At 36.4% G+C, this 144,179-nt stretch overlaps 3 protein-coding genes, 1 long non-coding RNA gene and 1 pseudogene across 6 annotated transcripts; 3 read left to right on the top strand and 2 right to left on the bottom strand.

Moving 5' to 3' along the window:
• Nucleotides 1–1,052: 1,052 nt before the first annotated feature.
• On the bottom strand, nucleotides 1,053–9,166 carry LOC149070568 (transcription factor EC-like). The gene is made up of 6 exons (XM_089249081.1): nucleotides 8,554–9,166; nucleotides 4,443–4,521; nucleotides 4,189–4,327; nucleotides 2,923–2,998; nucleotides 2,477–2,642; nucleotides 1,053–2,242 (listed from the first exon to the last, which is right to left on the bottom strand). The coding sequence occupies exons 2-6, from the start codon at nucleotides 4,503–4,505 to the stop codon at nucleotides 1,934–1,936; spliced, it is 753 nt and encodes a 250-aa protein (XP_089105207.1). The 5' UTR covers nucleotides 4,506–4,521; nucleotides 8,554–9,166; the 3' UTR covers nucleotides 1,053–1,933.
• Nucleotides 9,167–20,775: 11,609 nt separating this feature from the next.
• Rab6 (RAS oncogene family member Rab6) lies at nucleotides 20,776–46,134 on the top strand. Of its 2 annotated transcripts, none has more exons than XM_089249122.1 (8): nucleotides 20,776–21,027; nucleotides 25,760–25,818; nucleotides 27,519–27,572; nucleotides 27,851–27,956; nucleotides 28,173–28,284; nucleotides 33,986–34,079; nucleotides 34,239–34,302; nucleotides 42,783–46,134. In XM_089249122.1, the coding sequence occupies exons 1-8, from the start codon at nucleotides 20,958–20,960 to the stop codon at nucleotides 42,851–42,853; spliced, it is 630 nt and encodes a 209-aa protein (XP_089105248.1). In that variant the 5' UTR covers nucleotides 20,776–20,957; the 3' UTR covers nucleotides 42,854–46,134. The 2 variants fall into 2 exon arrangements, with proteins under 2 accessions (XP_089105248.1, XP_089105247.1); XM_089249121.1 differs by lacking the exon at nucleotides 42,783–46,134 and adding an exon at nucleotides 38,322–41,157 and having other exon boundaries at nucleotides 20,828–21,027.
• A 4,437-nt stretch (nucleotides 46,135–50,571) lies between these two features.
• Nucleotides 50,572–99,105, bottom strand: LOC149070565 (uncharacterized). Of its 2 annotated transcripts, XR_016195029.1 has the most exons (3): nucleotides 98,631–99,105; nucleotides 94,499–94,554; nucleotides 50,581–50,680 (listed from the first exon to the last, which is right to left on the bottom strand). It is a non-coding gene; the product is annotated as an uncharacterized LOC149070565 (long non-coding RNA). The 2 variants fall into 2 exon arrangements; XR_016195030.1 differs by lacking the exons at nucleotides 94,499–94,554; nucleotides 98,631–99,105 and adding an exon at nucleotides 51,640–51,760 and having other exon boundaries at nucleotides 50,572–50,680.
• LOC149070566 (bcl-2-related ovarian killer protein-like) lies at nucleotides 51,747–64,535 on the top strand. The gene is made up of 2 exons (XM_089249108.1): nucleotides 51,747–52,767; nucleotides 63,726–64,535. The coding sequence occupies exons 1-2, from the start codon at nucleotides 52,105–52,107 to the stop codon at nucleotides 63,864–63,866; spliced, it is 804 nt and encodes a 267-aa protein (XP_089105234.1). The 5' UTR covers nucleotides 51,747–52,104; the 3' UTR covers nucleotides 63,867–64,535.
• A 13,779-nt stretch (nucleotides 99,106–112,884) lies between the features above and the next one.
• Nucleotides 112,885–114,028, top strand: LOC149070564 (uncharacterized; annotated as a pseudogene).
• The last annotated feature ends 30,151 nt before the right edge of the window (nucleotides 114,029–144,179 follow it).

The following is a 144,179-nucleotide window of genomic DNA, read 5'->3' as shown; positions in this document are numbered from 1 at the left end:
TTCACCTTTGTGGGGAGTGTAGTATACAAAAGTGTAATGCATCAAACACTTTTACCGGGGCGAAACAACTTATTGAATTTTATTAATTAATCTCTTATAATTTTTTTGGTCGCAAATAAATACAAACTTTTATTTTTGAGAAATATGTCAACACTATAAATCTGATAGGTGTACTATGATCATGGTTTGCCTCCTTATACAATGATAGTCCCTATTACAGATTTTTTTAAAATTTCCTTTTAGTCTATAGAGTATCCTTATACAGAGATTTTGTTTACTAGTTCTAAAAAACACTCATTCAAATTATAATTGAATTTGAGTTCACCATTGTTTACATACCATTTACATCTCGCCTTATGCTGACAGTACTTCACACACACGTTTGCTTGGTATTTGAAACATAAATATTATTTTACAAAATGGTGACATGAACCAAAATGGATCAGTAATGAGTAAGGGAAAGAAAATACGGTAAAACCTCTTTTGCGGACACCAGTGGGACAAAAATATTCATCCGTAAAAAACAGGTTTGAAATGCATACTTTTATTATGCAGGGGGAAATTATTTGGCCAATAAAGAGGTGTCCATTAAGAGGAATTTTACTGTGTTATGTACATTCACTTCAACTATTTCCTTAGTATTACGCCTCTGCAAAGTAGCAACTGCTTACAATGATAACAGTGAAAGTGAATTTTTGAACCTTATTTATGGTGAGATGTAGATTATACATATGTAAACAATAGTGAACTCAAAATCAATTATAATTTGAATGTGCAGTTTTTATTTTTAGACCTGAAATGAAATCTCGTAAGGATACGCTGTGGGTTGTCATATTTAAAAAACTAGTCCTACACTTTGCTGTGATCTGGTAATCGTAAAAGTTATACAGCTTTCATATTTTGAAATCATAACTCCCATCAACATATGTAAAAGGTGTTAACAGGGGTTGAAAGTTAGTGGTATACATATAACCGTCAGATCTGAAATTTAATGTTTATGGATGTGAAGTTTCTCTGTCATACGTTTGAGTATGAAAGTATTCAAGAACACAAAAAATATTAAAAGTATTTATTTTCAAATAATGAAACATACACAATACAGTGGTTCTCGTAAATATGGAATTTGTTGATATTCAACCACACTCACTCCTTATGATGGACTTACAAACAATGCCATTGTAAAAGAATTTTGATAACTGAAAAGGCGGATTTTAATTTCCAAGTATTTTTATTGACATCCTGCGGCAGAGATCAAAGGGGATAAAATCTCTGTTGTCCAGATATATTTGAAATCTGTCAGTTGCATTGCTCTCTTTGTTGAGGATGTGGATAAAACTTGGAAGTTGAAATTTCTTTGAAACAGGGTTTTTCATCTAGGAATCTGTACATAGGCTGTGATAGCAAACACATTCATTGATGACAGTTACGTGTCTTCAAAAAATTCATAGCATTTTCTCTTTGCACCATACAGTAGAACTTCTCGATAACTGTCACTGTTGGTACCGAAGATTTTTGCCCGCTAACGCAGTGTCCATTAATGGATGGTAAAATACATTGAGACCCATCGATGTAGGTGTCTGCTAATGGGAAATTCCATTGTATGATATGTAAGGAAAAGTTCTTTAAAAGACATATATGAATATTATAAACAGAGTAGTATTTTTTTTTTATGCTTCATTTTCAAATTGGGGTTTTGTTTTTATTCCAAATAATCCTGATTCAGGAGAACTAAAACAATAAACATTTTTATCACGTTTAAGAAAAACATTGTGTATATTTACACCTCAGGTTGATTAATTGATCGACATATATTTATTGGTGCACGAAAACTTCGCGGGCCAGTTCAGTAGTGTGACTGAAACATCATAGATAACCTTTATTCTTGTTCAACAAAGTGATTTATCAAAATGGCACATTTATTAATATTGTTTGGTCAAGATAGCAGTAGATCATGTGAAAACAAAGATTCCTCTTCCATAGGATCTGGTGAATAGAGCATTGGGTCCTTGGTTTTTTCAGGTTCAAAGTTAGGTTGTAATACGACATTTGATGGAGATGAAGCTACACTGCTAGATCTTGCAGTTGTGGTAGTGATATCAGTTGCGCTGCTGTTTGGGCTGCTTGGTGGAGTCGCTATGTCACGTTGCTCTACAAATATTTGTTCATCCCAGTAATGTTCGGTGACAGTTTCAGAACTTGGTTTCACGGGAATGCTGTGTTCTGCAAGTTCTCTTTCCAACTCCTAGAATCAAAACCAATAAAAAATTAAATTATGGTTATGCCATCGTGCAATATTATAGCTACGCAACTAAACAGTGAGCACATGCTAATTGCAAACTGACAAGATTTCGGCTATTATAGTGCAAGTTAACGTATTATAGAAGAAAATCGTTTGTTGCCGAAAAGGTATGGTGAAGTAATTCTTTCCGCGCGAGGAGAAAGCATTGAAATTTTATTATAACACGTTATGGCTTACCTGAACTCTGAGGCTTAAATTCCTGTTTCGTGCTTCCAGCTCTCTTTGTTTCAGCCTGATGTCGGGGATCTTTTGCAGATCACGTTTCAGAAGCCGTAGATAAGCGACCGAAGCACGAAGGATAGTGCCCTTGTTTCTACGCAGATTCCTCACTAGCTCATAGTACCTTATGAAAATGAAGAAAATTTCGCATGTAACAAACATGAATCAGTTTTCGTTACAAAAAAAATATTTTTTGTTTTTACGATCGTTATTACTGAAGCTTTGCAAATTGATGTCGACGATACGGGTATTTGAGAAGAAAACAAATTTTTTCGTAAAAAGAGGTGCTCTAATATTTTACACAAGTTGAATTTAAATTAGTATAAAAAGAACACATTATTTTTCTTTAAAAATAACAATTTCGCAACATTTTCAAATAGAGCTCATAAATAAGCGTCACTTACTGTTCGTCAACCTTAGGCAGTAGCGTACCCAGTTCTTTGATTCTATCATTGATATTATACCTCCGTCTTCTTTCAACTAGAATTTGAACAGGGAATGAACTAAGCTTAACAAATAGATAAGAAAAATAGTTTTTTATCCATATAATTTGAGTTCAGTGGATGATAATGTTTGTCAAAAATTTAATTTCAACGAACAGGAAAGAAAATCATTTATTGTTAATTGTTCATTAAAATACAGGTTACCTTATCTGATATTGACAAAGAATTATCATTCGCACACACAGATCCCCAGATATATAATTTTACCTCTCTTCTTGAAGATCAATTGATAGAAATGAGCACTGATTATTAATGGTATCAACCTGTAAATCATACTGGAAAAGGGGTTGATGATTCACCCAAAAGCCAGGAATGAAAAATAATTTGTTCGCAATTTAAGAATATTCCGGGTTGATGGAACCGTTGGGATCGACCGAAACGTTTTTCGTCAGTATTTTTACATGAGTTCTGTGAAGACTAGGAATAAAAAGCTGTACAGATGTCTGAAGCTAGACTTGATACTCCCTGAGCATTGTGGGAGCCACAAATCAATCAACCCTAGCATAAGATCAAAAGGTGCTTGGTTGAATGCGTGCATATGTTATTTAAATTATGAGGAAGGGGGCATTTTCCTGCAAATGCCCCAATTTGCATGAAGAGCAATCATTACTAAGTATTTTGGAAAAGATGGCTCAAGCATTGCTTTTGGTGCTTTCAACATCAGCGAAGCTTCCAACAAATTGAATTTCATAGAGTGATGCTTTATTTAGGTAGATACTGTAGCTAAAAAGAATGTCATCTAGTGACAGGGCCATCTTAACAGCATCGTTTTCACACCCCCCCCCCCCCGGCTAAGCATTGGGGGCCCCCTTTTAAATCGGACCACAGTGATGATTATTGCTATGCAAGAACATCAGAAGTCCTTCGTATACCAAGACGCACTTGAGCCGTCCGGCTGAGCAATTGTGTTAGGAGTGCCGGTATGGTGATTCAAGGTTGTTGCGGGAGGGGGTCCAGTCCACCCTCCGAAATGTTATGAGAAGGCTGGTTTTTTTTATAGAATAACATACATGGTTAAGTTTATTGGTCTGTCACTTTCGCCGCCTTCCCCCCCCCCCCACGAACCATCAGTTCCCCTCCGAAAGAAGTTTCTGGAATCGGCCCCGCGGTTGTCCATCTATCCGTTTCCTCAAATACATTGTATATGAAATCTCACCGTGTACTTACTGAGATTATGATTGTCTTTTTTCTGACGATCCTTCGCTAAGGCTCTGAGAGTGTCTTCAGGACAGATTTGTTCCGTTTTGACAATGACATCTTGGAAATTCAGAACTTCCGTACCAGCTTCGATTGGCAAAGCTGCTATCTAAATATTTCCAAAGAAAATAGTCAGGACACATCCTCGATACAACGCACAAAACCAAAAATTCAGAAGTTCTTCGGGAGGGGGGGGGGGGGGTGGTCCGAAATTCTACTCTTACCGACAAATAATCGTGACTTTCGATCGTTGGCGTATACAGTTGAAACCCTTCGCCGTCAGCCATTTTGCATATGTGCAATCTGTAATAAATCATGCATATACATAAAATTACATAAAATGTCTTGGTTGTTGACACTTTTTACAAAGCTGCTCGTGCAAAAAACACGAGATCTTTACTGGGCAAATTTTGATTACTGAATGAATTTAGTGGGTGCTTGGGAACTCACTGCATACATATCAAATCAATATAATAACTCTTCTTTGAAGGGGAAGGGTGGTAGTCCCTCGTAGTGGGTGCACCAGCTTACATTTTTGCCTGTGGGTTTTGGAAAAATGCCTGCCCTTCGAAGGATTCATTGAGCTATTCAGCACAAATAACGCATCAAGGTTCTACATAAAATTTACTAAAAATAATTTTAATAAAAATCTTATTCTATCAAGTATCATGAATGTGCGTTTACGCACTTTTATGAAACATAAAAATTGATAAATTAGTATTTTTCTGTATCCGAAAACAAAATGTATTTATTGAAAATCCAGGAATCGCTCTCCACATTTCTTAGTTTTTGAAATCGTGATTCTCCGCGTTTTTGTTACCTACACACGCGTAGCATACAGATAAGTTCTTCCTACCTTTTATTTATACGTTGCTGCGAAATTTTCTAGGGAAGTAACGGCCCTTTCACGTTTGTGATCAGAGGCATAGTACGCAGGAGAGAACAGGGAGGGAGGGAGCATGTCCTCTTCAGGACGATCAAAAGTTAAAAATATTTTCAAATATTTTAGTAAAAAATTAAAATATCGAAAGACCACACCTTTACACTGTATGTTATCAATGTCTGTTAATTTAAAATGCTTTTTGAAGGTTAGTAGCTCAAAATTTCACTGGGAGAAATTCCTCGTGATCCCTCCAAATCCAATGTGCTCCACTAAAGGTCGATCTCATGTACGCCAATGATCGTGACCAGGGTGCAGGGTATTTAGGTGTGCTAGGCTTTCTCATGGTGCAACCTGGTAACGCAAATTCTACCACAAGTCATTGTACCGCTTGATAAATGTTTGGCGCAGCATAATGATGATCCTTGCACCAATATAAAACAAACTAATCCAATCTGAAGGTGCATATGCACCCACGAATGGTTGGTGGCACATATGTACAAATACAAGGCTACAACAGGCAAAATGCCCAACGAGGTGGCTGAGAAAAAGATGTCCATAAAAATATTGATGTCACATGTTTCAAAAATACAGCAACCCAATTAAAAGTGCAATTAACAAAAATTATAAACAATATATCGCAGTAAATTCGTCCGAAAAATATAATATTTCTTTTTGGTGAAGTGCTGTTGTGTGTGTGTGCGTGCGTGCGTGCGCGCGCACTCTCCAAAAAACCCCTCTACCGTCTTTGCTATTGTGATTCGACAATACATTCTATGACCAAAAATGCTGTTTTAAGAGTGTTATATCACCTCTTATTTGTCCCATGAATTTTAGAATCACCCTGTATTACATGTAACAAACATCAATGTGTGAACTGGAACCTCTTCTGCCTTCTATCAAATAAAATTGTTAAAATTCTTCGATTAAAATCAGCAATTGGATTTTGATTACTGCATTGCACGAAAAAAAACAATACAATATAATATTACATTTAAATTAGTATTTTATAAACAATAATCTTTGTTAAATGATCAAGTTTGCTTCGAAATTTTAACAGTTGATGTCATAATACTGTACTGTATAATTATTTCTGGCAGGAGCCCTGCCAGATCCATCCTCTTTGTGGGGGCCATGTAGGAACCTCAGGTGAATAGGGATTTCCACGATGAGATCTGGAAAGGATTTATGGCAATAAATATGTAAATTAAGAAGTAGTGCCTAAGCCCTTTTTCATTTTGCCCTGGGACTATGATGTTGTTTTGACGGCAGTAAGGAACCTACTTTTTTTGTATAGATATTCGAAAATTTTTTTGAATTCTGTAGAACAGCCTCATTATCATCAAAGGTTCCGCGATAAACTTTACGTCGGAAACCCCTGATATAGACAACAGATATAGGTATACAGAAATGGGCAGTCAGAACATTCAGAATCAAACATCACCACACTAGAGGTTTTTCTAGCATAATGTTATCTGAGAGAGGTATTTGTTGGAAGATGAACAAGGAATCCAAACTTGTGCTGGGGGATTCGACTACTACTTTACCCCAAACCAACTCCGGCCATATATCGCCGTATGGCAATTTGTAGCCAATTGAGTGGGGAGGGAAATGAAGGTGCCACCTATCGGTGGTTCCCTCAGGCTCGCTCGGATCCGAACCCGTGGACCTTGACGGTAACTTTCAGTGGAGACGTGCACATAGGCGGGGAAGTCTGGAGGGGCACGGTCATTATTGCTGGGGGCAAGATGATGATGATGATGTCAATTCATATATGCATATATACATTAGATCAGTCGACTCCACCTTTGACGCTGGGGGGCAATGCCCCACACGCCCCCCCCCCGTACTGGAGAAAGGAAAGTCAATTGAAAAAAAATATGTATATTTATAAAGACTACAAAGGTCCTTTAAAAAGAGAAGGAACCTAATTTTTTTCACAAGCCAGCTTCTCTAGAGATAGGTGGAACTTTTTGGAAGTGATGATATAGGATGTGTGTGTTGAGATGAATTAAACATTGAATAGCAAAGAGTTGGAAAGCATTTCAACACTGAAAAGTGTTGTATTTTCAAATGCGCTTATTTATCCACTCACACTTTTCCTTCAAATTATTTTTATGTGTAAAAATTTACGAGAATGAAAACATCGTCATAATATATCAGTCACACAAAATGCCGCCAATGTAATTATGCCACCCTAAGCGGCCGCCTCGTCGCCACATGCCTGGCACTGGCCCTGCAATTGCAATATAAAAACATGGGAAAACTAAAACAATACCATAAACGAGTGAGAGAAATATCTCTCAATCCTATACTGATGTCATCTGCTATAACAAAGTAGTAGGACCGTAACGTCACACAGCGCCTCCGAGACCACGCCCACTGAGACAAGGCGGCAAGCGCAACATCAAACAGATGAAACAGCCATTACTATATAGCCTTGGGCTACATCACTTTAGAGATTTATCAATAACGTGTGAAATGTATAGGCCTATTCAGAGGCACCTTAACGGGTGGAACAATGAGGACTCCCAAATTATTGAAGATTTTTATCGATTCTGAAATTATTTCTTTCATTAATTCCGAATTTTATTAAATTCTTAAATTGTTTTCATTAATTTTTTGAATTTTCTCCGATACTCAAATTTCATTAATACATTTTTTAAATTTCATTAATTCTGAATTTTCTTCAATTCTCAAATTATAGTTTTTTTTTCCCCTCATCTGTTTTGAAATAATCCTTGCAATAATAATTCCGAATTTTCATTCATTCCTGAATCAAAAGTTTTCCAAGAGTAAAAATATTTGATAAAATAACTTTCCTTCATCAATAACAAATTTTCATCAATCTTGAATTATCCCTAGTTTTTGTTCAAAGGCATGCTCAAAACTTTTCTTATGGCACTTTTCAACATTCTCTGTATCTTTAGATGCGAGACGGTTATAAGTCTCTTAGATGCAGTCCCATACTCAGTGCCGTCTTAACGCATGGACCCATCCGGGGGCCTCAAGAGAAGAGGGGGTGCTCACAAAAATGGCAACTGCTTGGAATTTCCTAGAATACGCCAGGTAGTGCCACAGAAAAATCATTTGGCCTTGGGGCGGGGGGGAGCACAATGTTCTTAAGACGGCCCTGACCCTTCCATTTGTTTTAATTGAGGCACCACAAAAAATTTTCAATCTCTTGACCTTCGAACTGATGAAGATGGCGGCTCAGCGTATATTACGCCGAATACAACGTGGAATAGATGCACTAGTATGTATATCCATTCCCAACACGTTTTACCGCCGAGAAAAAAAAAACGCACATGTCAAATAAAGGCTCGAATATCTCACCAGCATTGGCAGAAACATACGCCATTGAACTGATACCGTGCACTGGAATGACGGAACTAGCCCCGAAGATAATAATGATTCATTTTCAAAGCCATTATGAAAAACGAAACGTTACTCACCAACAAGTAGATATTTTTCCTTGAAGATCGGATTTCAAGACTCACATAAATTTGTTGCTTTCAGAAAAACCCCTCCAGTGAGTTAAATTTTTCTCCGAAAAACCTACATATCTTCAGTAGCCGAAACTGGTGACATCATATTCAATTATGGCTCTATTTGCAAAAATCCATAATGTCGTGTAGATCGGAGTATATCCTTGCGAAATACTTATAATTTTTGACTCTCCGAAACGTCAGTCCATTTGAAGAAGGCGTTTTTTTTTTTATATTTTTCTTTCTTGTTACAACTTCCACCAGCGCCGAAAAGGAAATAAAAGCGCAAACTCTGACCCTCCAGTGTTGATGATAACAAGTGCAGAGAAGTTATTATCCGTTCTCTTCTCTGTATGGTGGTTGCTGGTTGGTTGTTATCAGCGTCGGATATCTCCACAAAAACTCCCTCTCCTTTCCTTTTAAATTAATTTTTTTTTCTTTTCGGACCAGTCAGTCAGATAATAATAATTATACAATATATATCAAGATTTTTCAGTTTTTGTGGAAATAGTTTGGAGATTCTCGCGGTAGTTGGAACAGACGTAATGCGGTGTTTTTTGCTTTTTTTTTTCTAAACTGTGTAATACTGTTATCATTTTCGAGTTTTATTCTCCAACTTGCATTGTTTCTGCCTCTTCTTATCGCGAGGAGAAATTTTCTGATAACAACTTATATTTTTGTGTAGTTTTTCTTTCCCTCAGTGAATCGTTACTGATTTTCTGTACGTTCAAATTAATGAATATCTTTAAATTTGGATCTATAGGGAGGTTTGATATACAGTGTGAGCTGGGCAACTCTTTAATCAACTGCAATCAGGGCCGCCTTTATCAGACGCGGGTTCAGTGCGAAAGAAGTTTTGGGGCTCCGTGGCCCCGATTTTACATATTTGGGGGAAGGGGGAGGGCGGAGAATCCTGCATCCTCCACAGAGAGATTCCTGCATTATGGCTGAATATACACGAATGCTGAAAAATATGTATTCATCAATGAAAACTCACAATTAACGATAGAAACAATCTCAAAATTGATGGAAATTTAGGATTATGAACATTGAAGGACCGCACACACCCCGCTTCCCATCTCAGAGAGATATCGAAGCTTTCCCGAGGGATGGATGTATCCGGAAATTTATTAATTTATGTGAAAATAACAATGATATACATATATACAGTAAATAATCTGGAATAAATAATCGTACAAATTGTGATCATATAGCATCATCCACAGATAATCAGTCCGTAATCGTAATAGTCCTTATATAAATAATCAAAGAATAATTTTTGTCTTGTATGTGATAGAATATGGAAGTGAGTTTATCCAATCTAGAATATACCAATCTCATCAATCAAGCTGTAATAAGATATAAATTGACGTCTATATGACCGGCATCTCCATTTCATTCACACCCGCCGGAAAAGAATGAAACAGTTGACACTTGTCTTCTTGGGCGTAAATTGTATCGATTATTAGGTGTCGGTGAAACAACCGATGCATGTCTTCTTGGCCGTAAATTATACTTCTTAATAGGTAACCGTGTTACCTCTCTTGTTGGCTCGTAAGACGGGTCCTCCGAGCGCGAATGCCGTCCCCTTGATCCCGCAGCTCGTGTCTTATTGTGGAGTAGATGTAGGTTACGGTCCAGGAATCGAATCAACCTCTGCAAACGTTGAAAGTTCAGAGGGCTGTCTAGAATTCTTATCTTCCAAGCCAGCATTCTGGACTCTGGCAGTTGGCCAAAGTGGAAGTCTCTCATCTGGGGACACGTGGTTATATAGTGCCATAGGGAACCATTTGAACCGCAGATGCATACGCTGTTACTAGAACGTTTAAAACGCAGAAGATACACCGGAAAAGGGCCATGCTCGGTGATAGCGATTGTTTTCTCTCTAGGCCATACATTCAAACGCCCATGAACTCGTCGTTGTATCTTGTATGCGTCCTTTGCTGCACATGTATTCCAATTGGTTTGCCACTCCTGCAACACATCCTCTTTAAGCACCCGATGGACGAAACTCCTTGGCCAAAGGTGGTCGTCTTGAGACGGAAGTTTTGTGGCGTCCTTGGCAAGTTTGTCGGCTATTTCACTACCAAAGATGCCTGCGTGGGCTTTAACCCAGGCCAATCGGATTCTCGTGTTGGCGCATAAAATTCGGCGAATCTCCCGTACATTATGATGCACAGAACGTGGGTTTTTGATTGATAACAGGCCCGAAGCGCTGTCTGAGAGGATCAGCACTGGTTTCGATAAGGCGTGTGCCCTTGAAACGGCATTCAGAATCGCATATATTTCAGCTTGAAAAACACTGTTTTCCTTTGCGAGCCGCCTGCTCCATTGTTCCTCGATGGATCCATCTTCTTTTATAACTACATAAGCGCACCCTGTACCGTCAGAAGACTTCGAGCCATCTGTATAGATCTTTACTGTTCCAGGAGCCAGCTTAATGCATTCAGCACCAGACAGCACGATCTGATTTGCGTCAATGTCCACGCTGAGCCATAGCTTGTGTTGCTTTTCAAAAGCCTGCGCTTGCAGTGATCGAGTACTAATAACAACGTCTTCATCCAAATGAAGAATGCTGGTCTTGCGGGCTTCATATTCAATATAACTGCTCAGCCGCGGATTCCCTGTGGCGACATATAATATTTCATTTGCAGTGGTGGAGTAGGCCCCGGATACATACAACAGGAACGGGCGCTGGGCTATGTCCAGAATTCTCCTTTGTGTTTGCGTAGGATACCGAAACCAAGAGGCGCATCCAAAGGAAAGCTGGCGCTGCACAACTGATCTGTATAAAACATTCCTAAAATTCTGTTGGAGCCCCCATTCTGGTCCGGCTACTCTACGAAGGAGTTAGAGGGTACAGTGTACCTTGTCTACTTGCTTAGCGATATGTGTCATAAAACTGAGCTTGTCATCTATGTACACCCCTAGATATTTAATTACTTTGGAAGGCCAAATCCGTAGTCCATTGATCACGATCCTCGGCTTCTGCTTCTTGGGATGAAGCCAAAGAAACGTGGTTTTCTCCACTTCCATCTGCAGCTTTTTATTACTCAACCATTTCGACAGAGACATGAATGCATTTTGCGCTGTCAGAGTTATGTCATCGTGGTCGTCCCCTGATATTACAAATATGAGATCATCTGCGAATGCTTGTATGTAGACATGAGGACCCCAGTTAAGTTTTAACAGCGTATCAAGCACCAGCGTCCACAGTAAAGGACCACTGCAGGATCCTTGTGGGCATCCTTGACGCTGCTCTTTTGTTGCTACACCTCCATCAGTAGTCATTGTTATGTAACGGTCTCGCAACATATTCTCCACGATACTTACCAAAGACCACGGAAGTGGCGTTCGATGTAACTGGTTTATAATGAGTTCGTGGCGTAGGGAGTCGAAAGCACCACGTATGTCCACCGACACGACAGCTGTTTTAAGATCATGGGCGTGTTTGTGTCTGATGACACGAAGAAGAGCCTCAATGGCCTTTTCCGCTGAGCTTCCAGCGCGGAAACCAAACTGGAAAGGACTTGACCAATTAGCCTGTTCTAAATAATACACAATACGCTGCACCAGAACCTTTTCAAAAACTTTTCCTATTGTGGATAGAAGACATATTGGACGATATGATCGCAAGGACTCTGGATCACGATTCTTTTTCAGAAAAAGAAGAATCTTCCCTTTTTTGAAATGGTGAGAAACACCGATATGTCTAGCAGTTTATTGAAAACGAAGGTAAAGACTTCAGCATATTCTTCAAAAAGTTTCTTCAGAATTGGGATGTTGATATTGTCACAGCCTGGTGCGCTTCTGTTCTTGAGGTTATTCACTATGTGAGCTATCCAGGGGCGTAGCCAGAAATTTCGTTCGGGGGGGGGGGACCAAAGTGATAGAACAATGGATTTGGGCATCTTTTTCCCTTTTTTCGGTCATTTTCTCACATTTCGGGGGGGGGGGGACCAGACCCCCAAGGCCCCCCCCCCGCTACGCCCTTGGAGCTATCTCTGACGTCGTAATTGGTAAATCATGTTCGAAACGTCGTTTCATCTCTGTACTAGAGCAATTCGTTCTACTGTATCCGGATATATAAGATTCAGCTGGTATTCTGCTGCCTCAAGAATGGTTGAGTTGAACATACCATTGAAACTCATTCTCACTTGAGGCGGTATACGTTTGCATTTAAATACTGAACGATATGCTCCACCGTAAGGACTGCTTTCCTCGTCACAAAACTTCGTCCAACTGGTGATTTTAGCCCTCTCAACAAAACGCTTGTATACCGCCCTTGCTTTCTTGTATTGCGCTCTAGCTATATTTCGGTCCTGTTTGGCCTTTATAAATCTCCGTTCCAGTGCCCGAACCTTTTTTATTTCAAAGGATTATGAACAGAAATAATTCCACCGAATTTGATAAAAATATTTCAAAAATCCATGAAAATTCCAGAATTAAATCATTTGAAGCTCACACACACCTTATACTACGATAAAAGTGCATTTGATATACGTATATTTTCAGTTCTATACTGTAGGGCCTGGTGCGACCGTACCTGTCGCACACCCCTAACTGCGGCTCTGCCTGTAATTATCCTTATCGCCAGCGGTGGCTATAGACGGCAGAAAGAAGCTTATTTTCTATGGGGCGGCAAATTTGAGGAGTGAGAGGTCAAAAAAATTAGTTGAATGAGAGAAGGACAGCAAAATTTTTATGTGCCACAGGTGATCAAACCCTAAATCCTCCTCTGCCTAGAGAGCAAGAAACTATGTCGGAGAGTGACTAAAAGGGTGTGCAAGTATGTGAATGACCAAAACAATGTGCAACGATATGAGGGACCTATGATGCAAAGATTGAGTTAAAGTGGAACCAGGTTGATGAACGACCGAAAGAGTGACCAAGATCCAGTGGCATCAGAAAAGATTCGAACTTTTGAGTGCTCGTCTTGAACATTATGTAGTATATTTTGATTTTCAATAAATTCTGGCAGTGCTCTTATTTGTCATAAATTTCCGTGAGTGTTGAGCACCTACCTTGCCGGCTACGATACTATTGCCTAGAGTGTGCGCAAGCAATTGAGGGATCAAAACAGTTTTCTAGCATATGAGCGACAAAAAAAAAAGTTCAAGCATGTGAGTGACCAAAAGCGTGACCTGGAGAGCAAGGGACCAAGTCAGTGAGCGATTAAAAGAGTGACCAAGAAAGTGTACAAACATATGAGTGACCAAAAGCATGTGAGTGACCAAAAGCGTGACCTGGAGAGAAAGGGACCAAGTCAGTGAACGATTAAAAGAGTGACCAAGAAAGTGTACAAACATATGAGTGACGAAAAGAGTGGCCCGGAGCATGTGCAAGCATATGAGCGACAAAGAGTGTGCAAGCATGTGGGTAACCAAAAAAGTGCACATGTACGCATGTGAATGATCAATATAAACCTAGAGCGTGTGTTATCAAAAGAGTGACAGAGTGCGACCAGACCAGGAAGTGACCTAAAGAGTGACCCTAGAGAGTGTATGAGTACAGGGATATACCTAAAGAGTGTTAAGAAGATACCAACGAATAAGGCAAGTACACGAAAATAAAAAGTCCTAATGCATTTCAACGCCAATGGGTGTCGTCTTCAGAGGAAAATTTTTAACCACTAGTCACGCTGACCGAGTTTCCCACTTGGGTTGAATACCAAATCTTAACGCTCGCTCGGTTGCTCGGCGGAAGAAGTACGTCTGTTCACTTCAAACGTCGTGGTCAGAATGAAGCTATGAGTCTGCTGTGAGCATTCATTCTGGCGACTATACCCTTATTCTAGTGGCTATAATATAACACCGGATATGACGTCATACTTTCCTTTCGAATTTTTCTCGAAAACTACGGGTCGCACAGGTACAGTTCTCTGGGCATTTTTTAAGTATTCCACGCGAGGAATATGGCTGTACAGAGTTTGGGCGGTCTTGACACCCTGTATGCAGGGTGCATAGCAAATAGGGGGCATTTTACTGGAGAACCGTTGACACTAGAGGTATACATCCGACAAAAAAATTATTACTTTATGCAGTTCCCTTGCGATCCCGAAACCCAATTGTAAAGTTGCTGCACTGTCTCTCCTGATGCCAGCAAAAAAAAATTTCACGTTTCCAAGTACAATATTCACTGAGATATTCGAATTCAAAAAACGGGCGAAAGTTGGAAGGGGGAATGCTCTAAATGCGGAAAAACCGTTTTACCCGCATTTAACGCTGATAAATGCGGTTCCCCTGCTACGGCCTTGGCTTTTAGCATACATCCAGACAGGAGCTATGTGAAGCAATGAAGAACGTATGATCACTTTATATAAAATGAGTTTGTTGTTGTAGTATAGAAAGGGCCGCATTACGCCTGGGGGGGGGCCCTGTTTGCCCTTTTTTAATAACTTCGGAACAGTGATGGGCGAACGAAAGACGTTTATCGAAAATTACACCAATCAGATGGATGAATAATGATTCCTTGAACATTTATAAATGCATTTGGGGGAAAGCTCATGTTTCCAGCAGTGCCGTCTTAACGCATGGGCCTACCTTGGGGGGCCTCAAGAGTAGAGGGGCCTCATAAAAATGAAATCTGATTCAAATTTACTTGAATTAACCAGGTAGGGCCTCATAAAAACAACTTGGCCCGGGGGCCCATGATGCTCTTAAGACGGCCCTGGTTTCCAGTTGCCCACATGAAAACAGTTTTTCTAGCACCTCTTAAATATTTGATAAGACTTTCTTTGCCTTTTTATCTGCACAAATTATGGCAATCTTGCATTGTGGAAATTATGCGCATAATATTATGAATATAGAACTGAAAAACAAACAAACAAATGATATAAAATTGAAATTGTAGAGATTTATTTTCGATTTGAATTTCCCGCTCTTTATTCGTTTTAAATCGCGAATATGATACTAGTGCTGTCATCTACTGAGTTTGTTGAAAAACAATAGATGAGAAAGTTGGTTGACTTTAAGTGCTTGCTTGATGGCAATAGAGGGCGCAGCTCAAAATCGATCATCAACTTTGTTTTTCAAGTAGCAGCACTATTGATTGTGATTCGCTGAAAATATTTCGGGAAATCAATTTTTAATGACATACTCTCATTTCTGAATAAATATGCCGGTTTTCCCAGTGTCATCCTAAAGGGATGGAGGGATGGGACCACTCAGTTACGTCCCAGGGCCTTCTTAAGAGCATCACGGGCCCCCCAGGCCAAGTGAATTTTTTTGAGGCCCGACCTGGCGAATTCTTGAAAAATTAAACTAATTCTCATTTTTCTTATGCCCCTCTCTTCTCTTGAGGGTCCCTCGGGCCGTACCACGACCACCTAGATAATAAGGTTATATAGGAGGTCGTGGCCGTACCCGGGTGGGCTCCCACATGCTGGAGCAGGAACCTCTAGGCTGAATGAATGAACGACAGAACTTTGCCACTGGACTTATCCCGTTCCCGAGATCTCTTCCAGCTTAGCTTCGTGGTGGAGTCGGAACTTCTAGGCTACTTTACCGCACACCAACTCCGGTCATACATCGTCATACAGCAATTTCCCACAGGAGGAGTTGGGTGGGAAATGAAGGCTCCATCCATCGGTGGTCGCCCCAGGCTCAGTAGGTAAAGAACCCCCGCCAGGGGGGAGGGGGCGCCAGTTTTCAAAAGGAAAACAAATAAACTATATTTAATCTGCGTAAAGTTATGGCTACTTGCGCTACTCGCTACGCAGATGGCGAAAAAATGGATGAAGGGGGTACGGACCGCTACCGCAGCGGATTCCGGGACCCCAATTGAAACGTTATTTCAATGTCAATTCAATGTCAGGCAAGGGCGTAGCGTGGGGGGGGGGGGGACTTGGGAGTCTGCCCCCCCCCCCGAAATGTGAGAAAATGACCGAAAAAAGGGAAAAAGATGGCCAAATCCATTGTTCTGTCAGTTTGGTCGTTCCACCCCCCCCGAACGAAATTTCTGGCTACGCCCCTGATGTCAGGTAATAAAGAACTTGCTTCTAACGGGAGCTTCTAGGCTGGGATCTTACGTGGGCCCCACGGTCACACTTTTCACGGGCCCTTTTATAATTAATTTATAGCGCAAAAAAGTAAAAAATTAGAATAGTCCCGGGCCTCAGGGCTAGAGCTCTATACCACGCTTTAGCTAGTACATATACTAAAATTGAAACGATACAGAGGGCTAGAGCCCTGTCAGCCCATGACCTCCTAAATTACACAGGTTATCTAGGTGGTCGTGGTCAGCCCCGCCGTTGTGGGGGCCATGCTGGGATCTTTTGCAGGCCCTTCAAACTAGACTTTCTCGGGCCCCTTTATGATGAATTTATACCGCGAAAGAACAAAAATAATGAGAGTCGTTCCGAACCCCAGGGCTGAAGCCCTGTCAGACCCACCCTTGTGGTGGCCATGCCCTCTAGGGCAGTAGTGAGGTCTGGAAACAACTCAGTAGAGTTTTTGAGTTTTCGAGAATCAGTGCTTGAGTATTTGAATGACGGCGGATATTTTCGGCCAGTTAGAGGGGGGGGGGATGCCCAGAAGAAATTGCAGGGACCCTGTAATGCTGCTAGATGGCTTTAAAGAGAAGAGACCGATTAAGTTCAGTTGAGGCCCTGGGGCACAGAAGAAAATATCGGATCCTTAAATTAGAAAAAAAATTGTAAAATTGGGGTTTTGCCTTGGCCCCAGGATGATTCTCACCATTTTTTTCAAACTAGATAAATTCACTGGGGGACCCGTTAAAAGTCTGGCCTGGGGGGCGCTAATTATCTCAGCCGAGGTTCTGCTGCAGTATGACAAGGGGGGGGGGTGTATATAGCCCTCAAGATATATAGACAATAGGAAATAACTAGAACAAGATTGAATGTCGACAAATCAAATAACTTCTTACGTAGTCAAGAATAACGCGCCGATTGAGGCCCTTGCCGCGAGGCGTTCCATGTTTTCCTTGATGAGGAGCGATGTTCTCGTCTTGCAACATATTGTTCTCTCATATCCACAATAGAAGTTCTTGGGGGGTGGGGATGGTAGGAGTGGTCGGGGGTCTCCCTTCGCGAGGCGTGTTGAGGCGCGCCGGGCCTTGTCACGGGTGTCGGAACGGAGGGGGAATCGCACTCGCGGTGCTGTCCGGGGTTTGGGTGTGGTTGTGCTGCTTGGGGGTTGGCGGGGTGTTGGTCCGAACCGGGTGTGCTTTCCCGGCCGGCTTGCCGGTTTGAGTTTTCTCCGGCCCGCCCACGATCTCACGATCAATGAGCTTGTATCGCAAAGCGACAGAGCCTGGGCGTTCTCGGTTCTAAACTAAACTAAACTATATAGACAATAGCACCCACAATTCTACTATACACTTGACGGCAATATTCGTGAAGTACAGTACCACCTTAACGCATGTTCCTACTCAGTGACGGGGTTTCGAGTGCATGGGAGGTCTCATTATAAAAAAGATCTGGTACTACCATACTCAAGAGTAGGTATCTAAATTCATAGGCAAGTATTTTCAGCCAGCTCAGGGCCAAATAATTTACCTGTATATCTTCAAAATTTTTTATCCCAAGTAAAATTTTGGAATCCCCCCCCCGCCCATTGACTGCTTTGCCCGGAGTCTCCTTCAGAACAACATCGATATGCAATCATTTAACTTCCGGGTGCTGTCCAGTTTACACACTTAGACAGCCTCCTCTGTCTTCACAATATCGCCGGACTTATGACAAAGCCAGGGGTTTTTAATTCTTTTTTTGTTCCAAGCCATTCAGGCTCCCCCCCCCCCCACTCCCGTAGCCGGGTCCATTTGGCTGAACACAGACTGTTACACTTCCGGCACAACTCAATCGGTAGCAGAGGCGCCAATATGAAGAAAACATTTGGAGGGCTGACAGTTGCTGGTCATCCCGTATATACGGGATTTAAGTACGTTCACAGGAGAAGGGAGGATACATCGCATTTCCTCCCCCCCCCTCAAATTATTGGGGGGGGGGGGTGGCTCGGCCACTTACAAAATTTATTGGGAAGGGGACGAAATGGCTTCAGCCCCTAGGTTCGGGTGCCCTTGATTGGTAGTAAATTACCCAAAGCGATAGACCGGAGTTGCGCTTGGCTTGATAGAAAGCCGGATCCACGGCCGCAAGTAGGAGGGATGGAGGTTTGGTCAAAGCCTAAAACTACTATTTTGTATTATTATACTATTAGTAGTATGGTTCAAATAGGAGGCTTTGGTTTGGTGCCCCGGACGCCGAACCAGAGGCATGCTTTCCCAACCAGGAGCAGCTCCCCCGTTAGGATCTTTCACGGGCCTCTTTATAATGAATTTGTAACGTGAAAAAACAAAAAATGATGAGAATCGTCCCGGGTCCCATGGCTAGAGCTTTGTTAGCCCCGTCCCCCGATCCTGTAGGGGGACATGACCAGAGGATGTGTAAATTTCACCCTTCAGCCTCTCCTTCAACATTACGAAGGAGCAACAAAATACGTTCTAGCCCCGGCTATTACGTCCTAGATACGTATCTCTAGGAAGTAATGCCCAGGCTCATCAAGCATCTAGTTGCGGACCTGGCCAGGAGCCTAGGATGGGAACTTTAACACGCCCTCTCTAGAGCGAATATATAGAGTGTGGAAAAAAAAAGTGTGAGTGATCATCCTAGGTGAAAGCGTTAGAGCTGTCAGAACTTGTCAGCTCTGCCCTTGCGGGACCATGGATTCATTTGTGCCAACACGATAAGAGGTCCCTGACAGATGCCTGCTCTTTTTACAAATTAGGTCGCGAACACCTTCACCGAATAATATTCAGTATAAAATTCAAAAACAAAGGCAATTATTGCTTTCTCATCCAAGCTCATGGACCTTCCGAACCATAGGCGGAGATAGACTTGGAAGTCTGGGAGGGGGGGGGGCACGATGATGATGATGTCAATTCATATATGCATATATACATTAGGTCAGTCAACTCCACCTTTGACGCTGGGCCCCCCCACGCCCCCCTCCGTATCTCCGCTCATGTTCCGAACCCCCACAAAAAGTCCGTAGGCTCCCTGGTTTATAGGAACCACGCACTGGACTTGACAAGCACAAAGTGCCTCCTATAGGCATAGGCTGTCTTGGGGAGCCCCCCCAAACTTAAAGGAACGTAAAACGGAGAAAAATTTGCAAAAGTTTAATGAAAAAATTAAAAATATAAAATTTTCCAGAGATGTGTTATTATAGATCGCTAATTTATTCATGATTATGATAATTATAATCATGTGGTAATTTTTCATAACTTCACCGATTGTTTAATTTCTCAATCAAGAATTTATCTTTGAATTACCCATTTCGATTTCTCCCCCAATGTCTTCACATGTTCAAGTCTCTGTAATTTTTTGGGGCCCAAGAATTATTCTGGGGGCCCTTCAGCCCAATTTATATAAAAACAAATGCGTATAATTTCGGGATCCTGTTTCGAAAATCAAAAGAATCAAATGTGAAATAATAAAAAAATCCTTTGAAAAAAAAAATTATACGAAAATTTTAAAATATTTAATCCCATTTATAGTGCCCTCTTCTGTCATCTAACGGCAAAAAGGCGAAAAATTGCTTTTCATCATCATTGATTTGTATAGTCTACATTAAAGTTAGTAGATAGCAGCAGCCATTCCACTTTCGTTTATAAAACTTACAGAATGCTGAAGTTCACAATCCTATCAATAGATGACACAAAACACTAATATTCAATATTTTAAACTATGACCATATTTGAAAAAGAACGGGACGTTTCATATATTCACAACTGAAATTTGTTCACAATTGAAAAAATTCGAAGTAGATTTTTTTAACATACATCATAAAATAAGCATTCTCACTGAAATAGTGAATTAGTCAAATACTGCGAAATAAATGAAGCTGCAGGTTTACTAAAAACACGGGATGTATGGTCATTACTAGATTGAAAATTTAAAATATTTTATAGAGTTTGATTTATTGCGAAAATATAGGTTTAACGAAAAACGAGCTACCCATTCACGATATATTCATCTTATATGGTTTTTTTTGTTTCTAAATTCAGACATTTACTAGAATAAACAACGGAGCTGACTCATACCATGGGCGGTGCCCTCTGAAAAAAACACCAATCGTATTAGCTTTCTTACTTAAACTTGCTCTGAAACTTATAAGAGATCTTTTCTGATTCGACAAAATTTCCAAACGCGTGATCACTAGTCAGCGTCTTGACGGCTACGACGACGCCGCAAGCAGACGTTATTGACGTTTTTCTCGGGGCCCAGACCGTCAGACGTGTCTCCAAGAAGCGAAAGTCGACGTCCCGAGAAGGGGTGTGTTTACCGTGTTTAAAAGTCCGTTTCAATTTAATTGGATATTAATAATACACTTGCACGTAAGTCATAAATAATGGCGACGTCCGGCGATTTCGGGAACCCTCTCCGCAAATTCAAGCTCGTCTTCTTGGGAGAGCAGAGCGGTAAATTGCATTTATTTGTCGCTTTACTTTTAAGCCTAATCACCGGTTTCTATTTCCCCCCCATCAATTTACTCAATTTCTTCAGTTGGCGATGACCCGGGGCCTCCCCGAACGCCCTGGACATGCCAATTGCTAATCACACGTTAATAAAGATGTGCTTATGAATTAGTATTGTGCGTGTATATTTCAAATTGTGACGTGTTGGTTTTTTTTTTAATCGCTGTTGTATATGTTCACCCCACACCCTTTTGTATGTGTCACTATTTATTCGTTCGACCCGGGGGCCTCTAGTTCTTTTGGGGGGGGGAAAGGTGGCCGCCAGTAAAATGTGATCTGGTTTCGAGCGTGAGTAGGCGTATGTAGATTTGTGGGTGGGCAGACATTTTGTTTTTGCTTGGCGGGGGCCTCAGAAATGTTGTGTAGGCCGTGGACCCATTATTAGCCGTCCGGGCCGTCTTCAGAGCATTTTGGGGGGGGGGGCACCGGGCAAAGGGATTTTTCTCGAGTCCCTACCTAGCTAGAAATTCTACTCACCGATTTAATTGCTTGCTCTCAAAATTTTTAATCAGATCTCATTTTCATGAGGGCCCCCAGGCCATGCCTGGGTTAAGCCGCCGACACAGCCCATGATGCTCATAATGCAACACAACCCCTGGTTCAAGTACAGTGGGTTTCCACGTGACAAATGGTGAGCAGGTAATTTCAGTTTTGTATAGAGCCCATAGAATACCTTTACCCATGAGAAGGGGCATCAGCGACAGAGCCTGGGGGTGTCGCGGTTTCTCAAGTTCTCCAGAACTTGTATGCATCTCCTACGCAAGGTTTGCTTCAGCTATCAAGAACATATGTACAATATGTTACAAATATGTTGTAAAAATTTTGTATGTTTTTTTTTTTTTTTGACACAAAATAAAGTGTTCCAGACTCTGCCACGAAGCTGGGCTGGAAGAGATCTTGGCAACGGGATAAGTCCAGTGGCAAAGTTGTGGCGTTCATTCATTTAGCTATCAAGAGGATTTAGACTTGCTTATACTGTATACAAAGTGCTTTAATGTTTTATTTATTACTTTTCCATTGTAAGTGCATTTCATGCCTTCTGGGCTATTGTAATTAAATATCTTATCGTTACTTACATTAATCCTACAAAGAGGAAGGAAATGTGACAAGGCAGCTTTTGGCATTTCTGATGTTCCAGAGACCGACAAGTGGCAAGCCAAATTTTTAATTTGCCTTCATTTGACATTTCAGAGAAATTGCTGTGTGCGGGCACAGAAACACACACTTTCTGTCCCTGTTCTTGTTACTGGTATTGCTGTCCCCCCCCCTCAAGTTTTTCTCAACATCTCAGTGGTCAAAATGTAGCTTAAAAGTGTGATGCCACAGGGTTATTAGATTTTTTTTTAATTCTTAGTGTCTTAAGACTTAAGCTGCTGCCCCTTACAATCTGTCACGTGAGTGTAACACGCCACCTTCACCCCCACTTGGGCCACCCCTGCGCCTAATTTCGATGAATACAGTGGATCTTGCTTTAAAAGTTTTTCAGAAAACCTTCACAGGAACTGGAAAATACATCAAATGGGAAATTCCGATGAATATTAGAAAGGATTGTAGAGTATTGGATCGTGATAATATGTTGTGCTATGCAGGAAAAGGTTCCAACCAGGATCCACTGCATTACTAATTGGTCGATAGTGGTGGACTCACATTTTGAGGACCCATGTGTGAATCCCACTGGCGCCACAGTGGTGGTCGGCCAAAGTTAATTTTCTCTGGTTTCTAACTTTGAGGTGCGAATGCGAGCTGATCTTCCCTTTGAAGGCTCACCGCAAAGAGAAACAGGCCTACAATGGTACAGATATACCAATCATTACATTTGACTCGCAATTTGGATTATAGATAGCAGCTTAGGTACACACATGGCGTCCCAGATTCTGCCACAAACCTGGACTGGAAGAGATCTTGACAATGGGATAAGTCCAGTGTCTGAGTCCTGGCGTTCATTCCTTCATTTGTATTGCTGGTTGATGCTATTGTGTGGGTGGTGTGGCCATTATACTATACTCTTATCATGAGGATCAATGTTTCGAACCTTGTTCGAAACCTTGTTTGTACAGTGGTGGTTGACTGGCTGAAGTTGGTTTTCTGTGATTTCCTTACTTTGAGACTGGAATGCGAGCCTGTCTACCATTTAAATCATTTATATGCGGAGGTCAGGCATACATTCAGCGGGATACTGACATAGCACTAATTTCAAGCATTTACTTCAAAATACTAAGACTGCCGCATCAGTGAGAACGTGAAACAAACACTACTCTGACAACGTATATATGTTAGGGCTGCAACTAGGGGGAGTATAGGGGTCTGATGCCCCATTCACTGAACCATTAAGGGCACAAAGTTTATTCTTTAATCATTCAGAATTACGGAGAACATACCAGCATGTACCAATTCGTTAAAACTTCTGTAGAAGCTTGAAAGCAGAATATGCTGAAATCTGCAATGTAGGTTGCAGAACAATTTGAACAAATTTTAAGGAATGTGTATAAAACACTATGGGATTCTCACCATAGAACATTTCCAGTCAGCCAAGGGCTCATTGCAGAACAATGCAAAACATTTTGCTTTGGGAGGGGGGAATGTAAAAGAATGTGTACGAAAATGCACGTACAGCCATGTAATAGTTGTAATACTGGTTGGATCTCAGTATAACATCACCTCTGAGGACTGAATAAAAATGACTATTACTTGATCATACATATTCCTTTGTGGATATAAGAAAAATGTTTTTGAAATAAAAATGATTTGACATAACGACGGTGCTGGGTTTTGTCAACCCAGCAACTTCATGATTATGCTGATGGAGACCTTTAAAAACTGATGTCGTAGGCAGATTGACATCAAATGTTTATACACATATCAAGGTTTTTCTGTGTATGTGTAATATGATCCACTCAATTTATTTTTGGGAGGAAAGGGGGCATTACCCTGCTCTCATTCAACTTGAGGGCCTTAAATTTAAATGCAATATATTCAACTGAGTGGATATCTCGAATGATCCAGATGGTGGTCTCTTTTGTGAATTCTTCACTTTTCCCAGCACCACCTTCCACTCAAGTTGAAAGTTCGGGCAAAGGAAGCTTAGGCTAAGAACAAAGTGGAAATGGTGAGTAAAGCGACGAATGAGAAGGAAGTGAAGCCACACAAGAATATAGCTGTGAGCAAGGAACATAGTACACATAAGGGGTGGGGGCGTTTGATGTAGCAGAGAGTATCAAATAGAAACTCGCAATCAGCTTTGTTTTTTTAAATTAAAGAATGTTTTAAAATTTCATGATTATAAAAATCATTGCTCAGATAACAGTTTAAAAATAATAGTGTTGTGTGAATATCACTATTTTTAGACATAAACAATGGAAATATTCCTCATATTTTGGTTGCTTTCCTCCCTACACCTTTTCCCGTGGCACTTGAGTGGGATCACTTCTCAAAAGATCAATAATATTTTCTACTTCATTTATGAGTAAAAAGTTGAGAAAATATCAAGTTTATCAAATCCCATCCCCAAATGTTTAAATTTGTATTAGTATAGGCGGGAGGGTAGAAATGGAAATCCCCCCCCTGAATATCTTTATTTGTAGAAATATTTGTTGGTTTCATTGTTTAATTTTTTTTTACACGAGAAACATAATTATTAACACACGAAAATCCAGCGTGCAAAACATTCGGCACGCTTCAAGTATGGAAATATTGACTACACAGAAAATAAACAAAACTTGACAATTTTTCCACAGAAACATACATGATTTTTAATTCAGACTACTCAAAATACTACATTTACTCACACACAGTGCATGATAAATTAGCTTAAAACTCAAAATACAAATATTATTAACTCAAAAATATAAATATTTTCAGTTTGGTTAAGCACGTGCACACAGAAAAAGTTATATTTCCTGTCAGGAAATATATGAAAATTATATTTGGCTGTTTTCATTTGATCATCTGCACCATTTTGAAGTACATCGAGAACTTAACATCAACAATTCTGGAGAAATTTTTGACCTTACTACCGTTTTTTTAACAGTGAAAACAAGTCCTTCGATGGCCATCTTGAAGCTACACACAAGTGAGCAGAGTGGCAAAAACAAAATATCTTGAATGCGTTGCTCTTATCGGTTATCACTGAATTCCCGCTGTGCTGCGGTGCGCACCACTATACGCAGGCGCATTGGAATCAATGTGTTTATTGCACTGCTCGGATCTCTTCTCCCATCATTGCTTTGCTCTTCGTTTCACTATGTGTTCAGCCTTAGGTTATGATGAGTACCAGTTACAACTTGCTTTCAAAAAATAGGTAGCAGATGGCAGCACTATAACAAGCATTACACAGAAACAAGCCTCACTTTTGCAACGCGGACACGCACATTCCAACATATGCCAATTTGTTAGAAGTTTCTCATAGGAATATGTATGAGGTGCAGGTGTGTGGTTTAGTAGTAGTTACAATTCGCTTGTATGTCCTGCTTTATGCTTATGCTATCTCTTTTAACACTGGAAAAGTAAAGAAAAACATCTTTCTTAGAACCATCTTTCTTGAAGGAAATACCGTGTTTGGCTCCTAAGAAATCAAACTGGCGCCTAAATATTTTTTTGATTTGTCAAGTTCTGTATTTATACATGAATATAAATGAGATCTACATTTCATGTTCATATTTCTTTTCTTTTTTTGTAGTGGGGAAAACATCTTTGATAACAAGGTTTATGTATGATAGCTTTGATAACACTTATCAGGTGAGTTATTCAAGATTTTTATTTTTACCTTAGGCTATAGCATCAGTGAAGGAGAATTTCATGAATCTGCAGATTCTAACTTAATATTTTTCCTGATGCACTGGTACAGTAGAAACAGCAGCGACAACTGCATACCGGCTGTTCTTGGGCCATGCTACTCGTTCTATTAGGGTCCCAAATCCAAAATGAGATGTCAAAAATAAAAAATTTATTGACCAAAAAAGAAAAGGATCTCTGCTGCCAAATTTGAGTTGAAGGGAGAATAATTTATGTTCACATTCTAGGAGTCACATTAAATCGTAGGTGACAGAACCAAAAAATAGCACAGGCATGTTGTGTGTTTGGGCAGGAAACTCTGTATGAAATGTGAAGAATGAGTGGATGTGTTATTGTGATGGAGCTGACAATTGCCTGCTTTCCACTGGTCCGGTCTCGCAGCAGCACGAAGGCAATGCAGAGATGTTACTGAAGTACTCTGTGATGACTGTTGTGTACTCATAACCATGCCGCTGGAGCATAACTGACATTGCTGCAGACTTGCCTTGTTTTTCTTTCTTTTGCCTCGGATGTTGGGTGCTTCCATTGTGATTACTAACTTGACAAATATTTATATTTTTATACATGCTACTGCCAAAGCTCGAAATTGGCCACTTAGGTTGAATTGACTCGACCAATGTCCTAATTCCAGGCCTTGGCCAGTATGTTCCCATAGTAGCCGGAGATCCTTGGCCAACGTCTGATCACAAAAGATGATTCAGGGTCATTGCTAAGTTGGCATTTTTTTGTGATAATTATGTCCACATTAGCTATGGCAACTTATAAAACCACACTCACTATGCAGTAATCATTCCCCCCCCCCCGAAATTTGATAGAAAAACTATATTATATAGTTTTTCCCCCTCTCAAATTTCTTTTTCTTCCTCTTGTTGCATGAAGCTAATCCAATACAGTTACTACATGTACTACATGTAGCCATGTATCACATGTTGGAGAAGAAGAAAAATGGTTTTGGCACCTACCGGACAGTCTTGCATCAGCACATCAAACTTTGGCCAAACCTCTCAGCCATTTTGCGAATTAAGGGCTTTTACAGTAACATATATATAAAAGAAAGTTTTTTCAAAAAAAGAGCACTGACTGCTTCATATTTTATATTTTCAACATACTTACATTTCGCAAAGATTATGTACTTTTTGCTTTTACTGATATAATAATTAGCTCTTCTTAACCCAACTTATTGTTTGATTGCTCATGTAAAAAACGTGAAATTTTTAGTGAAATTATAATTGAATGGCAAGAATAATCATAATTTAGATATGCTTATATTAACCATGCTCTTATTAAATGATAATTATACTTATAAACACACACACACTACTAATTTCTTTTATCCGAATAGAAATTTTTTGTGTGTGTACTTTAAGAGTGCATTATGTTGCTCTTGATTGGAGCTGAGACCAGTATTACACTAAAAAAACTATATAAAAGCTCTTTTATAAAACTTTAAAATGCAAGCAATAAGCATATCTGCTACTTTCAAATGAATGTAAAAAATAGGTTTATGGTTGATTTTTTTAAAGTTTTGTAAAATATATTTTATCAGACTTTTATAGTGTAGTCCTGGTGGTCTGTCTGACTTACTATTGATAACAATGCAATTACAATGATGTAATACTGATGTTACTATTTTTCTTCCATAGGCAACAATTGGTATTGATTTCTTATCTAAAACAATGTATTTAGAGGACAGGACGGTGAGTTCACGCTCTGAATTTATATAAGTAAATGCACACACATTTCTCTGGAAAAAAAAGAAATATGAGAAATATATATATTTTAATTGTGGTTGGTTATTTTTCTTAAATTATTGCTATGAAATGCTATAAAAAAAATGCTAGCATAGAAAAAGGGCGATATTTTTTTATTGCATCCAAATTATTTATAAATGAGAGTGCAAATGTATTTGATGTGTGCGGCATGATACAGAATATACAGAATTTGCATTTTTTTTTTCACTACCATTATATTGCAGGTTCGACTTCAGCTATGGGATACTGCTGGTCAGGAAAGATTTCGTAGCTTAATTCCTAGTTATATAAGGGACTCAACGGTCGCTGTAGTTGTATATGACATTACCAGTGAGTTGATCACTTATTGAAGAGAATTAAAAAAATGTTTCTAAGAACATATTTTCAAGTTTCTACAGAAAAGAAATTTCAATTTTTTTCCTGAATTTTTTTTTCAATCCTTAAAAAATTTTCTTAACGCTATTTTTAAAATATTTTCAGATAAATTTCCAAATACTTTCAAATTCTTTATCCTTGTATTGTTTTTATTTTTTTTTTTCATTCTAGATGCTAATTCATTTCACCAGACATCCAAATGGATTGATGATGTGCGAACTGAGAGAGGAAATGATGTCATTATCATGCTCGTTGGGAACAAAACTGATTTGGCTGATAAAAGGTGAAATAGATTTTTTTCCTTTTATCATTTAATGTGCTATATATCTGTTTATTTTGTGTGTTTAAAACTCTGATGAAATGCCTTTGAACTGGTCTTGGGTTAAATAATATATTTGAGCAAATATGAAAAGGCTTTGCAACCTGTTAGGTTTCAAATGATAGAAAACTGGACGTATTGGACATAAATTGCTCAAGAGGGAGGTTAGTAACTTCTGACTAAATGTCCATAAATATTTTATTTTTTTAATGATAAGAATAAAAAATATTAAAATTGAGTAGTGTATGGAGTCGTGCCTTGACCGAACCAGTAGAATTAAGCAAGTTAAGATTTTTAATTATATTTTCAGGAATTTCGGTCAGGGAGAAGTCAGGGAATTTGAGTTTTGGTCAGGAAAATTATCAAGCAGTATTTACTTTGAACCCTGTAATTTGAGCAGCTGCTGAAAATGGAGAGGTATATTGTGACAATGTGCGAGTAACAAGAGCGATTGCTTGACAATAATTCAAACAGTAACGGGCAGTAGTAGTACTGATTGAGATTATTCATTAAGAAGTTGAGTAAAAAGAATAGTGTTGATATAAAGAAGTCTGTTGTGAGATTTGGATGTATTAAGCTGTAATAAAGTTTGTTTCTTATAAGACGCTCCCTTCCCCAGAATACATTTCTTCAAGTTGTGACCTTCCCTGGAAGCTAACACATTTTAAGTGAATTTGTGCTTCATTGTGTGGTATTTACATTGTCAGAGTTGTGAATTTTTTGCGTTCTGATGGTGCTGTGATCAATCTTTTGAACTGAAAATGAAATGTTTGAATTTCCATGTTATGTAAGTATTGTGTTCAAGGTCTGCCTGCTGTCTGTGGGGAAGACTTTTTCAAATGAGGGAACCAGCTTCTATTCGCTTGACACGTATAGTAGAACCCCAATTATCCGCACTCCAGTTATTCAGATCACTTTGAGGAAAAAAATATGCAGAATTTGCATTTAAAAGTTTCTTATCAGTGAATGATATAGTGAGCTAGTGTAGCTATACCTGATTCACAAATGAATCGCAAGCCATGTCACTTTCAGTGACCATACTGACAGAACCATCAGCTAGTAATGTGTTTGAGTGTGTTGACACTAGAGATGTGAGGTGAGAATTTTCGCAGGAGAACAAGAATATTCTCTTGGTCATGATGAGAGGTTTTAAAAGTTTGGTTATGAAGATTTTAGAAACCTTTAGATTAAAACCCTAAAAATTATTTTAAAATTAGATAAATTTTCAGAAATTACTTCAAAGCAAAGAGTGGAACTCAAAGTTGATGGACGAAGGAAGCTATTCTTATACAATCACCTTCATTCTAAGAAGATACAGAACTGTTGCTTTCTTCATACACTTTCTGTGTCACTCACATTTCTTTGCAAGTTGTGCAATTCAGCCATGTTGGTTTCATTTTCTTGCTTTTAAATTTTCATATTGTGGCATACAAACTTCAGTATTCCCTGTCTTCTTGACAGGGAGAGAGATGAGATTCTTGAGAATATTCACTCGAAGGACTATTATAAATTACCAGAGAATATTCTTATCGTAAAATAATAAGAATTATTCTCAAGTTATTTATAGAGATTATTTATTATAATGCATGTTATTACAAATATTCTTGAGAATGCTCTCTGGAAGGACTACTATTATAAATAACTTGAGAATAATTATTTACAATAAGAATTATTTCCCCAGTAATTTGTAAAAGTAATCCTCCCAGAGAATATTTTCAAGGATATCATATATATTTATATATTATAAATAACAGGAGAATATGCTCATCAATAATAAAAATATTCTCTAGTTATTTATAATAGTCCCAGAGAATATTCTCGAATATTTTCCTTGATGAGAATATTTTCCTGAAGATTATTCTTGAGAATTTTACATCTCTAGTTGACACAGTACTAAAATTGATGGAGTGGCAGCCTGAGTGCAACCATTTACAGCTACTCACCATCAAGTGGAAGTGAGACTTGGCTGTACAGAAATGAATGAAGATGGCAAAATTGACTTTGACAGATATAAAAACCCTTTCAGCTTTCCACCAGGTTCATCTATACAGGTGGAACACCTGTTTTGCACCTTTCTTTCAAATTGAGCACAACTCAGGTTTATTGTCATGGGCAATTTACTACCTAGTGAGTTGTGCCAGAAGTGTAAGTGTGTGTGTACCCAACAGTCTGAGTATCTAGTGTTGTGTATGATTTCAGTGCTGTTATCTATATTTCAGAAGTGAAGTATAATGACTAAATATTTGTACTGTTGGTAGGTCTGTTACTCTCTGTGGGTGAGACTTTTTAATGGGGAGATCGGCTCGCATTTGCGCCTTGAAGTTGGGAACCACAGAAAACCCACTTCAGCCGACCACCACTGCAGCTGCATGGCAGGGGAGTTTGAGTCACCCCGTATATAATTTATCCTGGTATCACTCTTCAGTTTGTGACCCCCATCGCGTAACCCTGGCCGTCAGTAAGTAGCTGTGGGGCCTAGCTAAATACATTTTCTAAGGACAGTTTATTGACAGAAGACTTGGGTATATTTTATGGCTCATTTATTGTCTTTTTGATGGCTGGCCGTGACTTGATTGAGCTGCCATCTTCAAACTATTTCAGTAGGGGATTGAAGACACTTATTGATGAAATCTAAATGATGATTCTGCAATATTGATTAACAGTAACCAGTCAGTGACACGTTAAAAGATTTGACTGAATTTTATTTCAGATTTTCCCCCTATCTTCACACATGTATAGTACTGGCATAGACTGGACTCCCCTGGGCACACTTGCCCATACTTTTCAATTATTTTTCTTTTCCGTACTTAGCGCTGACAGACGTGCTTTTGGGAGGACAAAGAAAAACAACCAATCGTGATGGCGCTGGTCTTCAATTGTCATTGGTACGATCACTGCTGGCGGACTTCTGGTTCTTGTAAGCTTCAAGTCTCTTCTCGAGGTCCTCATCCAGATGCAGGTGTTGTCCAGTGGAGCGAGTTATTATTGTACGCGGGATGGCACCATACCTGCCCTTCATGATGTTCATCAAGTGCGGTTGGCCCGGCAGGTTGTGACGTGATGGATCAGCGAACAGCCGCAGGTTTGATGGTGTTTTCTGCAAAAAAAAAAATCCAGAAAGGAAATTAATTACATTGGTAAATGGTATTGTATAGACGTGGAATTGGATGAAATATTGAACCTTTTTTTTGGGATATTTTACCTTGATCCTGTTGAATGCAGTCTGCGATCGGGTCACTATCCGGTTGCAGCTGATCCCAAGTGGGTAGATGTCATGCTGCTTCCAGCTATCATCGGTGGAATCCCTGTTTCCTTGTGCGGACATCCCGAAGATTCTGAGATGAGGAAACAAAACAATAACAATTCAGGATGGACTTCATCTTTCATATTTTTCATGTATCTGTAAAATTAGTAAATGCTCTCTCCTCTCAATATCCTTGACATTAGCAACATTTCTGTTCCGACTACAACCAAACTGTGCTCAAAAACTCGAAATTTTGGTATATCTAGTAATCAGAATTGGCATAATAATAGATCACAGATTTCCAGGGCCGCAGCTAGGAGTAGGTGCAGATGGGGGGGGGGGGGCTGTCCTAAGGATTAAGGATTTGGGGGAAGATTAGGCACTTTGTCTGAAGGATTTTTTTTTCAGACAGGATTTTGTTGTATAAATTTTTCTTCAAGTGTGGGGTTTTCATCATCTGGGGAATTCCCCCCATTGAACCACCACTGGCAATGAGAAGCAATCGCCCTTCCTTCAAGTTTGAACGATCAAGTTTGATGATATATCTTGGGATTGTCATTGCCAGGGTTAAAATGTGATATAAAATGATATTTTGTTTTTTACAAAAATACAAAAAGTAATTTCTGGTTGGCTCGGGGAGGGGGGACTTATCCTGCAGACTAATCACGTACAAACTGCAGACGTCATGGATGGGAGTTAATGACTTTCAGAAATGCTCTAGTTCATTAGAAATTACGCAGAGGAATGTTTGAGGTGCACTATATATGCCCTTTAACTGCTCCTAAATTATACGGGGGGGGGGGGGGCAAATGAAGGTGCCATCTATCATTGGTCGCCCCAAGCTCATTAGGGAAAAATATCTTATTTATACGTATCTTATATATCTTTCCCTGGTTCGTACCTGGGACCTGACGGTAACCTTCACTGTGGTAGATGAGCATCTTACCACCACACCACCCAGGCGCTGACAAAGTATCTAGCTTTGAAATACTACCAGGTCTAAGCACTACCCCCAAATTAGGGCATCTTAATCTGCCCAATTAGCAAGGAAAGGTCTTTTTAACCTTGGCGCCAGCCTGAATCTGTGAAGAGGCTTTAGAAATATAAAATTGAAAGAAAAAAGAAAATGGCTGCCTTATTTACCTTTTTCTTGATGTTGAAAGAAGGCAGGCCCCAAAGAAGTCTGGTACTAGCTAATCCGCTGGTAAGATTGAATTCTGATTTTTCTTTTCCTGATTAAAAACTGTGGTGGCTGAAGAACTTCTTGGCTGACCGAATGACTGATGAAGATGAATATCCATTGTTGTGATTTTGCTTTCAAAGTGGAAACAATCAAAGGTACTGTTGGCATTGTTTGCATTTTCAGTTGGAAAAAAAAAATAGCAAATAAAATTTCATGATATTTGATTGAATTAAGGATTCTGAGTCGGGGGCCATATGCAGAATCACAGAATCAACCTTTGTTATCCTCCTCCACCACCATAGGCGGAGATAGACTTGAAAGTGGGGGTGCGTGATGATGATGTCAATTCATATATACCAAATAGATTAGATCAGTCAGTTTTAACTTTTTTTTTTATGCTGGGGGCACCACCAGATGGCATATTGTTTCGTGTAAACAACAAGGCAGACACCTTCACATCTTATGGTATTTGATCAACACTGGACAACTTTTGATAACAGGTGAAAATATTAAATTAATTCAATAGCAGTTATTAGGATGGAATGGCCCCTTTCCTACTGCCGCGGATCCATACTATTACATGTTCAAGCAATTTTTAATACAGTATGTAAGTACAAAATGTGTAAAAAAACAAATTTCATAGTCATTATATTATACACTAAAGCTAAATTCTTTTTTGTAAGAAATAACCTTTCTTTCATGTATTATCAGATTATCCAGATAGGATCTGGTCCAATTGATCTAGATGATTGGAGTTATATTGTACTGCTATCCAAGCCAAAAAAGACAGTTGTATAAATACAGGCTGTCGTCATCTGCTTCATATTCGTAAATTGCAAAGATGACTGTACTTAATGGATTGAACAATGATTGAACAATTTCCATTTAATTTCTAAAGCTTTTAAAATGAGATAGGCCAAATATTCAGTTTGTGGCTTATATTGAAAAGTAATTGTATATAGTCTTATGTTCCCTGTGTAAAGTTACATATATGCGCTATTGACTGGAGGCATTCTCTGATTTACAAGTGACTTAACAATTGGATACTTAATTAAGTCTTATTTAGCTAGTCCAGAATTAGTTTGTTTTTCAAACATGTTGATTCCTGTTGATATTGGTCGAAATATTATTCACCTGTTTTGTTTCTAAAATAAATTATTTACATATTGCTATATACTATACTATACTATATATTTTTTATATCTGTATATATATCTAACATGTTTTCTTACATTCAGGCAAGTAACTACTGAAGAAGGTGAACGGAAGGCTAAAGAGCTCAATGTGATGTTTATTGAGACCAGTGCTAAATCAGGCTACAATGTGAAACAGGTAAACTTTTAATGGGAAAACTCATTTAGGTGTTTCCTCTTACGAAGCATTGTAAAATACTGCTAATATATGGTGTAAAAAATATTTGCTCAGTGATATAGTTTAATATTTGCATTTTTTAATGAAACAAATAATTTGTTACAATTTTTGCATTTGCAGCTTTTCAGAAGAGTTGCTGCTGCGTTACCTGGCATGGAGAGCACAGAAAGAACAAAAGAGGACAGTATCCTTTTCTGTTTGTACGTGAATTCCATTGTAAAATATATTTGTATTACATGTTTTAAATTTTCTTACTGCTTATATTAACTGTTTTGTCGAATAGTAATGTTTCAGGGTAAATTTTGGTCTCTGTTCATGGTGGTGGTTTCTCTGCTCTGTTCATTTCTCATATCCAATCTTCGCTCTTCTTTCCAAGTAACATTTTTCTCTTTTGCTTTCTTGTCTTATGCTTCCCATTTCTACTCTAACTTCATTGTTTTTAATTGAATGAAGCAAACTTAAGCTTGAATCTGGTCAGTGGAAGAGATGAAAAAAGAAAAGTGTGTTACAGTCAAACCTTATTGATACGAAGCAGAAAGTATCAGGAATTATTTTGCATTACCTGGATTCTATGTTCACTAAACAATGCGCCCACTAAAAAAAGTATTGCTGCGTTTTTTATTTTGATGAATTTTCATTTAAAATATTTTTCATCTTTTGAAAGTTACTAGTCACATTTTGGTTTGAATAATCTTGTTTTTCATGTGTCTGAAATGTGCGGTGTATATTATTCACACATAGTTATAACAACTTTTGTTTCTAGAAAAGAATGAATTTGCAGTATCTAGGTCTATATTTGAGGTGGGGGGGGGGTTAAAGTCAGAGTGGTGTAAGTTGAGATTAATCTTCATTTTGAGAAAAAGGTTTCACTAGCATTGTTTTCATTGAGTCCCATGTTAAAAATTTAGCGATTTCACAAACTAGTGGCAAATTCTTGAAGTTGATACTTAGTTCATTGTTTCTTGTAATAGTATAGCACTTCTAGATTGTATTTTTGGACAGAAATCAAGAAATCAGAATTGTTGAAAATGTGGCTTGCATCACTCTGACTTTAACCCCCTCATCTAAAGAAAATTTCTCTTCACACCCCTTTTTTAATTGTTTATAGTATATCTTCATAGCCAGTGATTTCAATATAGAGTTGTAAAGAGATCATTCAGGTTCAAATTCAGATTGTAAATTCATTCAGATTCTTATTCATCTTTTTTTTTCTATTTTTAAAAATGACTTGTTTGGATCCATAAAGTTAGGAAATATAGGTACTGTTTGCAGCCGAATTGGATACTTGGCCATTATTTAGGGGCCTACCTAACACTAAAAAATGTGGTAACTCACTTCTGATTTGAAATGAATGGCACACTTCATTCACAGGAAAATATCTTTTCATGTTGTGTTTTTTTTTTTCATAAAAAAAAAAAATTTGCTCATACAAATCACTACAAGCATCCTTCGCTTTACGCGATTTTGAAAAGTTGATTTTAGAAATTGCAACTGGCAAAATTTTGTCTGTTCATAATAACCATATTAAAGATATGAGTTGTTAAAGTGACAAGATCTGCTGGATTTCATGACTTAGATGAGACAAATGAGGGACACGCTCAGATTAAATTCACCAGCTCTCACTAATCAGCATCTTTTTATAACATTGATATTGCCAAGAGAATTTTGATCAAAGAAAAAGATCATAGTGAAACTAGAATTTTGGCATTTGCAATGAATATTCAGAATTTTCTGGCTATTCTCTTGGTACTGAAGTTTTTATAAAGAGACAAAGGATTCAACTTGTCACGTGAATTTTGACTATTTCATTTGAAAATTTATCAGCCAATTATCATAACAGGCTCTTCAGGAAAGAAAACACACACTCACACTAGAATCAATCGGAAGTATGGAAGCGACGGGAGTAAAAAATCTTAAATTTATTCATATAACTCAAATTCACAAGATTTATTTCAAAGTTTGAATTGTCAGTTCATTCAAAAGGAAAAAAAAAAATTATTTTTGTGAGAAAGAGTTTGGTTTATTTTTTTAAAATCTTTCTGAAGAAAACTTCCCTATCTCTATCTTACCCATGCTAAATTCAACTCCCTGTATGCGATTATTTTGTGGAACCAATTAGTCTCTGAAAGCGAGGGATGCCTGTACTTTGCTTTGTTAGCTATACAGGTAGAGATGGACATTCATTTTTATATCAAACTGAATTTTATGATATCTAGTTTAGTGTTAATGAGGTTTGACTGTGTTTCCATATTTTAGTAAAACAATTGCCTTTTTCATATGTCTATTTAATTTAACATGCATTAAAAGTTGCAGAATTGAAAAGAAAATGTTACATCTTTATTGTCATATTGCTCAACTCTTAACTAAAAGAAATTGTTATAATACAATTTTAAATATGAAATTAGTGATAGTTATTGACCATCTCTAGCATTACTTCAGAAGCATGAATTAGAGGTGGTCATTGTCTCCCTGCACTCATACTGTTGGGTGCAAATTGTAAGAATGCTAAAATAATAGTAATTTTCGTAAGTATTGAGTGAAACAGTTAATCCAGTAATTCAAATGTTCAAGAGATGCGAGGTTGGAACTTGATAAAAATTAAAGAAAAATTAATTCAAGGAAGAATTATTTAAAAAATCTTACTTATACAAATACAAATACAACGCCACAACAGGCAAAATGCCCAATGAGGTGGCTGAGAAAAAGATGCTCATAACAAATATGGGCTTGTTCGGTCTTGACATGTAAAAAATGGTGGGTTATCTGGAGAAAGCGTTTGTCAGTTAACGGAAAAATGAAAATTTAGACAGAATTTGCTAAAAATGTTGGACGTACCCAATAAACTTCTATCAAAAAATTTTCTCATGCATGTTGACTTCATTAAGTTTATATTTTTTTCTAATTGTCAGAAATAGATTGTAGCACCAACTCCAAAGTAGCTTTTAAAATTTGCCATTCCACTGTATTAATACTTCTGATCAATTTGACCTTGATTTAACTATTTCCTCAATTTAACAAATAAAATTGTCAATTTTTTGTGATTTGTTAAATCAGAGTTTGACTATGTGTTTCAGTGGAATATTAGTATTCTAATTTTCTAATACAGTGGATATTCGCTGATCACATGATGAGGATGCGCCCTGTGGCAGACAAATACCAATAATTGGTTTTATGAATGGGGTGCATAATGATATACAGCCTCATATATTTGTTGTGATCCAAAGATAGATGTAGCAGTTTCATTTCTGTATATATTTTATGGCAGGCCAATGGTAGAATTCAGGTTAGCTTTGATATTTACACATTTTTTTTTTTTTTTTTTTTCAAATCTGAAAAGATAATGAACTTGAATTTTGTCATAATGAACCTGTTTAAGACTTGAAGAAAAAGAGGGTTTTATGTTGATGTAAAAATAACTATTACATCAAATCCTTTTACACATTGGATCTTATTGAACCAAGAGTACACATTTCATCAGTTTTTTCTTGTTACGTTCTAAGTTTGTGTTGGGCTGTACTGTGCATTTTTATAAATGATTTAGGTGAAAAAAACCCTTGTTTGACAATTTTCTTGAGTAATCGGTTGATACAATACTCAAGCAGATGAGTGTGATTTATTTTTAACCAGTCAGCTCTCCAATTAATTTCTAATTGCTTTCTTTTTTAAAAGTTTGAAGCTAATAAAATGAATTTTCATGATTGAAATTTTTTATGAATACATTTAAACTGAACTTCCTCATGTTCTTGACAGTTTTTTAACATCACCGAAAAGAATTATGATAATTGAAATAATTACCAATTATTTTTCAAAAATTGAAATAGATTAAATATTGGTGCAATGACGTATGCCGTTGTAACCACCTGACTGGTTAAAGTTCATATTGGGGGCATATTTTGCAACAAACAAAAATTATAGAATTATTCTTTCACAGTTTCATGTCATTCATATCAAAAGAAGCATACAAAAAACTTTTATTATTAAGTAAACTTTCAAGTTTTATTCATAAAAGTTTTTGTTGGAGGAAAAGTATATAATGCAGAGAACTAACACAAAATGCAAGTTTAAAACGAACATCAGCATTATTATTTTTGCATTAATCATATATCTCTTCTAACCATCCAGATTCAGGATATTTTTGCTTTATATTGGTTTGATTTCATACATCTGTTGCCTTTTTGTTTCTTTTCCTTGACTTTTGTGCAGTCGTGGATGTTGACCTTAAAGATGCTCCGAGTGAAGCTCCAAAACAGGACACTGGCTGTATATGTTCCATCTGAAATATAATGCAGTTTGTACGTCTCGACCCGCAGTTTCTTTTTTTTATTTTGTACTTTTTTTGGACTCTTTTCTTCGGCTGGCTCACTCGTAATGTCTCAAAGGCTGTTTGTACATAATTTTTTTTTTCACAAATCCCTTGAAATAATTGTCTTGTGTACTTATTTTCGTTTTTTTTTCTTGGTGCCGTTTCATATTAATCATGTTTTTTTTTACTGGTAAATTAAGCCTTATTTAATTGAGGTTATATTACATGCAGTTTATTCTATTCAGAGTTTTTTTCCTATTGGTTATTTTCCCCCTCCATAGATTCAATGTTGTTCAGGTGTTCAGAAATTGTTTTCGTATTTTCACTGGATTTAGTTATTGATCTATCTCTGTGTTTTGCAAAGATTGTAGATATTTTTTTAAAAAAGGTGAAACTCATGCTTTTTTTTAGTCCCTGTCTTTTTTTTTGTGAATGTCTTTAATGTATGATGGTGAAATATTTGAATTATTTTGTACACTTGGTTGTAAATTATGAAATGTTTTATTAAAAAAATTATTTAGAAGTTGTTCTTACTATAAAGTTGCTGTATTTTAAGATTTTTTGTTTTTAACCAATATGCCATAGTTATTTTCACTTTTTAAAGAAAATGTGCCTAACACACAAGTGTATGCCTTTGAGTCTGTTTCGGCTCAATATAATAAGTGTTTTGATATTTTCACTGTACATAATTATTTCCTAATCCTATAAGTAATGCTTCTATAAACTTTTAATGAAGTCATTGTGTGGTGAGAGCATTGTGTGTAATGCCATGAGTTGTAGTTTTTACCAGCATGTCTATTTCATTACTTCTCGATAGATTGTGATATCCTTTGAGGCTGGCAGCATAACATTTTACTGGGGAAAAACTGTTAGATGTATCGATTCACAGCATGCAGAATTATGTGAATAGTACTTATAAGGCTACTGGAAATTTTTGTGAAAGAATATTGCTATGGAAAATTTTTAGAATTAAGGTTTAATATATCTTATTTTCAGTTATTATAGTTTTATAGTTTTATTTCCACGATGAGACTATAGCTTCTGGAATTGCCGTTTTCCCCATAAATTATTGCTGTTGAACGTAATTATTTGACTTATTATTAGAATATTTTGTTCATTACGTTTTATTTTTGCCAGAAGCAATTTGTATTGAGTTTATAGCTATTCCACAGCCGAACTTCCCCATATATGGTTTTCCAATCTTGTATGTCAGTTTATTTTAGCATTGAAAGTGGATCCATGTTTTGTTCCTTTTATTTTTTCATCCATACATTCCAGCCACAGACATGTTATCTTCTATATCCTGTTATTAAAATAGAAATTATTTCAATAACTATGGATTGAATGTGAATGTTAGTTTTTTTACCAGGCCATAAAGAAGTGAAAAAAAGAAATTTAGTTCCCGCTTTCTAAAACTTCTGGAAGAAAATTTATGTTGAAGTATCCCATTCTCTCATCATTAAACAATAATAAAGTCAGATGCCCTTCACGATTCATTTGCACATTTTAAATAGCTGCTGCGTAGAAGCGAGTGTCCGTTTTATATTTTAGAGGGTCTTTGTGTTACCTAAGTATGCATTTATTTCTTGTAAGGTGTTCAATTTTTCATAATCATTTCATTAAAAGTAGATTTAATGTAGTGGAAAATAAGAGAAAGCAAAGCCAGGTGATAGAAATGGATAATAACTAAATTAGGATATGGATGAGACAAAAAACATTTTCATCAAAATAAGGTTTGAGGAATTTAAAATTTGCATATTCATATTATACATAATCCATGATGTAATTTTATACCACAAAATAAATTTGATACAAAATTAGATCATGAATTATGTTTCATACTAAGTCCTAGTATTTGTTTTTCTTTTAATTTCTTTAAAGTTCTAGAAGTTTCAGCAAATACATATTTTCCATTATGTGTTGGTTCAGTCAGTGTTTGTCGGAAACAGTGCTAAAAAAATAAAGTGCTCAATTATGTGCTTGATGAAGTGTTTTCTGCATGAGCTTTATGTGAAAGTATTTCATTCCCCCCCTTAAGATGTATACCTATTGAAATCTTGCTTTATTTAATGCTGCACATTTTAGTCCTGAAAGGGTTTTGTTATAATTGAATGAAGATAACTTCACAATACCTAGAGCCAAGCAATCTTACATTCCCACTTGCAACTGAAATAAGTGTTCTTGGCAGCAAAATAGTTTTTTTAAAAAATGTTATCAATTAACAGAAATGAGTTTGACTAACAAGAGAATGTATGATTTGTTGAACCCAATATTTTTGTAATGAAATTTCGTTATGAAATTAACTGGAAATAATGGTTGTAACTGTGTAATTGAACTTATTAAATCTGGAAATTGCCACGAGGGCACAATTCTACATATTTGCTGTTGAGTTGGTTCTGATGCAGAAGGCATTGGATTTACATATTTGTGTTTGCTTGTTGATTTATGCATTTATAGATATCCCAGTTAAAAAACTGCATATTATGGATAATGTTGCATCAGATGAGTTTATTCTATATATTATTGAAACAATTCCTTCCTTTTAAGAGTAATGTAGATATAATTGTATAAAAAGAAATTGTGTGTAAATAAGTACAATCAGCTGAAATTTATGTGCATGATAAATAGGTTAAAACCTGAGAATTTTCACGGTGTGATATTGGCAACTAACTTGGTCTTGTGACTTGATAAAGAAGCTTTGTTACATTTATAAAATAAATGCTTCATTACGCATTTTTTGATTTGTGGTTATTTTTGTATTTCATTTTGACATGTTTATAGTTGATTCTTATTTTTTCTATTTATTTTTGCTTGTGCTTTTATTAGCCTGATAAGAGTCATTCATTAGCAACTAAATTACATCTAATCTTCAAAATTTATTTTTTTCTTCGCAGTCCAGAGGTTTTTCTGGCACTGTTCATATTTTATAATGTTTGTCCCTGAATGCTAGCTGTTGTGTGTTTTGTATAGCTTATGAGTTCTGATAAAAAGCCAAACATATTCACAGGTGCCTTCTTGTGATCTTAAGTGGTTATAACAATGACGTAGCAGCTTTCCCTGATGTTTATTCACCTTGACATAAGATCTCAAAAGGTTAAATAACAGTCAAATGATTTTGAGAAACAAGGAAGTGGGATAAAAACAGCCTTGATTGCATTAATGTTTTAGTTTTTCAAGCTATTAGTTTGGGACCAAGCAACATTATTTGCAATAACTTCAATGATGCTTTCTTAATGTCCACATTTGAGAATTGAGGGGATGGAGGTATAAGGATGACCTCTTATTTTTCTTTGTAACATGATAATTTTTAAAATATATTTAAGCTTTTCCAGGACATCGAAATCATCAAAATATTTTGTTTTTCTTATGTTTAGTATAAATTGCACATCACCAAATCTGGGACTTGGCTTCTCAGCAATAAAATGTATATTTAGGAATGAGAAAGTGAAAAATTAATTACAGGACTTGAGCAATCATTTCATAGTCTGGATGTCAAAAGAAAGTTTATCAGCCATCGAAATGCTAAGATGATTGAGAATGTGTGAATTCGAATGTTAAATGAATGAATGCTGATGAATTTGGATTCCATTGACTCTTGTTCAAATATCAATCTTGGTTGGGAAATATTTGTGTATATTTTATGAGTATACCTTTGTGCTTTGATTTGTTTGGTAGCTTCTCTTAAAGGCTGATATTTCCAATAAGTGGACTGTCGGTTGCTAGATTCTCTCTTCTCTTCCCTTGACTTTTGAACTATCCTTGAAAAATCTTGTTTGTTACTTGATGTACATCAGTGATCTCATGTTCTTACAGTATATATGTACCTATTAGCTCTCTTCTAAACAAATTTCCTTAATTGTGATTTTTTTACTTACAATTCAAATAGTATCTCTATATAATGCAATATTTCTTGACATTGCAGATACCTAACATTCAATTTACAATGTAAACTTAATTTTGCTCTAATTTCAATCTTTCGTTCAACATATATTTTTTTTCATCTTGTTCTCTCACCTATGCTGGTTAAGAGAGCTTTTTCGGTACTTTGAAACTTGCGTAGAAAATCAATAACCTCGAAAAGTTAGAATACTCAGTGAAGATTAAGTAAATCTCCCACTTTCATACCTGAATTTTTTTTCCTTTTCTCAAAATACGTTGGATTTTTTCGTTTTTTCCCCAATTCAGAGATTTACTGGAAATTACGATTTTGTCCGTCATCGACTTCAGTGAAAACATTTCCAACGAAAAAATCGTGAACGGTGTAGAGCTTGTATAATTCAGTTTTATTTTTATTACTTTTTTTTTTTATAGAGATTTGTATACTTTTCAGTGTTTTGTTTCCTTAACGGTCTGTTTTGCAGCTGTGCCACTGAAACCTCAACAGGAACCAGTGAAGGAAACTAAGGACGAGGAAGGTGGCTGCATCTGCTAGTCTATCGAGAGAGAGAGCCTCGTACGCATGCGTTCGTCGTCGCACTTCTGATGTCGCACCTCTGGCAGCTTTCGTTGTCTCTCGTTCTTGGTCGTCGCTAGCAAAATTTAGTGCCACCGCAGCAATAGAAGATTTAAAAATGTGGCACAAAACTATATATGTATGTACTGATGAGGGAAATGATTAAGGATTTGTGTGTATTTAATTAAATCAGATGAAGAAAAGATTGTGTGTGTATATGCAAAGTGTACACGCACACGGTATGGCATTTCGATAATTCGTGCACCCGTTCCATTCCGTAAATGAGATTATATAGTACATGTGTCATTTTGCGCGCGCAGGGGAAAAACTGTCTTTTTTGGCCAGTGCTCGGCAAGAAAACTGCCTGTTTTGCACATTTCTACTTCATTATACTTACTAGGCACGGAATTGTTTGGTTCGGATTTTTTTTTCTGTGACTAATTCCAACTGGTGCTGAAAAAGCATGTTCATTTTGTTACTTGAGAAAAGAATTATTACAGGGTCTTAATTTATTTTGGAGATTAATCTTATGATATACGAGTAAATTCGGAATATAGATTTTTCAGCTTTTGTAAGTATGGATATTAGAAATGCACTTTGAGAGCAGTGTATCAAAACCTATGGTCTTAATTGGAAGCGAAAGGAAATGCGTGAATTTTTCCATATTTTAAACACTCCTAGGGAAGGGTTCGGTATTTCTTGGAGGTTGTGAACTCTGGGGGGGTTTCTTTCAATAAATTTCCCATGTCTTATACAACATGTATCAACTCAGGCTAACTTAACACACCTTAAGGAAAAATGGTAGCAGTATATACAAAGTCTGCTCAAAATTCAGAACTTAAATTTTTTTTCATTTATTCTTACGTAGGTAATCTCCTCAGAAATTTTTCCTCATGAATAGATTGGATCGAATATACCGATTTCAACGTTGCCGCCTCTCGCTCTCCGTAGCAATGAATGAAAAGCCTTGTTTGGAGTGTTGCTCAAAGCTGTAACTACGTATTAAAAAAATGCTTGGACCAAAATCATTTATTTTTGGTTTATTTTAGAGATTTGAGAATGAAGAGAAATTGCAAAGATCTGAGCCAAAAAAGTCTTTAGATAGTGGTTTTGTGACTGCTGTTAGCATATTGGTGAGGGATTCACGTGTTTGCTATTCTGAATACTGAAATGAATGAACGTCGAAACTCTGCCACCGGAGTTATTTTGTTGCCAAGATCTCTTCAGGCTCAGCTTCGTGGCGGAGTCCGGAACACTTCTGTGTTTGGGTTTTAAATGCTACCGACTTTCTCAAATACTAGTTTGAGTGGCGAGTTCAAATTATTGCTTTTTGAGTATTTCTAACTGGTTTCAGTAGTTGTGAGACTCGTGGAAAAACTGTCGCAAGTACACCAACGTGTGAGAAGCAAAACTGGGAGACGTGAATCCTGGACGAGCCGTGACGATGTAATTTTTAACCTAAAACCAAAGTTTTTTTTCCTGACCTTGACTTGGTTATGTGAAATTTTCTTCAATTCACCAATCTCAAAATCCACCAAAAAAAAAAACAATTTTAGAAAATTTGAAAATGCCCCCAGCTATATTTCCGCGAAAGGTTTAAACCGAAACCCCAACAAAGGCAAATGGGAGAAATTTATTTCAGCTTTGAATTTCTTTTTAACCCTTTTGTCATCGCAGAGCTTTATTGTAACTCTATGAACGGAGTTTTTTTTCCTCGTTCTTTCCATACTCCTGTTTAGTTATTTCCCCACTTATATCTGTACTATATCATTACAAGAGAAAGAAAGGGTGAAGGCTACAGCACCGATCTTCCACCTATTGCTAACATGAGAACAAGGAAATCATTTTTTTAAATTTTATCACCATTACTTCAAATATAGATAATCCAAATTCGTTGCCCAAAGCCTGTACGTGATGGGGTTAAGATAATTGCAGTGAATTTTCAATGTGCTGAAAGCGGAAGGTAAATAATGATATTCGTCAGCAGTTCTATTTTGTGTGAATACATTTTTCCTTGAAGTTCAATAAAAAAAAATAAATATTTTTAAATCACTTTTACGAGACACTCATTTTCGTCTACCGTTCTGTTGACAGTTTCCGAGTATAAAAGTTAATTTTTCTTGACAAAAACTCAGAAAAGTTCAAACCTCCACATGAATTTCGTAAGGGATCTCCTACCTTTTAACATGTTAAAAAACTTCCTTATGTATAGGAATATTTAAAATCGTATCCCGAATTTTTAACACGTATATTTGATTGTGTATGCTATCCTATGTCAGCACAAATTTTTACTTATTCCTAATACGTAATTTTTACCAATTTTTAAAAAAAAAAATCAGCTTGTGCTCATGATATTAATATAACATCGATGAAATTGAATAAAAAATGATTCAAAATAAAAGAATCTGCCCAGTTTAGCAAAAGATGATGACTTTATCGACTCAATCTCATTCGAAATTAAATTTTAAAAATTAATTCTTTTCATAATCCAAATATTTATGAATAGATCTCAAATCTTTCGTTATTTTATTAATTGAACAGTTTCTTTTATATATTTTTGTAGAAAAATTGAGTATTGGTGGATTCGTAAAAGTTTTGTACTGTGTGGCACATAGGATAGGATACACAATCAAAAATATTAGATAAGATTTTTAATATTTCCTACATAAAGTTTTTATCACGTTAAAAGGTAGGAGACTCCATTTAATTGGAATGATTTTTAATACAGCTGGTAAACACATAGTAATGAGTGAAGTTTTCATTTGAAATATTTGAGACCCTGTTTTTTTTTTATCCCTATTTTTCCTCAATATTGAGATCGCTTTGATAGGATTTTTCACTATTGAAGTAATTTTAGGATTAATATTTTGGCGGCTTCTGTTATTGAGAAAAGATTTTTTTTAAACGAATGTCACTTATTTGGAGAATGCTGATAATGTGACGCACATTTTATTAAAATGATATTGAGGTTCAATATTTAAAGTGCTTCTACGTGTGATTTAAAAAAAAAAGCCTTTTTTTCCATTTTCAGAAAATATTTTTAAATTGTGATTTTTTTTTCCCTGCTTCCTTTTAAGTCTTTAGAAAATATTTTATTATATATGTTTTTATGTATTTATTTCCTTTCTTTTGTCTTTCTGCCGACTCCTATATGTGATAATAGTTTAAAGGAGTTTTTTGAATATGGCTTTCGTTTTGATTTTTGACTTTGTTTTATTATTACTATTTATATTAAGAATAATTAAATTATGTATACATGATCATGTCGTGTCTAAGTTTTGTCTGTGATAATTGGTTTTATTGTAAGTAGTTTGGGTTTTTTTTATGCATATACACTGTCTAGCCGTAAAGAAGTCGCATACTCGAATACGGGAGTTCTTAATCAGAGGTCGTTGGAGAGATTTTCGGGGAGTTGGGGTTCCGTGTGCTCGTATGGGGTCATTCAAGTATTACGTCAGCATCGGGGGGAGAGGGCGTTTCGGATTTGCTGACTTTTGATGACAGGAGAGTTGGGGTTTGAAGGTTGCTTACCTCATCAACCACTCTTTTTGAAATATGAAATATTCTAAGCTGGTTCGAAATTTTGCTGATGGGGGGGGGGGGGTCAAAAATGACAAAAAATCTGCTGACGTAATACTTGACTGGCCCCTATGAGAAACGGTCGGCCTATTATTTTTGCATTATATGATGAATAGTACTCTGTAAACTGTTCGCGGCATATATTTTAATAGTGCAAATCCCCCCTCCCGCCGCTCGAATACTTTGTAGCACCTATTTAGCTCACCAGTTACAGCATGCATTCGTTGTTGACTGCTTTATGAGGTCATTCAATACCTACACACTTATTTCTAGCCTAGTTTGCATTTGGTCACCAGCATGGGCGGAGATGTGGGGCAATGCCCCCCCCCCCAGCTTCAAAAGTGGAGTGGGCAGATCTAATGTATATGTGTATATATGAATTGATATCATCGTGCCCCCGCCCCACAGACTTCCAAGTCTATCTCCGCCTATGGTCACCAACATCTTGACATTTTCAGGGGTGGGCGGTTGGTCAGGGAAGAAACGAATGACTCCTCAGATGGTTTTTGATGAAGTCTGGTCACTCGCATTGGGTAGCCAATTCAAGTGTTTGAATGATGCCCAGTTTTCCCAACTTGTTTTGACAATTTCAGTTCAACGTATCTCAGTGGGATATGTCATTGCTTTCATAGAGGAAAAATGTCTATTGACAGATAAATAAATATGGTCGTTAAATATGCTGAGATTCGGCTAACTTCATTTTGTTGACCTGCAGTATTGTTGACCGTACTCTGTCGCTGTAGAAATAAGTTGCAGCATCATAATTCTTCCTCAAAGGCTTGCAGTAAATATATTCTCTCTATCTGTCGCTCTTTTTTTTACCAATCAGTGTGTAAGTGCCAATCATAGTTAAAGTTTTTATTTCTATGCCCCACACACGTATTTCATTAAAATTTCCCCGATGAATCCCCAGTGAATAATGCTACATACCGGAAAACAGTGGGGTATTGAAAATTTACTCCACTTCTTTGAATAGCATTGTGCTGTTGTGGCTGCGAACTGAAGCCTTGTCCTGTTCTTGAAAAATTAGATGACTTTTGACTTCACCTAAATTTTCGAATGTCGAGTAACCGTTTGAGTACATTTTAATTGAATGCTGTGGGGGGGGGGGGGCTTGAGAATGATTATACATTAAATGAATCGTCCAGTTGCAAAACTCGTTAAGCGCCAAACAAGATTTGTTTTACAGAAAGTGAAAAAAAAAACTTTTCTATAAAAGAGTGCATTTTTGCTTGTTAAAATGTTAATGTTATGCCATTAAAATTTTAAATTTCAAGCAGTCAGCTCAAAAAATGCAATCAACAAAACTTTCTTTTTCACTTTCTGTAAAAAAAATCTGGTTGGCGCTTAACGAGTTTTGCAACTGGACGACAAATATTTTCACATGAGGACGGGGCCAGTGAAGTTGAAAACATTGCGCATAAGACAGTCTTGATGGATTTGACTCCTACTGGCACGACTTGTTGAAACAGCTAATATACAGAAATTACCGACTTACCCCCAAAAAACGAATTCGGGGAGAAGGGGGGGGGGTATCTGCATGTGGTTTGGAAAAAGCTTCAGTTCTACTCAGAATTTTTCTCCTGGGCTTTTGTTTTAACTGATTTCTTTCTATTTTCAGTTCTTTCATCAAAATGTTCTGAAACGCGGAAGCTTTTGTTTTATTTATTTTTTTACAAAAATTGGATTTATTTTATCCAAAGTTCAAAATGATTACTTTTTTAGATGATTGGATACGTGAAAAAAGATCAGCAATGGTGGAAAAAACGAGTAAAGTAATAATAATAATAAAAAAAGTAAAACATTAACTGTGGCGCAATATACAAGGTGGGGTACTCAAGTTTCCATTACATATCTTGGAGAATCCACATCCACCATAAGTTTAATATAATTTTGAAGAGTACTTTCATTCCTGCAAGAATGATGTCACTCTCCGCTATCCATACGAAGGTTTTTAACAGGTGGCTGATGCGAAAATGAATTTAGGAAAGAAAGAAAATTCAACCGTGCCCTTTCGGGAAGTTGAACCCACTTCCTCTAACGTAGGACAGTTGAATTTTATTGCTTTCCTAATTTTCAAAAAAGTAAGTGGGGCAGCGGTAAATGACATTTTTGCAATATTTCTAATCTATGTAGATCATATAAAAACAATGTTGCTTAAAATGCAACAACAAATATATTTTTTTCAAATATTGTCACAATAAATTTTTTTTTTGCCATGAAATAATATTTTTAGGGTACCTCATTTTCTTAATATATTTAACTCCACAAAAATTTTCTCTCCTGCATATTTCTTTGCTTGCCAATTATGCTATGGCAATTAATGCTTGCCAACTATGCTTCTTATATTTCTCGCTAAGTAAAGGGACCAAAAATGAGACTTATAAGTAACAAATGAAAAAAAAAAGATTTTTTACATAATTTAATATATAGGGTGCATAGGCAAAACAGGACGTATGACATTTTACTGGCGAACGAACCGTTGATCTTAGAGGCATACTTCCAATTGGAAAAAGTATCCAAATAACGTGTAGTACTCAGATATGTTATTCATGTTGCAAGGGGCTGTATAGTTATTAGAATAAAAAAAAATTTATACCGTCCCCGTGTGCCCATAACCCAATAAAAAAAGTTGTTATTGTTCTTCCCAGGGGGTGGAAAATCTGCTACAAGCTGCTACAATTTCCGGTCGTTTGCTATATTTCGCTACAAAAACGCCGAAACCCTTCAATTTTACGCCAAAAACAAAATTTTCCCTCAAAATGTTTGCGTCACAAAAGAAGCGGATTTTTCAATAACATCATTTGTCCTTAACGCAATTTTGTTTCTTGGTGCCACAAATTGATTTAGCTTCAGGCCCTCTTCCCAGGATTCGGCGCCCAAGCTTCCGACAATGTATAAAATGGGGTCAAATTATGCGAATTGTCACTCATCCACAGAACAAAAAAAAAAAACAAAAAAACCTTCACTAGCTGTTTCCGGCTATTTTTTTACGAAAAAGAGTTGACTCCTTTGATTTATGCGTTTCTTACGTTAATTATTTTTTAAATTGCATCAATTTTCGCTGACTGGCTGTACTTGACGAAACATTAGTGTATCCTTTAACAGAACGGGAAAGTTCGCGAAAGAACGTATTGTCGCACTGGAAAAACAGCAATGGCGAATCCGTCTTCACAGTCAGGAGTTGCGACGCAAAAGTCATCGGGAAATTCGGGATGACGAAATTCGATCATCATGGAAAAGTGACGTAATCCTCGAAGAGTAATGAAATGAGGAAAAGGTCACGAAATAAGTGAAAAATAGAGAATGAAAACACATGTACTCGGATTGATTTTTTTTGTAAAAATTGAACCATTCTATTAAATTTCTAATAGCTTTATTTCTATAGTTTAAATCAAAAATAATTTAATTCTACATTTTAAGTTAGTGTAGTTTAAGTTAAAAATAGTTTAATTCTATAGTTTAACCACTATATTAAATTTTTTAGAATTTCTAATAAATATTCTAAGAATCACCCTCCAAAAGAGATAATCTCAAAGTATGTAGAATCAAACTGAGGCAATGATCAAGAGTGAACTCAAAAAGAAACACTTATCATTTTAAATATAAAATGGGTAAATTCTGGTAAAAGAAGCGAGATAAAACGTTCAGAAATGCTTGAAACCGAACAGTACAAAGCACAACTTAGACGCGCATCAGCTGCAAAAAACAAGGAAAATAATTACTTTTCTAATGAGTGTTTCAAGTCTCTCTCCCTCCTGTAGTGAACTTTTTTTCTTCTAAATTGGTGATTACCACCAAGTTTTCAAGCTAAATCTAAAAACACTCATTTTCAAATTATTTTAGAAATCTGAAATACCACATGTTAAAATGTCACCACGTTAAAAGCTTCTCATTTGCTGATATTGTAAAGAATGCAAAAATATATAAATATCAAGAATTCTCTCAAATTTTTTTATGATTTAAACATTTAAAAATAGGAATTCTCTATGTATTTTGTGCCTTAGCGGGGGGGATAACCCCCTTCTTCGGAGCTGCGATAACACGGTTTTTTAAAGTGAAAAGTAATTATGTATTCGCTACTGCATATATGTATATAAAACTGTGTATTTTATTTACTGCCAAAATTTTAAAGTGTTACAGAACTGTGTAAATGCTGTTACAAAAACAACATCTTTGCTGCTACAATATCAAATTTTCATTTTCCACTGCTTTGTTCCGTCTCTCCTGAAATTAACGAAAAAAAAAAATCATTGTTTCTATAAGTGTAATATTGACTGAGAGATATATATATTATTGAGATATATATGAATTTGAAAATCGCAGCAAACTAGGGGAAAAACAGCATAAAATGCGAGATTTTTTACCCGCACTTGATGCTGTTTTTACTTCCATACGATCTACTTTTATTACGATCAACGGTACGCTAGTAAAATGCCACACATCCTGTTACCTATGTACCCTGTATAAATCGATGTATTTTTTTTTAAATATTTTTATTTGAAACTTTATTCAACATGATGAAATAGCACATAATAATGAAACAAATTAATCAAGAGATCCCGTGGATCTGTACTGATGAACATGAAGTATCGATGAGTAATTACAATGCAATTTCAAGGACGGAACAAACAAACAAAAAAAGGGGGGTAAAAAATCAGTATTGCTGAAGACTTTCACGTTTCACATTTTATCCGATAACGAAAAAAAAATAAAATAAATACTCCAAAAATATGCATTAGTGTGATTTTTAACGCAAATTCAAGTGAACTTATACACTTACGTCGACTAGTGTAATATTCAAGTTTTCTGAATTAGAATTTTTATTTTTCCGATATAATTTTTCCGATTTACATGAAAACTCTATTTCTCGCAGAGAGAAAAATTTCACTTCAATTACGAGGTAGGTAGGATGCAATGTAGGTCATTTTAAAACTTCCAATTTCCCTTCACGTCTCTTGAAGTTCCAAAACCGTCTCCATATGTTAGATAGATACGAAAGGTCAAAGACGACGAAGAAAATCACCAACCATCCTCCGATTACAATAAGAAAAATAAATACCTTAATCAATTTATTTTCCGCGAGGAAACGTTTGCTCAAGAAGGGGGGGGGGGGAGAAAAAAAGATAAGATAGAGAATAGTATCACCATGATCTCTTCTCAAGAAAATAGAGATTGTAACATACGGTAGCTCTCTTGTCTTTAAAAAACAAACACCTGTTGACCTTTCTCCGATCCTTGAGTGAGATTCTGCGCGGAAGTATGTTTACGCGCGTGCGATACTTCACGGAGAAGCACCGATCGATCGATCGAGAGACATCATGTGTGTGCATGTGCTTCGTCGCACCATTCACCCCTCGACGTCCAGAATAAGATAAATCCATCAGGTTGTGTGTTGTGTAATAGCGGCGGAGGCCACAAACCATTCACACTCTTTGCCTTCATCTTCCTCTCATGGGGACCGGAAACAACAAGGAAATAGGCAGCGCGGTCGTCAACCAGCGAGATTGGTGATATTAGGGAGCCCGGAAAAAGGAATAACCGCAACACGGAAGTCGTGTACGTCAATTGTGTCAAGTCCAATAAAAGTCGTTTTTGTTCAATTGGAATCAAAGAGGGGGGGAAAAAAAAAAGACGAGCTCCTCCTTCGTATGGCTCCCGTCCAACAACAACAACAACCACATCTGCCGCCGCAGCAGCAACAAGCGTCTACTATATCGCTTTCTGAATATGCGGCCAACGTCGATTCAGAACAGGCGTCTAGAAGACGTCGCATGCACGCGTCCGGCCCGGCCCAGCGAGTATCCGGTGTCAGCAGTAGCCGGCAGACCCGGCAGATGGTGGCCGAACAGGCCAAGGCCCTTTGTTCGAGATACCTGAGGTCGAAGCTTCGAAACTGTTGCATACCCAGCCAGGCGACCGCTCACAAGCGGCTGGGCTTGCAAAGGTTGAAGAGCCTGGAGATCGGTTTCCGGGACGGGATCCTCGAGATCGCCCACGAACTCAGAGAGCTCGGTATGGAGATGGAACGGAGCCATCCGGAACTCTTCGGCAGCGTCGTCGAAAACGTCGGTCTAAGGACTGTTCCGTCTCAGACCGTGCTGCAGAACCTGTTCAGGTCCCTGACCGACGAGCTCTTCCGAGAGGAAGTGACCTGGGGCAAGCTGGTCGCGTTGTACGCGATGACGGGCACCTTGGCGATCGACTGCGTCAAACATGGAAGCCCGGAGTATGTCCTGGTTCTGGTCAAGGAGTTATCGAAATGCGTCGAGAAGGAGAACGTGTCCGCGTTTCTGTTACATCAGGGTGGTTGGGTAAGTTTCGTAATTTCTCTTATTATTTTTTCAGTCGGTAGTGTGAAAAAACAAAACCACTTTGACAGCGACTCCCGAGTCCAGTTCGGGCACCAGAAAAATATTATATTTGTGATTTTATGATTATACAGGCAGGGCCGTCTTAAGAGCATCGTGTGCCCGCGGGCCAATTGGTTTTTCTGAGGTCCTACCTGGAAAATTCGCGAAAACTTCTTCTCATTTTTGTGAGGCCTCCTCTTCTCTCGAGGCCCCGGCCGCACCCGGGTGGGACCATGCGTTAAGACGGCACTGCATACAGGGTGTCCTGTAAGTCATAACGCGGCCTTTATCTCACTAACCGTTTTTTTTGTAGAGGTACGATTTAAATTTAGAAATATATTCAAAATGTGTTCAGAAATCATTCTGTACCAGTTTCAAGAGTGAAAATACAGTGTGTCATCACAAAATAAAAAAAAAATTAAATTTTTATACGGTTCCCCCATCCTCTAACTTCCGATCAGAAAGTTGTTTACTCGTCTCTCCTGACACCAACAAAAAATACTCCATGTTGTCAAGTGCAATATTCGCCGAGATATTTCAATTCAAACACCAGAGAACAGCCTAAATGAGGAAAAGGAGCGTTGTCCGCTAGTTTTTGCTGTTTTTTTCCATAACTTTTCTCAGATTTTTGAATTCGAATATCTCAGCAAATATTGGACTTAGAAACATGGAATTTTTTTTGTTGGCTGCAGGAGAGACGGGGCAACAACTTTTTAATTGGAAGTAAGAGATCAAGGGGGGCCGCATAAAAATTTAAAATTTTTATTTTGTTACACACACATCCTTTCTTTTTTCCAAACCGAGCACAACTCAGGTCTAAAACCATGGGCAAATTTACTACGGAAGTGTGAGTGTGTGTACCTATGAGTGTGTATCTAGTGATGTGTCTGGTTTTTCAGTGCTGCCATCTGTATTTCAGAAATGAAGTGAGTGTAATGATTTGATATTTGTACCGTTGCATGTTGACGAGACGTTTTAATGGAGAGATCAGCTCGCATTCGCACCTCGAAGTTAGGAACCACAAAAAACCAAATTCAGCCGACCACCACTGTGGCGCCGGTAGGGTTCGAACCCGGGTCCTCGCGATACGAGTCCGTCGCTATGTCCACTGGACCACCACAGCGGCTATGTTGTGACACACTGTATTTTAACTCTTGAAAAAGGGTGTTCAGAAATAAGCCTTCTGAGCATTTTTTTAAACTGGAACTATACCGACGAATGGTTAATCAGATAAAGGCCGCATTAGGACTTATAGGACACCCTGCACCCATACAGTAAAACCCTCCTCTTAACGGACATCCTTGAAATGGCTACTCCTCTTTTCCGGCCAAATAATAATTTCCCCTTGTATAATAAAAGTATGTATTCCAAGTATTCCAAACTCCCGATTAACAGTCACACCCCTCTTTTACGGACAATTTTTTTGGCGCACCTGTGTCCTCAAAAGAGAGGTTTTACTGTATTTGTGACGAAAAAAAAAAGTGTTTTGTTTTCGTTGGAGACCGAAACGAGTTCGTTCATCTCTTTTATTGATAAAATGCACAACAGCAGACAAAGAAAAGAAAAATTTCAATTTTTGGTGCTTTTTTTCTGAAATAAATTACGCATTGCTATTAATTATTCATAAGCTTATTTGTGAGGTTGAGGTAAGCTTCATGCTTAGCCAGGATAGAATTTAACTTTCATGTGACCACTGTTTTTTCTTTCTTTCATTTTGCCGTTAATTTAACTACCAGATAATTTTTTCTTCAAAAAATAGTTACCAAATGCTCGTCAGGGGTACATTGAGATGGGAAAGGATAGAAAAACGCCGAATCAATGAATGATCACTAGAGCCCGGATTATATGCACTAAAAAAGTGGCTGAACATGCTCTAAAAATATTCATATATGCACATATTCATTGATATAAAATGCAAAAATATGCGCTTAAAAATGCAAAAGTAATCACAAAAATGCAAAAATAATCACAAAAATAATCACTTAAAATTCAAAAATAATCACAAAAATGCAAAAATAATCACTTAAAATTCAAAAATAATCACTTAAAATACAAAAATAATCACTTAAAATACAAAAATAATCACTTAAAATGCCAAAATATGCACTTAAAATGCCAAAATATCCACTGAAAATCACAAAATATGCATTAAACACCCCAGAATATGCACTAGTAGCTGTGCTCAGTAACAAAAATACCAGTAGCAAAATAATTTCGACACTATTTCTAAAAAAAAAAAAAACAACACTTTGACGTATCTCTAGAAATATAGCCTTACAATAAAACAATTAATATTTGCAAAATACTTCATGAATATGTACTTTTAATTCACTAAATTTCACCTGCGGCGAAAAAACTGATGTTATGAAAATATTATGAACAATATTCATTCGAAAAATTATAAAAGAAAATTGAGTTAGCTGAAATAAACCTTTAAAAATTGTATATGTAGCACAGTATATGTGCATAACAGCCAAAAAAGCCAAAATATGCATATGTGCATATGCATTTGCAGATAATTCTTGCTCTAATGATCACTATATACAGGGTGTCCTGTAAGTGCTAGCACGGCCTTTATTTCGTCAACCGTCCGTCGTATGATTCCAATTTATAAAATGCTCAACGCGTTCAAAAATTGCCCTGTAACAGTTTCGAGAGTGTAAATACAAAATAAAAAATCTCAATTTTCATACATTCGCCCTGTGCTCAAGAATCCAATTACAAAGTCGTTGCTCTGTCTCTCTTAATGCCATCAAAAAAATGTTCCATGCTAGCTTTCATTTTTTTTTACAGTTAATGTACCAGACACACAGAAATTTAAAGTAAAAACAGAAAAAAAATCTATCTGTTTTGTTCTTGTCCTCTAGTCATTGAAGACCTCGTTTATGTTTTTCGATGTTGATGTGTTGCAGCAACTTTAATATCACAGAGTTTGCAAAACAATATTGTTTCTCTGTACAGAACACTTTCTCACCATATTCAGAAACGAATTTCTTCAGTTTCTGTGAAGTCCTTTGCTTCATTTTAGGCATGTTGAAAATTCGATTTCACAGTATAATACACAAATCATTCACAATCGGTACAAAAATTATTTAGTTACTATATTAGGGTAACTTCCGATGAATTTGAAAATACTGAGACCCTATGTGGTTTTTATCTGGACCTGTTCGAACTTGATCAGATACAGTGATGGCAATCTCACCGAACCAAAATTTCCCTTTTGAGTATGTTTCCCGTTACAAATTCAGAATTAATGTTAGGGCATTTATATGGTGAATTATCTAGCCACGTATTTAGCTTTAGAAAAAAGCATTGCACAAAATTAAAAAAAAAAAAAAATCTTTTTTATTTTATAAAAATTCTCAAAATTTCCCACAAACTCCAAAAAATTGCCCCCATATACAAATACCACGCCACAACAGGCAAATTGCCCAACGAGGTGGCTGACTTAAGAGCATCATGATCCCCGAGCCATTTTTTGGAGGCCCTACCTACTACTGCTACACCATGCATGCACCCCCACGCGGAACCCCCAACGAATCGGTACATGCGGGAATGTGCGTGTCCGTGTAGTGAAACCTGACGCGAAGTTTTTTTTGTTTCTCTGTAATGCTTGTTATGTGTAGTGCTGCCATCTGCCACCAGTTTTTCTAACTATGAGTGAAGTGTTATGATTGAATGATTTATCGTTGTAGGACTGTTGCTCTCTGTGGCGAGACTTTTTAACGGGGAGATCGGCTCGCATTTGCGCCTTGAAGTTGGGAACCACAGAAAACCAACTTCAGCCGACCACCACTGTGGGGTTCGAACCCGGATCCTCGCATCGCGAGTCCGTCACTATAACCACTCGACCACCACAGCGGCCGTCAACCAATTCTAGTAAATTTTTCCCACGAGTTACCATCACCGATTCATTAGATGATTAATCTATTTATAGCCGCACACCAGTGTCGTTAAAGGGCTAATATTTTTATGCTCTAAAAACTCAATATCATTGCTGATTGTTCGAAAAATCTGAATTTCAGGATTTTTTACCAATCAGCAATGACATTTCATTTTAAGTGCATACAAATCCTAGCCCTAAGAGCTCTCGTGAGAGGCGGGAAAAGGAAAAAATCAGTCCGAAGCGGAATTTGAATAGCGGGGAAAAAATTTACTTTTTACCGAAAATTATGAAGTACACGAAAAAGGCTTAAATTTTTGGAAATATGCTCTATAACGTAAAAACAGCGAAATATGCAAAAAAAAAAAAAAAAATTCAAAGACATGAAAATCCGAATCTTAATAATAATCTATTCAAACTACTTCATTTACCCCTCGAATATAAATTTTTATAAATACCATTTTTTCTTGGGCATGATACTTGTATTTTAATGCCACTCATTTGTGAAGGTAACGACAGGAAACTAAATTTTATAAAAGACACAAGTTTCAGGTTCCTATCATTTTTTTATTCTATATATAATACGGTAACAGTAATTAATTAACCCATATAGTTTATTCATTTGAAAGCATAATTGGTGATACCGGGGTTCCGATGGGTAACAATAACCCATCAAACCCCCCTTCACCATTACTCTGCCAATTCATTAGCAGTAGTATGCTTTGCCCCGACAATTTGTATTCATTGTAGAGGGCGAATCCATAGATTCACCTGACACCCAATAGGGTTCGTTCTTCAGGAATAATTCTAATCATACACGGGGGAGGGGGCACCCGACTAGGACCCATTGATATGAACTTTCTAAGGGGACATGTAATATGAGAGTAAATAGTATAAATACGATTAAATATGAGAATTAACGACATTAAATGTGTATGGATGCGACTAAATGTATGTACAATATCTTATTTACACTAACCAGAACACCCCCACACAGCAGCATCAAAAACCAAAAAGAAAGCCCCAGCATGTTACTCATAATCATTATTTTTATAGAAAAAGGATGGAATCTTATGAGGGCCAATATTTCGGTCACCACCATGAATCACAATCAAGTGCAATGCGATTTTTAGTGCTTTACCATTATTTCGATTATCCAACTGACTGAGGTAGATGCATTTCCTTAGGGCGTACCGAGTCTTTCGGACTCCTATAAGCTTCCCTGTTCGATGCTGCTCCGTACGAGCTGGATGAAGTTAAGAAACTGTTTGTTTGTGATAGTTGGTTGTATGAGTGTACGTGTATAAGAGGTGTGTCAAAAAATATAATAACTTTTTTTTTTACAGCCTATGCTGCACTCAGAAAGTCGGTATATGTCAAATTAATTGAGATCATTTTAGAAAATATGAATTCGATAAGTTGTGGCTTACTTATCACAGAAATTTGGAATTTTTAGAGCTATGTCCGAAGGAGGTGAAGTATCAAAATTCAAGAACGAATTTCATGTTATGCAATTATAGAATCTAACTGTCGATTATCTGAGCAAATAATTGACAAAAAAGTGTGGAATCCTGCACCTAATGGTTGCAACAGAGTATATATATTGTTCCGGATAATTTTCCACAAGACTTCGAGATTGCAAAACAAGAAGCTGTTCGACGGACAAACACAGATTTATATACAGAACATAATTTTTTTCACGTATTTACAAGATAATCAGAGAGCTAACAACCTTCTCGCAAAGTTCAATCACAACTGACTTTTCATCGAATTCTAGAATCTGGCATCCTCCCTCTTGTGATCGCCTCTCTATTTATATAGCTCCCGTCGAAACTTCGAGAAAAAGAACATTCCACAAATTTCTGTTTTATAGTACCAGGTTTGTGGCGCCACTGTCTGGATGAGCGTAATCTTCTGGAATGTTCTCCAGCCCTCCGCCAGTTCTTGGCCAATCGCACGCACTTCCGCTAAACCGAAACCGGTATCAACAGATTTCGGTATTTCTGAGAGCCGTCGAACAAATCGCGTCATCTATCGTCTGTAGATCGTAACAATATACACGTTCATTATAATGAATTGCGTGATTAAATACAATATATATATGATTACATGTTGATACAAGATTAAATGCGATTAATATGGATAGCATTCAGTATATATGCAACAATATGTCTTCAATAAATGAAGAGAGAATTAGAACTACGCATTTACACTTTTTAAAAAAAAAACTAAACCAATTCACTGACCCATATCAGTATGTTCTTAGGTGGGAGAAACCTCAACACCTCTCCGGCAGGATAAGGCGCGATGTCTCTTATGTGCTGATATTCTGAAGTTTAAACCCTATCGAAATATCCTCTACATAGTTTGACTGAATAGTCATGTATGGTTTCAATGTTCAAATCCTTCATTATGTCAAGAGATTTCTGGTATTCCATTGTGCCCCGGTATATCGCCGAAGTATTTTATTTTGCTGCACTTATAATTGCTTGATGACAGAGGGTTTCGCCGTGGAAAAGCACAGTGCTACATAGCACATAATTACTCTAATGACTGACTTGTACATAATGGATTTATTTTTGACGTTAAGTGCAGAGCGTGTGTAACAGACTCTGTTTAGAAGTCCTGCAGTCTTAGCGGCTCGAACTTTCCCCTAATGAATGTGAGCTTTGAAACTGAGCTTTTTATCCAAATGCAAGAAAGCAACTACCGCCGAACACCACTATCACAGTGGGGGCACACCAAAAAAATCCAAGTCTCAGACAAAATATCTCGGTGTTATTTTGTCTGAGACTTGGATTTTTTTGGTGTGCCCCACTGTGATAGTGGTGTTCGGCGGTAGTTGCTTTCTTGCAAACCATATACAGTCGAATCCCTTTACAACGAACGCCAAGAGACCGGAGGAATCACTTCGTTAAAACGAAATTTTGTTATAAAGGAATTCCAGGTTACCTTAGCACTGTTCCTATGTAAACTTATTTGTGGGATTAGAAAAGTGTTCGTTAAAACGAGATTTTCGCTATAACGGTATTCGACTGTAGTTACATTTGCTCTCGTTTAAGACCATTGCATGTAGCCGACACCATTTCTCGCAAGTTCCTCGCTACTGATAAATTTCAAAACATTTATTACTTTTACTGGCCATTAACCAGTGTTTTATAAATTCGTAAATTGTTTAAAAACTTATAGAACTTAAATAAATTTGAAGTTTGAAAGTAATTTGCAAAAAAAAATATTTTTACAAAGGATTTTTTCAAACAGCAATTTTTTGTTCAAAGTTTTGTCAATAAGAGGCACTGCGCAGAACAAATTGTGTCGATCGGTCCGAAGGGGATAAGTAGTTAACTGTTGGACAAGAGAGCATGTGGAACGCTCTGGTTTAGGCGTCTATTTAAATAAATGTGAATATGAAGTATTCTCGTTGGTTCTAGTGTATACTTAAAACATAATATGTCTAGGAGGCCAAGCGAAGCACAAATCACTGAACATATGCAAATCAGTCCCATGAAATGCTGTGGGTGGGTGGGGTACGATCAACAGCTGATTTCCTGAGTTTTCCCGTTATTGACGCCACTTACATAAGGTTTCCATTGCGATTTTGACATTGGTGGATGAAGCAGATAAAGCACTGTTAATGAAGTTATTTTTTACCTCAATCGAATTACCGGCTGAAGCTATTTATAAATATTTCGGGCATAGAAAAAGATTGAAGAAAGGTTCATGTCCAATCACTTCTGCCGGACTGGCTTCCCTGGTCCTCTATCGATAGAAATTTGAACTAAATATCTTTTCTGCACTAAAAAAATCCCCCTTTGCGAGAATAACTTTTCCCCAAACCGCATTCATAGCCAATATGTACAAAAAAAAAAAGGGTTTTCTTGCAAAAGGTCGAGTATCTCTAATTTTTGGATATGTTGTAGGAACCAAGGCCACTAATTAAAAAACAGAGTTTGCAGAAACGGACGCATTGTGCAAGTGGAGTTAAATTAAAAAAAAAAAAAAAACCTAAAAATTTTTCGGATTTTCTTCGGTTTTCGCTTTATATTTCGGTTTCTGTTCATTAGAGGGCAAAAGTGTAAATCACAGTATTGTAGAACGTAGAAGATAAAATTTTCTACAACTTTTGTGTTTATGATTTTTTTCTACGGGCTATAGTTATCGAACTGTAGAGCAGTGAAAATTTGATAATTTTTGCAAAATCCGGAAAAAAGTTCCGGTTTCACTCACTAGAACTTCTTCAAACAAATCAATTACATTTATTATACTCATATATATCAAATATACCAATGCCTTTAATTTTTATGAATTTTTAAACTATTTATGAATTTTTATGGAACACTCTGTGCATAAATATTAACGATGTTGGTAAGTTTGATTAATATGAGAAAGTACGTATTTGTATATAACTTTCATTAAACTACTCATCAATTTTCACCGAACTCGATACGTGCATTACATGCATTTTGATATTAAATACTAAATTAAATGAAAATAGATGTGAAGAAAAACATAAAATTTATTATTAGTGTGGCCTTTTGCACACATTTATCAACATGTGCAAACATATTAACCAACATTATCGATAGCACTCATCATTATAGATTGAAGTTTATGCATAATGTAATCATCCGGTAAATTTGAGTAATTCATTGATGATTTATCATATTTACCAATACGAAATTGGAGAATATCCATAATTACCGGTTAATGAGTTGAAAATTCGCAATATACATCGAGTGGCCACTTTATTATGGCTATCTGACAGTTTTAAGCAAATGAGCTATGGCGCCCCACTGTTCTGTAATGTCGGGCATGTAAATATAAGTAACACGAAATCACACTTTTTCCAGTGCAGATTCGGTCACGAATGATTTTAGGGGACCGACATAAAATTAAAAACGGGAAAAAAATAAATGTTTTCTATCAAGTATGTATCATAAAAAGCTGTAAATGATTTATAAAAGATAAATAAATAAATAAATATATATTTATCTTTTTTTCCCGAATATATAATATGATGTCACTCTCCGCTATTCACACGAAGGTTTTTAACACTGGCTGATGCGAAGATATATTTTGGAAAGAGAGAAAACTCAACAGCCAAGGCGGGGAATCGAACCCGCGTCCTTTCACTTTCCGGGTGAATACCACTAGACCAGTAGTCTAGACCGCCCAAACTCTGTACAGCCAGATTCCTCACTTGGGATACATAAAAAAATGCGCAAAGAACTACCCGTAAAACTCATAGTTTTCGAGGAAAATGCAAAAGAAAAGTATGACGTCATATCCGGTGCACAAGGGGGGAAAAAAACTTTATTGGAAACATGAATATCGGTATTTGCACATGTTTACAAAGGAAGATGTTCAAAATGGCTACCGCGCATATCGATATATTCATGCGTGCCATGGAATGACGTCAAGCCATTGTTTGATATAGCAGCGGATATGACGTCATACTTTCCTTTCGCATTTTTCTCGAAAACTACGGGTCGCACAGGTACAGTTCTCTGGGCATTTTTTAAGTATTCCACGCGAGGAACCTGGTTGTTCAGAGTTTGGGCGGTCTTGATGGGACACCCTGCATATAGTGCAACATAAAAATTTCAGTTAAATGTCACGAAACTTCAAAACGATATCAGTGATAAAGTGAGCCGTATGATTTGATTTACTTGCTCATTTGATTATTTCGCGAATAAACTCGCATAATTATGTGCGAAGACGCGTGTCATAATCCTTAATCATGCAGCTACTTTCAGCAAGTAACTAAAATTACTACTCATTGTATCGGCGATATCTTTCTCAATTTTCGCAATATTAACTGAAATTTTCATACACGTTGCACTAGATAGGGTGTGCTGTAAGTGCCTTTATCTCATCAACCGTTTGTCGTAAAAGCATGGTTTCAGTTTAAAAAATTCTTAAAATGTGTTCAAAAATTACCCTTTACCAGATTTAAGAGTGAAAATACAGTGTGTCCCAAAATAAAAAAATATAAATTTTCATATCTTCCCCCCATCTTTTAACTTCCAGTTAGAAAGTTGTTGCCCTGCCTTTTCTGAGTCCAACAAAATCGATCCCGTATTTTTAACTGCAATATTAGCTGAGATATTTGAATTCAAAAATCTGAGAAAAGGTGAAAAAGCACAGCACAAACGAGTGAAAAAAGCTTTGTCCGTTATTTTTTTGCTGTTCCTTCCCAGCTTTTCTCCAAGTTTTGAATTAAAATGTCTCAGTGAATATTGCAATTAGAAACATGGGATTTTTTTTTGTCGGGCTAAATAAAAAAAGGGCAACAACTTTCTAATTTGAAGTTAGAGGACAAGATGACCGTTTAAAAATTTAGATTTTTTTTTTATTTTGCTACACGCTGTATTTTCACTCTAAAAACTGGTACAGGGTAATTTTTGAACGCCTTTTGAGCATTTTTCGAGTTGGAATCATGGCTCTACGACTGACGGTTGATGAGATGGAGGTCGCATTAGCACTTGCAGGACACCCAATATATCTGGCAACAAAATTATGAGAAAATAAAATTGCAATTCCATTGCGCATGCGTGATTGAAAATCATCTACTGAAATGCTCATTTCTCATCGGATACTGACATTGCTGTTTTAAATTCTTCATAGTGTGTCTCACGTATAGTGTCAAGTTTTCTGTAACTTTTATTAAGAATTGGTTGAAACTTCACATATTTTATTTTAGCAATAAAATATGCGATTCATGCAATCTTGATAAAAAATGTTTTTTTTATTTTTATCGATTCTTAAAAACATTCATGACCGAATATACACTGGAAAATCCAGTTGAAGCATTATGTTTACATGCTCGAAATTACTGAACAGTGTGATGCTATAGTTCATTGGCTTGAAACTGTTAGGTGGCCATAATAAAGTGGCCACCCAATGTACGTATAAATGGAATTCATATGAAACTTACAAAACAATATGATTGGATATATTATGTTTATTAAGCAATAAAACCTTCATATCATTTATTAAGAAAAGTGTCAATGAGTTTGATTCCCTCTTTTACTAGGGTGGATTGCTCACACGCTTCAGAAGACGACCAAACGGCAGAGCTTTGGAAATCCTACTGGTCATGCTGGTCACGGTGGTGCTTCTGACCGGCACAATATGGAACTTACTCGTCAAAGATTTCCTGTGGTTTCTTCACTAATTTCTGAACAAGCCACGTCGCCGAAGAACTGGTCGAAATACACTCCAACCTCCTTCCCTTTCGCTCGATGGAGATTCACGTTAACTACAGATGGGACTGGATTGCTAATTGGTTGCGCAAGAGAATGCTGCTCTATATCTTAGAAGGAATTTGTCTCGTGTGGAGGACCAATCAGATTCAAGGCCACCTGCCAGATAGGAAACTTGGGCAGGTGATCTGTGATCTTTTGGGTCTTCTACATTTCGGACGACACCATGAGATCGAAGTTCGTTTTATGAAACTTTCATACATAATTATTGTCCAACGACGAACAACAACGAGCTGAATGCTGCCAATGGATCTTATAACTGTGTCGAGGATTATTTACATTTCTACATATCAATTTTGAGATACAATTTGCTTTCAATGATCGAATTTTTTCTTCTTCTCTATATGGTCATTCGAGCTTAATCGCGTGTACACATTTGTTATTCACATGTACGTGTATGTACCCTTGCTTTCAACCCTATTTATTCTCTTTGCTATGCATATATATAAATTCTGTCAAATTATTATACATATATATATATATATATTCAAAATTCAAAAAATTCTATTTCTGATTGTGATATTATTGTGATCGTTTTGAGAATTTTATTTGACGGAATAAAATGGAGCCTATTTGTTGACAATTATTGTGTCAGTTTCAATATAAGAATGAATGGTAATCGAATTTCTCGTCAGGTTGAGAATCATCATTGATCTTCATTGATCGAATTATAAATCTGAAATAATCAATGACTTGAGATGATCGTGTGAAGACATCGATTTATCCGCTATAAACAGTTCGATTTTTTCACAAGGGTATACATGCGGTACCGGGTGACAAAACTATATAAGACGGTTTCAGCTCAACTAACTCGTGAACCGCAGATAGGAAAAAGTATTCAATTGACATGCCCATTTTAGATATGACATTCATTTTACTAGGGGCGATATATTGTCAAGTATAATGTCTCTCACAAGCACTCGTGATGGGAAAACCACGAAGAAATTCGAAGGACGAAAAACAAGAGAGAGAGAGAGAGAGAGTGGGGGGGGGGGGAAAGAGACCTACAACAAATAAGACTCGTCTTCCGACTGGAATTCAACAAACTGCTCATTGTTCTGCGGAGGAGGTGCCGCTATGTAGAGAAACGAATCCTTCTAGAATAAATATCCACGATTCTCGTGCGATCTTTACAGTTCCCCTGACGCTATGACGTCGCCAAATCATCGTTGTCGCCAGACTTGCCAAGTTCGTCGTAAATTTAGCGAGATTTGCATAGTGATGCATGAATGATTATTTACAGGCGAAAGATGGCATAATATGCACATGACTAATAATGACTATTTACATAATTTTCTTAAAATATGTAATTTCATTTTTTATACGGCCCTTTTGTCCTCTAACTTTCAATTAGAAAGTGGTTGCTCTGTCTTTCCTGAGACTAACAAAAAAATTCCAAGTTTGCAAGTGTAATATTAGCTGAAACACACTGAAAATCAGGGAAAGGGCACAGCGTATATCAAGAGACAAACTTGTTCTATGCTGCTCATATGGTTTTCTTTCCCTCATTTTCAGCGATTTTTGAATTACATATTTATATATATAACATCTCATCTAATATTGCACTTACAAACAAGGAATTTTTTTGGTTGAGCTGGATGGGGAACCGTATAAAAAATTCGATTCCGTACCACGGTACATATATGGCTCCTATTAAAATAAATTTCGCCAAAATAGGCGTTTTATTTGGATTAGATTTCTAATTTCAAGCATTTTTCTACCGCCAGTGGCTCATGATTGTGTTGCAATTCTCTCGGATTATTATTGCCATTATTTTTTTTTCTCGATCAATATCCAATCAATAATGAATACTTTATATTAATTATAAATATATCGAGAATTACTTATATATATGTTTACAAGAACTGAATCCCGGCGATGGATAACTTCAAATCCTGTTATCCCGGGATTTGAAGGAAAACCCGAGAACTTTAATCCTTTTGTCTGGGAATAATACAGTATTTGATTCCAAAACATATCATTTCTAGCCGATTTTACGGCAAACAGCTAGAGTGATATTTGATCCTGAATCAGCTTGATCTCTTTCATATATTTATATCGAGTATTATGGCTGTCTTCATGGGGAGAACGACGCGAGTGATTCGATACTTGCGAGCACGGGGCAAGGGGAGCCACCACTATAAATCTTTGCTAACTTTTCCGACACAACTCTGCCTCTTTTGAGGTGACGGAAGTAAGGTGCTTTGTATCAGGTGCTTTGTGTCCGGGGGTTATGAGCGGTTCTATCTATCTGTCATATATTTATATTTTTGTGTGTGTGTGTGTGTGTGGGGGGGGGGGACGACAACAAATTTTAGGGCAAACAAAAAACGCCGAAAAAATCGGCACTTTCCCTTTTAATATGGTAAAAACTTCAAAATTATGTTTGAATAATCCTGAGGAATAAAAAATTACTGGAGAGAGATTCCTATTTTTACGGCCGTATGTATGTTACTCCAGGTCATTAATATCCTATTTATAGAGTAGAAACAGTCCCGGAGCCCACAATGTGCGCGGAGATAGACATGAAAGTCTGGGGGCATGATGTTGATAATGTCAGTTCATAATTATACACGAAAATACGATCAGTTGGTTTTAACCTGGACGCTAGGGGTGGGGACATCCCCTCATGACACCGTATCTCCGCTCATGGCCAATACCGTCTAGAGCAGACGGTATTGTCATGGCCCACATGAGACGTAGGGGACATTAATATCCTATATATAAAGTGGAAACAGTCCTGGAGCCCACATCAGGCGTAGAGGACATTAATCTGTATTTGTACAGTAGAACATGGGCAGAGATACGGGGGGGGGGGGGTGTGGGGGCATCCTTTTTTTAAATTTACATTCCACGGAAACATCTCGTGTACCACAGACTATGCCACGAGGCTTATAAACATAAGTAACAAACATTGTACGATTTAGAGAAAAACTTGACAGCTTAACTTAATACCAAAAATGAAAGATAAATGAAATCATCACACTATATATGTGCAACAATAACACAGAAATGTGATGTGATTTATCTCACATAAAAAAAATTAATTAATGGAAGAACCACTTCCTTGAGTTGTAGCTTGCGCCATCTGTGGACAATAAATCAAACTAGGTTTTCTTCCCAATTAACCTCGCACCTCTCTGATGGATTTTCCATTTTCTCTGCTCTCAGAAAATGTCAATTTTTTCTTTTCATTCTATTCATATGTCTATGACTAGAAATTACAGAAAATCATACTGGATTTTTTAATTTAAAAATCAGTCATTTTAAAATGTCGAATGTTTGCTGTGAAACCTATATTCCAATATTTTCGTTTATGCGTAGCTTGCGCCATCTGTGAATGGCATAGAGAACTATATTTTCCCGCCTGTAAAGAAATATGTAGAAAAAACGAATAAAAGGCCGGTATTAGGCCGGTATTACACTATAAAAGTTTGATAAAAGACCTATTATAAAACTTGAAAAATGCAGCCAATAAGGTCAACTGTTGCATTTTCTAGAATGTAACCAATAACCTTATTGGTTAGATTTTTCAAGTTTTATAAAATGGATTTTATCAAACTTATATAGTGTAATCCCGGCCTAAGGCTGGGATTATACACTATATAAAAGTTTGATAAGATATCTTATACTAAACTTCAAAAATGCAACCAATCGACGTTAAATTCTCTGGAATTTAACCGATTTGACCTTTTTTAAAGTTTTATAAATTATATTTTACGAAACTTTTATAGTGTAATCCCGGCCTAAGAGTAGAAATCGAATCATATTTTTGATTAAATTATTGATTGTTCTTAATTATTATTATTTTTTATTTCAACAATCGATAAAAGTTCGATTAATAAATTCATCGTATGGTGTTAATTGATCAAATTATTTTAATGGCAAAATGATAATAATAAATCAATACTTATATTGATCATCAGGGTATTGAGCTTTTCATTGAAAAATTCAACAAGGTTAGAAAGCAAATATGCAGAGCAAACTTTTCAAATTATGGACTTGGCGATACCTTTATGTTGTGATTACAGAAAATTACTCAAGATTCCATTTTGGAAATGTTTCGAGAAACGGGACAAAAAATCAAAATACATTTCATTTCATATCGTGCACCGCCCAGGGTCTATCGACCATTTTAAATTTTAGCCATTGCCCCGGATGAGGGGGCTGGGCGACGTCGGGTGCTTTACTGATATAAAAACACATTATTAAAAACAAAGTATATACAGATTTAAATATTTCTATTATACAATTTATTTGGATGAGCTCTTATGATGTCTTTGTAGCTCTATTGAGCTTGAGCCCTTTGTTGTTCTCTGCGGCCAAGCGCCAGGTCCTGAACCACGTTTTCCCTCATTGGCTTGTTGGCTCAGGTGAGACGCGTCTTGGACCACGTGTCTTCCCTCGTTGGCTTGTTGGCTCGGGTGAGCCCTCCGACATGGCCAGGCCAGGTCCTGGTCTACGCGTCTTCCCTCGTTGGCTCGGGTTAGCCAAGCCCACCGACGTGGCCAGGCCAGGTCCTGGACCACGCGTATTCCCTCGTTGGCTTGTTGGCTCAGGTGAGCCCTTCGCCGTGACCAGGCCAGATAAAAATTGATTGAATTTCCCAAGAGCAGAACGAAATCTTCCCAGGGCTCAACTAGACAGAGGTGCCGACATTAGCTGTGACCGTGACTGAGTTATGTAGAGCGCCAGAGCAATATTAACTATTATTTTTTATCTACGTCTCTTTCATCTCTGGGATCACTAATGGCGCTATCACTACTACTCTGAATATTTTAGTTATTTCTATTTTTAAATTTGAAACCCCAGAGAAAGCTCTTGGTACACCCTTCACTGTGCATTCGTCCAACACAAAGGATCGGTCAATCTTCCAATACACACTCAAAAACTATTTTACAATTTATTTCCAAGTCAATAATGGGGGGGTCAGAGCTTCTCTCTCTCTCTACTCTGTATATTGAATCACAAATTCACTTTCTTCTCCCTTTTTTGTTCTCCCATGATTCACATCACTAACATTTCCACTTAGTGCCATATTGCTTATCACCATTCATGAATAATTGGGGGAAGGGGAAGTTCAAATAGCCTTAGCCCCCCTAGGTTCCGGCGCCTACGCAATTACAGTAGATACGGACTGTTCTTAGTAAGGAGGTGCAAACATGGATTTAAACCCCGCGCAATGTTGTACGAGAGGTCGAGAGGTAAATTCGGTGCCACTCTTCACACGACACATTTGCACGCCGGTATTGCGGGATTTATGTTAACCACATCCAATACATAAGTTATATTTTGATAGAAAATTTTCATTTATAGGTGTACTTAAATCGGAATTAAGAGATGAATCCGAAATCTAATAGATGGCAGCACGAACTCAATATACAACGAATTTTTCTTTAAAATTTTCTTATTCGTATAATATTGTATTTGATTCTATATTTTTGACTGCTGGCTGTGAAGAGTGTAAATTACTAATTAAAAAACTTAAAATTTCACCGAATTTCTAATGATTGTAATAACACTGAGTTGTTACAAGCTTTAATAACTAAAAATTTAATTAAACTAAAATGTTCAGAATCATGTGACTATTTGGAAAGCTAATTATGAACTTTTTTTAAAATTTGAAAATGCACTCTTGTATTTTTTTAATTTTAACAGTTGTGGTAATTATTACAAATTTTTGGTACATTTGTTATAGACAGTAAATTACAAGTAATGTACAATATAAGTATAAAATCACACTATGACAATTAAAATCGATACAAACACGCTTTGGATAGAGAGAGAAAGAGGGAGACGGCTTTTTTTTTTCCTCAGCCCAAGATGGAAAAGCTCAAAAGGAAACAGATATTATTCGGATATTATGCCCTGATGAACTCGGACCTAGCCCTTTTGTAAACCAAGAAAGGATATGCTACCACGTACACAACTTTCTTTCTTTCTTTCAAACCGAGCACAACTCAGGTCTATCACCATCTATGGGCGATTTACTACTTAGTGAGTGTGTACCTTACAGTCTGAGTGCGTATGTAGTAATGTATGTACACAACTGGGGAACACGACCCCGCCATCAATATAATTGAAATTATTCAGCGTTATTGATTCATAATAATGCAGTGTGCGTGAAATGTTTAAGATTGGATTAATCGAAAAGATAAAAATGCTAGTCCATATTAAAATGCACTTCCTAAACATGATTCAGTATAGGCTTCACGTAAGTACAATATTATGGAAAAAATACCATTATGAATGTATTTATTCCATTGAATAGCCAATAATATTGATAATAATAAATAAATGAGGTCATTAATACATTCTCAATTATAATAAGTTTTATGTTAAATATTTTTACAGGCAGGATAGAATTTTTCTTCTACCCAGAAATAAATTTATTGCTGGAAGCGCAAGAAAGTTTTGAAATCATTGATGCCATTCCAAAATAACAAAGTCCTGTCAAATAACGGAGACTGAAACTTAACTAAATGAAGACGTCATTACTCAATCTTTTGCTCTTTATGCACGAGTCACTAGAACCTTACGCAAGCACAATATTGTGAGAAAATAAAGTGAACAAAATACAAACGTGAGAAAACCTACAAGTAGATATTACACTTTTCTAATACGGTATTTACAGAGTCAATAGAACCTTTGTATGAATACAGCGTTATAAAACTGTTATATCTACTTGTAGGTTTTCTCACATTTTTTTACACTTTATATCACCAGGTAACAAAAATGTGCTGTCGCGTAAGAATTCTTCAAACATAATGATGCCAATGTCTTTTTAGCATACGAATATAAAAATTGTAGATTCTATTTCGAGAACACAATAACAACGCATTTTTCCAGACATACTATTCATTAGAGATTTCGCAAGGAATGTTAACGAGATGCATTCGACATCATAATGGTAGCCAGCTCAGTTAAGAGCCTAGCTAATTTCAAACTTGTATTAACGCGAGATGTTTATGAGGGACATTTCCAACATTTTAAAAGATATAAAAATGACACATTCTGCGAAAAATCTGCGGGTTGCTTTTTCTCACTGTAGAATTTTTCTTTTGACCTTAGGAAGTTAAGCCAGGACTTGAAGGATTGTGTAAGTTTTGAGTTAGGATTAGGGTGAATATGAAGTTTGAGGACTTTCATCAGAGGGCGGCGATTAATTGAACTTTCAGGGGTTTTTTTAAATGGCTTCCAGGAAAAAGTGCTTCCGGGGAAAGTGTTTTTATTAAATAAAATTTCTCAAAGAAATTCTACAAAAAATTATGTGTGAAGGTGAATTCACCTTGCATTATCTTGGCTGAAAAAAATCTGAATGAAGTGAATAAAAAAAAAAAAAAAATTGAAAAAAATGAAGGTTTGCCGACATTTATGTTCTTAATGCATTTGTGAGTATCAAAAATGCAAAAATAATTTTGAAAATCGCGAAAAATGAACGCTCGGGTCTGAAAGGGTTACGCCAGAATTTTTTCGACGGGTAAAATAACTCAAAAACAGCCGATAGGTACGTACACAAGCCAAAGAAAAGATACGCAGATAACGAACAGAATACCTCCAAATCGTTTATTATAGCAGTGTGTTCCAAATGACCATCACCACAGGGTAAAATACATTGCATGCGATGAAATGCAGCGTTGTTTAACGCTTCTGCGCGAGAAGGTCGCGCCATATTTGCGTGAAAGAGATGCGCTTTCTTACCGTCACGTTTATGCAAGATCAAGCAACTAGTCACACTGCTACTCCGGTCAAGGCATTCTTGATACAGACGTTCGGTGAAGACAAAATCATTAGCAGGCGTAGCAGGTTCCCATAGCCTCCTCTGTCTCCAGATTTGACACTAGCAGACTTCTGGGGATTAAGCAGGTTATGGGGATATTTGAAATCCCGGGTGTATCGATCCGGTCCATTCAATCTGTCGGGACTGAAAGATGCGATTCGCCGAGAGGTGTCATGCATACATCCGAACCTGCTGCACTCTGCCGTTGCTGGATTTGTGACTCGCTTGCAATGTGTTATCCCCTGTGGTGGTGGTGGTCAAGTGGAACACATACTGCTGTAATAAACGATTTGGCGGTATTCTGTTCGTTATTTGCGGATCTTTCCTTTGACTTGTGTACGCCAACGCCACCTATCGGTTGTTTTTTTGAATTTTTTTCCTGTCAAAAAATTCCCTGACTTAGCGATGCTAACCCTGCAAACCGTTCTTTATTTAGGTTATTTTTCCGGTTTTTATGAATTTTTGAAGTTTCTACGGACTTTTTGTTCCACCCTGTACTTTTTGATATAGGAAGAGTTGATTCCTTATTGGTGTCATTTATACAAATACCACAACAGGCAAAGTGCCATCGAGTTGGCTGAGCTGTTTCTTGAGAGCTGTTGAAATTTTACGTATTTAGAGTTGTATAAGCTCGCAACGAATTGAGGTAATTCTTGCGATGAAATTGAATCAATCAATAGTTGATCCAAGAAAACAACTATTTATTTTTGCTAAGCAAAATTTCATCCATTCATAAATAACAATAAAATCAACAGAAATTGTACGTTTTGTCTTTAATTAACCATTTTAGATAATTAAAAATCACTGTAATTAATGAAACTGCTGTGCCGGTGTATTGTTTAAATTAAAAATTTTGCTAACAGCTCAAATTTAAATCCTTTTCTGTAAAAAAAAAACCAAGACAAACGCATTTTTCAATACGGTTTTTATGGGGTGTACTATTGAGGGTTGAAATTATGTTTCAGCAATTACAATAAAACCTCCCAACAATGGCCACTAACGGGCCTGTGAAAATGTAACCGCTATTGGGAAGCGGCCGTTAATGGGAATAGCCGTTTTACTTCTGAAAAAAAAAACAACTATAATTTGCAATTTATAGAACATGCAAAATGATAACCCGTTCTGTAATCGATAAAGATTATTATTTAATTGATTAAAAAATATATGATCATGTCGATACTGTAATATTATAAAATTGATTAAGCAACAGGGTGGTGCCCCGCGCGTCGGGCCAGAGGGGGCTCAAATTCCATCTTTTAAAATTTCCTTCAACATTTCAAGTGGGCGGCAAAATGCGTGTTTGCTTCGGCTGATCAAGTATCTTGTTGCGGCCCTGTTAATAGATCTACAGCGCTATCTTGGCATCCCAACTCATAACGAGCGGTCCAAATGTGGTCTTCGGAGTCATATGATGTGACGGCAGCACATTCACAGTTCACTTAATTGGCTTGGGGCTTTGCTCCAGATCACTCAAGTGACCCGTGGCACATTGCCACTTCACTTAAGTGGTCCGCACCAGATTTTCAAATCACTTTAGTCATCCACGGTGCTATTAAATACCCCTTAATTGTGCCCGCACCACAACTATAGACCACTTCAGTGACTTTTTTCTCTTCTCTACTGACTTTAATATATAAAAGCAAACATAACTGTTTTCCTCTCGGAAAAAAATATATGTATACAACGAAGTTCTAGGGGGAACTGCTTTAAAAATCAGCTTGAAAGTTAATTTTCTCATAGCAGTATGCCTATTGTTTTCCGACTCCATGTACAAAGTGGCCGTTGTTCACGCGGAGAGGTTACCTGTAATGTTAAGTCTACGGTACGCGTTCGGTTTTAACAAAATGTGGCAGTTGTTCGGAGGTTGCCGTAAGAGAAGGTTTTACTGTGTTAATATTATAATCTCTTATAGTTTTAGTATTTTGGAACCTCTACCACCATCGAGAGATTTGGTATTAATCCCACGTAGCAGCATAAAAGTTTGGCAGATATATATAAATCTTACTATATAGCACTATATTCATTCATCACTTTTACGCTTTTCATGAAGCCAAAACACGCCACCAAAGGCACCGCCATTTGCATATTATGTAAGTGAGTATGTATAAAACTTTTCTCCCTCTTTCTTCATTTTCAACAATTTTCTTGCCATCACGGATTTATCGTTGAGTTCTGAAAGTTTTACTTCACATCCATATAAGTAAAAGAGCTATTCACCTCCCCATCCTCTTTTCCCACCAGACATCTTTGCGGTGGTAGTTTTAAGGGCGCCCCGAACAAAGCAAAAGAGAAAGATTGACGATTCCGAGAGAGCAGTGGATGGAGCCTGAAGAAAACTCTGCCCTTATGAACAGAAAGAGAACAAAAGGGCAAACTGCAGCAAAGCAATTTCCGGATAACCAAGAAAAGTGAGAAAAGGGGATGGATGGTAAAAGGCGAATCCAGGGCGAATCCCGTCAACAAGTTTCGCTCCTGAAATTCAACGCTTTTCATGGCCTGAATTATGATGAATGGATCTCCAGAGAGAAAGAGAGAAGAGCGTCAGATTTTACAAACGACCCTCTGTGTGTATGTGTGTGTTGATTTTCTCTTCTCAAATCTTTTGTACCTTCCCTGCTGGAAGAGCCTGTCCTGGGTCTTAAACAAACAACGTTGTTTATAGAGTGTAGGATATCCTAAGCCACGATCTTTCTCTCGACAAATCCTAAAATCCTGAGTGATATCAACTTTATGCTAAAACGTTCCGCTATTGATCTTACTGAAACACGTCTTCATCAAAAGCCATGATGTTAACCTTAGTTCTCGACAAATTCGAAATACTCATGAAAAAATAGCTTTTGTTTGTTAAAATATTAAAAACAAGTTAGTTTGTGCTGAGAAAAATGATACATGATAAAAAAAAAAATGGAGACCGAACAATTCAGTTTTACTCATGAAAAATGTAAAGTTTTAATGGGATTTTAACATTTTGTCTTAGAATTTCTAGTGAACTCAAAATCTGCTTAAAGATGTGGCTTCCTCCATGGTTATTTACCTTAAGGGACCGTAAAAATTGTCAGATATAATGGCTACTATAACAATATAATATGTGATTCATTGAATAATAAACCATTGTCATATACAACAACTAATATATTTGCATTTAGGATAATCGTATAACCCACGATCTTTTTCTCTCTCTCGACAAATCCTAAAATTCTGAGGGATATCAGCTGTTTAGTTTGTCAGTGGGTGTGGCTTGATTCTCTTGTTCTTGAGTTTCTTGTTCCTTTTGCTTCTCAGACAGAGGAGGTGGGTAATCTTTAATATCTTCCGCAAAATTTGTCTTCTTAGGGGAATGATATTTTTGTTGTTATTAGTCTGGGTACTTGGTGCCTTTCTCTCAAGCCTCAATCCAGTCTCGAATGGAGGATATGTAGGAGGAAGCTCTTTTCTTAGCAGCTCTATGTAGAAGCGAACCTGAATTATCTCCACACATTACCACTGGAATTAATGATTTTGAAAATACAATCAATCACATGAAGGACATTTGTAACTTGATCTCTCTTGTATTCGGTGAATTTGATTTCCCTAAAATCGGTGTTAATTCGATATGCTAAGTCATTAGCTTTCGCCACTCTTTCGTTGTAGAAATTTTCCAAATTATCTTATGGTAGAGGTATGGTGGGTAGAGAGCATTAAGTCTGGTAGGGAGGTCTTCAGAGATGATGCGAGATTTTATTTTACTTTTAAAATTCTTACAAATGTTTCCAGGTTAACCATAAGGTTGTTGAAGTTCAGAAAAAAACGGCCGTATATTCAACAGTCTTCATAGAGTCACCAGACTCAGAGAGGATAGGAGGATCAAGAAGACTAAATTTGTTGGAGTAAGTGGATTGGATTTTCGCACGCCCCATCTCGGTAGCCCTTACGAGTCAAGTTTGGGTCGCAACCAATAGTTTAAGAACCACTGCCTTAAGGTATCATAAAAATTCTCAGCTACTACAACAATGTTTTACATGATTCGGTGAATAATAAACATTTGGTCATGTACAACAACTAATATTTGCGTTTCTTTTAAGCTAAAAAAAAGACATCTTGTAAAAATCCATTTTTTTCCCCTAAAAACTAAAACGAACATCTATTTCAGAGAAATAAATTTTTTTTTTTCAGTGGATGAGGGGAAAAAAAAAGTAGAAAGAGAAAAATGGCGTCATCATTTTTTCCTTCCTTAAAAACATATGAAACCACAAAAAACCATATGGACAATTGTTTTAAAACAAACCACGTGAAAAAAAAGCAATAAAAAAGAATGAGCTTTTTCAACTTCTCATTCTCCCAAGAGAGAAATTTACTGGTCCGTTGGAAAAACAGTCTTGTACAACAGTTATTCACGGTCCAAAGTTCTAGATTTCTATTTTTGTTGTTGTTGTGAATCATAACAAAAAACAGAATAATAGAAAGTTATTTTAAAAGAATTTCACTTCTTTTTTTCATTTTCTTTCAAAACCATGATCAGATTCACCGAAGCGATTTGCTGGTCAAGCAATATTTTCCCCTCCATTGGATATTTTCCTCTTTTTTCCATTCATTTTTTTCTTCTATTTCTTTCCTTTCAATTCGTTCTAAGTTTCCCCTGATACTTTTTCTTCGAAATGAACACCTTATATATACAAAGTCTCAGATATTACCAGCTGATATCTGTGAGATTGAAAGCATGAAATAAATTTTTAAAGATTTTTTCTAAAAAGGAAAAAGACATGTCAATCGAAGAAACCATTATATACAAAAGCGCTTCTATTTTTTCAACTTAAAATACTGTATATAGACACTTGGGCCATTTGTTTGTTTTTTTCAGTCTTAGTTTGTAATTGTATTTGTGAGCTGGAAACGTTGTTTTGTTAGGTTTTCTTACAAATAGTGCAAATACAGTAGAACCTCTTGATAACGGACACAATGGGGAGGTAGGATATACAGCACAAACCTCGTTTATACGACCTTTCCATTTATACGACGTTTGGCTCCGGTCGCAATTATTTCTTATACATTTTAATGTTAAAATGTATATGTTACTGTGTGTGAAAGTGATTCACCGGTGGTTGTGCATAATCACCAATTATCCCAATAAAGAAAGTTTGACTAAATTTCACAACATTTATTGCTTTTACCGATGATTATGCGTAATTCCCAAATAAAGTTGGAAAGTGTGATATAAATATGGAAGAATTTATAACCTTTCTTCTCTGCATCAAACCAATTAATTATTTTTACCCATACGTGATGCCTGCACACATATTTTGCAATGAAAATTAAAGTTAAATAAAATAAGTGTGAAGAAAAAATACACATTCATATAACAACACTATCAGTCTTATATAATATTGGTTTTTTTCACACGCATCAACATGTTTAACCAAAACCAACATTACTATTTGAATTCACCATTCTGGACCACAGTTATGCTCAGTTAATCAAGTAATTATTTGACGATTTATCATATTTACCAACACGAGTTTGGGATTAAACATAATATTAGTTGATATAAATAATGAATATGATAAATTCTTTATTTATGACCAAAATTAATAAATTAGAGTTTTTATGATTTTATTGTCCTCTATATTGAGAGTAACCGATAACGGAAGGTGCCCGTTAACGGATGGTGTCCGTTAGGTGAGATTCCACTGTACAGAAAACAATATTTCAAGGCCCGTGTTTTTTCATTAATATATCGAGTGAATATAAAAATAAAAATGGAATTTCAAAAACAATATCTTTAAATGATTTTCATTGTGTAAAGAGAACATAATTTTTTTCCAATAAAATTGGAAGTTCTGAATGTTGAGTAAGGCAGGTTACACAGCTACGAATATTAGTTCTTTAGCATTGGCTTCTTTTCAGAATTTATTTCACTTCAGTGAAAATGTTTTACAAGCAAATTGCTTTTGCACTTTTTTTTGCCGTTATGTGAATATAAATTTAATTAAAAATATAAGCCTGCGAATAATAACATCTACGGGCACAGAGTGAATTTTCACTTTCGACTTGAAGAAGACAAAGTCAAAGCATTTTATTCCTTAATCCCCACTCGATGACACGGGTTAATTTTCTTATACAGTGTGGTCCAGAATTTTTTACTTGTTTTAAAAAAAATATATTGAAAAAAGCGGCTGAAGATGGTAGACGCAAATGATTTGAAGCATTTGAAAGAGAAGGTTCCAAAGCTTTTTCTTTCACTTACTTACAAAACAGCTACGTGCGAACCTTTTCTGACGCGGAGCATATAGCATTTTTTGCCAAGTTATTTGTAACACGAATGGTAAAAAGAATGGAAGCAAAATGGATGAAAATAAAAATTAAAACTTTTTTTTTGGAAATATAATTTATTGATTTTATTTATGTGTTGGCCTGTGTTGCTGAAAAACTTTTGAATTGAATTTTTCTATTTTTTAAAGCTGGACTTGCATTAAATTCTCTGTGGTCTAGAACTTTTGGACCTGTTGTGAAAAAAATAAATAAAAAGGACTGTTAAAAAAGAGAGACAAAAGGCTTAAAGCACTTCAAAGAGATGGTTTCATAGTTTTTTCCCCCTTCCATCCATCTTTGTAACACCCATGATATAAATAACATGTCGAAAAATGATATATAGGCTTCGCGTCACCGAAGGTGCACATATACAAATTGTATTAGCAAGTAGAAAGATTTTGAAACCTTCTGTTTTAAATGCTTGAAGCCCTTTTGTTTCTATCTTCAGTAAATATGATTATTTGATTCTTTCAAAACAGGCCAGGACTTCTGGACCACCCTGTGTGAATGATGATTCACAATGTTTTAACATCATTATCAAGTTGTGGTTTTTTGCTTTATTTTATGAAAAATCAACTGAAAATCGATGCTAAGTGGAACATTCTCTCCTCATTCCTCTACATAAAGTGCTTTGGGTTCCCCCCGTAGCTCTCTTTTTCTCCTTTGTCGAAGGTATTGAAGGCTAAGTAAGAAGCTTGAACATACCGATTGCTGAGAAAAGAAATTCCAATCAAATCGGATCAATTTATAAATCAATATAAGGTTAATAAAAATATTACATTTGATTAATGAAAACCACCAAGGAGACACCTAGGTCCCACACTGGTTGCTACAATGAAGTTAATTTATAAACACTAACAATTGACAATACAACATCTAGTTATAGTGTTTAGTAATTTTGGAGAGAAAAAAAATCATGATAAAATGAAAAAAAAAATCAAAATATATACACACACATATAATACATAAGTTATATATAAAATACAATATAATGATGCAACAGGCGGGGGGGGGGGGTTGCTTTATTACTTATAATAAAAAAATCTAAAAATCAACATAAATTTATATAATATGATTTGAAATAGTACAGCAGAGTTGACAAAAAGGGAATTTTAAATGAGAAATTAACCAGTTGGAGCGGGAAGTCAATCTGTAGCAAAGAAGCGAATGTGAATTTGAGGACGAAATCAAAAGTAGTTTTCAATATTGACTATTTGAAATAAGTATTGTTTAAGAAGTTTTTTGAAAATCGAAAATGTGAATGGCTGTAGAAATTCTTCCCCAAACAATCCGAGGTTCCCTTGTCCTGTGATCATAATTTGCTGCAGCTTCCTAAAAATGTTAATTGTATAGATATCACGTAAATTAAGTACTTTATAGCCATGGAGTTGGCATGCATCAACGTTCTCGGCTCTACGCAATGTCCTAGACCAGGGGGTGCCTTCAACGTATGGCCCGCGGGCAACATTTAGTCCTCCGAGCTTTTGTCATGGCCCAACGATCATTTTCAGGAAATGGTTGTAAACATTGGGAAACGATTAATTCTACAATAAATGAAATAAATAATTTCGGAATTCATGAGAGAAATAATTCTAGAATGAATGAAAAATAATTCAAGAATAAAATGAAAGTAATTCCGGAACAAGTCGATGTGCGTGGGAGAAAAACGTCAAATTAAAATGAAAGAAATAGTTTCAAAATTAATGAAGATTCAGAAAAATTGAAAGAAATAATTTTGGAAGTTTTGAAACAAATGATTTTTGAATTAGGGAAAAAATTACTTATTAATCAATGAGAGAAATAATTTCGTAATATTTGATAGCATTTGATAAAAGAATAATTGCATAATTATTGAAGGAAATGATTTCCAGAGATATATTGAGGAAGAACATAAATTTTTTTTTCAGAATTTCATAAATAAATAATTAAAGGATCATTTAAAGTGGTTTCGGAATAGAATTAATCTCAGAATTAATTAATTTAATCAGTAATTGATCAAAAACTTTTTCGGAACTAATCAAAATTGATAATTTATATGAGAAATAATTTCAGAATAAATAAAAGTCTTCAATTATTTTTGTCCCTGTTGAACTCGGGGCCTTACTGGCCCCTTCTGTTAAGATGCCACTGAATTGTACGAGTTCGTGGCCCGCGGGCTTTGTGGGAAGTTTCAATTTGGCCCGCCGTGTCTGTTATAGACGAAAGTTTGGTTTTAATTCATACATAGGACCTATCAATGGAGGAGTGGTGGTCAAAGAGGTTGATAAGGTAGAGAGAGAGAAATCATATAGAATCGTTTCCAGTGAAGTTCTGATTTACTGAACTTTTATAAAAAAGTAGATTTTTAGACTGAAATATATTGGTTTTTAAATTATACTCTAAACGAAATATTTCTTTGCTTTTCATTATTTTTTTATATTTTGATTTAATCAGTGGGAAGGGAGTAGATCCCCTTTATGACCTCTTTCCCTGTTCACGTCTATGCCGTAACGGAACCGTTGCAATGAAAAAATAATTTTCGATTCATGATAACATGTTGTACATGGTGTCGAGAAATACTGCACATACAAGTCCCCGAGTGAGGTATATAGGAAGTGAATAAAGAATCATATCTTACGTTGGTTATTATTCATAGTTTGTACTACTCTGGATGCATTCCAATCCAGGAGACTTGTTTTCAATTTTTTACTCGGTCATTATGGAACACACGTTTATGTTTACTGATTTGAAATATCAATACTCGGAGAACACACGTTTAGGATAACTTTAGTATAAAGTGAATTTCACTTGTATAACGTTTTCCCGCTTAGTACGACTTATTTTCGTGGTCCAACTTTTACTAATTCTCATCGAAACGGCCGCTCCGCAAACGTTAAAACGCCATTCCTGTTGGTATATATAATTAGCCTGAATAATCATAAATTCTCTGCCTAGTTGGGTACGTCAATGTAATAAACCGTATAAACTCTAAAATAAAAGGCACTAACAAAAGTAAAAGAAATATAAAGCTTCAATGCACCTGAAAAATGATGCATACATAAGAAAATATGGAATAGTTTAAACGAATAACAAACTTACCTCGAATTATATTATTATCATCATCTTTATTAGAAACTAGCTATAATACTCGGCGCTGCCCGGGTTTTTTTCAATGAGGCTTTTTTGGATCACGTGTTATCTCCCTCTATTTTTCTTGAGGGACATACAAACCGTGTCCAAGTTAACCAATATGGCGACCTGCACGATTCATGAAATAAACAAATCTAGATTTACACAGAAACGTAGAAATGAATATATATTTTTCTTTTTTTAAGGGGTGCTAGGTATTTCGATCCCCCCGCCCCGAACTTCAAGTTATCCATCTGCCTGTTCCAGCTTCCAAAAATCCTTAGTTAAAGCTGTGGAATATTTTCGATGCACTTTTCACGGGCTCATAACTAATTTTAAAATATCCTAACCCCACATGAATTTATGCAAATAAATATCAAACGAGACAATATGGAGACATTAATTTTCATACTTGAGAAGATATAAATGAAATCAATGATATTGCTCGAATATCCAACTCAAAAGTATAGGTAGGTTTGGCTAATTACTTCGTATTTAATCTCCTGGGCTTCGTATTCTAAGCGAACTGAATATTTCAAAAATCGAGAATTCAATAAAATTTTTAAAATTATTGATGGGGCGAAAAATCCCACTAATTTCCGCATTTCTACAGTAAAATCGACAATTTTAGCACTGATTTCTATGAGGATCACCCTTTTCCTGACTCTCAAAGCGATGCTGATGATGATTATGACGTCTATTCAAAAAGCCTCATTACTGAGAGTATATTGAGAATGTGGCAAACCATTATAAAGGCATAAACACGTCTGAAACGCATTGCTAGGGAACCACGGTAACCAAAGTAAACGTTCGGAAAGTGATTGTTGAGGCCCAAAAACCATTGTTGTCGGACAGTTTTTTGCCCATTTGGGGCATTTGCCCTGGTCTGACGAAATTCTAAAGTAGCCTATCGTTCAAGTCGGGTACCATTTGGTATATATGCAAAATTTGGCGACGATTGATCTAAAATTGTAGATTTGTATAGAGAACATACACACACACAGAAAATCAATTTTATATATATAGATAGATAGATAATAGCCAGAAGACCAATATACTAGTTTGACTTTTCAACGTATTTTTCAGGATTTCCGATGTTCGATACAGGCTAGTCACTGTATCAATCTAACACAGCGTTGTTCATATTAATAAAAAATATCGAAGCATTCTGTTCGTGATATTTAAAAGAATAATATCAATTTTTTACTCGTCAAATACATTTCTAAAATGGTATTTTCCTTTATATCATCTGATCTTTGTGACTAAAGAATGCATGCTATGCAGAGGTATATAAAATAGCACATTCAGGCACAAACTACACAGCCACACAAAAGAAAAAAATTAGTGTGAACAATAATCATATAAACAGAATATTATAGTTTGATGTTATTCTCAAAGACATAACTGAATGTTATAATGACTTCATTATAACATTTATGTTATAATGAAGTCATTATAACATTCCAGAAAAGCATGGCAGTTAGGCATTGTAAGAATCTAAAGCAAAATTTTTCTTTCGTTGTACAAGTATTTATAATGGGAGTCTCTCACTAAGTGCTCAAAACTAACTTTTGGAAGTTTAAATTGTCTTCAAAGATATTTTAGCCAAGACTCGGAAAGCGTTAGTAAAATGTTTATTTCTTTACTTATTTAGTAAGGGTTAGGGTTGTTCATATTATATTTTTGTGAACACCACACACAACTCGGAATTATTAATGAAGTTATTCATGTTTTTCATTGAAGTTTCAGTCCCATTTCCCTTTTTTAAGAATATTTCCCCGTAAAATTGAAGATTCTCTTTGAAATTAAGATATTAAACAAGATAAAAACGCAAAAATAGAGTAAACTTCCCCTAAGATATTAAACATTTTTCACACTGAAAATCAACTGATTAATACACACGAATCCCGTTTTAGCGAAAAAATCCCGGTTTAACGAACACTTTTTTAATCCCCAGATAAGTTTACATAGGAACAAAATACGAAAATCTGGAATTCCTTTATAAGGAAGTGATTTCTCCGGACTCTTGGAGTTCGTTATAAAAGAATTCGACTGTTATAAAAACATAAATCATATAACACTTTACTTCGTGAGAAGCATAGATGAAGAAACCATTTTGAATAATGTGTATTGTAAGAATAAAAACAATTGAAGAGTACAAGTAAAGAGTAAAATAATGAAAAAGAGAAATGGGATATATGATAATTATATTATATTAACCTTCACGTTAAGTAATTTGATTCTCAACTTTATTCAAAAATATGCACAAAGGAAAATACTTATCTGAACACGTATATAATAGATATAATAACCCTGTCGCGTTGCTAAAAATATTTAATAACTAATTCCTTTAGGCCTGCTGGAAGGACTTTTATTTATTTGTTTATTATATATTGGTGTTTGTGTATCATATGCTTGCATTAGTATATTACATGTTTGTATTTGTGTATAATATATTTGAATTTGTGTATATGTTTGTATCTGTGTATTATATATGTTTGAATTTGTGAAATAATAATACAAAAAATATGTGCCTGTGATGTTGTATTCTTATTATATTTGCCATGATTATACTGCGCAGTGAATATCATATCCAGGGTTTTCCACGCGCAATAAAATTTGACCACGGTCCGTATATATTGAAATATATACGGCAAATAATTAGTAAAAAAACACACATTGCAACAGTTTTTTTTCTCAATTGTTTTTGTATTTTAGAAAAGTACATTTTTTGTAGCCTTTCAGCACAAAAATAGCAACTTCTTGATCTATAAAGAGCTGATTCTTTATTGGCGTAATTTTTTGAGAGCTGCTAAAATTTTACATGTACAGAAGATACTGGTATAATAGGTTTTCTGACCATGTATTTGCCATTTGTATTTATATACAGGGTGACCTGTAAACGGTAATGTGGCTTTTATTTCTTCAAATGTCCATCAAAGAAGTATAGTTTATGTTTAAAAAATGTTCAAAAGGCATTCAAAAATTACCATGTACCAGTTTTGAGAGTAAATATAGTGAGTGAAAGAAAAATCAAAATTTTTATATTGCCCTCCTGTCCTCTAACTTCCAATTAGAAAGCTGTTACGCCGTCTTCCCTGAGACCAACAAAAAAACTTTCAAGTTTCTAAGTACAATATTCGTTGAGATATTGGAATAGAAAAAAATCGGAGAAAAGGTGGGAAAGGAACAGCATAAATGAAGTAAAGGAGCGCTTCCCGTTAGTTTTGCTGTTTTTTCATAACGTTTCTGAGATTTTTGAATTTAAATATCTAAGCGAATATTGCACTTGGATACATGATGGTTTTTTTCCGGCCTCAGGAGAGACAGCGCCACGCCTTTCTTATTGTATGCTAGTGGACAGTATACACCCTGTAAATACGGGACCAGACAGTCAAATTTTACTGCACCTAGAAAACAGATTTGAGATTACTGTGCAGTATTAGCAAACATGCTATGAAAACAACATCACAAACAAATATTTTGAAGAGAATCTTCAATTTTACAGAGAATTATTCTTAACAAGGGAAATGTGACAAAAAATTCAATGAAAAACGTAACTAATTTTATTCAGTATATAGATTCAAAGTTATATCTATTCTATAATATAAAATCACAAACAAACTCGAAAAGGGCCTGTTGCTAAGCAACCGAGTGACGGAAGTGGGTGAAATTTTTGAGTGACGGAAATCTGTTACGGAAGTCGGTTTCGATTTATATATCGATATTCACATTCATATATCGTACATTCATATTCATATATCGATATGATATCATATATCATATATCGATATTGGGTCGATATTCACATATCGGGACCCATTTGACCCATCGGGACCATGTTATGTGCATGCACCAAGAGGCTCCTACATCCTACAGCAGAGCCCTTAGGCTGGAATTTAGATTTCGAGCCCCCAAACCAGCTTTTCAGGGGCCCATATGTGATTAATTTATAGTGTGAAAAATCAAAAAGTGATAAGAATCGTTGTGGCCTCTGTCAGCCCTTCCTTTGTGGGGGGGGGGGGGAGGTCCATGCCGAGAGGTATATATATGTATAATATACACACACAACAGCAGTGCTCCCAACACAGGGTCGGGGTACCCGGGGAAGATTTCACGTATAAGTAAAAAGTTCTCATTTCCAGGGGCCCTTGATGGATCTCATTGTTTTCTTGCTGCTTTAACGTTGAAAAATTTCGATAGCGGAAGCAAAAGATATATGCAGTCTGGGGCCCCACCAAAAGTATGCGAATTGGTGTCCCGGGTAATTGGTTGGGGGGTCCTGGATTTTATTCGTTGGTAAAACGAATACAAATGAAAATTTTTCATGGTACTCGCACTGGGGGATGACCGACAAGCTTCCAAGTCGGGGGCCCATGTTTACAGGTTTCATTTTGGGTGCCCTGGATTTTATTTGTTGGTAAAACGAATACAAATGAAAATTTTTCATAGCACTCGCACCGGGGGATGACCGACAAGCTTCCAAGTCGGGGGCCCCATGTTTACAGGTTTCATTTTGGGGGCCCTGGATGAATCTCATTCTTTTCTGTTGTAGAATTTGCAACAGCCGAAGCCCGAGATAAAGCCAGTCTGGGGCCCCACCAAAAGTATGCGAATTGGTGTCCCGGGTAATTGGTTGGGGGCCCTGGATTTTATTCGTTGGTAAAACGAATACAAATGAAAATTTTTCATGGCACTCGCTCCGGGGGATGACCGACAAGCTTCCAAGTCGGGGCCCATGTTTACAGGTTTCATTTTGGGGGCCCTGGATGAATCTCATTCTTTTCTGTTGTAGAATTTGCAACAGCGGAACCCCGAGATAAAGCCAGTCTGGGTCCCCACCAAAAGTATGCGAATTGGTGTCCCGGGTAATTGTTTGGGGGCCCTGGATTTTATTCGTTGGTAAAACGAATACAAATGAAAATTTTTCATGGCACTCGCACCGGGGGATGACCGACAAGCTTCCAAGTCGGGGGCCCCATGTTTACAGGTTTAATTTTGGGGCCCTGGATTTTATTCGTTGTTAAAACGAATACAAATGAAAATTTTTCATGGCACTCGCACCGGGGGATGACCGACAAGCTTCCAAGTCGGGGGCCCCATGTTTACAGGTTTGATTTTGGGGGCCCTGGATGAATCTCATTCTTTTCTGTTGTAGAATTTGCCACAGCCAAAACCCGAGATATAGCCAGTCTGGGGCCCCACTAAAAATCTGCGTATTGTGTCCCCGCTACTGGATGTGGGGCCCTGGATTTTATTCGTTGTAAAATTGATAAAAATGAAAAATTCTCACAGGGGGGTGTCCGACAAGCTTGCAGGTCAGGGCTTCATGGAAATGTTGGCAGGTTGTAATTCGGTGCCCCTGAATGTATCTCATTGATTTTTGTGGTTTAACATTGTAAAATTTGCAACACATCGGTAGCCCAAGATATATCCAGTGTGGGGCCCCACTGAAATTCAGCGAATTGAATCTGGGGACCCCCATGGGGAAGTTTTCTGGGGATACTTGATGAATCTCATTTGTTTTTTGTTGCTTTATTATTATTTTCATTAAAATTCGCTTCTTCAGTAGGCTGGTGCTTTCACACGTCCCTTTCCCCTTTTCCATAGCACGCTGATGAAGTGGGACGAAATAAACAAGATATGTCCGGGAGAGAAGTGGGGGGGGGGGGGTTGGCAGCCAAAGGCGGCAGGGGGGCAGAGCCCCCCTAGTATATATATAAAATTCAAAAAAATATAATGCCTTAACCATAACTAACTAAGGAAGTAAATGAACTTGTTACCAATGCTTTCCGAGTCTTACCTGAAATATCTTTGAAGACAAGAAAGATTTATAAAATCCCATCAATTCGAGATAAAACTATTCAAGTTTGCTAATCATTTTATCTGTTCGTAGATAAGATTAGAATTAGGGTAAAATATACAATTTGCCTAATTGTATATTTTACCCTTATACAGGGTGGGCAAAAAAGTCCGTAGAAACTTTAAAAATGAATAAAAACCGAAAAAATAACCGAAATAAAAAACGGTTTGCAGGGTTAGCATCACTCGTCACCGGATTTTTTTTTGACAGAAAAAAAACCCCTCAAAAACTGCTGATAGGTGGCGCTGGTACGAGCGACTTCGGCTTAAACATAGCTTTTAACGGATTAATTAATTATCTGAATTATAACAGGTGTACTCCACGAGAGATATGTGTCTAATAAAATAAATTGTTTTAATTTAAAAGCTGAAAAAAAATTTCTTGAGTACTGTGGAAACCAAGTAACTGTGATTGAAAAATATATATTTCATTTAATGGGAATTTGAAATTTTTGAAATTTGCTTTCTTGTGTGTGGTTTATTATTCATGCTCCTCAAGTTCTTATTACAATTAGCAGCAATTATTATTCTCTTCATCCTACACTCCACCACCAAGTATTATATTTTTCTGTAATGATATTGTATATCTAATTCATTTCTATAGATTTCCCCATTATCCGGGATTAGAATTCTGAATTACCAGAAAGTTTCTTTTCGTTACCATTTAAAGACTAATAGATGGCACTAGTAGCACATTCATCGCTATCTCGCATAATATTTGCTGAATAAGTCTTGAAATGAAGGGGAGAAAAAGGAGCATTTTCTCCCAGAAAAAGAGGAGAAATCGAGCATTTATAAAAAAAAGACAAAATAAAAGTATATATAAATCCTGTTTTTTTTCAAGAAAATTTGCTTATGATGAAGACATCAGAACATAGCATATAGGATAGTTGAAAACAGCATCTTGGCTTTGATTCTATAAGAAAGCTTGATGTAGCTGAACATTATTTCTGTGTACATGGCAATTTCAGAAATGTATATGAATATTGTTATTTTTTCTAGCATAAATGATTTTAATAACATAAATTAATTAATTTACATTAACAGTAAATGAATTTAAAAACATAAAAAATCAATTCATTCCACTTTCCTCTTCAAAGATAGTGTGTAAACAATTTTGTTTGCGAAATATTTCAGTTCTAAGTATCAAAAAGCGAGTATAGCCGAAAATGAGTATTATTTAGGGGTGGAAATAGAATAAAAGGTTTAATTAATTTCTTAAAGATTGTTGTTGATTAATGTTATAAGAATAAGTAATTGATTAATCACAAATTTTCGATAGATTATTCAGATTTTCAATCGGTCATTTTAGAATGACAACTGTTTTTGTGACAAACGAAGGCGCACTCAAGATGGGACATAAAAGGCCCATGAAATGCCTAAGGCAAACAAAAACTAAAAGTATTGAAAAAAAATCTTTGATTGTATTTGTATGCCATTTGAATTAACTTTGAGTGCTACTTTTGAAGGTAAATTATTCAAAAATAATATCCGAGCCTGGGCATAATGAAGTCGCACAGGATGGTGAAAACATTCGCTACATCTGATGCAATTCATTGTAACTAGACCCCGGATTATATGCATTAAAAAAGTGACGAAATATGCTCTAAAAATACCAAAATATGCACTTAAAAATACCAAAATATGCACTTAAAAATACCAAAATATGCACTCAAAATACCAAAATATGCACTTAAAATGCCGAAATATGCACTTAAAATGCCGAAATATGCATTGAAACCAAAAATATACACTAAAAAATCATGAAAAAGTTAAAAATTATCAAAAATGAGAAAACATGCATTTAAAAAAATCACTATGCAAAACAAGCAGCTATGTTTTTAAAATGAATATTTTCTATTTCTTAGTGCATATTCATTTACAAAAAAAAAAAAATTCCCCGCATTTACCTGCATATGCAAAAACCTTCTACATATTTTTTATTTAGGCGTTTTTAATTTCTAGTTTATTGTAGCTGTGCTCAGTAACGAAATACCAGGAAGAAAAGAATTTCCACACTATTTCTAAAAAAATTGAACGCTTTTGGCATAGCTCTAGAAATAGCCTTAATAACAGAACGCTTGATGTTTGGAAAAAATATGTCTCTATAAATAATCTCTATTAATTCACTAAATTCCACCTGCGGCAGAGAAAAACCGATGTTATAAAAATACAGTGAAAACGCAACGGACGCCTCCTCAGATGCGGTCACCCTTCTTTTATAGCCAAATAATATTTTCCCCTTGTATAACAGAAGTATTCATTTCAAATCCCTGATCAACGGCCACCCCTTTTTTACGAACGAATTTTTTATCCCGTCAGTGAACGCAAAAGAGAGGTTTTACTGTATTATTAGCAATATGTATTTGAAAGATCATAAAAAAGTAATTACGCATATTTAATGCACTTCAAAAATATGCACTTATTCTGAAAATTCTTTGATTTTATGCATTTACAGCATTAATGCTAAAAAAGGGCAAAATATGCAAATGCATATAATCCGGGCTCTAGTTATAACGATGCACGATTAAATATTCGAGTTGAATGAGAAAAATCCACTCGAAACATCGTTTTTCAACCTATGAACCGCGATGATGGGTCTTCGAACTGATTTGAAAATTTAACTACGATCAAAATGGAAATTGTTCACGTATGCAACAAATATTAACGATATTCACATAGGTTTGAGACCATGTGAGGCCTACTACTACTAATAAACCAGACATGCACCTCGTCCATATTCCTCTGCGGAATTTTTAACGAATTGTTACATGTTGGAATGTGTGTGTATGTATAGTGAACCTTCCGTTAAGTTTGTTTCTGTGTAATGCTTGTTTCGTGTAGTACTGCCATCTGCAATGAATATTTTTAAAATATAAGTTTTTTCTCAATTCACACAGACAGTGAAGTGTAATGAATGAGTAATTGTACCGATACGAGTCCGTCGCTATAACCACTCAACCACCAAAGCGGCTGTAAGGCCTACTGCAAGTCAGTGGTTCTCAAAGTTGCCAAAGCTTCGTGGCTACCAGAGGTGACGCCAACCTTTGAAGTGACTCTTTATTAATACAAATACAAATACAACGCCACAACAGGCAAAATTCCCAACGAGGTGGCTGAGAAAAAGACGCCCATAAAAATATGGATGTCATATATTTCAAAAATACAGCAACCAATTAAAAATGCAATATTCTAAGAATGGATAGCTTCTCGATTTACCCCAACATGTTTATCGTATTTCTTTTTAAACGTGTCAATTGTGTTACAGTTTACTACCTCCGGGGGTAAGCTATTCCATTTATTAACAACCCTATTCGAGAAAAATTCCAAGCGATACATAGCCTTGCATTGTCCCTCACCAATCGATACTGGTGTCCTCTTGTAAAAGCAGTCGATTGGTGGTGTACTAAAAGTTCATGGCCCATCCTATTCATCCCATTGAAAATTTTAAGCACTTCGATCATATCTCCTCGACACCTGCGTTCATCCAATGTAAACATATTCAAAAAATGAAGTCTCTCTTCATAACTCAAGCCCTGTGTGCCAATAAGGACACGCGTAGCTCTTCTCTGCACCCCTTCAACCAAGTCTATGTCCCTCTGTAGGTATGGTCTCCAAAACCTTACAGCATACTCCAGTCCAGGACGAACTAAGCCTCGAAAAAGTGGAAGAATGACTTTAGGAGAACGCGAAGAGACCTTTTTGAAAATGAGACCAAGCATTCTATTCGCTTTTTTGACAACCGCTGAACAATGTTCAGAAAACTTAAGTCGCTCGTCAATGAGAATTCCCAAATCGGTGACCCTAGTAGCACCCGGGATAGTGACACCATTCAACTCGTAAGAGAACCGTGGGTTGTTCGAACCAAAATGAGCGACCATACACTTATCTACGCTAAACGACATGCTCCATTCATTTGCCCATGCTGCAATCCTGTTTAAGTTGGTCTGGAGCAACTCCCTATCGCTTTCATTCCCGACTACCCCCATTAGCTTCACATCATCTGCGAATTTGCTGGTAATCCCATCGATACCCTGATCGAGTTTGTCGATAAAAAGTGGAAAAAAGTATGAGGCCAAGGACACTTCCCTGAGGAACTCCACTTGTGACGTCTGTCCAACCAGAGAATTCCCCGTTCACCATAACTCGTTGCGACCTATCTCTTAACCACGATTTTATCCAATTCAGCAAGTTGCCCCCTATTCCAGTCTCGTGTAAACGCTTCAAGAGTTTGCCATGTTGGACCCGATCGAATGCCTTCTGGAAATCAAGGTAAACAACGTCGACATTTTTGCTCTTACCGAAAGCCTTAGTCACGTGATCATAGAAGCAAAGGAGGTTAGTTACACATGACTTCCCCTTCCTGAACCCATGATGATTATCCGACAATACATTATTCTCGTCTCTCCACTTCACAAACTGACTTTTGATGATAATTTCCAAAATTTTCGAGAGGGAACTCGTCAAATTCACTGGACGATAATTTCACACCGCTTCTCTACTACCCTTCTTAAATATCGGAACAACGTTAGCACGTTTCCAATCTCTTGGGACGATACCCTCAGCAACACTACTCCTGTATATCTGTACGACTGGCCCCAACAAATCATTAGCACATTCCCTGAGGACTCTGGGATAGATATCATCTGGTCCTGATGCTTTGTTTGCACATACATTTCTTAGAAGATTTAGGAACTCGACATCTTCTACTTGAATATCGTTAAGGGTTTTATTACCCCATGCAACACCCGTATATCGAATATCATTATCTCCATTAAAAACCGACGCGAAAAAGTCATTGAAAGCACTACACATGCCTACATTGCTCTCAACCCTAGAACCTCCTATCGAGAAGGGGCCAACTGTCTCCTTACATCCATTATTGACGTATCGAAAAAATGATTTTGGGTCAGAGCCAATGTTATCTTCTTTTATCAGTAAACAATGATAGGTCACCTCGTCCACTTTTATACTCTCTGAATGCTCTTTTCTTTTCAAGATAAAGGTTCCACACTCTATCCGTGAACCATAGAGGGTGCGATGTACAAACACGCTTTTTTCGAACAAAGGGTATGACGTCGTGCAAAACAGAGGACAGCTTCGTACTAAATTCTTCCCATTGACTTACCACCCCTACTGATTCCAACCGGTCTTTGAAAACTTCCGCTAACCTTCTTCGCAAAACATCAAAGTTAGTTCTCCGAAAACAAGGAACCAGTCTTTTGTTATCAACCTTACCCGAGGAAAAGTTACAGTGAAATCTGACGATACGATGATCACTGGAAGAAAACTCTTCCCCCACCGAAACATGTTCAACTAGATCCTTAGAACTAGTAAGAACTAAATCCAAAATAGCAGTACCCCTAGTGGCTTCTGATACATGCTGATACAAAAAATTTTCGAGCACCAACTTACGAAAGTCTCTTTCACACTGATTTCCAGATGAAAGGTTCTTCCAATCAATACATGGGTAATTGAAATCCCCTAGTATGAGAACCCTCTTTCGCTTACACATGTAGGAAATTTCGAGCATGTAGGAAATTAAGGTACTTTAGGGCCACGCGGGTAAACTTTGACTGCAGCGAAGGAGCTGTGTATGGCAAAAGTTTGGCGGCTGAAAGCGGTTCGTTGGACTTCTACACACATTTCAATGGTCCTGAGGATCACAAAGACTACTAACACTTAACTACTTTTTACTAATAAACACATGCAATCTCGTACATATTCCTCTACGGCAGGGGGTGCACAATTTTTTCAGTCCGCGGTCTAGATATAAGGTATTTTCGTTACTCAGAGGCCAGAAACAAGTATACATATAGGGTGACCATATGACCGAACTTTACGAGATACCCACTGTTGAAGATGTTATTCATTTATTATAGTAATTAGTAGTATAACGAGTCACGGAATGGCAACAGTGTAGCATTTGAATGTCGACTCGGTTGTGATTGCCATGTGTGTCTCTGCTGAATGTTTATTCTTTATTTTGACCGTTATTCTTTATTTTATAAAATGTCCCGTATTTTCAACTAAGCTTACTTGAAAAATCAAGGTCTAAGGTCCTTAATTATAACTTAAATTATAACTAATTAACACAATTTAATTATTGTCGTATGAATGTATTCATCATAAATATTTGTCAAACATAGTTTTTTTTGGTGAATTACAGGGTGACTTGCAGTAGCACTTTATTTCCCACCATTAACGATTTTTCAACAGTTTTAGCAATAGTTGGGAACGTTCCTTACCTTTGACAAATTTTTTGGCTGTAATTGACGTAATTGACAACTTTATTCATCGTTGACAATGTTTCGGGGATAATTGGAAGTTTTTTACTTATCTCTTACAATTTTTTGCTGATTATTGGTGATATCTGGTATGGGTTTTGATTAAGGAAATATTTTATCAGCTTTTTATACTCTTGATACTTTTTTACCGGAACACGTTTCGTGCAACGAATCGAACCCCTTGGCCGGATAATGCGCAACCCCCTGCCGTACAGAATTTCTAACGAATTAGTACATGTCGGAATATGTGTATTATATATTCGACATTTAAACATGAAAATTCGTTATAAGCGATATTTTTTGACATTATTATGGTACTGGAGATTGACTGAGATGGGATAAAAAATCGTCATATCCGTTACTTCGTAGCATCCGATTTCGTTATAAGCGGGCTCGACTGTATTTACTTCCTGTAATAGAACCATTTATATACAAAATTCAAAACAAAGAATTGGTTTCTGTTTCTCTTTCCATTGTTTTTGTTCTCGAATTACAGCAAGTATTTGCCCGAAACAGTTGCTTCTTTTACAAAAGAACGAAACAAAGAGGAAACATGTTCGCAGCTGTTTGCTTGGAATTTGCGGACACTTGACTTTGTTCAAGCTTTTCCCTCCGGAAATTGTTTCGTCTCGGCAGATTCGCGACAAGGGAAGGGTTTCGTGGTAGAAAGAGTTACGAAAAAAATGCTGCAACTCCAGATGCTTTCTTCATTCGATTCGGGTGAATATCTTAGCATAAAACACGGGATGTATTTTGATCAAATGAATAAATGCATTTTTCTTTGTCTTTCCAAATTGAACTCAGGGTTTTTTTTTTTTCAATTTAAGTTCACATAACGATTTAATGACGATAAACAGCTGAAAACTGACGCTAAACGGGGAAATAAGAGTCCCATTTAACAATAAACCATACATGGTGCATTTAGAAACTTCCCTTGCTGCAGATTCCTTCCTTGCTAAAAAATCTCGCCACGGAGACCAACAGGCCTACAACGGCACAAATATTCGATCATTACACTTCACTGACAATTTAAAATATAGATGGCAGCACTGAAAAATCGGACACAACATTAGATACGCACACAGACTGTTAGGTACATGCACTCACAATTTCCGGCGCAACTAAATCAGTAATAAATTGCCCCATGACGGTAAACCAGGGTTATACTCGGTTTGAAAGACAGAAAGAAGAGACTATTCAAGAATTTTTTGTTTATTCATACCTTGCGCCATCAGCGAATGATACATAAAACTGTATTTTCTTCGCAGATAAGAAACACTGTAATAGAAGAAATGAATATGGTAGGCATCGATTCAAATTTTAGTTAGTATTTTGATTAATTAACTATACATCAAACAACTTAAATGATAATCGCTAATGAAAATGTTTGTTGTGTAAAATACTTTATTAATCAAGAATTTCCGATATTCTAATTCTTTTCATCCGTAGATAACATCGATCCGGTTCTGTTACGAACCTGGACTGGAAGAAATCTCGACAACGGGATAAGTCCGGTGACAGAGTCTTGGCGTTTATTCATCACACCACAAGTCACTTGTTAACCGTTGATCCCAGAAGCATAATTCTAATTAAAAAAAGCATTCAGATAACGTGTAGACTTCAAATACGCTATTCATATTGCAAGAGGCTGTACAGTTATTGAAATAAAAGGAATTAACTTTTTATTTGGGGGTCATCCTGTCCTAAAGGGCCCAAATAGAGAAAAAGTTGGTGCCCTGTCTTCCCTGAAGACAACAAAAAAGTTTCACGTTTTTTTGTACACTCTATTCATTGAGATGTTTGAATCTAAAAATGAGAGAAAAGGTGGAAAAAACAGCATGAACTAACAGATTACACTGTTCTTTTCCTTTTTTTTCAGCAATTTTTCGAACTCCAATATCTCAGCCAATATTGCACTTAACGAGGAAATTTTTGGTTGGCCTCAGAAGAGACAAAGCAGCAAATTCCTTAACTAGAACTTTTAGGGCGGGTTAAGGATGATTAATTTTTTAATCATCTAATCATTTTGTCACACCAACTTCATCTTCAGCACATGAGGGCTAATTAGACAAGGACCAAACAGTAATTGCCGATTCCGAACGGTAGCGTTCGAGATTTAGCATTTTTTAATAGTCATTGAGAGGCTGGTGCACTGACCCCTCGGCTTTCAATACCTGCGATAGCGATATTTTTCTCCGACAATTTTGTCGCCTTGTGTGATTTACTTCCACATCGGGAAAGTTACTTACAAATACAAAGACCACAACAGACAAAATGCTCAACGAGGTGGCTCAGAAAATATGCCCACAAAAAATATGGATATTGAATATACAGGGTGTTCTGTTAATGGACCGACAAACTCAGAGGGTTGTTAGTAAGCATCAAGGGGAGCAAAAATTGCAATGGAACATGATGTCGCTCTATAGCGGTATTCATTAAAACGGGATTCAACTGTATTTCAATGCGATCACTCTAAAATCTAGCAATCGCATGATTCTTTGTTCACATATTTGACCTTGACTGTCTAAAACATAGTTTCCTAACCTTTTTAGCTCCATCGCCCCCTTCTTCAGAAATTTTTTTCTCCCATCGCCCCCCAACGTAATCTAATCAGGATCCTATGTTATACTTGTAGCTTCCACCGCACCCCCCCCAGCCGGAACACTCCATCGCCCTCCAGGGAGCGTTAACGCCCACGTTGGGAATCACTGTGGTCTAAAACATCAACACACTATAGTGATTTTGTTTGAAAATATAAAAATTTACTAAACGCTTTTGCATACGAAATCACACCAATCATACAACTCGTGATTTACTGAAATCTAATAGTTTTATGATAACGACTGTCTTCAAACTGTTCTGAACTGCATACAAGAATGGTATTGTAGTTTCTACTATTGTCTTACACAACACAAAAATGTCGAAATAACTCAGTTTGTGATGTGCATTGCTATGGATACGGAACGTAATAAAAAAGCAAAAGCATTGGTGTTACAAGAGGAAATATTAACAAAGACTTTTCACGAAAAAAAAAAAGTACTCTAAAGAAGAGACATAGAAAGAAGGGAAAATAAGCCACCTCGAAATGAAGAGAATACGTAGTTTCTGATTGAATAGAAGAAAACGTTCTAGGACTTTCCAGTGAAAACAGAATGAAGAGCTGAAAAGATCATAGATGGAAAACCAAGTCATCAAAACCCCCCAGAGGTGGGGGAGGGGGGTAATTTAATGCACGATTTTATTGCCAAAAGGAGGAAAAGTAACGTTGAAAAAAAAAAAACAAAAAAAAAAAAATAATGGAAATGTCACACACAAGGCCAAAAAATATTACGTATTTCGTAGGTAGCGCGCGCGCGCGCACGCACGCCGGCACACACACACACGCGCGCTCTCGCGCTCGAGAAATAAGCAGTAATACAGATAGAAGACTATGAAAAGCTATAAGTTAAATGTAGAAAACACTCATTGACTATCATCAGAGAAAAAACGAATAAAACGTAACGAAATAAAAAAACTCGTGAAAGAAAAAATAACAAACAAAAATAATTGCTGTTCTTTTAGGAATAAAAAGTTTTATTCACACCGAAACGACATCGAATCTGAAATTATTGGCTTTTATTATATTAGAATTGCACAGACAAAAAAAAGTGTTAACAATTTAACTTCAGTATTGTGATGTCAAATGCCTCGAAGGAAAAAAACAAATGGTACGTATCGTACCATTAATTTTCTTTTTCATGAGGAAGGACGTTCATGTTTTTATTCTCATGATTAATATTTGCATTCTTTTCCATTTATTTTGTAGGGTTGAAAAAAATTAAGGAGAAAATATTTATGCTATCGGGTATTGCAACAACCAAATAGTATTATAATCCGATAGTATTATATAATAACCAATAGTATAATGTTACCCTTTGATTTATGACATGTAATATTTTATGATAACAAACGCCTTCAAAGGGGTTTGAATTACATAAGAGACTGTTGAAGTTTTCGTTTCTTCTTTAAGCAACACAAAAATGCCAAAATAATGTAGTTCGTAATGCGCATTGCTATGGATACCAAACGTAATAAGAAAGGGGAAAAAATGGTGTTATAAGAGAAAATATTCACGAAGACTTTCATAAAAAAAAAGAAGTTTTGTTCGTGAAATTGCGCCCTAAAGAGACATAGAAAGAACGGAAAATAAAAGACATCTCGAAATGAACAGAACTCATAGTTTCTGATTAAATAGAAGAAAAAGTTCTAGGACATTCCAGGGGAAAATAGAATGAGGAGCCGAAGAAAAGATCATAAATGGAAAACCAAATCATCAAAAACCCCTGGGGGGTAATTTAATGCACGATTTTATTGCCAAAAAGGAGGGAATGTAACGTTGAAAAAAAAAAAAAACCCCAAAAACGTAAATATCACACACAACACCAAAAAATATTACGTAATTCGTAGGAGAAACACGCACACACATATATATACACACACAAAAGAAATAAGCAGTAATACAGATGTGGATGAGAAAAAATCGGAGATGATCTAGTTAAATAGACTCCGAAGAGCTATAAGTTAAATGTAGAAAACACTCATTGACTATCATCAGAAAAGAAAAACAAAAAGGAATAAAAACTCGTCAAGGAAAAAAATAACAAACAAAAAATAATTGCTCAGTTTTTGTTTTTGGCAAGAAAAAATTTTATTTACACCGAAACGACATCGAATCTGAAATTATTGGCTCTTATTATCTCCGAATTGCACGAAACAAAAAAAAAAAATTGTCGACAGAATTTGGTTTTTTTTTCTTCGGGGGGATGTCGAAAGCTTCTAAGGAAAAAACGAACCAGAAATGATACATATTATTTTAGTAAATTTTTTTTTTGTCCGTGTGGAAACGTAAGGATGTTCGTGTTTTTATTACCATGATTAATACTCGTATGCTTTTTCAGGGGCTGGAAAAAATTAAGGAAAATATTTATGTGATCGGTTTTTATATAGAAAAAAAAAGGCTTTATAAATGACTTATAATTTGTTATTTTATGCAAATGGGAGACATTTTGCTCATATTTTGTTGAATATATTTCTTTTTTTTAAACCTTTTCTGAACTTATTTCAGAGTAACTAAGAAAAAATAACAGGACGTTGGTAAACTTGCTCAATAATTCAAGAAATTAGATTTTACTGCTCGTGTGTGAGGTGATCAATAAATCCTTAAGTTCATCAAAAACTCGTAAAAAATTGAAGAAATTGGAGCATAGAATGCGGTCTAAGTAGAAATTATCTTTATGTGAAGGAAGATCGATGATTGTATTAGGAGGTTTATTTTGGTAGAGAAAGAGAGAGAAAAAAAATAATAAATTTCATACCTTTTTTGGGCTGTTATGTCCCGTTCCAAACTGTTTTGTAGTAGACGTTCCATCCGCTACTGCGGTGGACATCTTCATCGCTGTTTTTGGTGAGCGAGGAGACGAAACGACCTCCTTGGATGACCGTTATCCACAGACGCTTTCGCTGGAGACGCGGATGGATCAAATTCGTCGTTGTGATGTCCGGCAAGTGACGCGTTTATGTTGATGTTACGTGGCGACTTCTGATTGCGTGGGTGGGGATCGAAGTCTTCAAATTTGAATGAAGGTCCGAATTCGGAAGAGTTGATTTTCTAACCGTCCTGATCATGTTATTTCGGATTGTCGGGTGCCGTATCTCGCTCAAATGTAGCCCTTCTTCCTTCCTGTTGAAATTACCTCTGCGCCTATTGGAATGAGGTGCTCCCGCAATTTCAAATGTGGCAGTTATAATCCTGATGAGGAAAAAATTAAAAACTGTTGAAAGGGTTAACGACAAGTGCTAGGTTAAAGACAATGATTTTAAGGGCAACCCTGGCTCCGACGCCACTGATGAAAGCTCAATTTAATAAGTGAGAGATTTAGAGTTGAGGAGCGTTAGAAGTGCTTTAGACGTGTGTGTGTGTGTTGCGTGCGCGCTCAGCCTTCGTTTGTGCGCGAAAGTTTCAGTATTGATAAATAAATTATATTACAAAATATCGTGGTTACTCGAGCATCCACAGTACCCCCCCCCCCCCCACTTCGACACCGCAGTTTTTTTGTAAAAAGTACTTTTAACTGTCTAATATAGAAATCATTGCTTAACAGTGCCGTCTTAATGCATGGGCCCAGCTGGTCACGGCCCGACAGCCCCAAGTGATAAAAGAGAGGCCTCGTGATAATGAGATTTGGTGCACAATGATTTTCGACAGAAAGCACTGAAACTTATAAGTAGGTACTTTCAGCTAATTTAGGATACCAGAATATCACTTTGCACGGGGGCTCCATGGCGTTAGTAAGACAATCCTGTTGCTTTGCGTATATTATGCTGATGCTTTAGATTCAAAGTTAAAGCCTATTTTTTATGACTTACAAAACTTACAATTTAAAAAAAAAAAAAAACTTGAAACGAGAAACAAATGCAATGAGGAAAACAAATACTTGTCTACCAATACAGCCAAAAATTGCTTGCTATTCTGATTATGAATATTCAGTCAAAGACGTCTTCCAATCTCTACATAGCACGTTTTGTTATGGCATAGCTGAATGAATCAACGCCAGAACCACTTTGCCATTGGGCTTTTCCAGTTGCCGAGATCTCTTCCAGCCCAGCTTCGTAGCAGAGTCCGGAACACTTCATTTGAGTCAAAAAAGAAAAAAATACAAACATACAAAAATTTTTACAAATTATTTTCCCGGACAATTGGGTACTGCCGAGATTAACAAATTTTGTGGAGATAACAAACGAGATGGGGTCGGGAGTTGGAGGAAAGTTCCGGGGGTTTCGTTAAGAAGGATGAATGCACATATATTAGAAAATGAAGGTATATTATTTTTATTATGTGTGCCATAGCTGAGAAATCTCTTCTGAAACCAGGCATATAGAAAAAATGATCTAATTAGCATAATATATTTTTTCTTGTCTTTGGAATTTATTTTTCCTTGCAGAAAGAAAAAATGCATTTCATTGAAAGAAGGAATAAAATGAAATGAAAGTTGTGTGTGTGTGTGTGTGTGTATATTGATGTGTTGGAAAACTGTAATTTATTCTAATATTCGCCAATCATCCATCAAGAAATGGGTTTTGTAAAAATTAAAATGTTTGGACTTGTAATATTTGTTTTGTTTTGCTCTCATAGGAATTAAATTGATATTAGAATCAGCGTAGTTCTCGGTAACAATAAAATATTATATGACATGAATGTCGCTCTCCACTTGTTAATACAAGATATACAGAAGACTGGATGTTGTGAAGATATTTAGTAATTGAGATGTTAATTTTTTAAGGAAGGAAAAAACTCATCTCTGCCTCTACCGGGAGTCGAACCCGGACATTGCACGGTTCCGTTCGGCATATATACGCTCTAGCGAAGGAAAATCTCTATCTCCTCTGTAGCTTAGTGGTCAGAGCACTCGTCCGGCAATCGAGGGACCCGGGTTCGACTCCCGGTAGAGGCAGAGATGAGTTTTTTCCTTCCTTAAAAAATTAACATCTCTAATAATAAATATCTTCACAACATCCAGTCTTCTGTATATCTTGTAATAAAATATTAGTTTAACGTAGAGTAAGACTAATTTTTCCTATTCCACAAACAAACAAACGATTGAGAGAACATGTCCATTCAATACAAAAAAAAGTTTTGCATCATTGGTCCAGTGGATTGACATATTTCTAAAAAGAATACGAACTGAAGTTTAATGTAGGTATGTGAATTCGAAAAAAAGTTAAAATATGTCAGCAAATTTTGAGTCTTTTTAGATAACTCTCGGAATATCTCTGGAACTATTATAACTTTTTTTTCGCAAAAACGCTTTACGTATGAAAAGTTTGATACGTTTCGTGCACTTTTCCGAACATGGCAACAACCGATGCGATGAAATGATTCAGGAGCATACAATCATACATACATGTACGGCTGCCTGTATGTACACACGTATGATAATCGCAAGGGAACGGCAGGGATAGAAATTTCAAGATTGGCAAGAAAATCGAATCGTTCTTAGTGCGTATTTACTGAAGCGTCATATCGAAATCGGTTTCGAGTTTACGCAACCAAAATGGTAGGACTCCTTGGCATGATAATATTGTGTAGTTCCATTCGTTTCCATTATTTTTCTTTACAATCTTGTAGTGATCATTTTTGTAACAAACAATCTCTGGATGTTCCTTCCAACACACGCATAATGCACACATGGAAAATATTTTCTGTAACATCGTGGAAAGGAACATTCAGCCAAATTGCATCTAAGTACCAATTATTTTCAACAATAGAAGGAAATAATAAATGTACTGAAATCTTCTGAAAGTAATTACTGAAGCGATGAAAAGCAATTAGGACGGAATTTTAAGGTCATAGGAGCAGATCAAAAGTACTTTTTTCTACAAAGAAGAAACAAAAGTTTGTTTTTGTGGATTATAATTGTATTATACATAAGAAATTTGAATGATTAATGAATTATAATTCTTTTGAACTGAAGGAAAGACTCGAAGAATATCTCAGGCATTGAAGAACGAGAGATAAAAATCACCTAAACATGCTACATTTAAAAGTAATGACATTCTTCTCCTCTTAAGAGGATTAGTTCATTAACATGTAAAAATAGACGGCTTACCTTTAAAAAAAGAGTCAACTCTTTGGAATAATCTTTTCCTTTACTTACCTTTCACGGGAGAATTATGTAAGAAACACATTCTTCTAAAAATTTATGTTCAGATTTTTAAATATTGGAACAACCGGTTCCCGTTTGTTGAGGATTTAAGAACAGTAAAACATGGATGTTTTTAGCGAAACAAAATGAAATGACTTTTCACCTAGGATTCAGCTTAATTCTTTGACATTACAGAAACAGATGGAGATTTCATCGACCTTTTCCCTAGTTTTTCAAAGTTTTTCCACGTTTTTTTGTTCCAAATATGTTTAAGGATAAGATTTTAAACACTTAATATGCAGCTAAACCCAAAATTAATTTCAATTGCTCTTGTTTCATAATTTTGAATACCACATTAGTCCTTTTGAAGACTATTTATTCCGTTATAAATAATCCGTTATTTACTCTGAATTTTGATTAATTCCTCAGATTTAAGTTTCCTGAATGATATTTCTTGTGCATAAAACATACATTTGAACGTACTTTGCAAAGACTGGTAGATTACATGAATATATAAACTAACTTGGTCTCTACAACGCAAAATTGAAATTTTCGTTATTGAATTCGGAGAGCATCCCATCTCGAAAAGTCTCCGCAGATAGCACACACCTTTGAAGAAGGTACTTGCATACCATGAAAATTCAAATGGAAGCACCGACAGAACACGAAACAAGCACAACTCTGACAACATAAATACCTTGATTTCACACAACTATGGTCCAAAATAACACCATTTTACATATAGATTAATCATCATAACTTCTGTTCCTCATCCCCCAAAGGGGTCATGAGGGGTTCAAATGTTACATCAACGAGTAATTTTCAGATTACCAAATCCACGCGAGCGAAGCTGCGGTCCATAAAAATGATTGGACCATAGTTGAGAACAAAGTACAATTTCCTAATATTTTTACTATAATTATTTTTATACACACGCAACAATAAAAATGTTTATTAAACACATGTAAGTACTAAATTACCGGTAATACAGAACATCAATAGCGCAGAACAGCTTGTTGTAGTAACTTGTAGCCGAGAAAGTTTGCAGCTGACAAGATAACGTGAAACCCCCCCCCCCCCCAACTAACAGCTGATTAGCGGGAAAGTATCGGATAGAGGGCGCCCTAACCACATCTCCATATTACACTATCTATTCTCTTTGCCGGGTTTAAACCATAGTTGCGTGAAATTATGGTACCCAAGGGCCACACATAAACTTAGAACACACATCGGCATGTACCAATTCGTTAGAGAAATTTCGCTGAGGAACATATGTTTGGTGAAGCCATGTAGTTCTCGAGCTCCATTGAAATTTTCTGTGAAACCACATAGTATGAAAGGCATAAGAACGCTTGCAATAAATGGTTCATTCATCTGTCGCGATAAAATCCCCGAATACGAGTATAAATCCCAGGGTTTACTTACTCAGTTACTGCAATTTGTATTCTTGAAAGAAAGCAAGATGGAATTCGAACGGAGCATCGTTAAATAAACCTGACGTCCTGCTGATCCTCTAGTGGCGTAAGAAAATCGAAAAGTGTTGATAAACACAGCGTTGTATCTCTTAATTGAAGGAAAATATTTTTGCAAAAAAATAAACGAATTGCACGAAAGAATGAAACAGAATTTTAAATTTATGGATTTTCAAAACGTAAAAAGAAAAGAAAAGTCAAATGGGTACTTTCGTAGTACTTTGAGGAAATAGGCATATATGAGAGCCGAATTCAAATTAATTGGCTTTAAACTCTTCTGATCTCTTCGATATAGGATCATTTGATCTTGTACCGTTTGATCAATGAATACCAGTGCCATTTGGGTGGCCGCTGTGGTGGTCGAGTGGTCATAGTGACGGACTCGCATCGCGAGGATCCGGGTTCGAACCCCGCAGTGGTGGTCGGCTGAAGTTGGTTTCCTGTGGTTCTCAACTTCCAGGCGCAAATGCGAGCCGATCTCCCCATTAAAAAAAGTCTCGCCATAGAGAACAACTGGCCTACAGCGATAAATTATTCAATCATAACACTTCACTCGTAGTTATAAAAACAGGTGGCAGATGGCAGCACTACACATAACAAGCATTACACAGAAACAAAACTTCACGTGAGGTTTCACTACACGCACATTCCAGCATGTACCAATGCGTTAAAGGTTCCGCAGAGGAATATGGACGAGGTGCATGTGTAGTTTAGTAGTGTCATTTGGATGATCAATGTGTGTTTGAGCGGGGGGCCACGGTTGGTCTAGATCATAGTTTCCCAAACTTTTTTGTCCCAACGCCCCTTCAGAAATTTTTCTCTCCCACCGCCGCCCCAACTCAATCTAACCCATAGGATCCTATGTTATACCCGTAGCTTCTACCGCCCCCCTGGAACATTCCAGCGCCCCAAAGGGGGTGTTAACGCCCACGTTGGGAATCACTGGTCTAGAGCATAGTTTCCCAACCTTTTTTGTCCCATCGCTCTCTTCTTCAGAGTTTCCCCCCCCCCAAACTTTCCCCCCAACTCAATCTAACCCATAGTAACTTATGTTATACCCGTAGCTTCTACCCCTTTCCCCCGGAACTCCCCCGGAACATTCTATCACCTCCCAGGGGGCGTTTACGCCCACGTTGGGAATTACTGGTCTAGGGAATGAACTATGTACATTCATATTCAACTTAGCCATTTTCCCAAGCATTTTTGATTATCGCTCGCTTTATGTTTGTTCCAAAGTTTGTTTTTCTAGTTGCTCTGACATTCGAAAATATAATAGGAGTTATGGTTTCGGTCGTATTGAAAAATGGATATTTCAAGTATTTCTTAGATTTCTTACGCAAATAAAGCAAGTCCTATGAAAAAACACGAATTTAAGTAAGATAAAAGTCTAGGATCGACGAAAAAAACATGCGAAACATGCAAATAAAGTTCAACATGTTGATCATAAGACATTTGCTCGTGGGAAAAAAAACTTGCGTGAGTGAATTCAGTGTTCTATGTGAACAGGCCTTAGTGAGTGGTTTGGAATGAAGAGAATATTAGCTATTTCTCAAACGTCCTTGAAGCTTTTACGAGTATTTCAAGGGATATGATGTTCTTTCTTGCATACGAAATAATTCTGTGTAGAGACGTTATCTTCAATTAACATTAATGTTTGATGTGCAGAATATTAACTCAAAAATATGCATCGAGGATACTTTATCTCGCATTCGTGAATGAACTTCAACTTTTAAGAAATGTGAGGGAAAGACACCATTAGAACACGTAACAGACATAACTTTGATAACATAAATACGTAAGGGCCATGCACGCACTCGAAACACACGGCCCAAGAATTTACCAATACGGTAGAAGTTCCCCAGAGGAATGTTTAGGTGGTGCATGCAATAGTAGTGAAGCAAAACACAATGAAGAAGAAACACACTATATATAGGCCAGAAAAACCTCGAATTTTCTAGCACGTTTGGACGCGTGTTAACAGCCCATCACTGTATCCACCATCTCCTTGTCGGGGATCACACTTTTTCCTTTTAGTTTTTTTTCCAAACTGAGCTCAACTCCGGTCTATCAACATGGGACAATTCGCTACCGAGTTCTACTACCAGTTGCCGAAAGTTTTATGCGTACCAAAAAGTCTGAGTTCGTATCTACTGTTGTGTGTGGATTTTAAGGCTGCCATCTATTTTTAAAATTATGCGTGAACTGCAATGATTTAATATTTGTACCTTTATAAGTGCGGTATTCACCGACATGGTTTAAAATACAGTCACAATTTTTTTAATATGAGGTCCACATGGATTGGTTAAATTCAGGTTTTTAACCAATCTATGTTGATCTTTTATCCAAAAATTATGACAACAGTTTAAACCATGTCGGTGAATACGGCCCCAAGTCCGTTACTCTCTGTGGCGAGACTTAAATGAGGATATTGGCAATCCTGACAAGTGTGAACTTATTTGGCTCACCACAAAGAAAGAACCTATTAATACATCTCTAATGATAATGAACCATAATATCTTACCATCTCGGGAAATAAAATAACTGGGAATAACATTTGACAACAGACTAAATTTCAGAAATCATACAGTGAACAGAATTAAATCTGTAACCATTACATTGAATCAAATCAAGAAATTTTGTAATCCGAGATCCAAGCTCAATTTAAAAAACAAACTTTTGTTATACACGCAAGTTATTAGACCAGCAATTCTCTACGCAGCGCCTGCATGGGCATATGCCTCCAAGGGTAACATATACCAAATACAAATATTTCAGAATAAGATTCTTAGAAAAATCTCTGGTGCCCCAAAATTTTTCAAGGCATCAGATCTACATTAGAATTGGGTGTCGAGTCAATATTCAAGATCATCAAGAGGACTTCAAGAAATTTTTACGAGAAACTTGAAAACTCAAATTTGCATCATCTCAGCGAAACAGCAAGATACAATGAATATGAGAGACTGACTCATCTCAGACCAAAGAATATATTGTTGAATCAATATAGAAAAGAGTTCTGAAATAAACTAAAATAGGGAAGTTAGTATTTCAGAATATTTCTTGTATATATTATAAATAGTACTTAAAACATTAGCCACCTTATAATTGGCCAGTAGAATCTCTTATTTGATATAATATTTGCATTTTGTTAGAAGTTTTTTAATTAAAATTGAATTATTGCAATTGATGAAGATTGATTTTAGGTAGTACAAGAAATGTACATATTACTGGTATATAATATTTTTAGTTAATAGTATGATATTACTTACTATGGAATGTTGTGTCTTTTATTTTTCATATATAGAGAACATATATTCTTTTCTTTAGTGGTAAAAAAGTTAATTACTATATTATCTAAGTTTATTTTATTTTCACATATAGAAAACATGTGTATTTTTTGATTTGATTATTTATCATAGATTTTGATAATAAGAAAATAAGGACAGATTTTGATTGAAAACATTGTCTAGAGAAGAAAGGGAGGGAAGAAGAAAAAAAAAACAACCATGATTGTTTAGGAATGATGCTACAATAATGATTGACCGATTCTGCGTAATGGCTGAAGGGCTCGCTGGAAGGAGATTTTGAAAATATGAGGGCTGCAATTATCTGGGGGAAAAAAAGGAAGGGGGGGGGGGTTGGATGGTTAAAATTGAATAAGAATATAACATAAGGTCTAATTAAAATTTTTCACGTTAGTAGTGAAAATCCATGAGGAAGGAGATGTAGATCTAAAATTTAAATATTATTTGATCTGGCGCTCTGTATCACTTGTTCACGGTCATGCTCATTCATTCCTCGAAGTTGGGAACCTAAAGCTCGGACCACACTAGCGTCAAGCCTGGCCCAATAGTCATACGCAAATATTTGCCTTTCCCTGATACAAACAAGCAGCAACGGCATAGGCTGGTTGCACACTAGGCATAATCACCGGTTTCAGTTAAAAAAAAAAGGTTATTGCACACAAATGACAGCACAACCAGAACCTGAAAAATACGCATAATTTTAAAAACATAAATACCCTATGGCCACACATACGTTAAAAATTCATAAGGCATGTTGACTAGGTATATGCACGGTTAAGTTATTAGAGAATAAGGTGTAATTATGTACAGTTAAGTACTAAGCTTGATGAGCATGCCCAATTAAATGGAAAATTTTACGTCCGTATAAAAGTTAGACGCTGTGGTCAAAATAAAGGTGAGTGCCCCTATCTAAGCCAGAAGGCCTATTTTTACAGGCCTTCCTTTTTTTGAAAGAATTTTAACCTTAAAAAAATTGTCTGTGCCCCAGTAACAATGCATTAATGTTTAAAAAATGTGTTATTAATTTTTTAAATCCATCAATAAGAAATTTGGATCGAGAACAAGCTATTTTACCCGATTCACATTTTGAACGAATGCCATCTACTAGATTACAAAAGAACTAAAACAACGTTTCGTACTCTTATCAAATGACGTTGCCACGAGCAAAATTCTTGTCCAACAGTATTACTACTGCAGTCTACCAACACTGCAGTGATGCTTTTGCACGTTATTTTAATTAAGGCTTTTCTTTTTAAATAATTTATTTATATTACTTATTTTTTCCAACTTGTAAAATTTAATTCATAATACTGCTATTAATAAGCCAATCGTATTTGTTCGAAAAAATACGCGAAAATACGGGACAATGCCAATATTTGCCAAAAATGAGCAAAGTCGCCAACTCGTGCTAAAATCTAAGAAAAAGTTGGCAATCGAGAAAATTGAAGCGCCACTTCAAATGCAGTGAAAAAAAACATGACAAAAAAAAAAAAATATGTGAAGTAAATATTCTTATTTGTAGTCGTAATTATCGTAAGGCAATTTTTGAGTAGGGAAGATAATTTTAAGCATTGATTTGAAGAATAAAACTCAAATTGGCTTCGTTGAAAATACGGACATTTTTGAAAAACCGGGACATTTTTGCACAAAAGTCGGGATACTAGAAGAAAAAATCGGGATTACGCTGGCAAATACGGGACGTATGATCACCCTAGCTATTAGGCAAAAATAAAAACCAAAACCAAAAACCCTTGTTAAAAAATCAGTAACATCAATGTTTATAAACTGTGCTATTTATTTATTTATTTTTTGTATATCAATAAGAAATATGGATCGAGAAAACATGCTATTACCGAATTCACATCTCGAACGAATTCAAAGTATTTATACAAAGTAGCAGAAAGTAAAATTATTCTTCGAGTAACACAAAAAAATAAGCTTACGCAAGAAAGTAGTACAGTGTATGTATATATAAAAGAGATTTCCTTTCATGTCACGACTTCATTTGAAAGCTCGTAGTGGACAGTTTAACTTTTTATCGATGCATTAAATATCCGGCTTTTCAGTTGGAGCTTTAAAATGATGCTCGTATCGATTTCGATTTAAAGGGAGAGCAAAGAAAAACAACTTTTCCCATTCATGAACGTTTCTTCTTTCATTCTTCTTCTAAAAGATCTTCATCTTTTAGAAAGTTCTCGAATCAACTCGGAAATTTTTTTCCCTCCCATTTATCCTGCAGCTTTTTACCTGAACTAAAAAAAAGAAAAAGAAAGAAACACGATTGGAACCAGTGCTACGTGTAAGAAATACTCTTACTGAAATGCCAAGTTGTGAAAAAAAATGTGAAGAAAAGAAATAATTGTGATTTTTTTTCCTTGAGCTAACTAATGGGTTTGAAACGATAACTTTCATTTCTTAACCATTAAAATATCGCCAAAAAGAAATACTAGAAGTGTCATGGAAGTGAAAAAGAGATAAATTGCTGCAGTTTAATCATTTACACAAACCTAGCTCTTCCCCCCCCCCCTCCTGAAATGAAAAATCGTGGTGTTTGGAAGCCTCACGAAGCAATTATGGATGATCTTGGATGAGAAACTGTTCGGAAGTTAATGCAAAAATCTTTATTTTGAATAGTTATCTATCATTGGGAGATGAAGGCTATTCATTCTATATTATAGTGTTGCATAAATTGCATTACAACAGTGGTTCCCAAATATATTTTGGACCCATCGGAAATCTTGATGTCTGAAATGGACTCTTCCCCCATTTATAGCAGAAGAAACTACAGCCATATACAGCGTGAATGTCCTCGAACAACTGAGGGCACATTCTAACCAGTACTAGTAAATGTGATGTGATGGCAATGTCATCTATTGGACTGGAGAAACCGCGAGACACCCAGGCTCTGTCGCAAGAAGCAACGGAGCGTGGGTGTATCGCGGTTTCTCAAGTCCAATGGATGACATTGCTATCACATCACATTTACAAGTACTGGTTAGAATGCCCTCAGTTGTTGTTGCCCATCTATTGGACTAAAAAAAATGAAACAATGTTTCATACTTCTATCCACAGATGTCGCCACAACAAGAATTTTTGTCAGAGATCTAAGAAAATTACTACTGCTGTTTACTAACACTGCAGCGGTGTTTTTTGCGAGTTAATTAAAAATTTTTTTTTAGGTAATTTGTTTGAACTTTTTTTCAACGTAGAATTATTATTTATTGCAATAATGCAACTGGGCAGCGGGACCCCAGTAAAAAAACAAAAACTTTCAACTTAGGCGTAATTTCCTACGATTCAAAATGGAAAACGAGTGATAAATTTATACAAATACAAATACAAATACAAATACAATACAAATACAAATACAACGCCACAACAGGCAAAATGCCCAACGAGGTGGCTGATAAAAAGATGCCCATAAAAATATGGATGTCATATGTTTCAAAAATACAGCAACCCCATTAAAAATGCAATTAACACAAATTATAAACAATATATACACATGATAAAATATTATACAATGCCCATAAAGAATACTTATGGTTGTCTTATTCTAAGAATGGATAGCTTCTCGATTTACCCCAACATGTTTATCGTATTTCTTTTTAAACGTGTCAATTGTGTTACAATTTACTACCTCCGGGGGAAAGCTATTCCATTTATTAACAACCCTATTAGAGAAAAATTCCCTGCGACACCATAACCTTGCATTGTCCCTCACCAATCGATACTGGTGTCCCCTTGTAAAAGCGGTTGATTGGCGGTGTACTAAAAGTTCATGGTCCATCCTATCCATCCCATTGAAAATTTTGAACACTTCGATCATATCTCCTCGACACCTGCGTTCATCCAATGTAAACATATTCAAAAAATGAAGTCTCTCTTCATAACTCAAGCCCTGTGTGCCAATAAGGACACGCGTAGCTCTTCTCTGCACCCCTTCAATCAAGTCTATGTCCCTCTGTAGGTATGGTCTCCAAAACCTTACCGCATACTCCAGTCCAGGACGAACTAAGCCTCGAAAAAGCGGAAGAATGACTTTAGGAGAACGCGAAGAGACCTTTTTGAAAATGAGACCAAGCATTCTATTCGCTTTTTTGACAACCGCTGAACAATGTTCAGAAAACTTAAGTCGCTCGTCAATGAGAATTCCCAAATCGGTGACTCTAGTTGCATCCGGGATAGTGACACCATTCAACTCGTAAGAGAACCGTGGGTTGTTCGAACCAAAATGAGCGACCATGCACTTATCTACGCTAAACGTCATGCTCCATTCATTTGCCCATGCTGCAATCTTGTCTAAGTTGGTCTGGAGCAACTCCCTATCGCTTTCATTCCCGATTACCCCCATTAGCTTCACATCATCTGCGAATTTGCTAGTAATTCCATCGATACCCTGATCGAGTTTGTCGATAAAAAGTGAAAAAAGTATGGGGCCAAGGACACTTCCCTGAGGAACTCCACTTGTGACGTCTGTCCAACCAGAGAATTCCCCGTTCACCATAAGCCCACGTTTATTTCTTACATTATCTGTAAGAATTAAACGTGACGATTCTTATTAGGGACACGCGGGACTTGTAAAAGTTTCTCTGAGGCATTTCTAATAAAAAATGGACATCAAAGTCTAATTTTTAACCCTCTCCCTATTTTTGAGCTTCGTAAATATACCACATGGGATGCGTGATGATTTGCTGTGACAGTGACTGAGAGTTCACGGGAACAGAACTCACAATTTTAAGTTGTTTCTGAATAACTGAAAAAATCTTGCCAAAAATTTTTTTTGGTGATTAACGGGAAAATGAATTGAAGTGAGCAGTGACATAACAATTAACAATTTTAATTGCTCATTTATTCGACTAAATCGCTTTGATAATACGAAATTCTACCTAAAAATGTCTTATGCTATAAGGTTTTGGAGACCATACCTACAGAGGGACATAGACTTGGTTGAAGGGATGCAGAGAAGTGTGTCCTTATTGGCACAAAGGGCTTGAGTTATGAAGAGAGAGACTTCACTTTTTGAATATGTTTACATTGGATGAACGCAGGTATCGCGGAGATATGATCGAAGTGTTCAAAATTTTCAATGGGGGGATGGATAGAATGCACCATGAATTATTAGTATACCGTCAATCGACTGCTTTTACAAGGGGACACCAGTATCGATTGGTAAGGGATAATTCTAGGTTAGGGTGCCGCAATCTAGAATTTTTGGGACGATCGTCGCCAAATTTGTCGTATTCTACAAACCGGAACAGACTTGAACGATAGGCTACTTTAAAACTTAGTCAGAGTTGAGCGAATGCCCAAAATCAGGCAAACAACCGCCGGGCAACAATGGTTCGTGGGCCTCAGCAATGAATTTCGGAATGTTTACTTTAGTTACCGTGGTTTCTACACGATGCCTTTCAGACATATTTACTCTTTCACAATAGTTTGTCACTGTTTTAATGGTCCCAGTAAATAGAAAAAACCCGGGCAGTGCGAGTATTACAGCTAGTAGCTTATAAAACACAAAACTAACATGTAGGAGCTTTGCCCCAATTGTGATTACCGGGGGCAGCTAAAAAATACGAACTACAAAACCCCAATGAAGTACCAAAAAAAATGCCTGGACCGTTACGGGCAGATAAAGCAGCAGTTTTCTATAATCTCATAAGGTCACAGCAAAAAATGGATATTCGCTTAGAACTAGAAGCCCGTTATAGCGACAATTTTCCTCGTGATTATGAACTATCATGACACACATACACACACAAATAACTTTTACTGTATAATGCAACGTATGAGGGCTACAAGCCTTTACAAAGGACTGTCTTCATCTCATTTCTTTGAACTATTGGTTGCTATGGTGACTTAAGTTAATTCTTTTTGATTATTTTGTTTTTTGGGGAGTTTTGATCAGCGTATTCGTTGTGTTCGGTCACGCTATTCCTTTCGTCCCTGTATTGTGCTTAGCCTAATAAAATAATTCACCGTGTTTGATCCGTTTGTAATAAACGTGACATTTTTTGGTGGAGGCGCCGGGTAACGACAGTTGTGACCAGCCTGCCTTCTAACGACGATTCTCGGCAGAGTAATCGATTACAGAATCTTCCTCCTGAATACGGACTGTACGTGACATCTACAAGGACTATTCGTTCTCGAGCCATGACGACTAGAGGAGAAGAAGAACGTTCTACAATACGCACTCCAGCTCTTATGGAGGAGACCCGGAAGCCGAATATTTTCAGAGGTGATCCTGACCAAGATCCGACGAAATGGCTGAAGGAGTATCAGAGAGTGTCGAACTTCAACCGGTGGGATGACAGTCATCGCTTGGCCAATGCGTACTTTTTCCTCGAAGGTACTGCGAGGCAGTGGTTCGAAAACAACGAGGACACACTCACTTCGTGGTCAACGTTCGAAGCTGAACTGAAAAAAACCGAGCTGTACGTTCGAAGAGCCAAAGAACGGCTGAAGAGTCGAGCGCAAAGGAGTGGCGAACCAAGTCCATCATACATCCAGGACGTATTGGGACTTTGTCATCTAGTAGACCCGGCCATGTCAGAAGAGGACAAGGTATCTCACCTCATGAAAGGAGTGGCCGAGGACGTATACCAGGCGCTGCTGATGAGAGAAGTCACCACCACTGCTGAATTCGTCAAGTGGTGTCATTACATAGAAGAAATGCAGCAGAAAAGGATCGGACGAAACAAGTTTGCCAGACTCCCAAACGTTGTTCCTATAGCTGCTATCGAGGAACAAGAGGATTTGTAATCTCTTATCCGTCAAATTGTGCGTGAGGAGATCCAGCGCTTAACCATGCCACCGGCAGAGACGCACCAACCAGGACTGCAAGCGATCGAGGCTGTCGTAAGGGATGAAGTGGGAAAGTCGCTCGCTTCTCTGTCTGGAGAACGTCAACGGCCGATTTCTCCTGGATCAAGACGACAGCGCCAGTTGACGCATACCCGTAGGACGACAAGATTGGAACCAACATTGGAACAACTTCCGAGGAAAACTGATGTGTGGCGTACACAGTCCCGTTTGCTTCCACTGTGGACGTCCCGGACACGTCGTACGCTATTGTCGAGAGCGAAGGGCCATCTTTGACACCTACCGCAACAGCCAAGGCCGTCATGCTTCGTCATACCCCAGTAACAGCCGCATAACCGACGAGACCAGCATACCAGCCGCCAGGACCCCTCCATCCAACCCGTTTCGTAGACGATCACCGACACGCCGCTACAGATCCCCGTCGCCGTATAGACGTTCTAGTCAGTCGCCGAATTGACGAAATGAGGAAAACTAAGCCGCGCGACCTTTGTTGGAGGTGAGGCCGCTATTTTTCAAAATCCTCCCAATGTCGCTAAGATGCTCGGAAATCATGTTGATGTTATCCTCGACGACCATCCCATACGTGCACTAGTAGACTCTGGAGCCTCTTTCTCTGTGATCTCAGAAGATTTTCGACGTCATTTACGCAAAATTATGTTTGTAAATAGTGAACTATGTTCCTCACAAGATGTTATCTTAAAAGTCGCTAATGGCAGTTATGTAAAACCTCTTGGAACCTGTACTCTTCGTCTCACCGTCAATGGTCACAGTCAACCAGTGGAATTCACAATTATGCCGCAATGTAGCCATGATGTCATCCTCGGTTGGGATTTTCTAGAAGCGTCTCAAGCAATCATAGACTGTGGCAAGTTAGAATTTACGTTTGAAGAGATCTTACATGGTCATCGGTCTACGCAGAAAGGGGGGTTGTACGCTGTAGAGGAATATACCATACCAGCACGCTCAGTAACTAAGATACACGTATCTGCTCCTATGCTGGATAATGACACTGACGTTATCGTAGAAAATAATAGGTTTTTATTGATGAACCAAGAAGTTGCCATCCCATCAACCATCATGAGCCTCGCTAATAACAAAGGGGAACTGTGGGTCGCTAATGGGCTAGCCCAACCTCGACGTATCTTGAAGAACATGTGCGTTGGCCACGCCGAACAACTTGACTGTAACTATGTGAATACTTTATCGGAAGTGCTGTCGTACGAGAATGTTAGCAAGAGTAATGCGAGTCCAGTCGATTATTCGCAAATGTTGTCAACGGATCTTGATAGTGAACATCAAAAGAAATTGCTTCTATTGCTAGAACAGTTTCCGGAAGCTTTTGGTGATGGAGGTAAGGTGGGGAGTTACAAACTCAACGTGAAGCACAAAATCAACACTGGAGACCATTCTCCCATCAACCAAAGACCTTATAGGGTATCACCTGCCGAACGTCGAATAATTCAAGAGGAAGTTGAAAAGATGCTGAAAAAAGAAGTCGTTCAGCCATCTGAAAGCCCCTGGTCCTCTCCTGTAGTTCTTGTCAAGAAAAAGGATGGCACTTGGCGATTTTGTGTCGATTACCGCAGATTAAACAGAATTACCAAAAGAGACGTCTACCCACTACCTCGTATAGACGATACTTTGGATTCTCTAAAGGGCGCAAAGTATTTCTCCACCATGGATTTATACAGTGGCTATTGGCAGATTGAGGTTGATGAAGCTGACTGTGAAAAGACTGCTTTCGTAACACCAGAAGGACTATACGAATTTAAGGTGATGCCATTTGGACTTTGTAATGCTCCAGCAACTTTTGAGCGCATGATGGACAACCTCCTTCGTCACCTTAAGTGGAATATGTGCTTATGCTACCTCGACGACATCGTCGTCTTTTCCAAGATATTCGATGAACATCTTAACCGTTTAACAGCTGTTTTTCAATGCATTCAAGACGCAGGTCTTCACTTGAACCCAAAGAAATGTTTGTTTGCAGCACCGGAAATTAAAATTCTTGGACACGTTGTGAATGCCGAGGGAATTAGACCAGATCCAGATAAAGTAAGAGCCATTACAAATTTTCCTGTTCCACAAAACATCCGAGATGTGAGGAGTTTCTTAGGGCTCAGCTCTTACTACCGAAGGTTTATAAAGGATTTCTGTCTGAAAGCTGCTCCATTGCAAAATTTATTGAAAAATGACGTAAAATTTCGTTGGGAAAAAGATGAAGAAGAAGCTTTTAAAGTTCTAAAGAAAGCCCTAACTTCCGACCCAGTATTAGGGCTATTTGATGAGAAGGCTGAAACAGAGTTACATACCGATGCCAGTGGTTACGGAATAGGAGCAGTGCTAGTCGAACATCAGAACGGGAAAGAGAAAGTTATAGCATACGCGTCCAGAACTCTATCAAAAGCCGAGGAAAACTACTCCACCACGGAGAGAGAATGTCTTGCGGTCATATGGGCCATTTCAAAATTTCGACCCTATATTTTCGGAAAGCCTTTCAAGATTGTTACCGACCATCATGCCTTGTGCTGGCTAGCCAGCCTGAGAGATCCTTCCGGACGGTTAGCACGATGGGCGCTGAGACTGCAAGAGTACGAGGTCTCAATAGTATACAGAAGCGGAAGAAAACATAATGATGCCGACAGCCTTTCAAGGTACCCCGTTGACGAAAGCTCCGTGCCAGAGGACATTAGTGTCATAACTTCAGTCCTCGACCTAGCAAGTGAACAACTCAAGGATCCCGATGTAGCTAATAAGATCCATGCTTATGAAGGGTCAAGCGGCTCTCTTAAGACCGACTTTGAGGTTATCGACGGCGTTTTGTGCAAGAAGAATTTTGATCCGGCGGAAAAAAAGTGGCTACCTGTTATTCCGAAACATCTACGGTTGGACATCCTCAGACATTTCCATGATTCCTTAACAGCAGGCCATTTGGGATTTGCGAAAACTTACGACCGAATACGAAAGCGATTCTCTTGTCCCTGTCTATATCGAAGCGTACGTCGCTATGTATTGCATTGCAAGGAATGTCAGCGAAGAAAAAACGTAGCTCAAAAACCACCGGGCCGTTTGATTCCCATTCCTCCAGCAGAAGCACCCTTCTGTCGTATTGGTATGGATCTGCTTGGACGGTTTCCAAAGTCTCGAGCAGGAAATAAATGGATGATTGTGAGTACTGACAATTTTACCCGGTATGCTATAACAAAAGCACTGCCTTCAGCAGATGCACCAGAGGTAGCCAAGTTTTTCGTCGAAGAAATTATGCTAAAACATGGAGTTCCGAGAACTCCTATAACCGATCGGGGACAGGTTTTTCAGTCAAGACTCGTTGCTGAACTCAACAGGCTTTGTAATGTGACCCACAGATTGACCACGGCGTATCATCCTCAGACGAATGGCCTCACAGAACGTTTTAACAAAACGCTAGCAGATATGTTGTCCATGTATGTCGATGTCGAGCAGAAAAACTGGGATGAAATCCTACCATTCGTCACGTTTGCCTATAACACTGCTCGACAAGAAACTACTGGATTTACACCTTTTTATTTATTACATGGACGCGAAGCTGAAACTACCCTAGACACTATGTTCCCATACAGTTCGGGTGAACCGGAATCTGATCATCTTGGCCAATTAATTGCACAAGCAGAAGAGTCAAGGCAGATAGCACGGCTGCGAACTTTACAGGCTCAACAATATGACAGCCAACGTTATGATTCTCAACACCGAATGGTAGACTACAAGCCTGGAGATCTAGTGTGGATTTTCACACCTGTAAGAAAAGTCGGGCTGTCGGAAAAATTGATGAAGAGGTACTTTGGCCCGTATAAAGTTTTGCGAAAATTATCAGATGTGAATTATGCGGTAGAAGATTTTGATCCTGCTTCACGACGGCGGAAATCAAGAGATGTTGTTCATGTGCTCCGTATGAAACCGTACAATGACCCGGACGCTCAGGACAGTTCCTGTTCCAACGACGACAATCCTAAGGAGGAACAAGGAGAGGAACAAGGCTGACAACAAGTCTCATGAGCCGTCGTACAAACAGCGGGACGCTGTTTCTGTGAAGAGGGAGCAATGCAACGTATGAGGGCTACAAGCCTTTACAAAGGACTGTCTTCATCTCATTTCTTTGAACTATTGGTTGCTATGGTGACTTAAGTTAATTCTTTTTGATTATTTTGTTTTTTGGGGAGTTTTGATCAGCGTATTCGTTGTGTTCGGTCACGCTATTCCTTTCGTCCCTGTATTGTGCTTAGCCTAATAAAATAATTCACCGTGTTTGATCCGTTTGTAATAAACGTGACAATATCATCAGGAAAAACCCAAGTTAGATTTATAGATGGAAACCATGAAAGTCACAGATAAGTGAACAATTAAAACTAAAGATACGCATGTATATATCGTAATACTTTGAAAATTACTGTTCCCTCAATTTTTCAAGGTTTTTGATCAAAAATATGTTTAGTGATGTTTAGACATTCGAAAAATGGAGTTTTCTGAGATGTTGTCTATATTTTCGCTATTTTCTTTTCCCAGTCCGATTCCTCAAAATAAAAAAAACTATTCCATCATATTTCCTGTTTTTGATGCTTCCAAACCTTCACGTTAAGATCACAGACATTTTTTTTCTTTTGCATCGGCTTCACATGCCAGTGACCAGTGATGTGGACAGCAGATGATGGAATCCTAAAAATATACGAAAATCCAGATAGACGATTCTGACGGATACATTTTTTTCCTTCTTTATTATGTAGAGTTTTTCTTGGACATCCCCTCAGTTGATGTATTTCGCTCGGGACACATATACAGTAATGCGTACACGCACGTGTCAAATAAATAAATAAATAAATTTTACAGGAAACAAAATAAATACGAAAATGGAAATCTATATATATAAAATTGATTCTGTGTGTCTGTGTATGTTCTCTATACAAATCTACGATTTTAGATCTATCGTCGCCAAATTTTGCATATATACAAAATGGGACCCGACTTGAACGATAGGCTACATTCAAAGTTCGTCAGAGCAGAGCAAATGCTGAAATGGGCGAAAAATTGTCGGACAACAATGGTTTCTCGGCTTAAACAATCACTTTCGGAATTTTTAATTTAGTTACCCTGTGGTTCCATACCAATGCGTTTAAGACATGTATAGGCCTTTACAATGGTTTGCTATTTCTTTAATCCTGTCAGTATATGTATATAATACAGGGTGCTTGAAAAAGAATCATCCGATTTTATAAAAATCATAACTATTGACCTTTTAATCCGTTTTGATCGACTAATGTATAGGTAGAAAGAGGAAAAATCTCGAGTTTCACGCAGTTGCCAACAGACAGCGTTAACGCTCTTTTTCCAGCCCCAACTTCAGTGTCTATCAAGATTGGTTTTTCCATAGTTAAAACCGATTCGGATGACGTCATTTTCTTAGCAGGACGGGGCACCACCACACTGGAGCTTGGACGTTCGAGAATTTTTGAACAATCGCATTCCTTAACGATGGATCGGCTTAAAGTACGGGACCTGACGATTCAGTTAAACATCACTGGCCTCCAAGATTGCCAGACCTCACAGTATGCGATTTCTTCTTGTGAGGGTTTATAAAAGACTACGTTTATGTTCCTCCCCTTCCAGCTACATTAGCCGAACTGAAGATAAGCATAACAGCAGCATAACATGCCCGCAAAAGTTTGGGACGAATTTGCCTACCGTATGACATATGACATGCTTCCCAAGGTAGACATATGAACCACCATTGACTAAGTCTAATATTTGTCTAATTTGGTTAATAAAAAAACTTATGAATATCCATGTAATATAAAATTAATCTTAAGTGTCTACGTTCAATATTTTTCGTAATATACACATTTCAAATCGGGTGATTCTTTTTGAAACACCCTGTAGTTTATACGCCTTTATAATTGTTTGTCATATTTTTAATCCTCCCAGCAATTGAAGAAAACCCGGGCAGCGCCGGGTATTTAGCTAGTATAAAAATAAAATAGAAGCACTATATCTGTTTTTCCATTAAAATATAGCTGTATAGCTTATAACACTTAAGCTTGATGCAGCCGCTACTCAAAATCAGCAACACAATAAACTTCGTGACCCCATTGGTCTATTTTAAATTAAAAAATAAACCAATAAAAAACAGCTTTGACTAATTCTGAAAATTATTTCTTTTATTAATTCAGGAATAAAATTTCTGAAATTATTTCTTTCATAAATTTTGAATTTTCATTAATTTCCACTCATTTTGCTTTAATTTTACAACTATTTTTAGTCAATTAATTAACGTCTCTTTTCGTCAGTTAATTCTAGAATCCATGGCATTATTTAATTAATTTCAAATTCTCATCGTAACTGAATATTCACTAGTTTACAATCCTCATCATGTCTGAATTTCCATTACTATTTGTCTAATGTGTTCAAATTTTTATATAGATAGTTTTCAGCATTCCTGTGAATTCTGTAACAATTGTACTATTTTGGATGCTGAATGTTTGAAAATTCAGCATCCAATTATCAAAAATACTATGAAATCATGGCTCAACGAGCCCCCCCCCCTCCTCCCCGCAAATATCTAGGTCCCAGCCCAAGCCGCCAAAATCATTGAGACGCCTCTGAAACCAGTGCTACAGCGAATGAATTTATCGTCATTCTCACGACCACTCTCAAGAGTCTCTGCGACCCAAGTTTGAGTCACGACCCATAGGTTAAGAATCCCTGTCAATAATAATATTAATCAGCATTCTAGCATGATTCGTTACCAAAATTTTAAGAGTTTGTATTCTTTTGATAAATGGCAATTCATTATAGAATAATCCATCCTAATCCTAACGTTTTATGCTAGTATACTTCCAATAAATACCGGTAAAACCTTTAGGTACAGTATAACTTCGATCAGAGTATGTTACGAAATTTCTCTTTTCCTCATAAGTTCAAATTGCATAGTAACGACGTCCATTAAACTTGAAAAGAAAAATAAAAGTGCTTGGCATCGATCTAACGTTAAAATCAAACCATAACCGTACGGAAATTGAACAGAAAAGTCAGATTTCTAGAACAAACACATACACAAAACCATTTACGAGATCATTAAAGTACTCGGTAAACGAAAATATATGGCTTTTGGAAAATAAAAGACAAAAATCTCTCTAAAGTTCAATGAAATGAAAGAAAAAACAACAACATTTTTAAGACTATGTATTTCGATAATGGCTCTGGAAATTGCAGTTTTCTTTGTTTTTTGCCCCATTTACGAAAAAAAAAAACTGTTTCTTTTTAGTTATGAAATAATAATGAAAAAAAAAAGTTTATGATGAGAGAGATTTTTTTTTTTTTTGGAAATAGCTTTGTTTTTTAATTTCCTTTCTTTTTTCTTTCTTTTCAGTCTGAAAAGACATATTTTGTCGCATCTCTCTCTTCATTTAAAGTGCTCTGTACAAAACGGTACTTTTGTTTTTATGAATTCCAATTGAACGTTATTCCCTGATAATACTTTTCATCAGCGTGATCTGTCTGATGTTTTTCTGATGACAAAACTATCGAGATAAAAAAAAATGAGAGTTCGACTTTAGCATATATTTTAATGAAAGATGCCGGCATTTTTTTTTATTATTTCTATTATTTTTGTATTATATTCTTAATAGTGGTCTTACAAGATGGTTTTTAGTTTCTCGCTATCGATAGTAAAAATTATTCAAGAAAAAGTTGGGAAAAATACTCTCACCCCACATACTTTCTATCAAATTCTTTTTTTTAATAGCTAAGGAATTAGTTTATAAAATATCCTCTTTGGAACTGTATAGGCATCGTTAAGCGGGTTCCTGAAATTCTCAGACCAGATAATACTTTAAAAATGTTTTATTTCTCTTTAGAATAACTGAGGATATTTCAATCTAAAATTATAAATTATTTTATATATATTAATTCCGGGATATCTCGTTGAAAAATTATATGATTATTTCATTAGAATTCGCATTCATCACTTCTTCGAAAAGTACTTTTCCATGTAATATATTTCTGTTTTGACAACATGCTGAACATGCATCTCTGTTTGTTTTTTTTGTTTTCACACCAGCGAATCATAGAGGAAATTAAATAATTCTAGTCAGTGGTAGGAATCGAATGACTTTACTGCCGGTTCATTGCTAATCAGTCGTTTTATTAGTTGCATATGCGGACAACATTTCATTTGCTGCTGCTGCTGCTCTTTTGTCTTCATTAGAAAGATCACTGATTACAAACTTTAAATTCCACTTGGACGATCTGTTCGCTAACCGAACTAATTGAATAAAATTATAAAATAATGGGGTAATAATTATTTTATTAATTATATAGTAAATATGTATGTACATTATATATAGTGGGAGAAAAGCCTTGGACACATTTAAAAAAATTATAACAAATAAACCAATTGACATAAAATGTGCAATTTGCACTAAAACACTTATCATTACCTAAATATTTTTTGATAAATTAAAAGAAGGTAAAACTTCACTCACAGGTGACGCTGTAAAACGTCACCTGTGAGTGACGTTTGAAACTCAACATAACACATAAAATGCAACACAGTGCATAATTAATGTTTATGACAATTAGTGTTCAGTCTTGAAAACTGGCTACCTGACCAAATTAGCTGAAAATAGGAAAAATGACAATAATGCAACGAAATAAGTTCCAGGCAAGTTGTACGCTTATTTCTCAACAATACATGGCACAGATATAAGGTGGCCAGATGTCTCGATTTTTCGCTATTTTTCACCCGGTACCGAAAATTTTTTATTTGTCCCGGTTTTTGCTTGCGTGAAGAAGTGAATTATTTTTTATATTTTTCCAATTTAACTTACAGCTACGTTAGATATTATGCTAGGAATTCATAGTTTCATTATTATATTTTCGGACACCAAACTAATTTTTAACCATTGTAGCCCCGTTTGCATGTGCAATATTGGGGTATAAAAGCCGTTGAACTAGCACTCTGCTATCATACTTTAAGCGATCATATATAATCCAAATCATTGGATTGTTCTACAATACTGAACCCCAAACTCTTCATTGATTCTCAGAGAGCAAGCAAAAAAAAAAAAAAAAAAACCACACTCAACAACAACAACATTAGGAAGACCTAAAACCGTAGTAATAGTCAAACCAGTATTAGCAAATGACACGACCAAGAAAATACAGTAAGACCCCTCTTAACGGACACTCCTCGGATGCAGTCACCCCTGTCTTACGGCGAAATAATAATTTCCCCATGAATATTTTTGTCCCACCGGTGTCCGCAAAAGAGAGGTTTTAATGCACTACTTTTGGTGGGAATACAACGATTTGGTCTAATAATGTGTACGCGAGGTTGAAAAATGAATTAAATAAGGCTTGGAGTTGGGTGACCGGCTCACATACTTCATAATACCGCAAAGACTGCTACCGATGGTCTAGGTGTTGACATTGAAAGTTCAGTAAACCCCCCTCTTAACGGTCACCCCTCTTTTACGGCCAAATAAGAATTTCCCCCTGAAAAATAAAAGTATGCTGTTCAAACTCCTGGTTCACGGTCACCCCTCTTTTTTGGATGTAACAAAGATTTGCAGGATTTGTCCTGACTTTGCAGGCACCTCATCTGGTCACCTTACGGAGAAAAGAATTAATCTTGTCTGTGGTGTGATCTTATTTTGAAAAATACAAAGATACTTTATTATGAATACGTATTTGAGCTGTTCAAGAAGTATTCACGTCCCCATTTCGTGATTATGGTGTTACAATTTTTTTCCCCCTAGACCTTTATTCCAAAACGAGATTTAGATTTTTCTTAAGTTGGATGGAAAATTTTATGAGGCTACAACACGGAAAGAACATTTGAAAACAAATTTTATGCCTTCTATACATTTGAAAAGTTTGAAGGAACATCGGAGAAATAGATATATAGAGATAGAATATAAAGAGTTTTCCCCTTCCTCTAGAATTTTTACGATTTAATGTCTTTTATCAACTGAAGAAGATCTATTGCAATGAAAATCTATAGACTCCGTCCCTTCCTTCAAAGAAATCGCAGAGAAAAGCGCGTCTAATAGGAAAGATACGTTTTTTTCCTCTCATCCCTTTTAACTGTATTCAAAAGTTATTCACCGCGCAAACCGACTAAATTTAAAGTTCTAAAAGCTTTTCCAAGTCATACCTGGAAAAGCAATCAAAGATCTCTTAAATTGAGAAAAGTTTTCGATTTCACTAGTTTTCCCGGTTCTTATTGTCACACATCCTTTGGCAACATCTCGAGACAAAGTCTCCCGCTTTGGTCGGTAAAATCAAAGAAGAAGAAGCGAGAGAATACAAAGAAAATCCCATTACAGTGAATTTCTCAGTTAACTTTCCTCTTGTTTAATCTTAACTTGTGTACACGTTATCTGGAATAATAAAGAATCCAGCTCGTAAGCTACTCGAGTTTGGAAACGAAGCTGAATTATACGACGTATTTGGATCTTTGTGACTTTCTCTGTGAAAGGGCTAACAAAATTGGTCTTAAAACGCTGAGGAAACTTTGATGACTTTGTCTTAATTCAAACTCGTCTCGCCAGTTTAATTGATTAGAGAAAAACGTGGAGTGTCTAAAAGACTCTGGATTTCTAGTTTTTTCCCCCGATATTCATCATGTATTAAAGATTAATTCACACAGTCTTGCGAAGATTAAAAATTAGATGCAAAAGACACTGCGGATTTTTATGAAGTGTCTAAAATTCAATATCAAGATTGCCATCAATTTATTCAAGCACTTTCTTTAAATATGTATAAATGAATTTCTTGTTTTTCAGTGTTCCGTAATGTATCGTATAGCAATATGTACTGTTAAATTCCAAAGGCAAAATCATGTTTAATAATGTTCAATTGTTAGAAGTAATAAGGAATTTTTTATTTTTTTTTAATTAGGATTTGTCTATGTGTCGAAAAATTAAAGGATTTTTGGATTGATTTGCTATGGTATGTTTCAGCTGACTTAATACCTTAATAGCTATAATGTAATATCTATAGTGATTTTGTGCATTGAAATTCTTTATTGAAGATTTTGTCTTTTGAAGTAAATTTTTTGGTAGTACAAAAATATTTTCACATATGTATTTATGTATTTTATAATAATGGAAAATATATGCAAAATGTAGATGTAGGAAAATAATTTGGAAACAATATTAATATAATTTGTGATACAAGCCTTTTCTGAAATTCTGCTGTAAATAAATTCTGCGTTGAAATAATTGTTCAAGACAATATGTGAAGAAATATACAAATATTCTGCGGTGTATATTGTGGAAGTGTGCGCGGAACATATCTCACAAGTAATATACGTATATAGGTGCATATAAATTGGAATATAAGATTTTGTAGTGGGTACATTATGCTGGACATTATGTAGTGTTGGACATTATGCCAAGATGAGCTCCGAAAGAAAAGTCTATTGATCTCCACCGGGAATCAAAAATCATATCCAAAAAAGTTCCTTTCTTTGATGTATTGGGCTGAGTAAAATCATCTCATTCTCGCTACTGAAACTACATGAGGGGTAATGGGACATTTGCTGAAGACTTACCCATTTTTAACTGAAGTTTCATTTGCGCAACGCTTTGTTCAAATTTTTTTTCAATCAGTTTTCATACAAATTCTTGTATGAAATTAGTATTTTTGTTAATTAAAATATGTATTAACAAAGGAGAGGAAGTCGCTCTCTACCTCAAATTAATGTTATCAAGGCCCCGGATATTTTTTTCTACCAGTCTGAGAATGTAAACCATCATTTTTATAATCAATATCTAACTTTTTCGTTCGAGTCAAAAGAAAAATGTCGCATGCAACAGAAAACCCTCACCATATCACAAGAAATTCCAAGAATTTCAAACAAAGTCCGAATACGGAAAGGAGAAGTATTTATATAAAGAAGTAAGGTGGGTATATACGTGTATATATATATATATATATAACCTAAGAGAAGGAAGATATTCTTACTTTCTTACTTATAAAGAAATATATATATATATATTTGAAAAAAAAGAGCAAAAAATATTTCTGAAAAGATGTATATATATTTTCTAAGAGAAGAAGAAGAAGAAGGGAATTGGTATACAATGCCACGCATAAATCTCTACCTCGAGTGATATTCTAAAGCGGAAAAAATTATGAGTTTCGACGTGAAAAGGACTCGTGATTCACTGGTTCGGCGAAGTCACGAAACCGGAAAAAAAGTATAAATTCTACAGCGCAGTGGCTATTTCCAACGAGGCATAAATATAATGTGTGTGTGTGTGTCCCGGATAAAAAAAGGCAGGAGACTTTCACACGGTAACTTCAAGCCATCATATGTATCGTAAATACTAAGAGTTCCGTGAAGTTTGAATAATGATATAAATCAGTCACCGGGAAATACAAAAATCGTCCTCCTTTTTCTCATTGAATCGGAAATCGTAGTACAGCATATCCATATTATGCATGCTGGCAAAAAGAATCAATGCTTGATGTTTGGCTCATTTAGGCGCGGTAGCCCAGGTCGATAAGATACTCGCCTAAAGTATTAAAAGATGTTTGAAGGTGTCGTGAGTTCGATATCCGATTCTCAACCTAGTCAGAAACTTTCTTGACGCGGAGGTGTAACAAACGGTGACAACATGACCTCAGCAAAAGATAGCTACAGCAGGGAGTCCCTCACCGAGAGCACCAACCTCTCTGTGAGTATAATTAACAAAGCAAAATTACGAATGCTGCCGTTCAGAATCGGCAATAAATTGGGTTCCGGCCATCGTGTGCAGAAAATGACCGTGATGCGACAAAAATGCTCAAAAAAGAATTAAAGTTTGATGTTCTTTGGTTCAATTAGAAATATATACAAATACGGAGTTTGTATATATTTCGATACGTTTGCGTATATTTCAAATACGAAGTTGATATAGCCACATGCCACGATGAGATTTAAATGCACGACAACATAATATGCTCTAATGTAAGGAAATCTTGATTCTCTTCAGCACATTTCACATACTTTGCAAGTTTACATACTCCTTTCAGGTTCCAGGGCCACAAATGCCTGTCTGCTTTTCTAACTCTATAAGTTTTCTTTTGACCTCAGGAAGATAAGCCCCGACTTGAAGTAAAAGTTTTGAGTAAGAAATAGGTGAATATGAACTTTGGGGGTTTTTTCATCAGAGGACAGTACTTTAAGTTGAATTTTCAGGGTATTTTTTTAAAATGGCTTCCAAGGGAAAGTGTCTCCAGGAAAAGTGTGATTTGATACATAAAATTAGGCAATAAAATTCTAGAATTTTTTATGTAAATATGAATAAACCCTGATTCTTTTTGGCTGAAAACGTTTGAACGAAGTGGATTATTTCTTCATAAAAATAAATTTAAAAAAAACTGAAAAAATTTGAAAAAAAAGTAAGAATTTGTTGACATTTTTGTTTTTAATGCATTTTCTGGAAATTCCAAAAAAATGAATGCTTGGATTTGAGAGGGATACAGATCCATTCACTTGCTCAATAGTTAAGAAAAAAAAATTAGCATTCTGAAAAAAGTTTTTTTCCCCCACTTATACTCGTATTTAATATTGGCAAAGATGACAAATTGTGTATTTATTTTATTGTAAAAATCATTAAGACTCTAGTCCCCTCTGTGTTTTTCATTCATTTACGAAAAATGTAATGTTGCCATTTATAACCAGGCCCGTCATTTGGGAAGGGGGGTCAAGAGGGCGGTCGTTGCCCCCATGGCTTTTGAAAGTACACTAAAAATGATATATATTGAGTACATGCTCTTTGCCCCCCCCCCCGGAAAAAGTTGAAATGACGGCCCTGTTTATAACCTGTTTTTTTTAATAGACTGACATTGTAAAGAAATAATCAATTATTCTGTTCAATATAAGTTAGGTCCCACCTGTTTATTTGTTGAAATTTTTAGCATTATTTTATTTGAGCATACTTTTAAAACATAAATACTTTTATGTAGAAAATATGTTCTAATATATTGTTAAGTATTGTGTGTTCACAAGTCGTTGAGGATGAGTAAAGGTACGAAGATGAAATACAGGGGACGTCGTAGATTTGTATAAAGAATGACAATTTACACTGATTCAAGAACTGATACTTATTTTAAAAGAAATACGATAAACATATTGGGATAAATCGAGAAGCTACCCATACATAGATGGGACAACTATATATCACATTATGGGATAAAAATTATGGTCCATATATCAAGCATAATTGTTATATATTTTATCAGAATTATTGGTTTTTTTTATTTGCTCTTATTAGGTTGCTGTATTTTTGATATAGTTTAGATATGTATTAGACATCTGTATTTTTTTATGGTCATCTTTTTTCAGTCACTTCGTTGGGCATTCTGCTTGTGGTGGCATTTGTATTTGTATACGCACAGTCATACGGCACAATAATACAGAGAACTTGAGTGAAGTTTGCTTCCCTCTCGTACACTTTCTGTTTGGCGAGCATCTTCATATTTACACGAGATACGTCTCGGAGACTCCAGTTTCCTCCTTTCCTTTCCACGAGTTTCTTCTTACGTCATGACGTCATCAAAACATCAAAGTTGTCGCCAAAGTTGCCAAGTTCGTCGCTAAAACTTGACGCGATTTACTAGAAATGCGGTAATTTTTCAGTTTCACATAAATCAAACGCTATATTTTATGATTTACAAGCAAGATATGACAAAAGAATTAAGGATTAATACATGAAGAATTAAGAACTATTATAGAAAGGTCGTAACATTATATATGATGTAGATATTTTTGTCCACTGAAAAGACATTTGATTCATAATATTATAGAATGAATTTATGTAAAAAGCTTTTTTACCCTTGATCACAGAAAAAAAAAGAACATAAACTACAAAACTAGAGCATGTCCCCACAACCTTTTTGGTGTTCCAAACCAACCGCCCCCCCCGCCCCGTGGTGAAGGTGAATTTCGAACAATCCCCTACATCCTGCAGCAGGGCCATAGGTTGTGAGGTCTGGCAGGTCCTTCTATCGTGAATGACCCCTTCTAGTGTGAAATTTTTTTTATAAGAATAATCCCGGGGTCCCGACCGGTCAGCCTCACCCTTGGGGGGGACATGCTGAACACGCATAAAATCCACAATGTATTACTCTTTATAATTTACATATCATAATAAATTGAAGCAATAAATTACAATTTAACTGCGCTGAATGTGGCATTCGTGCAATGCTAGCACTCATGGACTTCTCATGGACACAAACACACAATTCCTCTAAAAAAAATTCAATCTATAAAAATCTTTCTTTTGTAAAAAAAACTATGTTTATTCACCCATTACTGGAAAATAAAGGCTCTAATTTCTACCTATATTTCTGTTGTATTAAGACTTTCCACAAAGCCCTATCCATGGATTCTCTCATTCGGCATATTAAAATTTCTCGAAATTCTTCTTGTACGTTCAGAAGGAATTTTTCAATTTTATTGTCTTAGTAAGGAGGAGGGGGGGGGGATGGTGAAAATAAAAGATAAAATAGAATATATAAAAGAATTCCGGGAATTTTTCCTCATTTTTCGCATCAAGCAACGCGTTGAATAAATGATGAGATTCTAAGCGGAAAGATCAATAATTTTTTCTTCTCTCCCGTTGGCTACGAGAAGATATGAATGAATGAATGGATAACGTCGGAATCGGAAAAACCAACAACTGAATAAACAGTAAGGGGAAAAAAATATTTAGTGTATGATTTTTTTTATAAGTTTATTATGTCGTTGATACTAATATCTATATATTATAAAACAATAGGATCAGCGTTGCATTGCTTGATTAAAATTTAATACTTTTATCCTCTAATGTATGAGTTTTTATTTTTTGATGCTGAACTTCTACCACATTTGAACACGTTTTTATCACAGTAAGTTACCATCTTTCTATTTATATGTTTCGGTAAATATGACAAATATTTTGATCATGCATAATCACTGACGACCATTTTGGTAAGAAGATTTTTGGAAGACTGGCTATATCTCTCTCTCTTTGTAAACACGGGCCGAAGAGTCTGGAGATGATTAGGAATTGGTCGTTGTATCCATAGGCGTTAGCAGAATTTTCTGGAGGGGGGGGGGTTTACGTTTTTTTCTGCAAAATAACACTATTATAATCTTGGCTCAAGGGGGGGGGTACCCCCTCCTTTGCTTACGCCAATGGTTGCATCCCTTATCAAATTTACTTCCCTCTCGATGAAAAATTCTATTTCTATGTACAGTCGAATCCCATTATAACGAACGCCAAGAGATCGAAGGAATTACTTCGTTAAAACGAAATTTCGTTGTAAAGGAATTCCAGGTTACCTAGCATTGCTTCTATGCAAACTTATATGGGGGATAAGAAAAGTGTTCGTTAAAACGAGATTTTCGCTATAACGGTATTCGTTAAAACGGGATTCGACTGTGTGTGTGTGTGTATATACATATTTCTGTATTATTATTATTATCATTATTAGTTTGAGGGCGCGGTAGCCCAGGTCGATAAGATACTCGCCTAAACTATCAAAGGAGTTTAGAGGTGTCGCGAGTTCGATACCAGGTTCGTCCTTGTCAGAAAACTTTCCTGACACAGGGCTACAACAGAAACGGCGACATGACCACAGAAAAAATTGCTACTGCAGGGAGTCCCCATCGAGGGGTTAGCGCACCAACCTCTCGATGAGTATAAAAAACAAGCCTGAAGTTCGGAATCGGCAAGAAATTGAAGGTCTAATTAGCCCTCGTGTGTTAGAAAATGATCATGGTGCGACAAAAACGATCAAACTATTTTTGTGCTTTTCCTTCTTTTGTGTTTTCTCAATTTATGCTAAATGTTTTAAGCATTTAATCTGTATAGAGTAGAACCTCTCGATAACGGACACACATGGGACCAAAACTTTTGTCCGGTAACAGGAAGTGATCGCTATTAGGCAAGTACGATACACAGTGGGACCTCGTTTATACGACTTTGACATTTATACGGCATTTGGCTTCGGTCTTTTGTCCGAAATGTAGCGATTGGTTTCTACCTGTTACTGAGTGCAAAAGTGATACCCCGGTGATTATGCATAATTATCAATCGTCTCAATAAAGAAAGTTTGATTAAATTTTGCTATATTCATCTCTTTCACCGGTGATTATGCATAATTATCAATCGTCTCAATATAGAAAGTTTGATTAAACTTTGCTATATTCGTCTGTTTCACCGGTGATTATGCATAACTCTCAAAGTTGGAAACTGATAAATATGGAAAAAAATACAAACCTTTCTCTTTTCTTTTCTTCATTAAACCAATTAATTCGAGCTTAGTATTGTAGATAATCACAATTGAGTATGATAAATTCTCAGTTTATGAACAAAAATTTACAAATTAGAGCTTGGAAAATAAAATTGAGTTTGCCTAATTTTATATACTGTCCGCTATCGAGAGTGGCCGCTAACGAGGAATGAAATACATTGAAACCCTATTGCACGGGACCGGAAATCCGAAAAGTGTCCGTTAATGGGAGGTTTCCGCTAACGGGGAGTGTTCGTTAAGCGAGGTATATATGCTTTTTTGTATTTTTATGTTTTGTGTTTTTGTATTTATTCATTATTTAATTAGTTTTTTGCGGTGTAATATTTTGTGTGTATGAGATTCTGTATATGTATGTACATATGATTGTGTATAAAAATGTTTTCTCCGACACCGTTCCGCCTCTTCACGTGGGCAATGGTTAAAATTGGCTAAAGCCGATAGAACCTGGAGAGCAAGAAGCCTGCAATCGGTACAAATATTCAATCGTTACACGCCACTCACTTCACTTCCGAAATATAGGTGGCAGTCCTGAAAAATGAGACACGGCATTATATTTATGCTACTGTGAGGTACTCTTACTTCCGGCACAACTCACTAGGCAGAAAATGGCGATTGATCGGAGTTGTGTTGGGTTTGAAAGACAGAAAGTCTTCTAAACATCTTGTATTAACGAGTGGGGAGCACATCTTTCTCTACATGTGTCGTACTCTGGTGTCTCTCATGTCATTTACGAGCTACTTTTTGATTGCTGCTTCCGTCCATTCACGGAGCCATTCACCATATACACGCTCCAACGAAGAAATATTCTATCTGTTTCCATTGCTTAGGGTTAGAGCACTCGTCCAGCATACGGGAAAACCCCGGTCTCCCGTATGTACGGGACACCGGAGACCCTCTATTTAATTTACCCGTCGAGGCAGAAGTGAATTTTCTTCCTGAGATCATCATCTCCAGATATAACCAGTCTTCCGAAAATCTTGTATTAAACTGTGGAAAGGACATCTTTCTCTAAATTTTGATAAGTCCTGGATTGGAGACCTTACGGACCTTATGGATTGGTGAGAAACAACATCAGGTTGTGTCTCTAATAGAGTTGTGATTAAATGGAATAGATTACCTCTGGGGGGAGGTCGTGAATTCTAACACAATTGACACTTTTAAAAAGAAATACGATAAATCGAGGTAAATCAAGAAGGTATCCATACCAAGATAAGACAAACATAAATATAATTTATGGGCAGTATATTATATTTTATCATGTGTACTAGCTATAATACCCGGCGCTGCCCGGGTTTTCTTTAATGGGGCTTTATGGATCACGTGATATCTTCCTCTTGCTTTGAAGGACATACAAACCGTGTCCAAGTTAACCAATATGGCAACTTCCTGCGCGACTAATAAAATAAACAAACCTAGATTTAAAGAAACGTAGAAATGGAAATATTTTTCTCCCTTTTTTAAGGGGCGCTAGTATTTCGATTGCCTCCCCCCCCCCCTCGAACTTATGCATCTGCCTGTTTCAGCTTCCAAAAATGCTTAGTTAGAGCTGTGGAATTTCTTCGATGTACTTTACGGGCCCATAATTAATTTTAAAACAACCTAAACTATATCAATTTACGCAGTTGAATATTAAAAGACAATACGGACACATTTTCATTTTCGAGCTTGAGAAGATATAAATAAAAAGTTGAAATCAATGTGATTTTTCATGGATATCCAACTCAAAAGTAGGTCCGGATAATTACTTCATATTTAATTTCCTGCGCTTTGTATCTCTAAGGAAACTCAATATTTAAAAAATCGAGAATTCAATACATTTTTTAATTGATGTGGTGGAAAACTTCACTAAATTTCTGCATTTATACAGTAAAATCGGGAATTTTAACACTGATTTCTATGAGGACCATCCTTTGCCTGACCCTCAAAGTGATGCTGATTATGCTTCTGACTGGGAGGATTGAAAAAGTGGCAAACCATTATAAAGGCGTAAACTATTATACATATACTGGCATTAAAGAAGTGATAAACCATTGTAAAGGCATATACACGTGTTAAACGCATTGCTAGGGAACCACGTTGACCAAAGTAAACGTTTCGAAAGTGAGTGTTGAGGCCTCAAAACCATTGTTGTCCGACAGTTTTTTGCCCATTTCGGGCATTTGCCAAACTCTTACGAACTTTTAAAGTAGCTTATCGTTCAAGTCGGGTCCCATTTGGTATATACTTATATATGAAAAATTTGGTGACGATCGATCTAAAATTGTACTATAATTCACACACGCACGCACTTATATATATGTGTAGGTATAGTTTTTAGTTTTTATAATTGAACTTTTAATTGGGTTGCTGTATTATTTTATATAATAATGACATCCATATTTTATTAGGGTCATCTTTTTTTTCAGCTACCCCGTTGGACCAACACCACCATTACAACAAGGTCTCCGCACAAAGCTTGCGACGTCAATGAAGAAGGCCATTATTCCTATTGCCATTGAATTTACTGTAAAAAAGGTAAAGATATCGCATGCGTCGACCTGCTATATCCAATGGCAATAGGTAAAATGGCCTTCTTTAGTGACGTCACGAGCTTCGTGCGGAGGCCTTGTACTATAGGGGGCGTTGGTTGGACATTTTGTGTTGCGGCCTTGCAATTGTGTTTGCATAATGTTTTCGAATGATAAGTAGATTTTCTTTATAATACGATGGCCGTTGAACACCCAATCAGTGACTCACAGCACAAGCTGATAGAACGAAACTGTACCATCAATCCATAGCCATTTTTTATCAATTTATAGGCAAGTAAGTGATACCGTAAGAAATCTGCGTCTTCATATCCCGATAAAGTTCCGTGTACCTGAAAAGAAAAAAAAAAGTTGATGATTCAACACGTAAAAGAAAATAAAAATTTATACGAGAACTTGTACGTGACTATCAATATTTTCCAATAACCTTCATTCCTATTTCTCCTATATTTCCACGGTCATTCAGCTCGATCGATGGCAGAACTATCGAGTGCATGTACCTTCTAAAGCTTCGATATACGTGTATATATATATATATATATTTCTTATCGATTTCCAATCAATTCAGAAAAAAGAAGACGGAACTCAAAGTCTAAATTTCGATTTTCTTTCACCGTTCATTTCAAAGAAGAAAATACACGGAGAGAAGAAAAGGTGATTTCTACGGCTCAGTGGCGTACTTTCAAGTAGTCGTTAGGTAACATGTTATACAAGCAGCAAAGAACCAAAGAATAAAGCAAAATAAAGTTGAAGGAAGTGAAGTGGCTACCAATGGGTTTTGGCCTCCAGTGGACTGTGGATACCATTTTTTTTCCACATTCAGAGAAAAAAAAAGGACTGAGATTTTTCTTTGAGTAATTCTCTGGAGGTTTTCTTCTTTACAGAATATAGTTTCAACTTTTATTTTCATTTGCGAAAGATTTTGTACAGGGGGAAAAAAGTCTAGCCTATACTCAATAAAAAATATTTTCTGGTACATTAAAGAAACGAGAAACGCACCGTAAACTTTAAGCGATTTTATACGTGAAAACCTGGTGGTAGCTGTTTTAAACGGAATACATAGTCTGAATACGGGTATCTAATCTAATTCAGTAGCAACCAGACACATCTGGTTTATTTTGTAATGTCCCAGAGCTGACGTGATTTGCAAATGAGCTTAAGAACATTTGCTTACGTCATTATTGTACATTACTGTGAATCTTATTGCGTCATTGTTAGTCGACTGAAATTTTTCCTATCCGAAAAACTGCAAACATTCAGATCACATTGTTCCGCGGTTGGCTTCAGGAATAGAAGAGACGAACTATTTATACTTATTTTATTTAGATGAATATCTTCACTAAATACTGATTTCAAGAATGTAGGAAACAAATTCGCCTTCCACGCTTCTGAAGTTGGCAATGGAGTGATTTAAGTATACCATGCAACACCAACGAAATATAGTTGACGTTCGTTATAACGACCCTCTTTATTCTATGGAGAACGAATTTATATTGGGAAGTCGTTATATCGAACGTTTAAAAAATAGCTTTTTAATAGAATCAATATTTGTACGGAACGAAAAATTATATTAATTTTGTTACAGTGAAAATGCATTAGGTAAGAAAACCATAATTAAAATTATAATAATTGTACGATAGTACAATTATTGTAATTTTATATATATACATACATATACATACATATATATATATATATATGTATTATATCGTATTGTAGACCATGCATTCTTTGATCACAATTGTTTTTATTTGTGTGTACTATCAAACCTTCAAATCTTATAGGTTCCCCATCTTTTCTGAATCACCCTGTATACGGTGCATAGGAAAGTCCCTTCATCTTGAAATAATTCACGAACCGTTGATTCTAGAGGCATACTTCCAATTACGAAAAACATGCAAATAACGTGTTAACCTCCGAAACATCATTCACATTGCAAAAGGTTGTATATTTATTAAAATAAAAAAAAACTTTTTATTTGGTCACCCCATCTTAAAAACCCAACAAATGGGAAAGTTGTTACCTGTCTCTCCTAAGCCCAGAAAAAAAAATTCCCATGCTCTAAAGTTCATTCACTTAGATATTTGAATTCGAAAATCACTGAAAATGAAGGAAACTACGGCATAAAATAACGGACAAGCTCATTCTACGCTTCATATGCTGTTCTTTCTCTCATTTTTAGCCAATTTCGAATTGGAATATCTCAGCGAATATTGCTTAAAATATACCGGAATTTTTTTATGAGAGATAGAAGAATAACATTCTAATTGGATTTTTCAGTGCAGGGTGACCAAATAGAAAATGTAATGTTTTATTCTGGCAACTATATAACCCCTTGCAATATGAATGACGTATCTGAAATCTACACGTCATTTGAATACTTTTCCCCCCATTGGAAATATGTTTCTAGTAATGTTCTACGATAAACGGTTCGCGAGGTATCCAGATATAAACGGGCTTTCCCATGCACCCTGTATACGAACACAGTAGACGCCACTCCACGTACCAATTCATTAGAAATTCCTCTGAAGAATGCTTACGAGGTACTTGTACAGTTAAGTTGCCTTTTCTTACTAAGACAACTTAGGTCGGGGCTGGACGAGAGCCGAGAGGGGTCTTGGGGTGTCCTCAAGAGAGGACAACCAACACCACTCTCCCCTTCACGTGGGCAGGGCTCGAAGAGAGACGAAGATGGGGGGGCTTTGGGTGCAGTGTACCACACCACCAAACCAGAACGTGGCTCCCACTCTGTCCCGAAGAGGGATATAAGCGGTTAACAGGATACCCCCCCCCCACTCCATCCCGCTCGATCGGCCAGTGCTGGTCCCTGTCGCCAGAGGTGAACTATAAAACGGGCTACTGGAGAACTGGAGAAACCGCGAGACACCCAGGCTCTGTCGCAAGAAGCAACGTAAGCTCCTCGGCCCCCCTCCCTCGAAGGGGGGAGGTCCAGGGCATCTCCCGCAAAACCATTATTTATTGATACGTCAAAGATTACATATAGTGAAAGAAAATTATAATTATGTAAAAAGAAGAATCATATTAATCAAGTTAAAGTCAACGGGCACGGATAATCATGGAAAGTTGTATAAAATCATATCGCAAAGTCGCAATCAGAAATTTGATTAAATTGAATAAATAAATTAATTAAAATTAAATAAATAAATAAATTGAAATTAAATAAATAAATCAACTGAAATTGAATAAATAAATAAATAAAGGGATAAAAGCAGGCCACTGAGGGTCCTGTCGCCAGAGGCGAATTATGACAAAACTATGCCAGAAAATTTATGAATGAGAGCAAAAAATTTAATTTGTGTTTACGCGCGTGTCAATCTCTCCCAAAATGGATTTCCATGAGCTCCTACGACCAATAAAATAACTAATATTTAGTATCACACAAATATAAATGAATTAAAATAATTTTGGATATAGACCACCACCAAAACCTTATAGGTAAGGTTCTTACGTGAAAGGACTCAGTTAAAAAATAGGACTCAACAGAAAAATTCTAATTTTACGAGAGAGTAGCTTGCATTGTGAAATGTATTTCACACATTATTATCCCTTTAAAATATATATTTGAAAAGGTTTTCCTACAACACGTTTTGGGGCTAAGTCACAACTGATTCCATGCATGAATATATCTTCAGAATTGAAAACTCAGGAGGAGGGAATTCACACAAATACATTTATTTATTTTTTATAGGAGAAGCATTTTTTTTCTCCAGAATATTTTTATTCAAATCTAAAAGAGGAAAAACAGATGAAAAAAAAAAGAGGACGGTTCTGGAATTTTCTAATTTTCATAGCCCCCCGGCGAGTAAACGATGGGATTCCAACAGAGAATCAATTACTTCAGTCGCGTTGGCGTTAAGAAGATGAATGTGAGTGATCGCGCTGTAGAATCTTATGAAGTGCGTTCGGATGGATAGGAGGACAATGATATTGAAGATAAAAAAATTTATATATATATATATTTTTTCTTATAGCTATCTATCAACAGGGGGTTCAATTCAGAACTCTGCTGGAAAAGAGAAGACATCCCGTAGAGTCGAAGTCTTTCAAAGAGATTGCTCATTTCTGAGTGAAATATTCGTAAAGTCTGTTTTTATTCTATATCATTATTATCTGTGTACCGAGGAAAAGATGGAACTTGTGGCAGAATATGTGTTGTGACCGTACGAATGAGAATGAAAAAGATATCAATCTTACGGAATGAGTTCCATGTCGTGAAAGATACTTGCGTACATACAATCCCATTCCTCCTAATGAATCTGTGATTACACGTGTAACAGACGGGATTTTTTATACACCGAGTGCATTTGTTTCACCGCTCCAAATTCGCTTCGTATGTAAATAATTCTAAAGACGAGAAATAATTTATTTCAATTTTTTTTAAAATTTATTTTCAATTTATTTCCAAAGTTAACACATAAAACAAGCAAATCTCAATGTTTGTCATCTAGAGGCCTGAGCCTGTGCAGAGCAACTAATTAAAAATAAAGACGAAAGGAACAAAGAAATAAAAATTAACAACGCAAAAGTTATAATAAAAAATAAAGTTGATAACATAAAATGATTTAGAATAAATTTTTGTGACATTTATATTGAAATACATTTTCACATAACAGTAACATTTGATACAATAAAAATTGATGAGGCAACTACAGGGACATTGATAATAATATAATTTGCTTCTATAATTGAAAATATACATCAATATCGTCTATTGTTACTAGAAATTCAAAAGTTGATTTTTTAAATGATGCAAATTTAGATAAATTCTGTATTACCAACGGTAAAGTATTAAATAGTTTAGCCGCAAGGAAGTAAAAATGTTTGCGAAATATTTATTTTCGAAATGAGGATGAACAGTAAATTTCGTTTGGTCTTCTCAGTGATATGGACTCTCTTTGAGTGCATATCGATTTATTACGATATATGTAGAGTATGATTCGGTAGATGGCGTTATGTCTTATGGGGAGTAGATGGCGTTATGTCTTATGGGGAGTAGATTTAAATTTCTATAAGTTGAGATTTGAGTGCGAGTACTGCAAATAGTTTTGAAACATCTGTTTTGAATAGAACAAATAGGGTGTAGATTTGTCTTGTAATCGCCTCCCCAGATGATGATACCATGAATGAAGTGGCAATTGAATAAAACCACGCATAGTAAATTTCTCTCAGAAGTTCTGCCGTTACCTTTTGTTTGAGATAATAGAATGTATATATATGATTATTTCTGTATTATTATTATTATTATGTTGAGGGCGCGGTAACCAAGGTCGATAAGATACTCGCCTAAACTATCAAAGGAGTTTAGAGGTGTCGCGAGTTCGATACCCGGTTCGTCCTTGTCAAAAAAACTTTCCTGACACAGGGGTACAACAGAAACGGCGCCGTGACCACAGAAAAAATTGCTACTGCAGGGAGACCCCATCGAGGGGTTAGCGCACCAACCTCCCGATGAGTATAAAATACAAGCCTGCCGTTCGGAATCGGCAATAAATTGCAGGTCTAATTAGCCCTCGTGTGTTAGGAAATAACCGTGGTTCGACAAAAATGATCAAACTATTTTTGTGCTTTTCCTTCTTTTGTGTTTTCTCAATTTATGCTAAATGTTTTAATCTGTATACGGTAGAACCTCTCGATAACGGACACCCATGGTACCAAAACTTTTGTCCGGTAACGGGAAGTGACCGCTATTAGGCAGGTACGATATACAGTGGGACTTCGTTTATACGACTTTGACATTTATACGGCATGTGGCTTCGGTCTTTTGTCCGAAATTTAGCGATTGGTTCCTACATGTTACTGTGTGCAAAAGTGATACCCGGTGATTATGCATAATTATCAATCGTCTCAATAAAGAAAGTTTGATTAACTTTGCCCTATTCGTCTCATTTACCGATGATTATGCATAATTCTCAAAGTTGGAAACTGATAAATATAGAAAAAAATATAACCTTTCTCTTTTCATCTTTCATTAAACTCATTAATTATTTTTACTCGCACATGGTACGTGCACTGTACATATTTTGCAATAAAAATTAAATTGAAGTAAGTGTGAAGAAGAAATAAACGTTCATAACAACATTACCAGTCTTGTAATGTTTGTTTTCTGTACACGTATCAACATGTGCAAACAAAATTGACATTACCATTCAGAATCAGCATCATGGACTATAGTTATGTTCAGTTAATCAAGTAATTAATTGACAGATTATCTTATTCATCAAAACGAGCTTAGGATTATACATAATCACAATTTAGTATGATGAGTTCTCATTTTATGAACAAAAATTCACAAATTAGAGTTTGGGAAAAAAAAATTGAGTTTGCCTAATTTTATATACTGTCCGCTATCGAGAGTGGCCGCTAACGGGGAGTGAAATTCATTGAAGCCCTATTCCACGGGACCGGAAATCCGACAGTGCCCGTTAACTGGGAGTGTCCGTTAAACGAGGTATATATATGTTTTTTTGTATTTTTATGTTTTGTGTTTTTGTATTTATTCACTATTTAATTAGTTTTTTGTGCTGTGATATTTTGTGTGTATGAGATTCTGTGTATGTACATATGATTGTGTATAAAAATGTTTTCTCCGACGCGGTCCCGCCTCTTCACGTGGGCAATGACTAAAATTGGCTAAAGCCGATAGAGCCTGGACCGTGTTCGGTTTGAAAGAAAGAATATAAAGTCTTCTAAAAAAACAATCCGCCGTGGTTGTCGAGTGGTCACAGTGACGGACTCGCATTGTGGGGTCCGGGTTCGGACCCCCTGGTGCCACAGTCGTGGTCGGCTGAAGTTAGTTTCCAACTTCAAGGCGCGAATGCGCCCCGATCTCCCCGTTAAAAAGTCTCCCCACAGAGAGCAAGAGGCCTGCAAACGGTACTAATATTCAATCGTTACACGCCACTCACTTCACTTCTGAAATATAGGTGGCAGCCCTGAAAAAAATGAGACACAGCATTATATTCACTCTCGTTTATGTTTACAAGTCGTTTATGAATATTATAAAAAGGTAAGGCGGCTAAATTTGATCCCTGTGGACTCCTCTCTGTATAGTGATATGGTCACTTAGAGTGTTTTTAATTTTAACTTTTTGTTTACACGATTGGTTAGGTATGAAGTGAACCAGTTCAATGTATTACCTCTGATTCCTGCAGAATTAAGTTTCCTCAATGAGAATCGATTAGATTATTTAGGACCTCAGTTTATTATCTACATCAAACGAAACAAACGATTTTACAGTTGGATATAAATAATTTTTGAATTCATTAGTATCGTTAAAAGCTAGATTACCATTATTGATATCTTTAAAATGGGCGTTGAATCGATTTGCTAGTTCCAAGCTGTTAGAAAAAATTGGAAAAATCGAATTTTCTTATTTTTATGATTGATGGTAGTATTAATGAATTTCCATTTCTTATGGTTTGTGTCACATTTGATAAATTGTTTTCTATAATATCCGTTTTTAGTGTTTATGCTTTTCAATTTCAGTTTCCCAGCTACACAATTATAAGCAGTTTTAAATAACAAATAATAAGGATGTTTCCTCTCTTATAATGTAGTATATAATTTTTCTTTTCTATTCAACATGGATTTCAGACGTCATTCAATTTTTTTTAAATATTTTGTTCCGATATGTTAAACAAACTTATTGTTAATAGAGTTCAGAGTGGATGTAAAGTGCTGATATTGTAAATTTAAGTCGATATTATTCAACCAGAGATATTTATAATTGTTAAAATAAGGGGAATTTTTTTTATCTAGTAATATGAGAGAAGAATTTCGAAATTAGAATTTGTCATTATATTTTAGAAGAACGGGATAGTGATCGGTTAAATCGTTGATATATAATCCAGAGGAAAATGCTGCAGTTGACATTTAAAATTTAATTTGACTGAAACATAACAAATTTCTAGTATAAACTGCAACGCCTCCCGATCGATTATCTCTGCATTTAAAAAACGAATCAAAGCTTTCAATTTTATATAAATCTATTTCATTACTGTAGATCCAAATTTGGGAAATAATTAATGTTGAAATATGATTCATATACTCTGATAGTAAAGCGGTTAAGTTATCAAAATTTGCGCGTAAGCATTGGATATTTACATGAAAAATATTGCAGTATGACTTACTATTTGTTGGTGCAGACGACAAAAACTGCTTTAACCCATTAACGCTGGTTGGTAAGAAAATTCGCCATTCTAAATTTTAAGTTTTTTCTTTGCCAATAAATGGTAAAAGTGGTTCCACTCATTATTTTTTGTTTTAAAAAAAATCAAAGTCGCCGTTAAAATGGGTTAAATCATCGAAGTTTGTGATACAGTTGGTATTGGAAATCGTTATTTATATACCTGTCAATGAATCTCTGAACGTAGGTCGTCTTCAGATTTTACACGAAAAATCCTGGATGAATCGTCTTCACGTAAGAATATTTTGCTGTCACGGGTCTAACAGTACTTATAAATGTGTTCCACTTCTATAAGTTTCACGCATTAAGGAACAGTGATTTTAGTTCGGGTGTTAGATGTGTGCGTTCGCTGAAATAAACAGAGATGTCCTAAAATCTTGGATTTATTTTGGAAGCCTTTTTTGATTCGGCAATCCTTCAATTCTCCCAAAGTGTTATCACGGATAGTTTTTGATGTGAACTGTAAGATTATAGATTTTGACCTGTCCTTGTTGAATGTTGGTACCCGATGAGCAGTCACTGGAATTTCGCAGATATTTATTTTCACTAGTGCATCTGTATATTCGTGAAAATTCGTTTGAGATTTTCATTCTCAGTTTCCGGAACACATTTGAAATCTCGATATTGGTACGTGTGGAATATTGTTTGAGTTCGATCATGTCACAACGCATATTTTTCATTTGCTTTTTATCTCGATATTTTCTTCAGAAAGGTGTTCGTTTTTGGAAATCAGTTCAATGTTTTTTTCTTGGAGTTTCAATAGTTGTTTTTAGTTCTTTGATCGTTTCATTGTTGAAGTCTATTGCTTGCCTAAAATCATCCATCTTGCGGGAAGCGAACTCTTTAAGTTTCGTTGTTCCGCTGGATTATTTTGTGAAGGATATCTTGAGAGGATTCCGATTCTTCATCTTGTGATCTTGCCGATGAGGTCGTGGTGTCTTGAAGGCACATGGCACATAACCATTCTTTGTTTTTATCGGCTGTGAATTTCCGAAAAGCTTTTTCACTAATACCACCACATAGATAATGAAAATTTGAATTACACTTAGAGCACTGAACTCGGTCTGAATCACCTACTATGATACCCGAGCAGGACTTACAAGGCATAATTCCTTAGACGATTTTCTTATTTAATGAAGCAAACAAATAAAATTTACCCGTATTAATTTTGAGCGGTTAAAAACAACTAGTAAACAGAGATTATAAGTTTGAAAAAATATACAGTATAATTTTTTGAGGAGTAAAAATAAAATGTGTTCGCACAACGTGCCTGCTGTTGCCAAAAAAAGTATCAAAATTTATTATTATTAAGTCTAAAAAAATTTTAAAAGGAAAACATTTTCCACTATGTGATGACCCAAGTTCCGTGTAAAAAGGGAGAAATGTGTGTGATTTATTTTTTGATCAAATAAATTGCATTGAATTCCAAAAATTGTTATAAAATAACAATATATTGAAATTTGAATATAATTTTTGAATATCGAAGTTGAAAATTTTTTAATATAAGATATAAATTTTAATTAGAAACATGCAAGCAAGCAGCACAAAACAAAAAATAAAATAAAATTAAACTGAAGTAATTGAAATGGGTTCTAGCTTCCAGTGGATACCGCACATTCTTTCATTTATACTGTGTATTTTAATTTTTTTAATTTTATTTTTTGATAAAAATTTTTTAAATTTTATGTTTTTAAATTTTATGTTTTTAAATGTTTATTTTTCCAATTTTCATTTTTTTGAAATTTTAATTTTTTTGAAATTTTAATTTTTTTAAATTTCAAATTTATCATTTCATTTCTTTCATTTTAAAATTTATAATTTTTTTTCAATACCAGATTCAAATTAATTTCAAATTTATCTTTTTTAGTTCTTAATTTATAATTTTCATATTCTGATTTTTTGTTGGGTTCGTATTTTAAATTCATATTTTTAAATTCCTATTTTTAAATTTTTTTTCAAATGTTTTTTTCAAATATTTATATAAAATTTGAACATATATTTAAAAACAAACTCTGATCTGTTAGTTTATTAAAAAAAACGAAATTTATATTTTTCAGGAAAGTTTAATTTATATATTTTTAGAAACTTTTAAAAAAATTCATAGTTTTTAGATACTTTTAAAAAAATTCCTATTTTTTAGAAACATTTCAATTTACATTTTTGGAAACTTTTAAATTTATAGTCTTACACCAACTCTTAAAGTGAGAAGTCCTATTTTTCATACAACTTTTCTAATTTTAAAATTTATTTCTAAAACTTTTCATATAAATTACAAACTTAAAATTCTTAAAAACGTAAACTTACATACTTAAAATTCTGTGCTTATACTTTCCAATCAAGAGTAACTTAGGCTATTACAGTGTGGGGAGGTGAGTATCACGATAAAATCAATAACTTAATTAACATCTATAAACGTATACGATTATATCACGACGGACCAAGTGGGTCTCTAAGAGCTGCATAGTGTATACGTATTGTTTTGTTGTCTTTCATTTGTATTGTATTTTTATTTTGTAATTGATGCTACGATGTCTGTGTTGTATTGTTAAATTAAAATTATGATTTTTAGGGAAGTT

The sequence above is a fragment of the Pholcus phalangioides genome, unplaced genomic scaffold (genome assembly GCF_987345545.1).
Source record: "Pholcus phalangioides strain wild (caught in Gottingen) unplaced genomic scaffold, Ppha-v1.0 ptg000021l_1, whole genome shotgun sequence".
In the NCBI taxonomy this organism is placed as follows: domain Eukaryota; kingdom Metazoa; phylum Arthropoda; class Arachnida; order Araneae; family Pholcidae; genus Pholcus; species Pholcus phalangioides.
This window is presented reverse-complemented; position numbering and strand designations above follow the sequence as displayed.

What these genes read in the sequence shown, in the direction of transcription:
- LOC149070568 (XM_089249081.1), bottom strand. Translation starts at nt 4,505, where the DNA reads ATGGCTGACGGCGAAGGGTTTCAACTGTATACGCCAACGATCGAAAGT. An exon ending in AAAAGACAATCATAATCTCA is followed by an intron (nt 2,999 to 4,188) that starts GTAAGTACACGG and finishes TTCAAATTCTAG; the next exon opens with TTGAAAGAAGACGGAGGTAT. An exon ending in ATTTAAGCCTCAGAGTTCAG is followed by an intron (nt 2,243 to 2,476) that starts GTAAGCCATAAC and finishes TTTTGATTCTAG; the next exon opens with GAGTTGGAAAGAGAACTTGC.
- Rab6 (XM_089249121.1), top strand. Translation starts at nt 20,958, where the DNA reads ATGGCGACGTCCGGCGATTTCGGGAACCCTCTCCGCAAATTCAAGCTC. An exon ending in CTTCTTGGGAGAGCAGAGCG is followed by an intron (nt 21,028 to 25,759) that starts GTAAATTGCATT and finishes CTTTTTTTGTAG; the next exon opens with TGGGGAAAACATCTTTGATA. An exon ending in AGAAAGAACAAAAGAGGACA is followed by an intron (nt 34,303 to 38,321) that starts GTATCCTTTTCT and finishes ACTTTTGTGCAG; the next exon opens with TCGTGGATGTTGACCTTAAA.
- LOC149070566 (XM_089249108.1), top strand. Translation starts at nt 52,105, where the DNA reads ATGGCTCCCGTCCAACAACAACAACAACCACATCTGCCGCCGCAGCAG. An exon ending in TGTTACATCAGGGTGGTTGG is followed by an intron (nt 52,768 to 63,725) that starts GTAAGTTTCGTA and finishes CTCTTTTACTAG; the next exon opens with GGTGGATTGCTCACACGCTT.